Source organism: Molossus molossus, unplaced genomic scaffold (assembly GCF_014108415.1).
Source record: "Molossus molossus isolate mMolMol1 unplaced genomic scaffold, mMolMol1.p scaffold_m16_p_17, whole genome shotgun sequence".
In the NCBI taxonomy this organism is placed as follows: Eukaryota; Metazoa; Chordata; class Mammalia; order Chiroptera; family Molossidae; genus Molossus; species Molossus molossus.
The window spans coordinates 2,467,380-2,608,745 of NW_023425352.1; the positions used below are offsets into that span (position 1 = coordinate 2,467,380).

General features: G+C 58.8%; 1 protein-coding gene across 7 annotated transcripts; it reads right to left on the minus strand.

The window, feature by feature from the left end:
- Positions 1-9,233: 9,233 nt before the first annotated feature.
- CHST15 (carbohydrate sulfotransferase 15) lies at positions 9,234-83,347 on the minus strand. Of its 7 annotated transcripts, XM_036265366.1 has the most exons (8): positions 82,991-83,347; positions 35,234-36,260; positions 33,813-34,152; positions 32,071-32,217; positions 28,916-29,072; positions 16,301-16,457; positions 10,731-10,878; positions 9,234-9,424 (listed from the first exon to the last, which is right to left on the minus strand). In XM_036265366.1, exons 2-8 carry the CDS (start codon positions 35,984-35,986, stop codon positions 9,234-9,236), a joined length of 1,893 nt encoding a protein of 630 aa, XP_036121259.1. In that variant the 5' UTR covers positions 35,987-36,260; positions 82,991-83,347. The 7 variants fall into 7 exon arrangements, 1 of the variants encoding a protein (XP_036121259.1); XR_004960007.1 differs by lacking the exons at positions 9,234-9,424; positions 10,731-10,878; positions 16,301-16,457; ... (2 more) ...; positions 33,813-34,152; positions 35,234-36,260 and adding exons at positions 76,439-80,282; positions 80,612-80,766; positions 81,055-81,759; XR_004960008.1 differs by lacking the exons at positions 9,234-9,424; positions 10,731-10,878; positions 16,301-16,457; ... (3 more) ...; positions 35,234-36,260; positions 82,991-83,347 and adding exons at positions 76,439-80,282; positions 80,612-80,766; positions 81,055-81,158; positions 81,261-81,971.
- Positions 83,348-141,366: the final 58,019 nt, after the last annotated feature.

Below are 141,366 nucleotides of genomic sequence, written 5' to 3' on the forward strand. Positions count from 1 at the left end.
TTCTCTTTCCACTGAGGACAGGAGACTGTTTCCCTGGTTGAGCTGAACCATTGAAGATGAAGCACCAAAGATGCCTCAGAACAGAGCAGAGCAAAGCAGACTGGTGCAAGGCAGAGCAGCATGGCGCAGAGCGGAGCAGCATGGACCAGTGCGGAGCAGCATGGAGCAGAGCGGAGCAGCATGGACCAGTGCGGAGCAGCATGGACCAGTGCGGAGCAGCATGGACCAGTGCGGAGCAGCATGGAGCAGAGCGGAGCAGCATGGACCAGTGCGGAGCAGCATGGAGCAGAGCGGAGCAGCATGGACCAGTGCGGAGCAGCATGGACCAGTGCGGAGCAGCATGGAGCAGAGCGGAGCAGCATGGAGCAGCACGGAGCAGCATGGACCAGTGCGGAGCAGCATGGAGCAGAGCGGAGCAGCATGGAGCAGAGCGGAGCAGCATGGACCAGTGCGGAGCAGCATGGAGCAGAGCGGAGCAGCATGGACCAGTGCGGAGCAGCATGGAGCAGAGCGGAGCAGCATGGACCAGTGCGGAGCAGCATGGAGCAGAGCGGAGCAGCATGGAGCAGAGCGGAGCAGCATGGACCAGCACGGAGCAGCATGGACCAGTGCGGAGCAGCATGGAGCAGAGCGGAGCAGCATGGACCAGCGCGGAGCAGCATGGACCAGTGCGGAGCAGCATGGACCAGCGCGGAGCAGCATGGACCAGTGCGGAGCAGCATGGAGCAGAGCGGAGCAGCATGGACCAGCGCGGAGCAGCATGGACCAGTGCGGAGCAGCATGGAGCAGAGCGGAGCAGCATGGACCAGCGCGGAGCAGCATGGACCAGTGCGGAGCAGCATGGAGCAGAGCGGAGCAGCATGGACCAGCGCGGAGCAGCATGGACCAGTGCGGAGCAGCATGGAGCAGAGCGGAGCAGACATGGACCAGCGCGGAGCAGCATGGACCAGTGCGGAGCAGCATGGAGCAGAGCGGAGCAGCATGGAGCAGCACGGAGCAGCATGGACCAGTGCGGAGCCAGCATGGAGCAGAGCGGAGCAGCATGGAGCAGAGCGGAGCAGCATGGACCAGTGCGGAGCAGCATGGAGCAGAGCGGAGCAGCATGGACCAGTGCGGAGCAGCATGGAGCAGAGCGGAGCAGCATGGACCAGTGCGGAGCAGCATGGAGCAGAGCGGAGCAGCAGGGAGCAGAGCGAGCAGCATGGACCAGCACGGAGCAGCATGGACCAGTGCGGAGCAGCATGGAGCAGAGCGGAGCAGCATGGACCAGCGCGGAGCAGCATGGACCAGTGCGGAGCAGCATGGAGCAGAGCGGAGCAGCATGGACCAGCGCGGAGCAGCATGGACCAGTGCGGAGCAGCATGGAGCAGAGCGGAGCAGCATGGACCAGCGCGGAGCAGCATGGAGCAGAGCGGAGCAGCATGGACCAGCACGGAGCAGCATGGAGCAGAGCGGAGCAGCATGGACCAGCGCGGAGCAGCATGGACCAGTGCGGAGCAGCATGGAGCAGAGCGGAGCAGCATGGACCAGTGCGGAGCAGCATGGAGCAGAGCGAGCAGCATGGACCAGTGCGGAGCAGCATGGAGCAGAGCGGAGCAGCATGGAGCAGAGCGGAGCAGCATGGAGCAGAGCGGAGCAGCATGGACCAGCGCGGAGCAGCATGGAGCAGAGCAGAGCAGCATGGACCAGCGCGGAGCAGCACGGAGCAGCACGGAGCAGCATGGACCAGCGTGGAGCAGCATGGAGCAGCACGGAGCAGCATGGAGCAGAGCGGAGCAGCATGGAGCAGAGCGGAGCAGCATGGAGTAGCACAGAGCAGCATGGAGCAGAGCGGAGCAGCATGGACCAGCGCGGAGCAGCATGGAGCAGAGCGGAACAGCATGGAGTAGCACAGAGCAGCATGGAGCAGAGCAGAGCTCTCTAGCAGGAGGGGAACTTGGCTCCAGGACCACCTAACAGCTGTGCTGCTTCCTAATTGAGCCATTCTCACCACAGAGTGTTTGCTCTGAATCAAGTGTCCTTTCTTGCCGCACCCCAAAGTCGGAATTCCTGTTGGCACTGAATTGGTGCCAAGGGTCATTGGTCCCCAAGTGCTGTGTGGATGGGCAATGGAAACACACAAACGAGCACAGGGTCAGAGAGAAAGAAATCAATGTCACATTAGATGGACAGGGACTAAGTGCGGGGGAGAGCTCTCCTGGTGCAGGCTAAGGGGTAAGAGGGAGGGTGGAATCCGGGAGGCCATCGTGGAGGAGGGTGCAACAATTGCTCTCGGCCTCGTGGAATAAGAAGCTGATTGGCTCTTGGCCTCAGGTGGAATAAGAAGCTGATTTGCCCTTGGCCTCGGTGGAATAAGAAGCTGATTGGCTCTTGGCCTCAGGTGGAATAAGCAGCTGATTTGGTTGACTGGTGGGGAGGGTGGGAACCCCTGGTGGAGCAGCGGCTTGGGCAGAGGCAGGGAGGCAGACAGTTTGGAGCACAGGTGTTCTCTGCGGAAGTCAGAGGCCCGCCTGAGAACCCACGCAGGCCGCCTGTGCAAGGGGGCTGGCCCGGGTCTGGAATGTTCCTGAATTCCATTTTGGTGGAAGTACAGAGAATGGCAGTGCTCCCGATGAGCTCATGCGGAGGTGGGAGCAACAAATGGTCTCCGTGGCAACCGTAGGGCCTCACTCGGGATGTCTGCTGCCCCCCCTGAGATCTGGGGGCCAGCCCTGAGGAGGGAAGCAGCCGCTCCTCATTCCTCGACCATGACTCGAACCCACAGTGGCAACAGGAGCTGCTGGCCACGGGGGCCCTTACTGACCCCACCACGGGCAGTCCAGGGGCAGCGGGGTCCCTGAGAAAGCCTCAGACTGAGGGGGAAGGCCCCATGGAGCACCAGTCCCATGCTCCACCTCCCACGAGGCGGGGGCTTCTTACCAGGGCCAGCAGTACCCTCCACTCAGCTCCCTGCCGGCCAGGTGGACGCAGGGCACAGGGAGGTGAGCTGGTGGCGGCAGAGGCCAGGACCGCATCTGGGCCCCAGCGGCCCCGCAAGGCTGGGCAGCGACGTGATGCGGGGATGTCGGGACTGTCCAGGTCAGTTTTGCTGCTACAGCAGAGCGAGCCTTGAAGCTGCCGCCCGGCCCCGACCTCCGTCCTCAGCGCCTGCCTCGGCCTCCCAGCCCGGGCTGCCCGCAGGGCACCGCGTCCATCCAGCTGCCCCCGAGGCTCTGCCCTCTCCACCTGCCTCCTTGGAAGCTCAGGCTTCGGGAACTCAGGGTAAGAAGACGCACCCCTGAGCCCAACAGACCTGAGATCAAGGACCAACTCGGGTCTTTAGTAGCCGGGGGCCTGGGCTCCTTATTGGCCCCTCTGAGCCTGTTTCCCCACCTGTATGATGTTAAAACCAAAATAAAGCTACAATTCCTGCCTCCGGTGGTGGGGATCCAAGGAGCAGGTGCGCCCAGCACCGGCCTGGCTCTCAGCAGGTGTAACCGGCACCATGGTGACCACGGATGCTCTTCTCCGGCCTCCCAGCGGACGGTGTCCGGGCTGGTGTCCGGGGCGTGCTCCGCGCTGTTCTGCAAAAGGCCCTCCCGTTGATTTTATACGTACAGTGACTCAGTTGCGGTTGTCCCCAAGTCTTTCTTACACCAGCTGTGCTTGATATTACAAACGTACGATTAGTTAAATACACACCAGCAGTTCTCACACTGCTGAGTACCACGGTGCCTTGACACTCTTGAAAACGACTGAAGATCCCAAAGCGTTTGTTTATGCCGTTCACCTCCGCCAACACCCACTATCCGCACCTGAGGCTGAGGTGGGAAGCCACGGATCAACCCGCTCGTGTCCCCCCGCGGCCAGAGTGGCCGTGGCTGCTGGAACTGTCCTCTGGACACTCGGGAGGAAGGGCCGTGTGAAGGGTGAGCGGCATCTCGATGCCGTTGTGAAGACGGCTGTGGCCGGTGGGTCCCCTCAAAGATCTCTAGGGTCCCCACAGCCCCAGACCACCCGAGAGCCACCGACGTAAACCAGCGAGCTGTCCGACACCCAGGTGGAAGGAGGTCGTGTGGGGAGCCCGCCGCACAGACGGGGGTGGCCTTGCGGGGCCTCCACGCTCAGGCCCAATGGAGCCGGAGCAGGGAGCTGAGCTGCTGCGTCGCCCTGCGGCCTGGGCAGCAGAGGGGACCCCGAGGGACGCCGCGCTCCCACCTGCAGACTCAGGATCAGAGGCGGATCACTGAACCGTGACTATTTTAAGCAAAGATAAAATGTGTAAGAAATGCTGTGTGTTAGGTAGGGTTTCCCCATTTTGCCCAATTCACTATAATTAGATGCTTTGAGAACCTTGATGCAGCCAGCCGACCGGGGCACCAGGCCAAGCCCAGTCCTCGCCTCTGCCCACCCCTCACCCAGGCGGCACCCCTCAAACACCAGGAGATACCCAGCCAAGGGCCCACTGAGCGAGCAAATGAACCGCTGCTCCCTCCCCACCCGCCCCAGTGCCCGCCCCAGAGCCGTATGCAGAGTAGAGTATCTGAAAGTATCTGCTGAGACATCACACCCTGACTCTGCACTTCCTCCGGCAGGAGCTGTCCCCTTGGTTCTTTGAAACGCCAGGGAGCCTGAGCCCGGGTCTACTCCCAACGGGACTGCGAGAGCCCGCCAGGCAGATGTGCAAGTGAGGCTCAGGGCTGAGGGTCCTGGGGGAGGGCGGGTGCGCCAGGGGCCAGGCAGGGGCTTCGGGGGCAGGGACAGAGCGGAGGCCCTGGAGGGAGTCCAGCGGGGGCCATCAGGCCCGGCCCAGGGAACCAGGTGGGGGCAGCCTTCCAAAGCCATCCCCAAAGCACGAGGCCGGGGCCTCGGAGGGCACTGGCCCCACGACACGCTCTCGGGGCCCAGGAAACACACTGTAGCCTTCACGGGCTAACCTTCAGGAACAGAACTGCCCACGTGGCTGACGCGGGTCTCCTGCAGACCTGAGAAAGTCACTTAAAAAAACAAAAACACAACTGGCAAGCACCCAGTCACTACCCAGAGCTGGAGAAGTAGGTGCTGTGGCAGGGCAGGGGCCTTGGCTCACTTGGGAGAAACAGAGAAGAATGACCCGCGATTTGAATTTGAGGAGAAAGGTGGGTGTCTGGCCCCGCCTCACCTCACCCTGTCCCACTGACCCCGGTGACGGCCTGGGCAGGAAGACACACCAGCTCTGAACAGACGTGTTGCCAGGCAGCTGCCCGCTCAGACCTGCTTGGGCCCCACGGGCAGAGCCACGAGGGACAGGCCGTGGGCACCCTCTCCGTCCCTGGACTATCTGCCCAGCCCACTGGAGGGACCCCCTGCTATGTTTGGCCCTGGAAACATCGGAGCTGGGAGATGGTGCCCTTGTGCACAGTCCCGGGCCCTGTAAACATGTTACCTTACCCGGCGAAGGGGCTTTGCCACTGTGGTCCTGAGCGGGGGAGGTGGCCGGCGCTGTGTGCTGGGCCCAGAGAACCACAGGGTCTTTGCAAGAGGCGGGAGGTGAGTCAGAGAGAGGGGAAGATGCCACTTTTTGAAGACGAAGAAGGGGCCACGAGCCAAGGCCATGGTGGGGGGGGGGGGGTGGCAAGAGGCCGGACAGGCCAGGGCAGGGACTCCCCTAGAGCCTCCGGAGGGACCCAGCCCGGCCCACACCTGGGTTCCGCCCTGAGGCTGGCGCTGGGTTTCTGGCCCTCGGAGCTGGGAGATGGTGCCCTTGTTTGAAGTCACTCGGTTCGTGGCAACTTGTTACAGCAGGCCCAGGGACGAAGGTGGCGCCCCCGCTGCAGCCTCCTTCCGAGACCTGTCCCTCCCCGCTGGTCCTCAGGGCACCATGGGCGAGGTGACTGGAAAGTGCCACCTTCCATGGGTCTCAACAGGCTCTGCTCCCCCACAGGCCAAGCGGCTGCCCACAGGGTGCGGTTCGGACACCCACCCACCCACCCACGGCACCCGAGGGAGGGGGCCTGTGTCAGCCCCCCACAGGGTCCCCCAGGGACAGCCACCCTGAGGGAGGCTGATACTAAGACACAGATGACCCTCAGCAGAATGTTCCAGAGCAGGTTCCCGAGGGGGACGGAGCCACACGGCAGAGAGGTGAAGGGAGGCGGCAGCAGCCTCAAGACTCCCCGCGGGCCTGCCCAGGCCCCTTCTCCTTGCAGACAGAACGTCGGCCGAGCAGAGCTGTTCCGGCTTCGTCGTCGAGAGGTGGGCCCTCATTTCCAGGTCTGGAGTCGCCAGCCCCCTCCCCCCGACACCCCACCATGGGGACAGTGCTGGAGAGAGGGGCTCTCCCAGGCTGGGTCTCTCTAGAACAGGGGAGACCAACCCAGAGTCCACACAGTCCCCAGGTGACCTGGCCGTCCAAAGCCCCAGACCGAGACAGCCTGCCCCTCCCCACCTCCTCCAGGGGACCCTGAGTGTCTCGTGACGACAGGCCTGCCGCCCAGGAGCCGACCGGCCCAGGAATAGGGGCAGCAGCCACGCTGAGATGAGCCAACGGAGAGGCAGGGCCTGTGGTCACCCAGCCTTTAAGCCGAATGTCTGAAGACAATGGGAGGCTGTCTGTGGTCAGGGCCTCGCACCCTGACCCCCCCACCCCGCCAGGTCCACACAGAGAGCCCAGTGACATAGGGGGCCTTCTCTCCGGGACCCTGTCTCTCTCTCACCGGTCACCATGGGGAGTAGCTTTCCTCCATATCGAAAGCACACAACACGTACCGGTCAGACACTGAACCCTTCCGAGACCCAAGCATGCAGAGTGGGCACCACAGAGGACCCACCACAAGGAAGAGCCAGTGTTCTCAGGAACCGCGCAGGGTCCACGTTTAATTCTGGTCGATGGTAACAAAGCACGACGGCCACGGGCACAGCCACAGGGCAAGCCCAGCACAGCTCTGCAGGGCACGGGCCATGGCCACAGCCACAGGGCAAGCCCAGCACAGCTCTGCAGGGCACGGGCCATGGCCATGGCCACAGGGCAAGCCCAGCACAGCTCTGCAGGGCACTGGCCACGGCCACAGGGCAAGCCCAGCACAGCTCTGCAGGGCACCGGCCATGGCCACAGGGCAAGCCCGGCACAGCTCTGCAGGGCACTGGCCACGGCCACGGACACAGGGCAAGCCCAGCACAGCTCTGCAGGGCACAGGCCACGGCCACAGCTCTGCAGGGCACTGGCCACGGACACAGGGCAAGCCCAGCACAGCTCTGCAGGGCACAGGCCACGGCCACAGGGCAAGCCCGGCACAGCTCTGCAGGGCACAGGCCACGGACACAGGGCAAGCCCAGCACAGCTCTGCAGGGCACAGGCCACGGCCACAGGGCAAGCCCAGCACAGCTCTGCAGGGCACGGGCCACAGCCACGGCCACAGGGCAAGCTCGGCACAGCTCTGCAGGGCACGGGTCACTTCACACCAGGTCCTGAGGAACATGCCCTGTCGCTTTGGTTTGGGGGCAGGTCCCAGGGCCACCACGCCGAACGGCACCCGTGCCATTGACGAGAACAGGCCTCGATCCAGAGGAAGCCAAGGCTGTGCCCTTCGGAGAAAGGCCCCTGGACAGAAGCTGTCTGCGTGGCACGGGCTGGCATGGAAGGGACAGGCTTGCGTGTGTGGAAAGATCTGTGTAATGAACCAAGTTACACTGGGCACAAGTCCGCCGTCACACTTCTGTAAGAAGCAGATGGGGCACGTGTTGTTCACATGCGGAGGATGCGGAAGGCAGTCCCTGCGCCCGCGGCCGGTGGAGGCGCAAAGCACGTACTGAGAACGAGTTCGTTGGCGGAGACAGGAGTCCGTGAACGGGCTGTGCCCAGGGCGAGGAGCCGCGTCAGCCACTGACCTAAAGGGAACCCACTCAGAAAATGTACCCACACACCCACACACGCACACGCACGCACACACGCACACACACGCACGCACACACCTGTGCTGTGAATAAATACACACACACACTGACGTCCCCGACGCGCCCGTGCTCGGGCAGAGGTCCCCGCTGGCCGCCGCTCTGAGGGAGAAAGGACGGGCGATTGTCCCTGAAAGTGGCATTCGGGGCGCACAACTGCCCCAGGAGCAGAAACAGCCAGGCCGCAGCAGTGCCGGCGCCCCCTCTCGGTGCGTGACAGCTGGGTACGGGGTGCTGTGCTGACACTCTCCGACCTGGTGTCCAGGCCCTGGCACAGCTCCGGCTGGAGGCGCAGGAAGCCTCCCTGGGCCCCCCGGGGCTGGGTGCCACCTGGGCTCTAGGGCTCTCTCCAGTCCTTCCCCATCACTTGTAAGAAGCGACGAGACGCTTGGCCCATCCACAGGTAAAGCAAGCTGCCAGGTGGCCCAAGTTCTCTTACGAACCAGCGCGGCCCCAGTGGGGGTCAGGCACTGTGTTTCTGAACCAGGACAGGACATCGGTAGCCTGGGAGCTGAGTCGGGGCCTCCGGCTACTCCTGGTGCAGCAGGTGGCCCTGAGCTCACACCCGGGGAGGGCAAGCTCGCAGCCCCATGGTGGCCAGAACCGAAACCCAGCCCCTCCGGTTCCAAGGGCTTCACGTGCAGGACGGAGGTCTGCTGCCTGATTTCCACGAGGAGCGCGGTCCCTTGAAGTTGCTCAGTCCGCCATCAGCGGCCACACTGTCCCGCCAGGTACAGTGAATTCGTATCAGTGACGAACTGGCAAGCTCGTGAGCAAACTTCGAGAGAGGCAGAGAGGGAGCCCCGGCTGAGGAACGCCCGGTGTCCAACTCTGACACACGGTCCACGGACAGATGGAACGAGGAGCCAGTGGGGTTCGCGTCTGAGGAGACCGCGGGGCGGGCGGTGGAGTAAACGGAGAAACGCAAAAGCACCTCCATCCTTGCCGGGCACTCAGAGACCCTGGGCGTGAAGTGTGGGTTCCGGCAGGCCCCACGCCATGACCTCCAGAGGGCTCAGCCACCCCCCAGACTCGAGGCTCCCCTCCGGCTCCCAGCACCGTGCCCGCCAGCCTCATCCCGGAGCAGACGGCCACCTGTCGGAAGCCGGCTCCGGGTGGCCCGAGGAGGGGAGCGTCCAAGGGGCCAGCTGCCCGCTGTCTGACATGCAGAGGAGATTCCGGAAGGTCACAGCAGGCGTGCCCGGGAGGGAAGGGAGCCTCGAGCGGCGGGGCATTCTCCACGCTCCGAGCACGGCGGGGCCCCGCGAGGGGACTTCTGTCGCGGCGGCAGTGCGCCTGCAGGCCGGCCGGGGGCGGAGCCGGACTCACGTCTTCTGCCAGGTGAAGGCCTCGTCGGCGAGGACCAGCGCCAGCCTGGCGTTGAAAGGCCCGTAGAAGTCCCGCAGGATCCTCTGGGTGACGGGCCACATGGGCCCCAGGTTCCGGTCCTCGGGCCGCCGAGCGTTGGACGCCGGGCTCTTGGTCATCAAGGCCTCCTGTTTCCCACTCAAAGGCCCTGGAACAGAGAGAGGCCCCGTGAGGCGGAGGCACAGGCACAGGCACGGCGGAAGCCCCACGCCTCGTGTTGAGACGGGGGTTTCCCGAGAATGCGTGTGGAGATCAGATTCTCCGGCTGCACCACGATGGGGGTGCTGAGGGCGGCCGGCCGGGATCGCTCGTGAGCTGCAGGGCCCACGGCCCAGGGCCTGACACCTGCCTTCCGAGGCTCTTCTGGGCCTCACCCTGCCTCTGCCATAGAGGGCTGGCGCCCATGCCCACCGCCTGTCCTTGGGCACCTGGCAACCTGCCAGGCACAACCGTGACCTTAGAGTTTCCGAGTCACTACCCGTCGGCATTTCCACCTCCGGCTCCTGACGCAAAGGCCCCACGGCTGGGCCACAATTCACCCTGCATCCTGCTGCAAAGCGGCCATGCGGGGGGGAGAAGAGGAGCCGCCTGTGCCCAGAGGACCCCTGGCTGAACCCCGCAGCAGGCCATCAGTGGGGACAGGCCGGGAACAGGCCAGCAGGTGCTGTGCGATGCTGCCACCTCCACCCCCAGGCCTCTGGACCAGCCGCCTCTCATGTTCACCCATCATCGGTCCACTGCCAGGCTCTGCCCCGGGCTCTCGGGGGTGGGCCCAAGTCCTGAGAACCCATCCCCCTGTCCTTCCCACCCATCTTCAGGACGAAAGCGCAAGCCCGGAGTCTACAGGAGGCCACCCCAGAGAGAACTGGCTGCAGGCCTGAAGGAGCACGTAGTCACACACTGTCACACGGCCACCTCTCCGAGAAGGGGAGACAGAAAATCAAATGGCAAAATGCTCCCAAGTCTGCTCCCCAGAAGCCTGGACGAGCAGCCACACCCGGCCACAGGGCTGATTCCAGGGGTCCCCATGCCCTAGACTGCGATGGCCTGTCTGTCCCTCCTGCAAGCCCTGTGGCCTCCGCAGGACCGTCCCAGCCACCCACCGACATCTCGTCCACCCCAAGGCTCAGCTCACAGACCCTTTCTTTCCACACTCCCTGCAGCAGCTGGGAGCCCAGCCACCTGGGCGCACCTGCCCTGATGACGCTGACCCTCCCCATCGGTCTCTCAGTTACTGAGCCGCAGCTTCTCCCCTCCCCCCAGTGACCCTGAGCTCCGTGTTCCTCCCCGGGGACCCCTCACCACCGCGCAGAGGCCCCATGTGCAGCTGGCTGAACGGCCTCCCAGCTCAGCCCGGCCCTGCCCAGCTCCCGGGGTCTGCCTCAGTGAGTCCCCCCGACAGCCAGGTCCACGGAGCTCTGGCCCTGCCCCTCGGGCCCCAGCCACACTCGTACCGAGGTCGAGGAACCGGAAGACCCTGTGCATGGTGTCCTTGACGTTGGACGCGTGGTCTTCCAGGCGAAGAACGAGGAACTGCTCTTTATTGAAAACGGCCAGCCAGTCCAGCAGGTACACAGCGTACAGCCCGACTTGCAGCCGCACCTAGGACCGGAGGAGAGGCGTTATCCGGGACCGAGCCCCAGCACCACCGGCTGCTTGCAGAGCGCAACGGCGCTTCGTCTCGAAGCAACCGCAGCAGCGAGCCAAGCGAACACATTCCGCGCACGCTGCCTGTGAAACGCCTCGCGCTCTTGCTTCTTGCAAAGACTCCGCTCCCGGGGCCTCTCAGTCCTCACGACACCCTGCAGGTGGCTCCGCGACGCCATAGGACTGAGGTAAAGGGAGAGGCCAAGGAAAGAGCCACCGAGGTGCGTGTTCTCTGCACAACGTCCTGGCTCCCTCTGCTCCTGTGGCTGGCACGCGGCAGGTGTGACACACCTACAAACACCGGAGACACCCGGGGGAGTGAGCCACCAGCGCCCGGGGCCGCGTGGACTCCCGGCCGTGAGGGGAGGGGCCCATCCGAACCTGTAGGCAGCGGTTCCCTTCCGCCTACACGTGTCTGGGTCTCTGTCCTTCCCTCACATCAAGCTGCACATCTGTGTAGTAGAGAATTAACCTTCACACAGAGAGGTCTGGCCCTTGTCCTCAGTGCCTGGAGGTGACCTCTAAGCCACCTGGGATGTCCTATCTCATGTGAGAGTCTTTGCTCACCTGGGGGCTGGGCCACTGGGCAGTCTGATGCCATGAGTATGACAGGGCTTTGCACCACGCGGTATCGGCCTGACCCCAGGAGAGACTGGAGACTATGGGCAGCCACGTGGACAGCGGGTGACGGAGCCCCAGTAAGTACTCTGGACAGCGGGTGACAGAGCCCCAGCGTGTACTCTGGATAGCGGGTGACGGGCCCCAGCATGTACTCTGGACAGCAGCGGGTGACGGAGCCCCAGCGTGTACTCTGGACAGCGGGTGACGGAGCCCCAGCGTGTACTCTGGACAGCGGGTGACGGAGCCCCAGCGTGTACTCCGGACAGCGGGTGACGGAGGCCCAGCGTGTACTCCGGACAGCGGGTGACGGAGGCCCAGCGTGTACTCTGGACAGCGGGTGACGGAGCCCCAGCGTGTACTCCGGACAGCGGGTGACGGAGCCCCAGCGTGTACTCCGGACAGCGGGTGATGGAGGCCCAGCGTGTACTCTGGACAGCGGGTGACGGAGGCCCAGCATGTACTCTGGACAGCAGGTGACGGAGCCCCAGCGTGTACTCTGGACAGTGGGTGACGGAGCCCCAGCGTGTACTCTGGACAGCAGCAGGTGATGGAGCCCCAGTATGTACTCTGGATAGCGGGTGATGGAGCCCCAGTGTGTACTCTGGACAGCGGGTGACGGAGCCCCAGCATGTACTCTGGACAGCAGCAGGTGATGGAGCCCCAGTATGTACTCTGGACAGCGGGTGATGGAGCCCCAGTGAGTACTGTGGACACCAAAGGCTACGGTGGGTCCCGGTGGGCAGCACCCTGTACATGAGCACACCTGGCGGCTGGGAGGCACTGACACTACCACGCCTCCCAGATGACTGACACTCGGAGTCCAGACCCCCCACCCCACCCCTTGTGCTTCTCCCCTCAGCTGACTAATCCGCGCCTCTCTCCTGCTGAGACCGTCACCATGACTGTAAGAGCCCTCACTGTGCGCCCTGGTTCTTTCCAGTGAATTACTGAACCTGAGGGGGGTTTGGGGAGCCCCTCCACTTGCAAACGGTGTCAGAAGTGGGAGCAGTCTCGGGGACTGTTCCTTCTAACCTTGAAGTGGGCCCTCCGCTCTCAGCGAAGCTCCGAGGAAGAGCGGCCTCCCCTCCCCAGGGGGCCCCCCCGCACTCGGACTCCTGCCGCGGCTCCTCCCGGTCTGCGGCTTCGCCTGGCTCAGCGCCACCCCGTTGCTCGGGCCGTCTGCACCTGCCTGGCGTTGCCGCTGACCGCACTCCGTCTCTAGGTCTCAGCCCTCTGGACACGTAGCCCTGCTCCGAGCCTCCTGGTCTCTGGGGTAAGGTCCCTGGTGTGGCCTGAGCTCCTGGCTCCGGCCCTGCCTCCCGTCCAGGCCTTTAGGCCGACACCCTCTGCATCGTATCCCCTTCCTCCCCGCTCAGCCTCGAGCTCCTCAAGGGCAGGGACCACAGCTCTCCGTCCCATCCTGTGCCGGGCCGCGCCCCCTGGCTCCCACGTCTCGCTGGTGAACTGCCGTGCACCCCGGCGACAGCCAGGGGACGGCACGTTCGTTGGCCACGATGCCCACAGACGCTGGGAGTGTCACCTCCTTGCTCCGTCTCCAGCTCACCATCTCCCTGACCGCGTGGGAGGACGCGGAGGCGGAGCGGTGAGGGGGGGCTGTCCCCAAACTCATCAGCTGCCTCCAGCCCCGGGCTGGGCTGCCTTACCCACCAGCTCGCAAACAGGCCCCACGCAGGGCCAGCGCCAGAGGAAGCCAGACCAGCAGCCTCCGAAATCGCCATGTCCCTCCAGCAGGCGGACCGGGTGACAACGTCCTCCTGTGACCACATCGGCCTCGCGGAGCATCTCAGTCTCCGCCTGACAGGTTCACCTCCTCCAGAGAGCCTGCCTTTGCTTCTCGAGAACCTTCTAAAAGGACGGGCGCTGGGTGTTGGTGGCAGGATGGGGGTAGTTAAGGTAGATGCAGCCTACCCCTGCCTGGCCGTGGGTGACAGAATATTTGTCTGACAGCATGTTTGCGCCCCTCGTGGGCACAGACCAGCTGGCCGAGGGCTCTGGCCACGGGGACCTCCTTCAAGGGCGGGGCTGGCCCAGGGAGGGCGGGGATCTGCACAGGGTCTGCTGGCAGCACACGCCGGAGCCTGGACCCAAAGCCAGGTCCCTGCACTCAGGGCTCACCCGTCCTCGACTCCCTACACAGCCTCTCCACTAGTGTAACGGATTCCCCGCTCACCCACTCATCCATCCATCCACTCCTCACTCACTCGTTCCGTAAACAATCGAGTGCGTGCCAGGTACCCCCAGGCTGTGACGAGCACGGCCTGAGGCCCCGTGAAGCTCGGAATCCAGGGGGGGAATCCAGAGAACAGGGTGAAGGAACCAGTGTCTGGGATTACCCACTGTGATACACACCGTGGGGAACCAACAGGTGGAAAGAGAGGACAGGTCAGGACAAGCAACACCCAGAGAGGCGAGTCCTAGGGAAAGGGAGTGGGGGGGGGGGCTCCAGAACCAGGTGTCCCAGCCCTGGGAGCACAACACGCCCACCCGGAGGGCTTGGGAGACAGACTGGGGACCCCAGCCCAAAGCTCCCGATCCTGGGGTCAGGGGTGAGGCCTGAGAGGCTGCATTTCTGACAGTTCCCAGGGACCAACTCTGCAAACACTGCTCCGAGGCAAGCGGTTGGCCGTCCAGGACCTCACAGGGGAGTGGGCGCAGAGCGTGATGGGGGTGGGGGCGAGGAGGCAGAGAGGAGGCGCGCACTCCGGGCCACGGGAAGGCAGTGAACGTCCTAAGCAGTGCCAGGGTCCTCGTGTGTTTGAGAAACACCACCCTCCTTGCACTGTGGCCGGGATGGGGTTCACGGCTGGAGTGAAATTGGCTTCTCCCGGCCCAGAATGGACGTTCACCCCAAGAGGAGGGCTCTGGATTGCGCCTGACGGCCTGGCTGGAGCCCTCTGGGCAGAAGCTCTCAGGGACCGAGCAAGCCCGTGGGCGACCTTCAATCTGACAGCCAGCGCCGTCCTGCCCAGCGACCCTGCCTCTGGGATCTCGCTCCGACCGAGGCCCCTGCTAAGCCAACCTTGTCATCCTCAGCAAAACAAGAAACTGAATTGAAAAGCACGTGCCTCCTGCCCATTCAAATCTCTGCCCTAGGAGTCCCCGGGGAGGTGAAAACATTCCAGAGCCACGGGACGTGGGACAGAGAGCCCAGCCTGCCCGTCACCGGCTCTGGGCCCTGGGCGGGGGTGAACCTCGCGAACCTCAGCGTCGCCACCTGCAGGACGGGTGTGGAGTTTCGGGGGACCTGGGGAGACTGAAGAAGAGGCGCATTGGAAGAACTTCGGGCATAATGAGCAAACACTGGCTCCCTACCCGTCTCGTGACGGAGATTTTGAAAATTTCTGATTTGAAAAATTTCCAGCATGTGGGTTTCAACCTGTCTGGGCACACACAGGGGTCAACCAATGAAAACATCAGTGAGTAAGAGACAAATCAATGTCTCTCTCTCTCCTCCTCCCTCCCTTCCTCTCTCTCTAAAATCAGTAAATAAAAACTTTCAAAGAAAGAAAATGTCCAGCGTGCACCGCAGTGGAGACTGATGATGCCCCTGAGACTGTGTCACCCAGTCTCAGCTTGCGGCAGGGAGCTGGAGGGGAGGGCGCACCCTTCACTTGCTGGGGAGGACGTGGCTGAGGACATTCTGCCTCCTGGAAACAGGAACAGCTTCTCAGGCATTGAAAAAACATGCAAGAACTGCATAGCTATATTCCTAAATGCAAACAAGGGAAAAGAACAGGTCTTTCCATTGAGACTGTGTTGAAGAAGCATCGAAAGTCACTGGTGGGTGATTTTTAAAACCAACCAAAGGGAGAGGACAGGACACCGTCGGGGAGCTGGTTCTGCGCACCTGCCCATCCTCACTCAGGGCTGTTCTCGCAGCCTCACTAGATGCTAATCTCCCTGGGGCACCCTTGCTCCCTGCAGAGGGAGGGCAGCATGGTAGCTGGGAGGCTGGCAGGGAAGACAGCGGGTGGCAGCTGAAAAGGCCCATCTGCTTCCGCTTTTACCTCCATAAACACAGGTTTTCGCTTCAGCCCCCAGCTCAGAGGCTTGGGAGAAAGTCGTCTGCACCTTCCAACACTTGTCTGTGTTTATAGGCTGACATCCCCTTGCACACATGGCACAGCCAGCACCCAGTCGCCCTTCCAGGGGCACGGACAGGACAGGGGTGCGCACCGGCATGGGGGCACGGGTGGCATGGGGGTGCAGGCTGGTACGGGGACACAGACCGGCACGTGGGTGGCACAGGGGTGCGGGCCAGAATGGGGGCACTCACCAGCACTGGGGCGCGCACTGGCACAGGGGCACGAACTGACATGGGGTGCGCATTGGCACAGGGGCGCGGACAGGCACGGGGGCGCACACTGGCATAGGGGTGCACACCGGCACGGGGGTGCGGACAGGCATGGGGGCGCGGAAGGGACAGGGGTGTGCACTGGCATAGGGGTGTGCACTGGCACAGGGGCGCTCACTGGCACGGGGGCGCACACTGGCATAGGGGTGTGCACCGGCACGGGGCACGCACTGGCATGGGGGCGCAGACAGGCACGGGGGCGAGGGTGGGACGGGGGCGCGCACTGGCATAGGGGTGTGCACCGGCACGGGGCACGCACTGGCATGGGGGCGCAGACAGGCACGGGGGCGAGGGTGGGACGGGGGCACACATTGGCACTGGGGCATGGGTGGGACGGGGGCACGGGCGGCACAGTGGCGCGCACCGGCACGGGACACGCACCGGCATGGCGTTGTTGAGGGTGTTGTTGTAGACGCAGGCGCGCAGAGAGTAGTCCCGCACGCAGTTTTCGAACAGCTGCAGCGCCTCGGTGACCTTCTCGTGGAAGTCGTCCGCAGACTTATTCGAACTTGCGAAGTAGAGATAGTCCGAGTACAGCCTGGGAATGAAAGAAACAGATCGTCTGACCGCCCTCCGGGAGGCCACGAAGACCGACAGCCACGACCTTGTCTGCTTTCGTTGTTAAAATGAAAACGCTGCCATTTCTCGCTGTCCCCTTGCCGATGTGCCATTGCCCTCTGTGCCCCACCCGGGGCCACCAGGCGCTGGGGACTCAGACCCGCCCACACAGGCCCAGGCGCGCCCGCCCGCGGTGTTCCTTCCTGCTTCCCTCTCGCCACCCCGGGCCAGGGCTGTTCGCACGGGAACAGTGACTCAGAAACACCCCGAAACCGTACAACAGGCCCTGAATGTGGCACTCCCCCGTTCCCCACCCCTGCCGGGGCGACCAGGACAGGACAGGACATGCCCCTCTCACTACCACATCTCTGCGTGACACCCTGCGGAGCCACAGACGTTCACGCACGCAGAAGGAACGCTAGGGCACGTGTCTTAGATCCAGACCTACTTTCCAGCACAGCGGAACACACCCCACGTGCAGCAGACACCTGCCTGTGTGTCCATCCGCACACGTGGCTCTGTGCACACAGACTCCTGCACACGCGTGGAACCGCGTTTTCACCCGGAACTGACCGTCTCTCCGTGACCGAACCTCACTCAGGCTCCCCGGGACCTTCTCAGCCAGGCTGAACCTTGAGGACGTCCCCATCTGTCTCTGCAGCCCACTTTAGCCAGAACCCCCACCCTCCGTATGGGACTGGGCTCCCCGTCCCCCACACCTCCCCAGGGGATGTCTGATCACCCCAACCTGCCTGCAGAAAGAATCCTGTTAGGTTTCCAGAGGTGACCATCGGTTCCTTAAAGACCCTTCTAGAAATTTCCTGTGTATACTCAAGCACATATGTGCATATTTTACATTTTTAAAAAAACATAGCTGTGCCCAGCCGGTGTGGCTCAGTGGTTGAGCACTAACTCATGCACCAAGAAGAGGTCACCAGTTCGATTCCAGTAGGGCACAGGCCCAGGTTGTGGGCCTGATCCCCAGTGGGGGGCGTGCAGGAGGCGGCCAATCAATGTTTTCTCTCATCGATGTTTCTATCTCTCTCTCCCTTCCTCTCTCTAAAAATCAATAAAGAAAAATAAATTTTCAATTAAAAAAATAAAAAGCATGCCCTGGCCGGTTTGGCTCAGCGGTTAGAGTGTCAGCCTGCGGTCCTGAGAGACCCGGGTTTGGTTCCCGCTAAGGGCACGTACCTCGGTTGCAGTTTGTCCCCGGCCCGGGTCGGTTGTGCGGGTGGCAGCCACTCGATGTGTCCCTTTCACGTCGATGTTTCTCTCTCTCTCTGTTCCTCTCTCTCCCTCCCACTCTACCTGAACAAAAAATGAAAAAATAAAAAATAAAAATAAAAAATAAAAATAGAAAGCATAGCCATAGCAGATAATGCATCTGTTGTCATGGACCTTTTCTAATCACGCCATCGTGGGGACTCTGAATGTCCGTAAAAGCAGGGAGGACAGCATCCCGCAGCCTAACGCAACGTGGCTCCATTGCCACTGGGAAGGTTTCTTTCACAGAACGGCAGCCAGGTTCCCAGCCTGTTCCTCCCTGTTTCTGGTTGCGGGAGGGGAGGGGAGGGGTACGTTTTTATTCCACTTTTGGTTTTCAAAAATCCCGCTTTGTTTCTGTCTTTTCCTTTTCAATGCACACCCCGCGTTCCCCACCCCCGCCGCCCGGACGCCCTCCACCCACCCCCAGGGGCCCGGGGGAGCAGGGCTGACGGGACTGGCCCTGCTCACGCTGCCATGATGCCCCCCTCAGCTCCACGGTTTGCTTCCCCAACTTCTCCAGCCTGGCTTCCCTCTCTCTGGTGAAGGCAATTCAGCCCATCTGGTTGCTGTGTGTACACGTCTGGGGACGTTACGTGTGCACTGCCGATTGCACCCAGCGCCTCCGCCGTCCCCGGCACCGGGCACACACACTCCTGCAGAAACTACAGTGCCCTTGGCACGAGTCAGCTGCAGAGGGACCTTCTCCAGCCCCTCACCTCCAGCGACAGTCCCAGCAGGATGCAAAGATCCACCGATAATGTGAACACGGCTTCTCAGGAACCTGTCTCCTTCCCACGGGGGCTGGAGACTCGGCCTTTTCGATCCGTCCACGCCAATGTGCCCCGAGGACATCTCTGAGAAGTCTCGCGATGTCCGCGCCCTGCTGCAGACCGCCTGGCATCAAGCACTCCGGAAGAGGGGAGCTTGTCCCTCTCAGCCTGGGCAAACGCTCCAATAGGACTTGCTTCAAGACCGGTCACCAAGACGCTCGTGACTGGTGAGCAGATCCTCCCGGAGACCTGTGCTCACCGCAGCACAGGACCCGGGATGACGCCACATCGCCTGTTGCTGGTGTCCCCGGCACAGCGGTGCTGTTGGCCCCCTCGGAGAATGAGACACCATCATTCTGCAACACGACGCCTCCCCCTGCAGGTCAGTCACAGTGTGACCTAAAGGCTGACGGGCGAATGTCATAATCCATGTGCATGGGCCTCCGGCTGTACGGACTGCGTGGGTCTGCAGGTGCCCCTCCCGGCTCCCACATCTATCCGTCCTCTCGATGGGGCTCAGCCCAAGAAACACTGCCCACGGAATGTACCAGGTGCCTCTGACCCCGTCATCAAAATCTGTATTTAACAGGAAGTCCGGGTCCAGGGTGCTCACTCGGACCCCCATGGCACCACCCGAACTCCCCGCTGGGGCTGGAATCCTATCGTGTAAATTACCACCTAAAAATGCCAAAATGTAAGCTTTCCGTACTGAGGCTTTATTTCGTGGTAATAACATTTCTTGGAGACACTTGGCTCATAAATAAAACAAGAACCCCTCAAGCTGCCTCAATTTTAAATACAAAGTAACTTTGTGAAGAATCCGCTGACTCCACATGATTCTTTAGAGATCAAGGAGTAATTCTGGGGAAAAACCGGGACGTGTCCAGTGTTCCAACCAGGGAAGCCCAGCCCCGCTCGGCTGACACTTCCGATTTTCACCTGCTTGGGATGCTGTGAGGACAACTCAGAACCCACCTCCTGTGAGGCGGGTTTACAGCCTTTTCAGAACCAGGCCGGAATGAGAGATGATGTCCCTGCCACCTGCTTCCCGGAGACCCTGGGTCTGCCCGCAGAGTGGGCGGTGGGCTTTGGGATCCCCGGAGACTGAGCCAGGCGCCTGCTGAGCGGTGCGTCTGTAAGGGGGAGTCCTTCACGCCCACTTCATGGGAAAACCTCTGGGCAGCAACTTCCTTCACCAAAACACTGGCCATTCCAAAGATACGTCCGAGTTTTGCGAATAGGATCTTGTCTGGAAGTAGGGTCTTTGCAGGTCTTCGGACGGGACCGTTGGTCCTAAATCCAATGACCAGTGTCCTCGTAAGAAGAGGAGGGGACACATGCACATGAGGAGGCCATGTGGTGACAGAGGCAGAGACAGCAGAAACGCACCTACAAACCCAGGACGTTCGGAGCCCCCAAACGGCAGGAGCGATGCCTGGGGTCCTCGCCCTCGGAGCCTCCAGACTGGGAGAGAATAGGTTTCTGTGTCTTACGCCACCAAGCCTATGGTCATGTGGACGACAGCCCTCGGAAGCTCACAGAGTCTCTGAACCCAAATTCCCAGGAAGACCAGAGTTCTCTGCACCTCCTCACACCCGGCGGCCCCGAAGAGTCACCAAGTGGGCAAGGGGACCAGACCACGTGGCCAGCTTTCCCGCAGAGAAGCAGAAGGAAGGCAAAAGCAAAGCAGGGTGCTTTCAGAAGAGCATGGTTGGGTCCCCCTCACAGAATTAGGTTAATGCGTCTGCAAGACACACCGCTAGGATTTCCCCACAACTACACTCCGGGGACGAGAGTCTGGGGGTGACCTCAGAGGAGTGAGAGCCACTTGATGGGTTACAACTGCTCAGAAAATACTGAGGACAGCAAAGGTATCAAGAATTAGCATCCAATGGACCTCAAAAACCTGGAGCAGGCTCATAAAAAGTTCACGTGTAGAGATAACCCTAAACGTCAATGTTTTAGTCTAAAATCAACTATACAATGATGAGGCAGGGGAAATACGTAAGTTGAGTTGATATAAACTCATAACACATCATCACAGAGCTGCGGGCACACTGATGCAACCTCAGGATGCATTAATAGAGGTAAGGCGCTAAGAATGTGGGAGGGTATCACTCGGCTCCACCCTGGCAGATCCAGGCCCCAAAGGACACTTGCCTTAGGTGCTGGGAGCCAAACTGCGAGGGGGGAAAAGGTGCTCCAGCTGGAGAAACGAGACTACGAAGCTATGCAGAGCTGGGAGATCGTGCCCATACTCCTGAAGGACTGACCGGCAGTTCAGGAAGAAAGACTGGTTTGATTCAAGGGAACATGTCTCGGCTGTGGCCGCCCAGCATGAAGTGAGTGGCTCCAGGAGCAGGAGCCCCCGAGGCTGGAGGGGACAAGGCCCTGGGCAGAGTGAGGGCCAGCGGACCCTGACACCCAGCCAGCCCTGAGTTTGGGGGCTGCCAAGCCCCCCCTGCAGAACCATCGCATTTTCTTACTCTGAAACCATCTCAAACAGATGGGTGTTACATTTGGCCAGGACTGTTTCCAACAGCAACGCCAAACACAAGTCCAAATGCATCCCGGGCCTTCCGTGCCGTGGTTATTTTAGAAGGCTGCTGGGTGACCCCGGGACACTGAGCCTGCGCTCCCAGCCGCTCCCTTCAGCTCCTTCCCTGGGTGCTGCAGGGTCCCGGGGCCCAGAGCTCCCGGAGGACAGTGGGATCGGAGGTGTGTGTTGGGGGAGCTCCCCAACCTGCTGCTTCCAAAGGGAACTACATCTCTCCCCACAGGACAGGCGTAGCCATCGTACATGAAGGCCCCACCATGTAAAATATGGACAGTTACCCCGAGGCCATCGCCAAATTCAAGGACTCTGCCAGAGCAGCTCTGAGCACACCTGGGCACAGGCCGGTGCACAGACCACTGTGACCTCAGGGCAGCACGACTCCGTGGCTCCTCCTCCAGGCCAGCCTCAGTGAGGACTGGACAGGCACAGCTCCCAGAATCCTCTTGGAGCCCACCCTCATGTGCCCCATGGTTCCTGAGGGCTGTCTCCCCCTCCAGGCCGGTCCAGGTACTGCAAGCATGTCCACCACCCAAGTCCTCAACCACCCCGGGGGGACACACACCGACGGTCACCATCCTGGCTTCTGAGAAGACTGACATTGAGAGAGATGAAGAGATTCCCAAGGTCACGTGGCCCAGGGGTTTTCAGGGCTGGGACCCAAACACACCCAGGCAGGTCTGCCGGGGCCCGGAGCCCCCTGACCCAGGAGGACATGAACCCTTTTATCTATGAGCCTATCTGGTTCACAGAGCAGTTTCACACGATCCAGTGACCGGACAGATCGCGGGGGCTGGCAGGGAGGAAGGGCAGGCCGCAGGGGCTCGGTCTGGACCCCGGCTGGGCAGCAGCACGCCAGGCCGAGGGCCCGGGACGGGGGCCTCGCTGCACAGCCAAGGCCTCTGCCCCAGGGCTGCTGCGTGTCCCCGTGCAATCCCTCCACCCCCAGCACTGTCGGCAGGAGAGGTCCCCCAGCTCCACCCGGTGGCCCAGAGTCGATGCCACACGCCGCCCGAGCCCGGCCGGCAGCGCACGGTCACCTCTGGGCGTGCAGACCGAGAAACCACGGCGCTCCTGCCCGTGACCCGCGCTGCACAAAACCGCCCTTTACTAACAGCCCTGTGGGAACTCTCGGGTCTGCCAATGACTTTATAAACACTCCCCAAAAAACAAACAGTGTCCGACACAGGAATTTTCGGCATGAAGTTCTTCTCGCAATAACAAGATGCCGGGGGCTAGGCTGAATGGTCTTCAGAGAAGGCCCAGCTGTCCCGGCCTGGCCTGGCCATGGCCACCTCCCCCCTGGCTGCGAGGGCCGAGGCAGCCCCCGCCGGCGTCGGCTCACGCAGGAAGGTGACCCCGTCCGGCTTTCAGGGCCCACGAAAGGCGTGTCGGGGACACCGGACAGGCAGCTTCAGGGAAGCACAATGCCGGCTTCACCAGAAAATGACCAGGCAGCTTCGGGACGGCCTTCCTGCCGACCACCACTTCCCACTCCTGACCCCCGGGCTCGGCGAGAAAGGGGGGTGCTGGCCGGGGAGGACCGGTCTGCGGCTGTCCCACGGCCGAGACTCCGCCGGCCTCCTCCGCCCCACCTCCTGCCCACAGGAGCTCTCCAGTGCCCCTCCGAGTGTCCACATTAATAACCGACCCGCCGGCGCCTGCTTCCCGGTCCTCGCCGGCGCCCACGCTCCCCTCCTGCCTCGACCTGGACACGCCGGGCTCCTCGCACACGGTTCCGGCACTGGCGCGTCGCAGAGAGATTCTCGTCAGAGGTCGCCAGCCACTCAGAACATCAGTCCCTCAGCTCCCCGCCGTGGGCGCGGGTGGTTTCCCGGGGTCGGCATCTTGCTCTCTCTGGCTCAGGCACCCTCACAGACTGGGTCCTGACTCCCACCGACCTTTGCAGAAGTGGGGAGTTACCCTGTGGAAGGTTCACGGTGCAGTCCCTCCCAGAAACCGCTCCCCTAAAAAGACTGGCCGCATCCAAGGTCAAGTCTTCCAGGGCAGACCACAGCCGACGGCTGGTGGGTGGGAGATGTCTCACTGGGGCAGCTCCGAGGGTCCATTCTAGCTGAGACCTCACAGGGCTGCCCCCATGGGCCCCTGACACCCCCCTGCACCCGAATCGCTGTCTCAGAGTCGGCCGCCGGGGGCCAGCGATTAGCGTGAAAGCCTCAGTTCCTCAGCCAGACTGACATGGGATCGAATCCCAGCCTGGCCACTTTACTAGCCAGCTGACTGTGGACAGGGGCCTCAACCCCCGAGCCCACGGGCCTCACCCATGAGCACAGCACCTCGGCCCTGGAGGGGCGTGGCCAGAGCCGGCCGGAGCAGGTGCTCAGTGGTGGTCACTTCACCGAGGGCTGCCCCAGCCCGGCCAGACGGGCCCAGGAGGGCGGGCAGGAGGACTAGACTCCCGTACACATACTGCATCCAGCACGTCCGAGCGAGTCGAGGGTGCTCAGTCTGCTCCTTCTTCTTCTTATTTGTAACTACGGAGATCTCACAACAACAGCGAATAATTATGTAACATTTTCCATCTGTCCTGTCATTTCATCCTCACAACCCTAGCGGCAGGACTATCACCCCCGTTTCACCGACGAGAAAATGGGGCCCAGAGAGGTTAGGCAACTTGCCTGAGGTCACACAGCCGGTGAGGGGCAGATCTGGGGTTCGAATGCAGACCATGTGTCCTGTCCCCCAAGGCTGTGTACCTGTCACCTTGATCCTGGTTCCCTCTCGGCTCACCATCCCCACCCCCCCTCCCACTCTGCAGAAGGAGCGACAGCCATGAACCCCGGATTCCTGCTCATTCCTCCCGTCCGTCCGTCCGAAGGGCCGACTGCAGAGAGGAGAATGCCTGCCATGAAGGGCCTCATTCCTCTCATTCCCGTTTTATCGTCACAACAGGATTAACAACCCGCCAGCCCAGGGGTTGTTAACATCGGTTTATACAAGCAGATGAGGGCAACAACCCCCCCACGCTCCCAGGCTCAAGGCATCCGGGGCAAAATCACGTTCTCGCTCTTCTCCGAGCTGAGTCCTCCTTTCTGACTCCTCACCATGAAACGCGGGGAGTCGAGGCTCCTGCGGTGGCCGCTTCTGTGCAGAATTAAACCCGAAATACTGAGACAGCAAAACCCCAGCAGATGGGGCCGGACGGCCCTCCCAATATCCCATCCGTGACCCAGGTCGGGGGGTCAGCACCCCCAGCCACGGCCGCAACCGCCTCTGGGTCAAAGGCGGGCACCCACCGACCCCCTCGCGCGGAGCCTGGGGGCCAGCGTGAGACCATCGAGAAGAAGGGCCTTTCCCACTCAGGGATCGAACGAAACGAGAACTTCTGCCGGTAACCGGTGGTTCTTTCTGACCCGCGGGGCCGTCCAGCCCAGGAACGCACACCTGAGTTTTAGATGGCCGCTGTCTCCTACAGAGAAAGTTACAGAACCCCCGCTGGTCCAGGCCGTGAGAACCACCCACCCTCCGTCCGCTGTCCCTCTCCTCCCCTCCAGAGTAAAGAGCAGACTGACCATTCACATCCTTCTTTGCAAACCTCCAAGTGACTGACGTGATTTGCTTCTAAGTCCAGCATTTTCAAACCCCTGACCTCCAGTCACTTAGAGACATAAAGGTGAAAGGTATATCAAATCCCGAAATAAAAGTGCCCCCTCCACACGGCCCAGCCAGGACGTAAAAGGAAATGGACCGTTTGGCCCAACTCCACGGGCAGCCAGCAACCCGGGCGGTCGCCCGCCGGCACAAGCGCGAGGTCACGGAAGCACACGGCCCAGCGGCCCAGGGCCCGGTCAGGACACGGAACACAGGCCCCCGTGTTTGTTTCGAGGGCGACCTAAACACCCGACGTTTACCATGCTCTCTGGCTCAGAGGGCAACGAGCCAGCCACTTCGGAGAGGCCGTGAGTCACAGGTTTCGACAAAGAAGGAATTCCTATCGTCACGCAGCTTTATAAACGTTTAAAAAGCAGCGGAACAGCTGCTGCCGTCAGCAACCCACACGGGAACTGTGCCCGCGCGACACCCCGCATCCTGGCATCACCGTCTCCTGGAGGCTCGGCCCCCGTTCCCGGAGGGCCAGAGTGTGGACCGGGCAGAGCGGGTAACTTCTGGATGGTCCCCAGAAGCTTCGGGCTCTGCAACTCCCACCCCTTGAGTGCGGCCTGCACCCCGTGACTTGCTTCTCAGCGAGAGCACATGGCAAAGGCGGGGGGCTGTCGGCGCCGCGATCTGATTACAACAGATGGGGACTCCGACCAGGCAGCGAGTGTGTCCTTTGCTGGCTGTGATGAAGAACGCGGACGTGGTGGCGAGGCCCAGGGACAAGGTCCTGAGGCGGCTCCTGGTGAACAGCCAGCCAAGAGCGAGGCCCTGCTGCTGACAGTCCTTGGGCTGAACCCCGCCGACAGCCACACGACTGGAGGCGGAGCCGGCCCTCGGCCAGCCTTCCGAGGAGACCCGCCCTGGTGACACCTGATGGCAGCCCAGGGAAGGCAAGACGTTGAAGTGAGGGCCTGGAGGAGCCGGGCCAGGTGTGACCCCCAGGAACTGCTGCTGAAGCCGCCACACCTCTGGGTGACTTGTTACACAGCCGTAGATGATGACATGGCAGCACCCCAACACCAGTCAGCTCCCCGCCACCGGCCCGCACCCCGCGCCCTCCCTCCCCCTGGGCACCAGTCCACCCAGCACGACAGGGCCACGCCGCGTTCTGACAGTGTGCCCGTCCTTGTTCACCGGGGGCGTGTGTCAGCACCAAGCACGGCTGCCCAACATGTGATCGGGGCTCAATAAATATTTCAATTGATGGAATATGTTTCCGTTAAATCTAGGACCAGGAAGGCAAGAAACCTTGGCTTTCATGTTCCAGTATCAATCGAGTATTGATTGGTTCTTTAAAAGAGAAAAGTCCTGGCCGGTGTGGCTCAGCGGTTAGAGTGTCGGCCCGCACACCCAAGGGTCGTGGGTTCGATTCGTTAGGGGCCTGTACCTGGGTTGCACGTCCAGTCCCCGGCCCTGTCAGCGCATGTGCAGGAGGCAGCTGATCGATGTCTCTCTCTCACATCGATCTCTCTCTTTCTCTCCCCCACCTTCCCTCCCTCTCAAAAAAAAACCAATGGAAAAAGTCTCCTCCTCCCGTGAGTAGTAACAAAACAAAAGGAAGAAGAGGAGGACAGACTATGGGGATGGCCGTCTTGTGGCCTGTGGCCCTCTTAAGGAAGACAGTCCTCAGGCTGGGGGCTGGGGGCTGGGGGCAAGCGGGCAGGTTCTGCTGGGACTCCGCTGGCTGAGCTGGGCAGCGGGACGGCCCTCCCTGCCGAGGCTCGCTGTCCCCGCACTCCGGCCCTCAGAGGGAGGATCTGAACAGCAGGGAGAGAGGGACGCTCGGAGAAGCTGGACTCTCCGTTCTGCCTGCTCAGGACGCTTTGTCCCCTTGACCACCTTCCTTCTTGGTTTAATTGGCAAACTCTTACTCATCCATCAAAACCCAGCTTGGCCTCAGCCCCTCCAGAACAGCCTTGTGAGACGTCCCAGTGAGGAGCTCACTCTGCCCCGCCTCACCCTCCCTCTGCTCCGCAGAGCACAGTAACCACGGCCATGCCTGTCTCCCCAGCCAGCGTGAGCCCCACTTCCCCAGGGCCCGGATGAGGCTGGCACCTTCCGAACCAAGCCCGGACGCAGGCTGGTGCCCCTCTCCGGGCCGAGGGAGGGATACGAGGCTGCCGTTTTCACCCCACCCTCTGTGGTTGAGGCTTCCTCAGAATGGGGAAACGGGATGTGACAGGAAGACACTGGGGAGCACACTCCTGGGAACCGCAGCAGGGGCGCTCTGGGGGAGGGGCAGAGCAGCTGTGGAAACACCTCCGTGGGCGGCCAGGGGCATTAGTCACCAGGCCTCTCCTTTCAAGGCTGACCGCTATGTATCATGTCTCCCCGAGGGCCCCACGGGTCAGTGTCAACTGCTCTCGATCTAGGGGGCCAGCCACTCCAGGCGCAGAGGGCCAAACCCCTGCCTCCAAAGCATGGGAACTGGCAGGCAGGACGCGGGGGCTGCTCCGAGGCCCGCAGCCTCGAGGTCCTGCTGCCCGAGCTGGGGTGCAGGGCCCGAGGCTGGAGGCGACCAGAAGCAGGGAACCCGTCGCAGCAGGTGGACGTGCCGTGTGGCATGGCACCGGGGGACCGCGGGATGGAATGGAGGGGCCATCAGCTCTCTTCTGCCCGGGTCACCCGGCCAGCAGCAGGGCCGCTCTGAGAATTCCACGCGGGACAGAGTCAGGAGCCGTGCCCAGGGCCGGACCTCGGGGTGTCCCTCTGGGGACGGCCACGTGAAACGTCAGAAACAAGATGTGCGACTGATTCACACACGCGACACCCATCTGCCGGGGAAGCGGACGGGAAGAGACCCACGAAACAGACCAGCGCGCTCTGCTGGACGCTGCGGGTGTTCCTGAAGACGGGTTTCCGATGGAGCTTCTGAAATGTTCCCGACGACATGCCTTGTGGTCGCCGGCAAGGACGCGGAGCCGGGAAGGTGGGCCATCCTGGAAGGGATCGGGGCTGCATCCGTGTCCGCAGGCTGTTGTGACAAATGACCACAACGTGTGGCCTAGAGGCACAGGGACCGACTCTCTCCGAGTTCTGAAAACAAGACATCTGATACCGGACGTGGGCAGGGTGGGTTCCTCTGAATTCTCTGAGGGGCGGCCGGTGCCTGTCCCCCAGCTCCTGGTGGCCGCGGAAGGTCCTCCGCATTCCTTGGCTTGTGGCTGCATCACGCCAACCTGGCTGCATGGCCACACGGCCCTCTGTCCTATGTGTCTTGTCCCCTCCTCTTCTCAAGGACACCGGTTACTGCATTCCGGGCCCATGCTAATCCAGTGTGACCTCATCACCCAAGTACCTCTGCAAAGACCCGGTTTCCAAACAAGGTCACAGTCACACACCCAGGCTGGGAGCTAAGAGTTCATGGTATCTTTCCGGAGGACACACTTCCACCTATCGCAAGAGCTCATCCGCCCAGAGGAAGGTGCGACGCAGAGGGCCGTGGCCACTGCCTTCAGAACCCGGCCAGCTGCCCCATTTCAGGGTCAGATGTGGTCTGCGGGAAAGAAACGGGTCCAACGTGCGGCCCCTCCCAAGGACAGACCCGGTCTCGACATGGGGGGTGCTCCCTCTGAGCAGTCCTGGGCTGGACTGGCCTCCTGTGGTGGTATCTGTGAGGACGCCGGGCTACATCACTGGAAGGCCCGGCACCCTGGGGTTCTGTCATCCACAAGGCCTTACCAAGGACTGAAGCGTCGCCCAGCTCCGGCCCGGGGACCCCACACTGCTTGGCATCGCGCTGGCTTTGCCTCAGCCGCACTGGGCAACCCCTGCTCTCTGCAACCCAGCAGCTGCCGTCCTCCTTCCTCGGCCTCGGGGAAGCTGCGCCAGGCACCGCAGAGCCCCGGGCGGGGATCGGTCACGGCGGGAGACGGGAGTCCCAGGAGTTAAACCAGCAGATTCCAGGGACATCTCTCATTTCCTGGCAGAACCCGCGGAGCACCCCCCGCCCCCATCGAACCAGCCAGAGGCTAAAGACCACAGCGCAGGGTCCGAATGGCCAAGAAAACAATCCACAACTTGTTTGGACACAGCGAAGATTACCCCAAGGACAATATTTACATAAGAAATGCCACTAACGTTGCAAGTTCGGCTTGTTTGTTTTATTTTATTTTTTTAAAGAGGCACAACCTTGCTTAGGATAAGAAAGACTGTTCTTGAAAATGTCTTCCCCTCCCCGACGCCCCACCACCACCACCGCAACAGAAAACCCTCCCTGCTCACCTCTCCACGGGGTCCCTGAGCATGACGATGAGCTTTGCGTCCGGCTGGAAGGCGTGGATGAAGTCCTGGGTCAAGAAGGGCGGCTCGCCGTCCGAGCTGTTGTCGTAGAAGAAGGTCCAGGCGTTGTTGTCCCACATGGTGGAGGCACTGGCCTCCCCTGGAGATGGAAGACACTGCAGGTGGGCAGGGGAGCTGGGGGGCAGGTGGGCGGGGCCGAGGGACGGGATCTCCCAGAACAGCCCGTGTGAGGGCCAAGCCGGGCGCGAGCTGCCCTTCACACTGGGGAGTGGAGGCTGAGACCCACCCTCTGCCTCGGGGACACCCCCCATCCGCCAAGAACCTCGATCTGGGAACCGGGGTGGTCCAGGTGACACCGAGCATGCCTCCTCCAGCCCCGCTCCCAGGACGTGCGAACACCTCCACAGCACCGGCCCCCCGACTCCACGACATTAACTGTGCTCACGGGGCACAGCTCTGTGGCACTGTAAGGGCCCACTGAGAATGTCCGAGATGGTTTTCTTCAGAAAGCATCAGGGCTGCAGGAGCCGCTGGGGAAGTGACCCTCGCTAGGAGACGGGGTGTAATGTGCGTGGATCTCGCCCTGAAATCGCACCGGCTGATCGGGGCACAGAGAGAGGAAGGCGCTGCCCAGGGCTCCCAGGACCCCCGCCTTGGGCTCTGTGCCCGCCCCAGCGCCCCCACAGCCGCCCCCACTCAGTCCCGTCTGGGGACACGGCCCCCGTTCACTGTGGTCGGCATGAATGGAGGGTGAAAACGTTCACTATTCTCGGCTGGGGCGAGGCCTAGGCACGGACATTTCAACACTCCTCTCTCAGAAAAATGGACCGATTCCCAGATTTTTTTACGACAGTCTTCAGAGTTTTGGAAAGAAAGGCAAATCAATCCATCACTTATATGCCCCATTCCCTGACCTTTCCTGTGAGACTCTGACACATCTCAAAGCCACTCATGCAGGAAGAATCCGACCCAAAGACCGGCCTCTGCCCAGGGCGGAGCGCGGTGCTCCGGGAGGCACCGTCAGGTCCAGGGGCCTGTTTCTGCTCCGGCCTTGTTCTTACTTTTTTAAGAGAGAATGCCGTAGATACAGAAAAGGCAAATCAACCAGAAACCCTTTGACAACTCCACCGACAGCAAGCGAGGGGCTATCAGGACAATATCTTAAACTAAACTGGCACAAATTCCGTCAGACGTCACAATGAACTGGTTCCAAAGCCACGAAGCATGCGTCTGTCCATCTGTCCATCCATCACCCATCCTTCACTCATCCTCATTCACCCATCCGTCCGAAAGCATCCACTTGGTGTGCAATGCATGCCTGGCTCTGCCCTTGGCCGTGGGGACGGACCAGGGGAACGAGACAGGTGACTCCTCTCTCAGAGTGTACAGTCTGCAGAAAGACCAACAATTCAGTCAACAGTCAGAGCCCCCGTGTGCACTGTGATGGGGCAAAGCAGGGGCCACGCACAGAGGCAGGCACCTTGCGACAGGCCTAAAGCCCCAGCGCCAAAGAACCCGGCCACGCGAGTCCCTCGTGACTCCAGCCATTCGCCCAGACCATGAGGAAAGGCCCTCTCTGTCTGACCCGTGGGCTGGGAAAAAGAAAGCCCTTATCGTCCTAGCAAGGATCTAACCGGAGGAAGCTAGAGCGGAGCTGAATCACAGTTCAGGGCTGAGAGGAACCCAGAACCGATCTGGTCCAACACGCCCATTTTACAGATGTGCAGACTGAGGTTGGGGCCACAGCGCAGGCTGGGGCCCGAGCAGGGCTAGACGCCCGCTCTCCCTCGGCCCCTCCGCTGCCACAGAACTCAGCTCTCGGCAATGGGGCAGATTTGTTCTTTCTTCTTCCTTTTAAAATGTAGAAGCTCTCCTTCCTCATTCATTATCTAGTCTCTGTTCCCTGACCCGAGGATGCATATTTTTAGCCTTTTCATAAGAACCTGAGATTTTTCCCAGAAGCATATAGGGGATGGAAATCACAGTCAAATATTAAACGGACTTGTGGTGTGGGGTGTTTGGACCCCAAGACTGTAAAAATAAAGCTAGTAGCCCATTCACACCGCAGGGAGAGGTATGACCTCATATGGCTCCCAGGACTCGGTTCTGAACTAAAATAAAATAAAACATTTTAGATCGGGTCTTAGGCCCCTCAGACAAGAGAACCATAGGCAAAGAGCCGGCTGTTACATGGTTGATCACAATTCCTCCTGGTCGCTAACAGATTCATTGAATTTGCAGAATCTAAATAAAAGATCTAGGAAAATTTTTTACATTAGTTACCTGCCAATTTAAGCAAAATATGTCATTAGATTTCTCTCTTTCTGGAGACAAACGGGGACGAACTTCTCCTGAGCTGAACCAACACGAAGGCCAAACAGATAGGTTCTCAACACATTCTTGTGACGTAAACGATTATTAATCAGACCACCTCACTTTGAATGTCTGAAGGCATCAGGCGGACAGGGCTTGGCTTTTCCAACAGCAATCAGCCCGCAAGGATGCCTCGGGGCTGTGTCAGTGTGTGTGTGTGTGTGTGTGTGTGTGTTGGGGGGTGGCGCCCCTGCCTGCACCGGGTTCCAGCAGCCAGGGATGGCAACACCCACGCTAATCAGTTAATTGTGTGTATGATCCCCATCCAGGCTTAGACTGGCTTATCATTTAAAGCAGCTAAGCATGTGTTCTTCATTACAATAAAAACAAAGGGTCCTGGCCGGTGTGGCTCCGCGGTCAGAACGTCAACCCGTGGACCAAGGAGTCGGGTTTGATTCCGGTCAGGGGCACGTACCTCGGTTGTGCTGGTTGGGGTTGTGCGGAGTCAACCAGTCAATGTCACCCCCACCCCCCCCTCCTTCCCACTGCATCTGAAGATAAATAGAAAAATATATCCTCAGGTGAGGATTTTTTTTAAATTTTGTTTTTTTAAAAAACAAAGACATGGTGACGTTTTTAAAAAGCCGTTTCAGGTGCACTGAGTCTCCACGACACTAGGAAGTCCACTAACATTGCTGCCCTACAGAGAGCATGCGAGAGATGTGAGTGTGTTGCTGTGCGGGGTAAGAGGACGCCAGGCGGGGCGCATGCCCGTCGGGCGTCCTGCAGGGGCGCGGCGGCCCGGAGCTCCGCGGAAGCCGTACCGATAGTGATCCTATTGATCTTGCTGTGCTCCTCTGCAGAGCTGGCCTGCAGTCCCTGATGGATCTGGTGTGCGGCCAGGTCAAAGAGGTCCAGATAATCTTCCACGGGGTAGCGGTCCCGCAGCCCATCTCTCAGGCGAACAATTCCTGCAAGAACCAAGAAGCAGGAGTTACGGAGGACAAAGCTACCGCTGCTGGGCTGGTGGCCTCCTGGGGCACGCAACTAAAAGGAGGTCACAGCCGTTCAAGAACTACAAACGTGTCTGCCTGGAGAACCCCAGAGTTCGAGGCTGGTTCACACGGGCACCAGGTGAGACCCTGACGTGACGGACAGCAGTGGCTTCTGGGATTCACACGTTGCGAGAACAGAAGAGCACACTTTTCTCTGAGGCTCCGTCTCCCGTCCTGTTGATCAAGCAGCCTGTCCGTCTGTCCAGACAATCAGGAGCATTGATGGTGCCCGGACAGACACCTGGGTTGAACCGTAGTTACCTTGGCATCATCCACAGGCAGCCTCAATGTGCCCCTCGCCTTAACAGTGGGTACATTCCACTCGCAAGCACACTGCCCACACACTGCCCCAGACCACAGCTACCAAGGTTAATGGGAAGTGGAATGAGAACGCCCATGGACGAAACAAGAGGCTCAAGGTGTCACTGGATCCCTGGGCTTCCCTGCTCCTGGCTGGGGAACCGAGTTTCCACTAGGGACATGGTGAACTGTGTGGGACAGCACCTCCAAATGAGTCCGAATAGGAAACCCTGGCTCCCCCTGCTGCTGCTGCAGAACCCCAAAAGACATATGTATACTTTTGTCCACTCGGGGTGGAGCATCAGAAGGATTAAGTCCATTGTCTGTCGGAAAACACATTAGGTTATTGGTCTAAACTTGGGTCCCGCTAAGGAAAACTTGTAAGAGTCCCTTCCAAGCAACCTGGGTCCTTTCCCCGGCCAACGCCCTCTGGCCCGCCCAGACTTCGGCATTTGTCATCCCCAAGCGCAGTGACCACATGTCTCCCTGGCAGAGGAAAAAGGTCAAGGCGAGCAAACAGCGACCCAAGGGCCGCAGGGTGGCTCAGCGGGGCGGGGCAGAAACCAGCAGGAGGGACAGCCGCGGCCACGGTCACCCCCTGGGTTAGAGGGGGCCGTGAGCAGAGTCACCGAGAACGGTCTCCTGTGGTCTGCCTCCAGCCCTGAGCCGAATGGGGCAGGTGTGAGGGGACAGGGCACACAGCAGCCCAAGGATATCCTTCTGCGCCCTCCACTGGGCCAGCCCCTAGCAGCCTTCTTTCTGTCCCCTCCCAGTGCCTGGGCTCCAGGGGGGCAGGTCAGAGCTGGGAGGGCACCGGCCCCAAACGTCCAGCCGGCTCCCCAGGACAAGAAGAGCTGCCCACTCTGCACCCTTCCCCTGCCCTGCACACTGCTGGCGCTCAGGGAAGCCCCCGGGGGTGGGGGGCTGGGTTCCAGCCCACTGGACGTTGGCCTGGAACCTCAGACAGGCGGATCTGATGGGCGTGTCTCTGGGTTTTCTTTCCCCGCTGGGAGCCCTCGCAGCGCCAGCGACTGCAGGGAGCACAGGGTGTGGGGGCAGGAGCAGGACGGGGAGGCGGAGCCCGGGCCGCCCCACCCCCGGCCGCGCCCACCCCGGGCCCCGCCCACCTCGGGCCCCGCCCCACCCCGGCCCCGCCCACCCCGGGCCCCGCCCCACCAGGGCCCCGCCCCACCCCGGGCCCGCCCACGCACCAAAGCGCTTGCGCGTCCACCAGTGCGGCTCCTTGATGGCGGAGAACTTGACCTCGGGGTGCAGCCGCAGGCGGTCGTACAGGTCGGTGGTGCCGCACTTGGGCTGGCCCACGATGTAGAAGCGCGGCAGGCAGCGCAGGCGGAAGTGCCGGCCGGCCGCGTGGGCCAGGCGGCTCCAGAAGGCCTTGCGCAGCGCGTCGAAGGTGGCGCGGAAGCGCTTGGAGTAGAGCGCGTAGGAGTTGGTGAGGTAGGGGTCCGTGGTGTTGCGCCCCGGGAACTCCTCGTACCAGCACGGGCTCCTGCTGTCCGGGAGGAACTTGCTGGGGATGACGGAGAACATCTGCGGGAGGACAGGGGTCAGCCGGCGGGAAGGGTGAGCCCACACTTTCGGGACAAAATCCTGCCCTGGCCCGGCCGAGGGCCCGGTTCATCCCCGGTCGGTGCATCGCCCAGGTTGTGGGCTGATCCCCAGTGCGGGGCATGCAGGAGGCGGCCCGTCCATGTTCCCTCTCATCCATGTTTCTCTCTCTCTCTCCCCCTTCTTCTCTCTCTCTAAAACCAAATAAATTCAAGAAAAATTTTTTTCTTAGACCCTGCCCTCACCCCTGATGCCCGGTTCAGACTGCAGGTGTTCTCGGACCCTGCTGAACGCCAGTCCCAGCAAAACCGGGTAACAGCCCGTGTTTTCTCTGACTCCAAAATCAAAAACAACAACAACAAAAACCACTCTGGAGAGAATGAAGACAGAATCTGATCAAGATCCGCCGACCACGATGTATTCTCGACACCCGCGCCCACAGGACGGTCCCACTACACACCTGGCATCTTTTTACTAATTGTACGTTCAGTGGCCATAGAGACAAAAATACCGACACGGACAGGATGGAAAACGGATGACGGTGATCCGGCAACACTGCCTTGATTGCCCCCCATGTCCCCATCACCCAACATCTCCAGCTGCATGCTCAGTGCTTGATCGCCCCCCACGTCCCCAACATCTCCAGCTGCATGCTCAGTGCTTGATCGCTCCCCACGCCCCCATCACCCCAACATCTTCAGCTGCATGCTCAGTGCTTGATCGCCCCCCGCCACATCCCCATCACCCCAACATCTCCAGCTGCATGCTCAGTGCTTGATCGCTCCCCACGCCCCCATCACCCCAACATCTTCAGCTGCATGCTCAGTGCTTGATCGCCCCCCGCCACGTCCCCATCACCCCAACATCTCCAGCTACATGCTCAGTGCGGTGAACCCCTTCTTGGCAGAAACATTGTAAACACACGGCACGCTCCGTCACCTGGGTCCGCCAGGCTACTGAACTATCCCAGCCACACTGGAGACATGTTTCCCAACGATGGGGACCGAAAAGGAAGCACCGTGGTTTAAAGTCCGCCCTTAGCAGCGATCAGCATGCTACTCACATGTGGTTCCTGCCGTCTGAGGTCGTCTCTGTCTGGGAGCTGCCTGGGTGTGAACTCCAGCCGGGCTGTGATGCTGTCGATGATTAACTTAACGCTCGGGTAGTCCTTCACGTAGGAGGTGTTATTCACAGAGGGCTGGTGATGATGCTCCTTCATGTCACCTGGGTGTTCGCCATCCCCTGCGCCGGGGCTGCTGGAGAAGGCTCCGTAATGGAAAGGCGAGGCGATCAGAAGCTCCTGGTGGGCTCCGGAGAGGACGTACGAGGCCGTCACCAAGGTCATGATGACCAATCCAAAGACGAGGCTGCATCGCTTCCCCTTCCTGAAGCGCAGAAGCCCGCCCCAGCTCTCGTCCCCCTCGGCCCGCACCTGGAGAACAGCCAGCAAGTTCATCTGCTTGCCATCCACACGGAACACCACTCTGTTTGCTCCCGGGCACGCGGGGCACTCCGGGCCGCTGTGATGGGGGCCTCCTCGGCCGCCGACCCGCTGTTTGTGCGTGTGGTCGGGCGACAGCTGCACACAGTGCCTCATCATAACGCCCTGGGACGGCCGGCCCACCGAGCCATGGGCGAGGAGTCCGGGGCAGGCGTCGTGCTGGAGAACGAGCAGGACGTCCGGTGATGACAGACGACGGGGGGCGGGCACCAGCGACCAACATAAAAAGGAGCCCCAAAGCTCCAAAGAACGGGGACGGGTGTCCTTTGGTCCGACTCTGAGCGACAGCGGAAGGAGGTGATCTCCAATTGTCATGCTCTGTCGGCGCTGCGGCCGCCGTGGGAAAAGCCACCGCCGGGGAGCAGGCCCGCTTGTCCTTCAGGTGTTTCCCATGGCCCCAACGAAGTGGGCGAGGTCTCGCTGGGGAACGTGGAGACCGCCAGGAGATGGGCAGATCTCATGGTCTCCTCAGGCAGCGAGGGGTGGGCGCGCCATCCACGGAGACGCCCCGAAGGCCCCCCTTTTACATCCCGTGTTCCTTTCAATGTTTCGTCTTCAGGGGCAGAAAAACTTTAAAATGTCGGATCACCTAAACAACAAAGAGAAGAGGTTTTATTCCATCGTTCAGTGATAGCAATGACCTGGGGGGGTCACCTCCAAGGAGAACTTCTGGTCTCAGCCAGGCCTCCTGGGTCACAGACAAGGCATGGAAACCACACAGGATAAAGGGAGGTGCCAGGGCCTTGATGCCTGGCTTTGCGGTTCAATCTCTGCCGGCAAATGTGGCCCCAACACCAGCAGCACCAGAACCACGGCAGGCACCTCATAACTAGCCCAATTCACAAATCCCTCAAAGCCTCCACCTGACCCAGCCAAGTGACCGGATGCCCCAGTCCCAGGACTTTGCGGTCACTCTCAGATTCATGCTGTCAGTGACCATGAACTTGAGAGATGAACTGAAATAGTGCTTTTCAGCCAACTAAAAAACCCATGAGGGAGGATGGTTAGGTTGGGAAGAAGCAGAGGAAAAATGTTTTTCTCTCCTGCTAACACCAATAGTCTCTTCCCCAGAGCCAACCGTTACTATCAGTTTAGGAAGCAAAAGTTAATGAAAATTCAGAAAGACTGAAATGCCCCTCTTCTTCCTCAGAGCATATCATATAAAGAACCTTGTGACTTCGGTTCGTAAGCAATTAAATCCAGCGTATCCCCCATGTGGCTCTGCTCTTCAGACCCTGAGATTATTGTCCATGTTCATCATCCCAGGAAAAACAGGTTCTTAAAAATCTATTCATCGAATCCTGTGGTTATAAAATGTAATTTCTCCCAGATGATACTTCTTTGTAGATATTGTTTTAAAACAGTGAAAATGGAGCCCTGCTTCATTTCCTGCAGTGGCAGACCACCACGCGCTGTGTGACCTTCAGCGAGCCGGACAACCTCTCTGAGCTCTGGGTTCCCCACCGGTAAAACTGGGCTAGGAGAACCTCCCTTATACATCTGTAAAAGTATTAAGTGAGTCAGAGCATGCAAAGAGTTTTCATACTGTCCACACATAGTTGGCATCCCCTAAAAGGTAGATAACATGGATAATAGCAGCGTCATCAGTGACTATTACTGTTATGGTTTCTAATTGTCAGTGAACGCCTTGGACGTTTGAAGTGGAGTCAGAGACGGGAGATCGTTTTTCTTAGCGCCCTTACCCAAGGGTGACGGACGCCTTTCCATCTCTGTACACGCACCCTCAGCCCATCCTTGTGGTCCCCAGAGAAGATGGCATGAACTGACCCAGCACGAAAGCTGCCTCGTATTGGCTGGAGGGCTGAAAAGCAGAACTCCCTGGAGAAACGTGTCCTCCTCCCAACCAGAAGGCCATGCGTTGCCAAAGCGTGTGGACCGCGAGAGAGCCGAGCGGCGCTTCCCACAGTGCCTCCCACACCACGTCCCGGTGCTGTCCTGCGCGCTCTGTGCTTGAGTTCCCTGAGCAGAGGTGGAAGGGACAAATGACAGACTTCTTGAGAACAGGGGCCTTTCGTCTGCTCCTAAGCCCTGGGAATCCATCCACAGGAGAACAGAACACACAGAACTTCTGAAACATAAGCGGCCGCGGAATTTCTCCTGGGGTCTCGAGGAGCCAGTCTGAGAACACGGGTGAGTGAAAGCCTAGACGGATCGGGTGGTTCCGGGGAGAGCGGAGGGGTGGGGGCGCGGGAGCCAACAGCTCTGGGACCAGGTACATCGCGGGCTCCGCCGCCCTCAGCCCAAGAGCAATCGGAGCTGGGCTGGAACCTCGCTCCAACCTCTGCTTCAAACTGCTCACCACCCCCCGCCTTTCCCTCGGTACACAGCACTCTTCCAAACCAAAGAAGCAAAAGGGCCAGCTCCCCGACTCGGCAACGCCGTCACTAAGCCAAAAACACACGTTTTACGCGGCGGGGACAAGGCTCCAGCCGGGATCTCGGTGGGAAGTGAGTTCCCTGGGTCTCTCTCGCTGTGGAAGGCCTAATTAACTTTTTAAAAAAAGAAAACATGGTCTTTGAAAATCCAAGACAAGAATGTACAATGTCTGGACCCAACAGAATGGGTAAAAGTAGATAAATAAACCCGGGGGGACAGAGAAGCTGACCGAGTGGACAGCGGGTCTCTGGGGTGTGGTCAGAGCATCTGAAGCGGGGACGTCTCGGGGGCCTGAGCCCCTGACCCGGGTTCTGCACTTACTCCCAGGAGGTGGTGTCAGGACTGAACTGAATTGTAGGACACCCAGCCGGAGTCGGAGAGCTGGGGGATTTGTTGGTGTGAGGAACACCCTAGGGGCCCTCTTGGGAAAAAAAATATAAAACTAGCGTTTACAAGTGTTACCAAAACATATGGTCAGTGTATAGTATGTAAAATACACCTTGGTAACATTGATTAAAAATAACAGACGACCAGTGAACACGTGGCTAGGCACCCTTGTAAGAGCAGAGCTGACCCTCGTCCTACAGGAGGGAGGGTGCAGGGGGACCCCAATGGCAGGCCCTTCCCCACCTGGAGCATATGTTCCACCAGGAGGTGGGGCTGCAGACAACAGAAAAACCACCGTGAATGAGGTCATCACCTGAGATGCTGCTGAAGGATATGAAGACAATTAACAGAGAGAAGACAAGAGGGCCATTCACACAGAGGTTCTCGGTGCTGCACTAGGGCCGGGCCATCCTTTGTTGTCAGGGGCTGTCCTGTGTGTGATGGGACGTTGAACGGCATCCCTGACCTTCACCCCCACCCCCGTGAGAGCGGCCACCTTGGAGGAGGTGCAGCAGACAGGATGGCCAGGGGAGACCGCATGTAGGAAGGGACATCCGAATGACAACAAAGAAACCAGCCACGTGGGGATCCGGAGAAGCAACAACCCATAAAGGAGAGAATCTGGAGCTCAAAGCCCTTGAGGACCACGTGAGGGCCGACCCTGCACTGTGGGGCAGCTGGGGCATGAGACCCAGTTGGGAGGGGAGGCAGGGACCAGACCCTGTAGGGCCTGCACAACCAGAGTCAGGGCTAGGATCTGTCTGTGTGCAAAAAGGGATGCATACTACGTATTCATCCAAAAAGATCTCTACCACACGTGTGACTGTTCCCTCACACAACGCGGTGGAGAGAAAGCAAACTGATGCGATTATACTGAGGAAGGCGGATCGCTCCTCTGTCCCTGCGCTGCCCTTCCACGGGCCGCCAGTGCTCCCGGAACAGTCCCTCCGAAACCCAACACGGGTGCTCTGCCCGTGAAAAGGAGCCCTCGTGCCCCTTGCACCCCCCTGTCTGGAATGTCCACATCTTGGTGCCAGTGGACTCGGGTCAGACAGGACCCTTGGCACTGCGTTCCGGTATCAACCCTAAGTACTCAGGTATACATTTCAGTGAGATTTCTTCCCAGCCCGGGCTCAATGCTGTGCTCTGTAGAGACAGGCTACAATGGTGGGGACCCAGTACCCCTGCACGAGATCAGATGACTGCTCCCAAAACAGAAAGCGTTCAGTTCCCTGGCTAGGGGGCCCCTATTAACCTATGCACCCCAAGCATCATTAGCAAGCCATTTATAACAAAATGGTAATTGAGAGATCCTGAAATACCGCTGTAGATTAAGTAATTGAATGCCCCCTCGGTGTAAGATCGATAAAGGGCATCCAATTTCACCCTAGGAAAAAGTTATTAAATTATGGTGGCCATGAGCTGATACAGCAGAAGAAAGATGTATGAAACTTCAAAAGAAATCTGGGTGGATTTAAACAAATAGCTTCATTTAGGGAGAACATTTACATCTGCCCTCTGGGAGCAAAGAGGAAAACACAGCTAATAACATTATTTTACTTTAATGTTTTAAGGGGGAAAAAATGGATGGTTCTTAATTAACCTTTACTAAAACACAAAGCCTCCTTCTGATTAGTGTGTCTAACTGCCAACATTTCTCTCCGGGCGATGGGTATGGAAATACATCTTCCCGAGGAATATTAATCACGCGTGGGGGAAGGGACGTCTTTCACGTCTCGCTTAAAGATACTGTAAATGGCCACTGAGACAGGCGGCGACGCAGACTGGGCGTTCCGCACAGACAGCAGGCGATCGGCTTCGCTCTCGTACCTGGGGTCCGGTGCTCTCCAGCACCAGGCACGTCGATAACGCGGAACAAAGCTGCAACCCTGGGTGGACAGTCACTGGCCTGCAGCATGGTGGACAGCACACTGGTGGGCACGAGGATGCTGCCGTCGGGCCCACTCGGGGACCTCAGACAAGTCACCCAAGTGAGCTGGGCCTCTGTGTTCTCCCGAGACGTCCCTCACAGCACACAGATCACACACAGCACCGGAGCTTGGGTGCTGGAGCCGGGCACCTGGCTTTGACCGGGAGCTCCTGGCTCAACCTCCCTCCTCCCGTCTCCCGGGAAGTAAATCGGGAACAGTCCCGGGACCCACGTCAGAGCCCTGCAGCCGGCGAACCAACGCGTGGGAAGCGCTTAGAAGAGCACCTGGCCCACAGTAAGTGCCAAATGCGTGTTCGCTGTCATGCTGCACACACAGTCCTGGCCCAGACGGAGAACCTGCTAAGTAGCAGTTGAGCAGGCTTCACTGTGCGCTGCATTACTGGTTGCAATGCGTGACCCTCCCTCCATCCACACCCTTCACCTCACGGGCGACCGCAGTTCCTCCAACTAAAGGCGTGGAATACAGCCCCCTCCCCCACCCCGGTTTGAGTCTGGAGACTTGCTTGGGCCAATAGAATGAGGCCGCAGTGACAACATGCCAGTCCGAGCCCGGGCCTGAAGACACATGTCGCGTGCCCTCGGCAGCTCTGCCGTCTCCGTGGGAAGAATGCGGCGGTGCGGCCAGGAGGGGGAGGAGCGACACGGGGAGCAGAGCCACCTGGCCGAGCTCCTCCTGGCGCCGCCGACCCCCACAGACAGGTGAGAAGTGGCAAGTGGCTGTTTGGAGTCACTGGGTTCTGGGTGTTTTGCTGCATGGCAGAAGCTACCTGATGCCCTCTGCCACAGGTTACAGACGACAGGTGTTACCAAGTCAACCAGGGTCATTCTGCACGTAGGAGTTAGTTCCAAAGGGATGTTTACGAACGAATCGCGAGCACTTCACCCGAGGGCCCAGTGAGTCAACCGAAGCACCGCTTTGCTGGAAAGCAGCCCCGGGCTGACGCCAGAAACAGATACGCCAAAATAACGCCCAAAAGCCAGACGGCAGCGGTTCCCAAATCGAGACATAACAACTGCCCAAAGTCACACACCAGGTGATTTTCTGGCAAAAGGTGTGTTGTGACAACCACAGCTGCTCTGTTTGCGTTACCCAGCTGACCCCGTTCCCCCGCTTCCTGGGGAAGAGAGCCGGCTCCTTCCTCCGTTCCCAGATTCCAGCACGTCTTCCTTGCGTCCTCTCCTGGAGCAAGCCCTTCCTGCAGCCTGACCCTTCGGGCTTCCCTGCCAGAGTTCACCTTTCCTGCCGACTGACTCCTCCCCCCGCTGTCTGGACCGGGGATTCTCACACTGTGGGACCAGCAGGCTCTTCCGGCAGCGCCCAAAACGCGTGTCACACGAACCTCGGCCTGGCAGTGACTTTGAAAGCATACCTCCCTCTACATGAGTCCGTCGCCCACACTATATCTGTTCATGACCGCCTCACACGCTTTACGGCTGAACTATGATTTTGTTCCATTAAAAATGGCATTGTCACGGAGATTGTGTCCACAGTGTGCGTCCTCCTGTGCGTCCAGCCCGGAGACCGGCATGACCTCCGCAACCACTGACCTGTTCTGTGACTCGACTTCCCCGTCTGTACAACGGAGATGCAACTCTCCCCGCAAGAATGTGAAGAGAACATGAGCTGGGCACCTGGCACAGAACAAGCCTCCGCCGGGGACAGGTGTTCGCCCGGCCATGGGAGAGGCCAGGGCCCCCTGCAGGCCCGCCTGCTCTGTGTCTGTACCTTTAGGCTCCGGGGCCCGTTTTCCCGGCTGCCGCAAATCGGAAGTAACGGATGAGAGAGGTGGGTGGCGGCTCCAGGCGGGCGGCAGGCTCAGGACGTAGGAGCCCGCTTGACAGTGGAAACAAGACAGTGACAGGAGGAGCCACTGGATCGCCGGTGCCTCGGTCAGCGGGTGAGGAGCCGGAGAATCTGGGGCAGCTATGGGTGCAGGTCGGGAACAGCTTGGCCCTAGTTCACTGCTCACCAGGGAGGCTGTTTCCCAGAAAGGGCCCGTGCCCCAGGCTAGGGGTCTGGCTGAGTGAGCCACTCCTGGGAGGAGAGAGGCAGCAGAGAGATACTCCCAGGAGATCCGGGCACCTCTCCTGCTGAGCCCTTCTCACCGAAACCCTGGGACACCTCGGGCATGACGTGGCCAGACCCAGCTCAGGCCAGCGCCGGTGCAGCCTCCTGCAGATCAAACCTGCAGGTACCTGCTCAGCTGGCCCTGCATTACACAGTTGGGGACACTGAGGCCCAGTGCCGTTCTGTACCCCCTCCCCCCGAGGATGCACACAGCTCACTGCAAACACCAGGGGCCTGATCCCAGTCTTCCCCCGCACCTCATTCACAAGGGAGCCTGTCCTAACCTCTACCCCGTCCCCAGCCTGGCCGTGGACAGTCCAGCCATTCACCCCGCACCCCATCCCTTCGGGATCCCTTCCGAAGAACAGGTCTGCAGTCTCGCCCAGAGAGGCAGGAGCCCCAGGGAGCATCGGGTGTGTCTCCTCCGGCTGTGCAGTGTGACAGGGACAGGGACAAGGTTTGCAGAGGCTGGGGCGACGGCACCGGGACAGGGACAAGGTTCGCAGAGGCTGGGGCGGGGAGGAGGGCAGAGAGCTCACACTCAGGATTATAGGGGCGTGGCGAAAGTAGGGTTACAGCTGTAATACAAATAAACGACACAGAAGTGCATGAAGACCCCCGTCTCTGACACGAGCCGCTCCCTGTCTCGGACACCAGTGGGGGAAACTATTCTAACACTCGTTTCTCCATCCCAGCGGCGATGCACACAGGAACTACACCTCGGCGACATGTCCCCTCGGGCTTGTCCGTCTATGACGGCTCCCCAGAAGGGACGACCCACTCGGGACAAGGCTCCTGGGTCCGCTGCAGACGGCTCTCGGCAGGAAGCCAGGACAGTCAGAACGGAGAGCATTTTGAGCGAGCGATGTTCAGTCTGTTTCATGACATTTGAAGTTAACAATGAATATCACTGTCTGTGCAGCCCAGGAGTACATGTAAGACACGGACCCAGTTTAGGGCTATAAGTGACCCCAGCCCCAGTGGCAGCAGAAGGAACAAGGGGGCATCCCGCACCTGCTGGGCGCGGAGCACCATGAGGGGCCCCTCCTGAGGGTAGCCCTGTGAGGTCAGCACTGAGATCCCCAAGTTATATGTGGGAAACTGAGGCACAGCAGGGCCAAAGACCTGCACAGAGCCCCACAGCCAGCCAGTGGCAGGGCTGCAAGGCCGGTGACCTTTGTCCTGCGCCATCATGTGAGATGGACGCTCTAGGAGACACCTGCTCAGGACGAGACCCCAGGAGCAGCCCGCCGGCCACCCCCGTCCCAGGCCAGGAGGCCAGGCAGGAGGTGGGTGACCCACAGAGAGGAGCAGTGATGGTCCACCTTCGTCAAGTCCGTGCGGGTACTCGGGCTTGTGCCTGGCACAGGGTGGCTGCCCACTAAGTCGTCTCTGAGTTAACGAGTGAGGGAGCCGGGCTCTGGCCATGAGCGACAGTCCAGGTGACAGGAGCGAACGTGTGGTGAGGCCTTCCTTGTGTCCAGACACCAGGCTGCACTTTACCTGGACTGTTCTGTTCACACACCATGACCTAAGCCAGTGGGTCTCATCCTTCCTGACGCCGCGACCCTTTAATCCAGTTCCTCACGTTGTGGTGACCTCCAGCCGTGAAATTATTTTCATTGCTACTTCATCACTGTAATTTTGCTACTGTGATGTCTTAGGCGACCCCTGTGACAGGGTCGTTCGACCCCCAAAGGGATCACGACCCCCAGGTTGAGAACCTCTGCAAGAGGAAAGCACAGTTAGTGTCCCTATTTTACAGATGGGGACACTGGCCCAGAGAATGTAATGCTACATCCTTCCTGCCCCCGGGACTTAGAACACAGGAGAGAGAGCTGGGCTGGGGATCCGAAGGCCTGGCAGAGACCTGCCGGGCCCCGTCACCAGCCGCATGACTGCAGGCAAACCCCATCACCACTCAGACCCTCGGCCTCCTCTTCTTAAAGTAGACACGACATCACGTGGTCCCGTGATCTCAGGAACCCACATATGTGATCAATTCTGTCATTTTTTTCACCTGCTTCTGAGGGTTCAAAGGTCCACGCCAACAAACCTGAACTCACTCTCAGACTAGGGGGCGCTCAAGCTCTTGCACACGTGGGACCACAGAGACGAGAAGCTGAGTCCAGCTGCCTGCCAACAGCTCTCCCTTCACACAAACAGGAAACCGATGAAAAGATGTGACTCGGACTGTAACGCACGGAGACTACACCTCAGGGTGAAGGAGCGGGGTGGCCCTGTCGCCACTGGGTTCTCACGTCCCTCCCCCTTGCCCTGGCACGTCTCAGGAAGAGGGTGAGGGCTGGTGAGCAGCCGGTGCCCGACCCAGATGTCCTCAGGATGGCGCAGAGCAGGACGTGCGTGAGCACGCAGCTCACATGTGCAAACCAACTGGAAGCGTGGTCCCGCAGGCGCCCACAACAGCTCAGAGGCGGCACGACTGGATGGGAGCAGCTGGCCCCCGCCAGATGGCCCTGCCGAGCTGATACTTGGGAACGCCATTTCATCCGAAGATGAGCAAGATGAGAACCGGTGAACCCTGGAACGAGAAGAATCGCCTGACAATCACCTCTGTCATTTCTTTCTGATGGAGACAGGATGCTCGACAGAATTTCAGTGTCCTCCGGGGGACTTTAGGACAAGATACGATGGGGTTCCTCCAGGGTGTCGCCTGCAGCCAGGGAGCATTCACTGCCCACGAGACAGGTCCGCCCCTTACAAGTGTGGGAGGAGGCAAGGACTACACCTCCAGCACCAACCCCAGCCTGGGCATGTACACCCCAGAGGCATGTGGTGTGTCAGCCATCCCAGTAGAAGGAGGCAGGCCAACGCCACCAGGGGTATGAGGAAGGGTGCCGGCCCCCCAGGGGTGTGCAGAGGCCTGCCAGGACCGGCACAAAGCTATGAGACAATTTGAGTTCTCCATGTTTAAAATATTTAAACATTTGAAACACTGTTTTCAAACTAAGTTATACTCAGAAGCATATACCATGTTCATGGATTGGAAGAATCAACATCATTAAAATGTCCATACAATGACCCAAAGCAATCTATAGATTCAATGCAATCCCTATTAAAATTCCAACAGCGTACTTCACTTCACATATCTAGAACAAATGCTCCAGAAGTTTATATGGGACTAAAAAAGACCCCAAATAGCCACAGCAATCTTGAAAAAGAAGAATAAAGTTGGAGGGAATCACAATTCTGGATTTCAAGTTCTACTACAAAGCCACTGTAATCAAAACAGCCTGGTACTGGCACAAGAACAGGCATATAGATCAATGAAACAGAACAGAGAACCCAGAGATTGACCCAAGACATTATGCTCAATTAATATTTGACAAAGGTAGCAAGAGAATAAAATGGAGTAAAGACAGTCTCTTCAATAAATGATAATGGGAAAACTGGTCAGGTACATGCAAAAAAAAAAAAAAAATGAAACTCAACCACCAACTTACACTATACATGGGAATAAACTCAAAATGGATAAAACACTTAATTGTAAGCCACAAAACCATAAAAATCCTAGGGGAAAAAACACAGGCAGCAAAACCTCAGATATCTCACAGAGCAGAATTTTCACCATTATATCACCTAGGGTAAGAGAAACTAAGGGGGAAAAAAGGGACTACATCAAACTAAAAAGCTTCTGCACAGCAAAAGAAATCAGCATCAAAATGGAAAGGGAACCCACTGTATGTGAGAACACATTTGCCAGTGAGTCACTGGATAAGGGGTTAATCTACAAAATATATAGAGTGCTCATACAACTCAACAAAAGGAAGGCAAAGAATCCAATTAAAAAACAGGCAGAGGACCTAAATAGACACCTCTCCAAACAGGACATACCAAGAGACATGAAAAAGTGCTCAATGTCACTAATCATCAGAGAGATGCAAATTAAAATGACTATGAGGTATCACCTCACACCTGTCAGAATGGCCGCCATCAACAAATCATCAAACAACAAGTGCTGACGAGGGTGTGGAGAAAAGGGGGACCCTAGGACACTGCTGGGGGGGGTGCAGACTGGTGCAGCCACTATGGAAAACACTATGGTGTTTCAAAAAATTTAAATCATAACTGCCATTTTACCCAGTGATCCCACTTCTAGGAGTATATCCTAAGAAGCCTGAAACATCAATCAGAAAGAATATATGTACCCCCATGTTCGTAGCAGCATTATGAATAGTGTTAAGATCTGGAAACAGCTCAAGTGCCCATCAGTAGATGAGTGGATAAAAAAGCTGTGGTACATGTACACAATGGAGTACTATGCAGCTGTAAGAAAAGAAAGATCTCTTATCCTTTGAGACGACATAGAGGGACCTGGAGAGTATTATGCTAAGTGAAATAAGCCAATCAGAGAAAGACGATATCACATAATCTCACTTATCTATGGAATATAATGCACAAAAGAAGCTGATGAACAAAACAGATCCAGAGACATGGAAGTGGGGAACAGACTGACAACCCTCAGAGGGAAGGGGGTGGGGGCGGGAAGAGAGAAACCAGAGGCTCATATGCACATGTGCACAGCCAGTGGACACAGACAGGAGTGCAGTGAGGGCGGGGTGGGGGGCAGGAGCAGGGAGGAGGGTGTCAAAGCGAGGAAAAGGAGGGACATCTGTAACAAAAAAAATTAATAAATTAAATATTTTTCAAAAGATAATCACTGAGGTATACATGCTCTTATACTAGAATAATTTCTAAGATGTAGTAATACCAAAGCAAGGGGGACGGCTGTACATACATGAAATATTTCTGGAAGGAGGTATGAAAACTGTAAACAGGAGAACTGGGTCATTAGGGCACAGAAAGAAAGGACTCTATATACTTTCTACCACGTATTCTGTAGAAAATCTTTTTAATTTCATTCTATTAGCATGCTTCATACGTCCAAACTAAATAGATATTTATATACGAAAAAATAATGAAATGCACTGAGTTGTACTCGGACACATCACCACAGGACAGGGAGTCTGAAGAGAGCGTCAGCTTGGGGCCGGCCGGGGCACCTCCTGGGGATCTACCATCTTCTGCCCTCTGGGTGCCCTGGGGCGCGTTAACGAAGCACCAACAGGGCAGGGGAGAAGAGTTAAGGGGACTGAACACCTGCTCTGGGCAGACGCTATGCTGCCTCTCAAAGCAGTGACCAAGGCAGGTGCGACCACCCCATCGGGCAGGTGAGCAAGCCACGGCTCTGAGCAGTGACCTGGCTGGTCCTGCATCACACAGCAAGTAAAGGGCAGCGCTGGATTTGACACCAGCGGAGGGCCAACCTGCCGCTCCGTGGGGGAGGGCGGGGCATCCACACAGCACCCAGTTTCCCGTCTCTGAAGGGGCGGAGGGGGCAGGCGTGCGGTCACTCCCACGCCGACACTGACATCTCGCCTCGTGTCCCTCACAGAGCAGCACTACTTCCGTAACCGCAGAAACAATAAAGATGCAGTCACAATAACACGTGTCCAGTCAAGAGGTGTGGCAAACAAGGCGGACGGGGCCTCGGTCGCCTCTCCGGAACCGAGCTCCGCCTCCCTCGCTCAGGTGGCATGGGCTGGCAGCGAGGCCAGGGCTCGGCGCCCAGGCAAGAACCCGCCCCTGCACAGCGTCCAGCGAAGTTACCCCGGAGCCTCACCTCATCCCCCGCTTCCAGTTAACATCCTCCCGCCAGACACACTAAAACGCTCGGTCGCCATAAAAACCCAACTCTCATTTCTCTAAGAACAGTGGCCTTGAGAGGGAGGCCTGCCCCGCCCCTGCCGTGGAAACCTCGGGCCACCAGAGCGCCCAGAGTGAGCACACGCCTTTATGAACACGCGCGGTCCACGCGGTGAGCACGGGGACAGCGGGAGCCTGGACTACGTCCCCGGACTGCTCACCGACGCCACTGAGCCGGACAGCGGTGACCCCGACCACGTTTCACGCGGCCACACACGCCTGAGAACGGGCACGAAAACCAAGTCCCAGAGGTGTTTGAACACACGCACGTCCACCTGGCTGCTGTGTGCCCTTGGGCAAACGGCGGTACGCTCCTGTGCCTCGGTTTGCTCGTCTGTAGAATGGACACAATGCCAGTGCCCACAGTGCGGAGAGCTACGAGGATGGAAGGGGATGACCCACGCAACACGCTGGTGGGGTGTCCATCAACTCCAAGTGTCCAACAGATGGATCCGAACCACCATGACCGTCCTCCCTTCCGCCCCTTCCCTCCCTCCTGTGTCCGCCAACAGGACCTCAGCTCGCAGCAGGGACTCCAGCCTGGAGCAGGAAGGCAGCCAAGTCCGGATGCGAGGCAGGAAGGAGGGGCCAAGGCTTCATGTCAGCGATGTCCGGACAAGACAGGAGCCCTCCCCGCGGTGACACGGCAGAGGGGACGGTCGTGCCACCAGGACACAGGAGCCCAGGGCTGCTCTTTGGATGGGAAGAGAGACCCGGAGAAGAGACTAGTCTTTTATGTTTTTTTACTTTTTTTGTTTTCGAGAGAGAGAAGAAGGGAGAGGGAGACAGAAATGTCGATGTGAGAGAGAAACATCGATCGGCCGCCTCCTGCATGGCCCCCACTGGGGATCGAGCCCACAACCCTGGCCTGTGCCCTGACCGGGAATCGAACCGGACCCCTCAGTCCATGGGACGACGCTTCCTCCACTGGGCCACACTGGCCGGGCAAGAAACTGATTTTTTTAAATAGTAGTTTCAAATCCTCCTTTCGACTTTTATAAAACAGACCATGACCCCGCTCAAACCTGAATGCAGACTCCCAGCCTCCGGAATCAGCGGGTCCGGCCAGCGCCGCCCTGCGGCTGTGCCGCCCTGGTGCAGGCCGAGGATGTGGCCGGTCTGTCGAAAAGAATTCTCTGCTCTAGTATTTCTGGAAGACTTGGTGCTGTAACCTTTTCATTTTCTCCAAGTTTCAATACTTGACGCTGGAGAGGTGGCCACTCTATAAACACTGTGACAGTGGGCAGGGGCTGCGGGCCAGAGCGGAGGCGCCCTTTGGCCTCGAAGGTCGAGCAGGTGGGCACAGGAGGGGCCCTGAGACAGGTAAAGTCAGAGGCCGAGCTGGGGAAACAGGTCAATCCCTCTCGGTCCTGAGCACAGAAAAGCGCGACCTTTCTCACCGAGGCCGGGAGAGTGCTCGCTGGGGAGGTCGGGACTCGCGTGCGGACGGCAGGCTTCTCCCAGGCTAAAAACAGTCCCAAACTTTTATTTTAAGACAACGGAGAAGCAGCCCTATGGCGGACTTCCGAGCAGGAACTGCACTGGGCTGTCTCATGGGACAAGGCCCGCAGAGCGCTCAGAGGCTCAAAGCCAGAATCAGCTCAGAGTCAGCCAGACCCCCGCCCCCCCCCAGCCAGAGCGCCTGCCGTGTCTTCCCCATCCTTCCACGGCCCGGAGGCCACGGGCCACAAACGGTTTCTGTTTGTGTGTCCAGCTGCCTCTCCCGACACCACTAGCCTCCCTGACCCACGAACTCCCTCCGATGTCAACCACCCCCATCTCGGCGTGTGCCTGTCACACGGCCCCTGCGGTCCCCACGGCTGTCAGCTCCGCGAAGGGACAGCGTCTCTTATTCGTGGTTACGAATATTTCCTGAAGGGAGGCGGGAGACCCGCAGCACCTACGCAGATCGCTCGGTCATAAACAGAGCATTCCCAATGAGTGTGCTTTTTGTATTTAAAACAGAATTGTAGCCCTGGCCCGTTTGGCTCAGTAGTTAGTGTCGGCCCGCGGAACAGAGTCACAGGTTCAGTTCTGGTCAAGGGCACATACCTCGGTTGCGGTTAGGTCCCCGGCCCTGGTCAGGTCCTATGGGAGGCAGCCAGTGGATGTGTCCTTCTCGCATCAGTGTTTCCTCTTTCTCCCTCCCTCTCTTTCTATACCCCTCCCTCCCACTCTACTGAAAAGTAAAATGGAGAAATAACCTCGGGTAAGGATTTTTTAAAATAGAATGGAATCATACGTTCTGCAGGTTTTAACTTTCTGCCTCTCTGGATTAGTTCCATCATTAAAAATCCATGTCCTGGGACCGACCGAGCCCACGGCTGGCCCTGGCTCCTGAGGCACTGTCTGGTGGGCTGGCCCCAGACTTCACTGGCCTCAGGCTCCTGACACCCCCAGAGAGCCCTGCCCGCCCCCAGGTCTACGGGAGCAAACTCAAGAGCCTGGGAGGGCGCTGGCTGCATCTCAGTCCTCAACCTGGGCCACCTCCTGCCTTCTAAGTGATCTTCCTGCTTAAGAAAACACAGACCTACCGCCTTCGCTAACAACAGGATTCTTATCTGTGGCCAGAGGTTTGTTTGTTTTCCATTTTGTTGTTTTGACCCCTTTCCAGTCCTTACAGCCCTTTTAGGCTGATTTCTGCAGACGCTCTGTCAACACAACTTTTCAGGGCTGCGTTCGGGACAAAAGAGGAGGAAAAAGTCCCTTTGGATGATTTTTCCTTTTTTCCTGTAAAGGAAATTTGGAGCTGTTTCAAAAACAGCAAGTATTCAGAGTCGACTACGAATCCAAATGACCTCTCCTCCTTGCTTTGTGGGTCCCTCAGCCGCCTTCCCCCCCCCCCCCCGCTTCAGAGAAGGGAACACCAATTACCCACATAATTACAAGAGCCCCCCCTCTTATTCAGCCTGATTGTCTTACTGTTTTTTACGGGGGGGGGGGGCTAGAATTGTGGGTTAAAAAGTATCCACAGCATTAGAAGGTGCCAGGCTGGAGGACTTGGGTGTCAACCAGCAGCCGTGGGGACAAGAAACAGATGCTTCTGGAGCCTCTTCGGGTCACCAGGGGTCCCCCCACGCGGCAGGTCACCAGGGGTCCCCCCACGCTCACTGCCTCTGCGTCCTGCCCGAGCCTCCCCACTCCGCGCGTGACGCTGGCGGTAACAGGCACACACGCCTGCCCCCAGCAGTCTGGGCTGTTTTCACGTTCTGAGGACGGGGCGGCTGCCGCACGGCGCGACGGCCGTCGGCTGACTCAGTCTTTCTGAGGTTCTCACGTCCTTTGGCTGCTGTGAACCCTTGAGCACAGATGAACAAGGAGGAAAACAATCCCCGAGATGCTTCTCCCCAGACGGCCAGTGGCGTTCCCTTCACAGCTGAAAAGGGGGGAGAGGGAGCCATCTCAACTTGGGAAAAGGGCACCCTGCCCGCTGTTTCCCAGAGGGGTGGGTCAGCACACTCAGGGGATCCTTCTCTGGGCACCTCTCCCTGCTCCCCTTCTGCTCTGCCCACAGCTTCCTGAGGCCACACAGGGCCCTGGGGTGACAGAACAGGACCTGCGGGGGCACCTGCCATCGGCTCGCCCTCCCCCGCCCCACTAGGATCTGTTCCACCCAGGGGGCTGCTCGGAGCATGGAGGGCGTGCAGCACCCCAGACACCCCATTCCCCACCGAGGCCTCAGGACGCGATCAGAGACCAGGCCTCTGGCAGGCAGCAGACGCCCAGCTTCTAGAGTTCTCCGTGGGGACCTCGAAGCAGAAACGAGGAACATGGTCAAAGGCAGCATGAAACTCCTAGCCACTCTCTTCTGCAGGTATTTCCTGGCCAGTAACTCACATTCGATGGGGCTGCTGGCCTCTCCCTTTCCCTTGTTCCAACAAAGCTGCCCAGTGGTCAGTGCTCGGCCGTGGGGAGGGACACAGAGAGGGAAGGCGTCTGTCCCGCCCAAGACCTGCAGTCCAGCTGGGCATGGAAGCCACCAGAACAGAACCTCAAAACCCAAGCCAGGCGCCCGAGAGACTGCCCAGTCTGGAGGTCTGCCCACCTGCCCCAAAGCGGGCAGTCAGAAGGGGGCGTGTGCCGGCCGGGAAGCTGGCTCCAGGCAGCCACAGAGAGGTAAACTAGTATCGTTTCTCCGAGTCGAGCTGGGTTTTCAAATTTCATTAACGGTTGCGTCTAAACATGTAAAATGAAAATGATGTATTGAGACACTTATCCAGATACTTAATGTCAAAACTCACAGAATCTTTGCCTCGATGAGTGAACTAACTGAGGCGTAAAATGAGCACATGGCTAATTCCAGGACTCACTGCCTCCCGGTCTCCCCGTCTCTGGGGTCGGAGGCGGGGGTGGGGGTGTGGAAACCAGTCTCCCTGTGCTGAAGCCTCGGCAGCAGGGTGGTGGCTATGATCACATGGGTCATCGAGACAGCCTGACCCCAAGCCTGCCTCAGCTGCCACCTGAACGGGATGAAGATGTTCCCGTCTCGTCCAACAGAACTGCAGGAGGGTGAGCTGCCGCACGGCCAGCGCGGAGGCAGGGGCCGGAGCTCTCCCGTGATGCCCGCCATCACCCTTCCTGGTGGTCCCACGCCCCTGCTTTCTGGGTCTGTGCCCAGCCAACCCGTCGGGGACTCTGGGTCACACACCTCTGTGTCCCATTCTGGCCACTTCTAGAAGGAGGGTTCCCCAGATCGCCTCCGAAAAGCTCGGCTTCCCCGGCCACCACCACAACCGATCCTTCGTATTCCCATCCGGAAGATCCAAACCTACACGCTCACGTCTTCTACGTGCGTGTAAAGAGAAACACACGCTCTTATAAAAACCCTGCTTTCTTATCACCCCCCCAATAGCCCCCTCTTCAATACCGGTAAACAATTAGAGAGACACAGGAAAAGTCACTTTTAAAATAAGACCTTGTCTTGAGAAGAACTCAAAGCATTCCATTCGTCAGAGTGGAACACACATTAAAGTGACGAGAAGCAGGATTGTTTTCATTTTAGGGCTGATGGTATTTGGGGCCCCGAGCCCAGAAAGAAGGCTCAGCGAGGAGACAGTCCAAGCTGGGAAGCCAGTCTCCAAACAGCTATGCGCGTCCCTACGAGCTAAGCTGCGGTCACATGCGAGTGAGCCCTGGCCAGCCGGGGAGGGGACTCTGCCTCCTCTCGCAGTGGGGCGACGTCCTGTGTCCCTGCACAGATGCCCACTCAGCATTGTGCCCCAGAGGCCTCTCCATGGAGGTGGGGAGTCCGGGCTTGACCAGGCGAGGGTGCACATTCCCGTAAACCAAGGTCCCACGTGAGTGCCCTTGTCTGCTGCACTCCCAAGCGCAGGGAGTTCGGGTTCAAGTGAGTTCCGCAGGTGTGACTCGAGTACACAGCGAGGCCACCCAGGCCAGGAACGCCAGAGTCTCGTGGTGATGGTCAAGTTCGTCCCTGCTGTTTTCAGACCCGTCGCAGAGGGGAATGGATGACACCGGGCAGAGGGGGACACATGCCAGACTCCAGGAGGCATCAGGTGGCCCTGGAGGGTGACGGGGAAACCCAGGGTCTCTGCCTGTCTCCGGCGGCCCCCGCCCCAAGACGATGGAAGGAAAAGCACAGAAAAGCTTTTATGAGCGGGGCCTGTGGCCCGGGAAGGCTGGCAAGGGCTGGGAGTCAGGCAGGTCACAGTTTATGGCTTGAGGTTGTAGGAATGTGAGTCACGGGCTTTAAACAGGCGAGTGGAGCAGAGGGCTGATGAGCCGGCAGCCCTGTCCCCCAACCAGCTCCTGCCCAGCGACGCCTGAGCAGAGATCAGCCTGCGGCCCTCCCCAGAAGGACACCTCGTCCACGCAGGACAGGACCCCCGTGCTCCCAGAGGAGCGATGTGGACACGTCCTGTCCCTGGGCCTGACTAGCCAGGTTCCGAGCACCGGGCTGCATTAGATGTGGGGTATAATAGACATAAAGACCTGCACTTGGAGCTTCAGACTAACACACAGCGTAGACCCAGAGCTCCTGACACCCCGAGTCCAGAGCTGCCCATGTGGCACAACTCCGAGGGCCCATCCCCCACCTCCAAGGGCCAAACTTGGCCCTCAGATTAAGACAGCACACCCCCAGTTCACGCCGTCCACGACACATGCGACCCCTGCTGTGTACCAGGCCCACCTGCACAGCAGGGCCACGGCCATGAACTCAGCAAGGCCAGTAAGGGAGGCACCCCAAACCCCACAAAGGAGAAAATGACAGGTGGGCTCGGGGACAGTCCTCTGAGCAGTGTTTCCAGCAGAAACAGAATGTGGGCCACACACCCAAGCTCAGATGGTCCAGATGAAGCCCATTTTCATATATTTCAGTCAACCCAGTACCTCCCAAGTAGCTTCGGGTTGCGCTCAGGGTCACCGTGATTCACGGAAGAGGTGGCACTGTTTTCTCACGCTGAGTCTTCACGAGCCGGCGTGTGTTTTACACGGAGCTTTGCCCATCCAGACGCTGGGTCTCCATCAGACGCTGGGTCTCCATCAGAAGCACCCAGTCTGTAGGCAGAGCTCACAGAATCTACAGCTGAGAAAGGAGTCACCTTCCCACGTGGCTTCAAACATTCTTAAAAGTTTTCCAATAACTGAGCTGAGTATCAGTGTTCAAGTTAAATTAAAATGAGATGCAACTGAGAGTTTCAGTTCCTCAGTTCCCTAGTCACAGATTAAGTGTTTCCTGCCCACGTGTGATTGCTGTCACCACACGGGCAGGGCAGGTGCAGGAAGTCCTGCTGCTCAGGGCTGCTCGGGACCGCTTCCTGTCCCTCGTCTCCCTCCAGCCTCCCAACAAAAGGCACAGGGAAGTCAGTGTTTCCCGCAGGGCACAAGGTAAGAGCACAGCTCCCAGGCCCGGCCGCGGACCCTCTGCGTCTGCTGGGGGCAGGGGAGGCAGGTGGCAGTCACCACAGGTGATGTTTGAGCCTGAAGCTCGTGGCCCAGGTCTTCCTCCCTTACCCAGCCGCGGCCATCGCTGTGAGTTAGGAAACGACAGCGGGGGAGGAGCGCACACCTTGGAGCTCAGCAGGGCTATCCCCAGGGGGGCTCCAGGCTCAGCGACAGTGTGAGCCCCTCCCCTTCGGTGTCCTGTAACAGGGAGACCAGCAGGCCTGCGCTCCAAGTTCTTATCACCACGCAGGGACCCCGGGAAATGCGAGCTGCCTCCTCCCCCATCACACCAAATGTCAGTCACACTGAACATCAGTTACACCGAACACTGATCACACCAAACATACATCACCCTGAACGTCAGCCACACTGAGCATCGGTCTCACTGACAGTCACACAGAATGTCAGTCGCACCGAGCATCTGTCACACTGAGCGTCAGTCGCACCGAGCATCTGTCACACTGAGCGTCAGTCGCACCGAGCATCTGTCACACTGAGCGTCAGTCGCACCGAGCATCTGTCACACTGAGCGTCAGTCGCACCGAGCATCTGTCACACTGAGCGTCAGTCGCACCGAGCATGTTACACTGAGCGTCAGTCGCACCAAGCATCTGTCACACAGAGCGTCACAGAATGTCAGTCACACCGAGCATCTGTCACACGGAATGTCAGTCGCACCGAGCGTCAGTCGCACCGAGCGTCAGTCGCACTGAGAGTCTGAGCGTCAGTCGCACCGAGCATCTGTCACGCAGAATGTCAGTCGCACCGAGCGTCAGTCGCACCGAGCGTCAGTCGCACCGAGCGTCAGTCAGGTGGGAAAGAAAAGCTCTTCACCCCCCTTGAACACAGGCAGAAAGTCTGCTTGGGGAGCTGCCGGGAAGAGGGGAGAGAGCAGAACCAGTTCTCCTGGGACCAGAGTGACTTCACACAAAGCCCCGCAGGGAGTGTGAGGAGGCCGCCCCTCGCCCGGGGGAGGAGCCAGGCCCACCTCTTCCATCTCAGCAGCGGCCTGGAGGCTTCCCCTCCGAGAGGCAGACTCCCAGAGGGCAGAGACCAAAGTGCATCCTCTGGGCCCCCCCAGAGCAACCAGCCCCATCCCCAGGGGGGTAAAGGCCGGCTTCGGGTGAAATGTGACCACGGGGTGCAGCACCCAGCGGGGACAGTGGTTTCCTCTGGAGCAGCACGGAGTAGAGAGAAGGCCCCTTCTCGGCCAGCCGCACACCCCAAAGCTGCAGGAGGGGCAGCAGCATTCCCGGGGTCGGTCCCGATGGGGAGCAGCTCCCGGTGTTTGTCCGGCTCTCACTTCAACTCTGCAGAGGCTCGTGGTCTGCTGGTGGGAACTGACTCTGGTGCGAGGGCTGGGCAAACGGGCAGCACGGCGAGGCTGAGCCCACGCGTCCCCAGGACCAGCAGTGCGCCCAGGGATGTGCCCGCCAGACGTGCACTCGTCCTGAAGCCCGAATCTCGGAACCGCAGAGCCCACCCCGGTCGAATGGATACTGCGGCTGGGCGGTGCCGACGAGCCCACGACAGCTGAAACGGCGGGAAGAATCTCCCAGACGCAGGATGGCGCTGGGGAAACCAGACGCGGACGAGAACACACTGCCTGGTCCACTTACAGAATACAAGGAACAGGAGAAACCAGCGAGGCTGGGGAGGTCGGGATGCTGGTCCCCCGGCCTGGGCGTTGGGGAGGTCGGGATGCTGGTCCCCCGGCCTGGGCGTTGGGGAGGTCGGGATGCTGGTCCCCCGGCCTGGGCGTTGGGGAGGTCGGGATGCTGGTCCCGTGGCCTGGGCGTTGGGGAGGTCGGGATGCTGGTCCCCCCCGCCTGGGCGTTGGGGAGGTCGGGATGCTGGTCTCCCGGCCTGGGCGTTGGGGAGGTCGGGATGCTGGTCCCCCGGCCTGGGCGTTGGGGAGGTCGGGATGCTGGTCCCCCGGCCTGGGCGTTGGGGAGGTCGGGATGCTGGTCCCCCCGCCTGGGCGTTGGGGAGGTCGGGATGCTGGTCCCCCCCGCCTGGGCGTTGGGGAGGTCGGGATGCTGGTCCCCCGGCCTGGGCGTTGGGGAGGTCGGGATGCTGGTCCCGTGGCCTGGGCGTTGGGGAGGTCGGGATGCTGGTCTCCCGGCCTGGGCGTTGGGAGTGGCTAGTGAAACCAGGGGTTTCTGGGGTGCTGTTCCCATACTTGACGTAGGTGCTGGGTGCACAGGTGAGCTGTTTACACAAATCCAAGGAGTCTGCCCTGTACGAAGCCCAGAGAGCAGCGAAGGGCGTGCAGGTGACGGACAGGAGCGTGCAGGTGACGGACAGGAGCGTGAACGTGACGGACAGGAGCGTGAACGTGACGGACAGGAGCGTGAACGGGACGGACAGGAGCGTGAACGTGACGGACAGGAGCGTGAACGGGACGGACAGGAGCGTGAACGTGACGGACAGGAGCGTGCAGGTGACGGACAGGAGCGTGAACGGGACGGACAGGAGCGTGAACGGGACGGACAGGAGCGTGAACGGGACGGACAGGAGCGTGAACGGGACGGACAGGAGCGTGAACGGGACGGACAGGAGCGTGCAGGTGACGGACAGGAGCGTGAACGGGACGGACAGGAGCGTGAACGTGACGGACAGGAGCGTGAACGGGACGGACAGGAGCGTGAACGTGACGGACAGGAGCGTGCAGGTGACGGACAGGAGCGTGAACGGGACGGACAGGAGCGTGAACGGGACGGACAGGAGCGTGCAGGTGACGGACAGGAGCGTGCAGGTGACGGACAGGAGCGTGAACGTGACGGACAGGAGCGTGAACGTGACGGACAGGAGCGTGAACGGGACGGACAGGAGCGTGAACGGGACGGACAGGAGCGTGAACGTGACGGACAGGAGCGTGCAGGTGACGGACAGGAGCGTGAACGTGACGGACAGGAGCGTGCAGGTGACGGACAGGAGCGTGAACGTGACGGACAGGAGCGTGCAGGTGACGGACAGGAGCGTGCAGGTGACGGACAGGAGCGTGAACGGGACGGACAGGAGCGTGAACGGGACGGACAGGAGCGTGAACGGGACGGACAGGAGCGTGAACGGGACGGACAGGAGCGTGAACGTGACGGACAGGAGCGTGCAGGTGACGGACAGGAGCGTGCAGGTGACGGACAGGAGCGTGCAGGTGACGGACAGGAGCGTGCAGGTGACGGACAGGACAGGAGCGTGAACGGGACGACAGGAGCGTGCAGGTGACGGACAGGAGCGTGCAGGTGACGGACAGGAGCGTGCAGGGGACGGACAGGAGCGTGAACGTGACGGACAGGAGCGTGAACGGGACGGACAGGAGCGTGAACGGGACGGACAGGAGCGTGAACGGGACGGACAGGAGCGTGAACGGGACGGACAGGAGCGTGAACGTGCAGACGGCGCCAGCCCCCTCCCCCGACCACGAAGGAAGTGTCCTCCCATCAACGCTCATCTGCTTTCCGCGGCGCCAAACCGAAACCTGCCCTGTTCATGCGTCTCAGGTGGTTCGCAGAGCCTGTGGACCAGTCGGGGCTGATTCTACAACCCAGCTGGCAGTGGACGCCTGACAGCCTCCAGGCGCCAGGTCGATGGGTTGCCAGGGTCTCAAATGGCTCCTCCCGGAGTGGCCTTGGCCAGGAGGTCGCAAGCCCCAGCCCTCTGGGCCACACCGTAGGTCCTGCCCAGCTTGGTGGCCACTCACACACAGGGCGGAGGGAGGGGCGGGGCGGGGTTCTCAACGGGCGAGCGGTGTATTCCCTCAGCCTCTCCGTCACCGGGCAGCCCAAGCCGGCCTGTGGCAGCCAGGAAGGTACCATGCTGTCTGAGCCCAGTGTCTGTCCACTTCGCGTCCCTCACAGGACATGTGCAGCCCCACCCGCAGGCTCTGCCCCAGCATCTGCAGACTCTGCGCCTCCCAGAGGCCTGGGAGGACCTGCCCTCCCTCCTTCTGGAGGGGCCCAGAGCTTCCCGGGTGCTCCCCTAGGACCTGCCCTCCCTCCCTGGGGCGTGGCCCAGAGCTCCCGGGTGCTCCCCTAGGACCTGCCCTCCCTCGGGCGGGGCCCAGAGCTCCCTCCGTCATTACTGGACCAATCTGGTACCACATGCTCCCAGGCCAGACTGGCTCCACACCCACAAAAACATTCACAGGTCGCTCCCCCGCCACCCCACTGTCTCCCCCTTGTCACACTCATCACAGTGAAAATCAAACGATCATTTGACTGTTTACGCCTGGTCCACCCCCTGGACCCCACACTCCATGAGGGCAGGGCCTTAGCCACCACCAACTGCCCACCAGCCGGTGTTTCTGTCCTTGTCTGTGACCCTCCGTGGGTCAGGGCTCTGGGCTGCCCATGTTCTTTCTCTCCCTCCCCGACATCTCCTGTGGCCCAGGAAGAGCAGAACACAGCCCTGGTCCAGAACCAAACCTCGGCCGGCCCCGCCAGCTGGTGGGCTCTGGACCGGTGCCCGAAGCTCCGAGTCTGCTCTGCCCCCTGTAAGCACGCCTTCTACCTCTCGGGCGGGAGGGGAGGGAAACTGAGTCCCGCAAAGTACTGAGCACAGTTCCTCCAACGTGACAACGTGACTTTCTTCTGTCTTCATCATCTCCTTCCGTCTGAGGCCACTGTCCAAGAACGCAGCTCACGGGCGCGGAGAGGGGTCTGGTGGCTGACTCGGCCCATCAACAGATTCCACTCCCCGTGGTGGTGCTGGGCACGGGGCACGGGGCACCGGGGCGACAGGCAGACAAGACCCGCCGCCTGCAGGGCGCAGTGTGTGCAGAGAGCCTGCTTGGGCACCTTCCTCCTGCGGTCTCTCTCTCTTTTCGCTCTTTGGTCTGTGCACGAGGTTCTTCCCCGATCGCTTTAAAGCAGGCGTAGTGTTCCTGTTCTCTCGCGCGCGGGGCAATAAAAGCATTGTGGGCTCCATTCCTATTACTTTTCTTCTCACAATAAAATGCTGCGGCTGTCTTAACAGGGAAGCACAGAGCAGCAGCTCGGCTGGCCCACGAGGGCGTGGCACGTGCTGTCACCATGTTACTAAGTACTGGGTGAGGGTTCCCGCGACAGGGAGGGGCCAGCTGCAGACACCCTGCGACAGCAGACCCGCCCCCCGCCTCCAGAGCCCCCAGGGCCGCTGCAGCTGCTGGATCCACTCCTGACCGCTCTCCCCCAGCCAGGAGGTGCGCAAGGCAGCTTCCAAGCCCACAGCCCCTCAGACCCATGGAGAGCACAGTGCCCTGGCCGCTGCCATCTCCTGCGACCTCTGTGCAAGCCGAGGACAAAAGGAAAAACCCGGCGGCGCACCAAGTCCCGGGAGACGAGGCCCTGCCAGGCCCGGCTTGGACAGCTCTCCTTGTGTTCTGAGCCCAGAGTTCACCCACCCCCGTAAAAATAACTTTCGTCCTCATCTGAGACTCCCAGCTCCAGTGTAAAACCTGAAAAGTCCCGACCCTCTCCGATGAACTCCCCTCCCTCTGGCAGCCAGCCCGGGATATTACTTTCTCCCTCTCCACAGCTCCTACGAGAGCAAGCACCACTGAGCACGTGCAGGTCCCGGCCCATCCTGCAGAAAGAGGACTCAGACCTAACCCAAAGCAGAGCCAGCTCGCCAGGCCCTGCAGCCCCTGGCTCCAGGGATGGGGCACTCCGGACGCTGGAGTTTTTCCTCCACAAGATGCGCTATATGCCGCCCCCAGGCCCCCCAGCTTTGCACACTGGCTTTCCCCACAGTTGGAAAATGACAAGGGTGACCTACAGTGGTCCTGGAACCCTGGGCTCTCTCCAAGGGCCTGCCACCCTGCTGGGAGGACAGGGCCCAGGTACTGGACACTGGAGAGCGAAAGCCTGGAGGGGCTGGGCGACCCTCCTCCAGGGACTGAGGCGTGGGGCGCAGCGATGGCCCTTACCACGGCCAGGGGCTGGCACTCACTGCTCTCAGCCTCTTCATGGGGTGTCCCAAAGTGTATGCACGACTTTGAAGGCTTCTGAAGCCGGTGTGTATTGAAATACATTTCATTTTCAAAATGTAATAGAATCTACAGATTCCCCGTGTACATTTTTGGGGGACACCCTGTATTCTGCAGTGGAAAATCACCATGACTTTGGGTTCTCACACACACACCTAGAAGGGTTTAGATTTAGGTTTTCTCCTCTCCTCTGAACTAGGCTTAGAGAATATTGATCTTGTGTCTGTCCGTTCTAAAGAGCCCACAGGGGTCTTTCCAGATTCCTGATGCGTGGAAGCTGAGAAATCCCCGTGACATCCACCAACAGACGAGGACGGTCGCTCCAGGAACCAAGTCAGCGCAACGAGTCTCCCCCAGGTGTGCGCGGGCCAGGCACCCCGGCAGACCCCTCAGAGCACACCAAGGCCCTGCGGCGGCAGCCCTGCCCCCGGCCGGCACTTAGCATCCACCGCTCCCACGGGAGGGTGGCCGTGAACCTGTGCAAAGCACCACACAGGCGCCCAGGGCCATGGGGCTGCGCCCGATGGAAGGCCCCTGCTGTCCTTGTTCTGAAATTCGTAGTAAGCTTTTAATACGGGCTCACGTTTCCACGTGGCCCTAGACTCTGCCGCTGTGCAGCTGGCCTGGAGACACCTCCGGCGTCACAGTCAGGATTGAACGGAGAGAGAATCACATCCAGGGAGCGACTGCTATTCCTGGTCTATGTCACAGCTAACGAGCAAACACCAAGAAAACGAGGGGACCCTTCCAGCCACCCCGGGAACGAGGCTGGCACAGCGCCTTCCACAAGCCGGCTATCAGCGCACGGATGCACACCAGCGTCTCCGCAAAGGCCGCTCTGCCTGATGAGTCAGAATCCTTGGGGGCCTTTGCTTCATCCGGGTAATTCGATTACACCTGCATGCTCACCGGCCCCCTCCCACGGCTCCAGGGCAGGCCGGGCCTCGCCTCCCCCGGCCCCTTCAAATGGGAAAATCTTTACCCAGGTGGGTGATGGGTTCATCCCACAACCTGAAAAGCAAATCCAGCCCTTCCGCCAGCGCCACGCTCTGGTAGTTTTTACAACCAACCCCGGGACGGTGTGGTTGAAACACCATTTACAAACAAGTTCAATTCTAACCTTCATTTGCAGAGACCACACAATCCATAGGTATTGCTGGCAGGCCCTCGCACCCCGTTCTGGGGGCCTCTCCCCACGAATGCCGCCCACGAGGCCGAGAACCACCACGGATGCCGCCCACGAGGCCGAGAACCAGCTCCACATGACACCTTCCAGTTACTGAAGCATCGCCCAGACCCACGGCTGCACAGAGGGGCTCAGACACCTCACACCGCACGAGGAATTTGCACCTTTAAGCAATCGGCTTGGCGGTGGTTTAACTGAATTTCACCAGAGCATAATTCAACTGGAACTGGGGATCCCATCACACCAAGGAGGCAGCACGTCTTCCCAACCTTATAAGTGCCTACAAGGGACAGGTAGAGTCGCACTCAGACCTTGAGTGTTGTACCTGGTACAACCTCTTTTCACCAGTAACACCGACCGCGCTCAGGGATGGGCTCCCTGCTTTCCCCAGCCCAGCCCTTCGTGTTGGGGAAAGAGACTCAGAGAGGTCCAGGGACCAGCCCCAGAACACACAGCAGCCAGCGAGAACGAGGACCAGAAATGCACAGGCCTGAGCCAAGGCGGGCAGACCAAGGTCCGAGCCAGCGACCCCTGAGGTCCGACTGCCGGGGTCCAAGTCCTGACTCTACCACTTGTGAATGTGGGCAGGGTGAACCTCTCTGGCCTCAGTCTTCTGGTCTGTGAAATGGGCTTGTCGACCACGTCTACCTTAAAGGTGAATTGAGGGAGATAAGGCTAACGTGAGCACCCCAACGTTGGTCACTATTATCAGAACTCACGTTCCCAGCTCCCTGGTCCTACATTCTGTTACACCAAACCGGTCTCGACCCATGTCTCCAAGACTCTCTCCGGGGGAGGGGGGCAAGTTATCTGTGTGTGCACCCCAGGGATGCTGCGCCCACACAGTGCCACGTGAGCACGTGGAACACACGAAGTGAGTAACCTGCGGGTCCTCCAGGACTGAATGACCCAGTGGAAATGAATTTTAACGAATGGCCAAAGGGAACAGAGCCAAGGTGATCTAAACTATAAACAGCAACACTGAAGTTTATGAAATCCCGAAATGCTTGCCGGGGGCTGCCGATCCCCAGGTTGACTAGATTCACAGCAGCAGAACCCGGTACCAGAGTCCGTCTCCTGATCTTGAGACTGTTCTCTGGCCGAGGGGAGATGTCACCGTTGCGGGAAGCTGGTTGAAGGGTGCCCGCAACCCTGAACTATTTCTGCAGCTGCTTGTGCGTCTGAAATCATGTCAAAGTAAAAGGCTGAAACAGAATGAGGAGGCGACATCTCAGAGTGCCAAGCAATGAAGGGGACTCTTGGCAACTCTCCGCCGTGTCAATACCGCCCTGCCCAGACATCCCGCCCACAGGCATCTGGGGAGACATGTTGAATGAGCATCTGGAATTATTCTAAATTAAGCTATTCTGGAAGGGGAAAAAAGGCTTCTCTTTTATTTCTCCATTTACTAAAACAGAGAAATTTATTTTTTGTCCAGTGTTTCAAAATAAGTCATAAACGACCTAAAATAGAGCTGTATATCGCTACGACGACTGATAAACATTTATCAGGAACACTCTGCAGTGCTCACCCTGTCCAGCCAGCCAGCCATGCACTCATCCATCCGATGGTCTTTCCCTTTGGCTGGCCCTGGGATGTAACCTGGAAGGGGACACGTACTGTCCTAGAGGGAAATAATTCTGCAGTGAGAGACGAAACGGAGGTGACTCCTGCATCGAGCAGCCAAGTGCCACAGCAGACTCCTGGGCCCTGGCTGGGCCGCTCTGGAGATGAGGGTGTGGCCGCCCCTGGGAAACAGATCTCATCCCCCAGATGCTTCAGGGTGATGGGAAATGTGTGTGAGTGACATCCAGGGCATCTGATCAAGAAACTCAGTCACCGTCCACGTCCCAGCGCGGGCTGAGGTCACTGTGCAGGCCACCTGCCCCCCACCTTGGCTGTGGGAACACGGGAGAGTGGCTATGAACGCCACAGAGGAGGGTCCTGGTCCCTGCTGAGTCCGTCAGTGGTTCCTAGCTAAAGGGCTCAACATGTGTGCATGCTCACACACACACACACACACTCACACACACACACCCCCAGGGCCCACCCCAGGAACTGACGTAGGGCCGGAGTGCGCGTATTTCTTTGCAAAAGCTCCAGGGGCCATGATGCGGCACCCAGATTCAGAGCCGACGAGTTTCCTGCCAAACTGACTTCTTCTTACACTTGTCAAGGCGCATAGATGTCAACAGTGACAACGTGACGTGTATCCGGGAGGGTCTTAACAGATGAACCTTCCTAAGCACTGAGAACATTCCAGCATAAAACACCTCTTCCACTGCATCGGGACACAGCCGGTCCCGGAAACCCAGTCCCGGAAACCCGGTGCTTAGAAAGCTCCTTGGGAACAGCCTGGGGCCCGGATGCAGGCCCCTGGGGCAGGACGCCCCCCCACCCCCCACCCGGACATCTCCCCCGCAGCCCACTCCCTTCCTTCACATCTTTGGCCCCGCAGAATTCTTTAAAAACAACTTCATACCGTCCCCTGGGGTCTCTTGTTTATGGGCTGGGCCAGATCAGATAAACTGTCATTCTCGAAACCGGGTCCTAATTTAATTGCTCCCCAGATAGGCGCTGGCCTCCTGCTGCCCCGGGGAAGGACCAGAAAGGAGCTGGCGCCACAGCCGCGGTGTCTGTGCACGACCGGATGTTCCAGAGCCTCCGCCAGGTCGAAGGGTCAGATCGGTGGCCCAGCAAGGCCGACACCAACCGCGCACGCGACCAGCCTCGTTCAGGGCCCAAGCCCGGCAGCAGGGGGACCTGGGCTTTTACTAAGAGCCTCTCAGGGAGAGCGTCCGGGTAACTGGACCGACCACGAAAACCCGAACTCACACCTGCCGCCACGTGGCCTCTCTGAGCCTGGTTCCTCGTCCACAAGGCGGGGCTGGACGAGGCTTCCCCAAAGGCCTACTCAAGATCTAAGATACAGGCAATTCCGAGGGGGTCAGAACCCCATCTGAGAGCCAGGCCTTCTCTAAGACCAGAGGGAGCATGTCAAAGAGGAAATCGGTCTTTTCAAGAGCGAGGGAAAGCCACCACGTGGACTGTAACGTTGGAAGTGGGAACATGTCCACACGCACTCGTACGTGGTTGTGGGCAGCAGCGTGATTCACGGGCCGAAGACAGAGCCGACCCAGGGTCTGTCCGCGGGTGGGGGTAACTGAAGTGTGCTCTGTCCGTACGAAGCCATGTGGTTCGGCCATGAAAAGAAGGACGTCCTGACACGTAGTACAACCTGGACGAACGCGAGAAGTGCTGAATGAAAGAAGCCGGCCCCAAACCAGCACGCGCTAGGTCGTTCTGTTCGTGCAGAGTCCGGGACAGAGAAACAGAGAGAAAAGAAAGATTTCCAGTGGCTGGGGGTGCGGGTGGGGTGGACGGGGAGCCAGGAGGGGCCAATAACAAATGGACAGACGATTTCTTTTCGATGGATGAAATACTCTAAAATGGAATGCCGTACCGGTTGTACATATCTGTGAACAGACTAAACACCACCGGACGGTATCCTGTCAATGGGTGCACTGTATGATATGTGAATTTTAGCTCAATAAAGCTGATTTTAAAAAGAATAGTTTGAATGGGCAAAAGGTCGGTTTCATGATTTTAAAAAATAAGTCAGATGGGAAAAAAATAAATCAGATGAGAATTCGTCACACACACACACACACACACACACACACACCCCTTTGAAACAGTTCTGCAGCTTCCTAACTGGTCCAACGCTGATTTTTCCGTGGGCAACTCTCCTCCTTCTACAAACCAAGAAAAACTGCTGACTCAGAAGTGGGCAGGCCTGCATTTTTCTATTGATTTGTTTCCGTTTTAAACAACTAAAAGCAAATTCATTTTCTACCGCCCAAACGGCAACCACCGTCTCATCTACTATTTAACACATCATTTTTATTCTCTGAGGCAAACTGTATCCCAATCACAGATCTGTGGGTTTGCACCTGCAGATGATTTTTGTTTTGTTTGTTTGTTTTTGCCTGAAAGAGATTTCCGATGAGGCGGTCCCATTTGTCAAACTCCCAGCCTGCTTTTGCACACCTTCTCACGGGGAATGTCTCACAAAACTGCCCCAGAGTGGGTATAAACAGCTTTTCAAAGCTAGGATGACAGGGCTGTGGCGGACCCCTCCCCCCAGCTCGGTCACCCCTGCGGGAACTCTCTCGGGCACGTTCAGCCTGCCCCGAACGCTGCTGTTTTCTCTGACGTCCAAGACAGCAAGCATGCTTGAGGGGGGCGTACCCGGGGCCTTTCGGGAACACATCATCTTCATGAAGAACCATGACAGAGCCTCAGAAGGGTCACGTCACTGCGGGTCAGGCTAAGGATGACCACAGAAAGGCGATCGGGAGTTTCCCACGGTTCAAGAGCACCCTGGGACACAGGATGTGCCGTTCCTCAGCCCGGGCAATGTTTCTTTCGGCAAGAATGTGCCCTGATGGGTCAGAGGAAGGTCCATGTTTAACACTAGATGGCACGCCAGGGCAGCGTGGGGGCCAGACCCCAGCCCTCCACTCCTCTCCCCTCAGACTACACCCCATGTCACTTCCTCTGTGAGACGGGGCTCAGCATCCTGGGACCCCAAGGAAGGAAGGGCTCCCAAGACCACCGGTGCCTGACACTCCATAGCCAGGAGGCCACGCCCTCTGCAAGATGTAGAGGAAGAAGGCGAGAGGGGAGGAATCCTCTGCCTCCACCGGTCTTGGTCCTACAGCGGCGTGTGCCGTGGGCAGAGGGCTGGGGACAAAGAAGGCCCTGGTTCCAGCAACCAGGGGCTAGGGAACTCAGGCACTGCCCGGCCCCCCTGCTGCCCTGCCCCATGTGCCCTTCACCTGTGATGGTAGAAAGTTGCCAGGTGGGACACAAATGCATGTGGGCTGGCTCATCAACCAGGGGACCCCACCTGGCAGCCGATTTGTAGACACTCTGGGAGGGAGAGTTTCCATTGAGAGCTGCCAGAGAACAACTGCACACACACACACACACACGCACACCCATGCACACGCACACACACACATGCACACGCACACACACGCACACACGCGTGCACACACGCACACAAACACACACGCGCACGTACATGCACACACGTGCACGCACACGTGCGCACGCACATGCACACACGTGCATACACACACACACACGTGCACACGCACACCTGCGACAGCCGGAGCAGAGGCCCCGCCCAGCCCCACTGCAAGGCCCATCTCTGGCTCCGGAGCAGAGACGGAGGCCAGGTAAGTGGTGATAACCGGCCTCCAGCAAGTGTCTGGCAAATCTGGGCTGTTCTTCTTGAGAAACATAAACGCTGAACTGCTCCCAGGAATCCGATGGAGAAACACGTCCCACAGAGGCCCCAGAAGGCAACCTCAAACCTGGAACGAGAATCTCCCTGCTCCGGACCAGACCACAGAAAGGGTGCCGATCCCCATTCTTCTCAGCATCGTCCCAAAGCAGCCGCGATTCTGAAATTCAGCGCCTGCCTGCAGGATGCAGAGATGAGCCAGCCGGGGCCCATCCCCCACCGGGATGTCCAGGAAACAGGACAGAGGAGTCCCATGATCCCATGGGAACTCGGCCAAAACGTCGCCCTCCGGTCAGGCTGCGGGTGAGAAGTGTGTGGGGGGGAGACAACCCTTGACCCAGAGTCCCTGGGGCAACCCCACTGTCTCGTGTGCTGGAGACCCGTGTCTGCACAAGCAGGGTCTGTGTGTGCATCAGAAGACTCTCCATCTGAACAGGCTCACGGATCCGAGGACCGGTCCTCTGCAGACCAATGGTCTGACCCTTGCGTCTTTGTTTGGAATGTAAGTGTTTGCATTAAAAATGTAAAGTATGCCGGGGCAGGTATTTGTAGGGACGGTCATACTTTACATTTTTAATGCAAACACTTACATTCCAAACAAAGACGCAAGGGACTTAAAGACAAGCTAATTCCGCCCGATACAAGACACACCAAGGGCCCCACATTTCTGCCTGATTATTCGTGAGACACCAACCAAATTTCCATACTACGTTTCCCCAAGACTCCCAAGACACAAAAATCTGTGCTTCCTACCTTTGAGTACCCCAGAAAGCTAACGCCGGGAAATCCAGGGTCATTCCATTCAGCTCCTGACTCCTCCGGAAACTCAGTGGCCAGCGTGGACTCTCCTGTACCACGCTGCCACATTGAGGCCGCTTTCCTGTGTCCTGGGTGCACACCCAGGAGCCCACAGGAAGTCCATGACACCCTTTCTCCAGGAGACACAGGGAGAACTGTGGTTATTTATGCATTAAGTCAGCAAGCAGAGACCTCCGGGACTACATGTGGCCCAGCCATGAGTGGGCCCCAGACGCTCTCCTCCCCCTTGAGAGGCTCACCAGGTCGGGATGAGCAGACGAGCAGGAAACCAGACCACGGCATAAAGTGGGTTCAAGCTTGAGTTCAACAGAGTAGATTCCTAAGCTCGAGGAAGGGGAGCTCGGGTGGGGGGCGTGGGAGCGGTGGTAAGAGTTACTGGCAAAGGGTTTCTGAAGGTGGTGATGGGAGAGGGGACGGGGCTGATGGAGGTTCGGGCCTGTGAGGGGACCAAGAGGAGGTGGGAAAGGCTGTCCAGGCCCAGGCAGGACCCCCAGAGGCGGCCTTACAGCCAGAACGGGGCCTGAGGCCCAGGGCTCAGCCTTATCTCGTTCATCACTGCCGTTATCTGCAGACAGCGGCCCAGACTTGATAAGCTTCCCAGTCTGGCCTCAATGCCCAACTGTCCTCAGCAACTGCATACTGTACCTTAGAGGTGCCATTTGTCAACACCCTGCCCCACCCCCCATGGGCCAGGCCCTGGGCTCAGACTTTAGAGTCCCCATGGGCGTGGGGGACTCTTCCTTCCCGCGGAGAGAGCTCCACCTGTGGGACTCTCCCCAGGGGCATGCAAGAGGACCTGGACGGCACAGTCAGCTCTCCGCCCGCTGCGGAGGCCGGCTGGCCTCACCGTCCGTTCTCAGCTCAGGACCACAGGCCCGTCACCCAGCGTTCAGTCACATCCTCCAACGTCAGCGTCAGTGGGGAACGAGCATGTTTGTCCCTGCCCATCTCCTCTCCCCCGACAGGTTCAGAACTCAGCCAGGAAAGAGGGGTTCCCTTTGAGGAGCTCCGATGAACCCTACATTGTACTCTTTCTAACACTCAAGCCACACCACAAGGTAGGAATTATTAGCCGCCTTTTACAGACAGGGAAACTGAGGCACAGTAAAAGAACAAAGAAGCTCGGGGGGAACTTAATGCCAGGTCAGCCTGGTGCCCACGCACACCTACCCCGATGCTGCCCTCCAAGGGGCATTCAGCACCCAGCTAAGAGCAACCCGTGCCCTCCAAGGGGCATTCAGCACCCAGCTAAGAGCAACCCGTGCCCTCCAAGGGGCATTCAGCACCCAGCTAAGAGCAACCACGTGTTTGACAGGAGATGGGAGGGTGCTGGCTGAAGTCACTTCCATCGGCGCAAAGCGTCGGGAAGGGCAGACAGAGCTATCCGGCCCCTTTCGGCGAGGGGTAGAGGGGTGAGGCCACAGTGCACGGGAGGCCTCCCAGGCCCGGAAATGCAGGTCCCAGCTGGCAGCAGAGATGTCAGGAGCTCGGGCCCTTGGAGCAGCTCCTCACAAGAGCTCAGCAGAACCGGACAGAACTTTCCCGAGATCCAGAGCTGCCCCAGGAGAGACAGAACCACCACCTCTCAGGGCCTTTCCTCCCGCTCACGGGCTGTACCCCTCTTCGACCACAGGCGGCGCCATGGACCAGCGGGCGTGAACTCCGTGTCCAGAGAAAATGTGAAACCACAGCGCGTGGAAACAATTGCGCCTGATCTCGTGAAGCGGCCAAGCTCCCATCACAACACCACCTCTGCTTTTGAGGGTCTGCCAGCCCCGCTTCCCCTGCGAGCCGGAGGCCTGCACCAGGGTGAGCTCCAGAAACCTAAGCAGGTGGCAGGGACGGCCAGCCCAGGAAGCGCTGGGACCCGTGCTCAGCTCCTTCCTGCTCCAAGTACAGCTCACTGAGTGGCATTCGAAAGCTACCCGGGGCCATTTCCAGGGACAGCGGCCGGCCGGTCCCAGCCTGGCCACGGTGTGGGCCGACAGGGTCCTGGAGCACAGCCGTGTGCCCGGCCCCCTCTTCCCACAGATGAGGAAACAGCCCAGCGAAGCAACCAGCCCCAGGACAACTGGCCAGAATCCACGGCACCCTGAGGCTCCCGGCCTTCTGGGGTGTCTGGGAAGCCCTTTGAGGTAGAATCTGCTAGAAGTCATGCACCGACCTCCCCAAGAAATACACACAGCTACATAAACCTGCACATGCAATTTCAGGGAGCTCAGCGACACCCCCCACTGCCGGTCATGAGCATTCAGGAAAACCACCGGAGCCCGTGTTTATTGAGCACTTACTCTAGGGCGAGCAGCGCGCCAAGCACGCTCAGGCTCAGGAGCCCAGCTCCAGGCCAGGGTGTGAAGTCATTGGAAACCACTCTGGCCAGGCTCCTGCTCCACCCGCCACCCCCAGGCCCAGAGCCCTGTCAGCAGGTTATGTAACTGACTTGCTCTCCTTAGCTCTGCCCCGCCCACCCATCACAGGGCTGCCTCCAGCTGAGTGCTGCCTGTGCCCCTGCACCTGGCCTGGCCTGCACCTGGCCCGGCCTGCACCTGGGGGAAGGCGCCCATGCTCTCAGGAAAGATGCGGCCCAGTTCCCTCCACATCCCTTTTGAAATCAGCTGACTGAGGACCTGCAGGCCACGGCCACCTCCCCCACCTTCCCCTTCTGAGGCCGAGATTGTGGTTCTCTACCCCCCACCTCCCCACCCCCACCTCCCATTCGCTCCTCCCTCCACTCTCAGGCCTGGATCCTGTGCCTCCCAGGGCTAAAGGCTGGGTCTGTGTGATCTCCACGGGCCTCCCCGCCCTCCGATTGAGACAAAGGGGGACACCTGTGTGACCTGCCTGGCACAGGGCCCGCTGGGGTCCAGCTGGGAGCCAGCCAACCACAGCTGTTGTAATCAAATGTCTTCCTCCCCAACTTAAAAAACAATCCGCTCTTGGCCCACGTTAACATGAAACCTTTGCTTTCCTTCCTGGATATCTGGTCGGGGTACACGCACTAGATAGCGCCGTGTTTGCTTCCTTTCACGCTGTGAAAACAGGTCTTCACGGAAATCATCTTGTCCTGGTGCTTTATCTAAAGGAGGGGCGTCTCAGGAAGGAAATCCGACCCCGGCTCCGGAGGACAATAAAGCAATACATTGCGCAAATCCAAACACTCCCTTTCCCAATACCTGGTCAGCTAAGTGAGAACACAAGCTCTCGATTCACAGACAGGAACAGAGCTGCCCGCGGAAGTCAGTCAATATCATCCCTGAGCATCCCAACCACAGGCCGGAAGAAAAGACAGGGCGCATCACTGTCTCCAGCGGCCGACACCGCCCCTTCTCATTCACGCGCCGCTGACCGAGGGACGGCTCGCAACGCCAGGGGCCAGGGGCGGCTTGTGGAAAAGTTCCTGCCTTCGGAAGCGAAGAGACTCCTCGTCCTCGGCGGTCCAAGCGTGTTCCAGGTGGCTCTTGTGAAACCTGGGCCTGGGGAGGCACGAGGAAGGGACAGGGTCTGGATGCGTGAACAGGAGAAGCGGAGGCACCAGCCACAGAGACTGTCTGTCCAACGGGGAGCTTCCCAGAGGCCTGGCCCAGCCTGGTGGGGCGAAGAGCAGGCCCAGGCGCCGGGGATCCGAGACCTGGGCTGATGTGCCGCTTACTGTGTAGACTTGAGCAAACCAGCCGATGCTCCGAGCCTCAGTTTCCATGTCTGTTAGAGATGAGTCCCCCACAACCCACCCCTCTTTAGCACTTTCCTTTGCCTTACGGCCCTCCCCAGCTCTTCACGCCACTCACGGTTCATGGCCCGACACAGGCATTTTTGCCTGCTCCCCTCCCAGGAGCTAGACCATGCCTGTCTTCACTGCACTGCCGCCAAGTGCTCCACTAAGGGATCTCCTGGGTAAATGAAATCACATGGACAATCTTGGGAGAGTGTCACTGTCCCCATCATGGGAATTCATCACATAGCCACTGAATGAATTCATGACCCAAAAGAAAGTCATGGAGCCTGGCACATGGCCACAGGCACGGTGGGGACCTGTCAGTTCTTAGTCCCTCAGCCCTCGGGGTGTGATGCCTATGTCCTATCCTGTGTCACATCTCTCTGGCAAGAAACACCCTTTCCACACTACAACACAGGGCCCGATGTCCAGCTTCAGACCACCGGCAGTGTGCTCACCTGACCCTCCGACCAGCTTCTGGAATCGGAGCACACACGTAAGTCTGCAGGCTTGAGAAGGCTCTTGAAAATTAACAAGGCCTGTCAAGTCCGCTTCTCTCCCAAATGGCTGGAGCTGCGTCAAAGCTGCCTTCTGCAGGTGGGTCACAGGCTCACCTGTTCAGGGTACCCCGTCTCCTCTCCCCATCCCCTTGCACTAGCAAGGGCAACTGCCCGGCGGGCCCCAGGTGGCCGCAATCCAAGCATTCTGGGGTGCAGGTTCAAAGGGTCTGGGGCTCCTGGGGCCCAGCTGGTTATACAGCGTTTCAAAGCCACTGTCCAGCCTCTCCTAACCCTTCCTGCCAAGGGCACTCTTCCAGCTGCAGGGACTCGTCTTCTCTCTTTCAGGCATGTGGAGAACCAAATCCTTGCCTCTCCGGCCAGGGCAGCAGGGAAGACCAGGCTGCAGAGAGCAGACACCATGGCGGTGCTGGGACTCTCCGCCTAGACCCCGGTTCAGGCGTCACCAGCCCTAATCGCCAAAGAAAGGCAGGGTACCGGTGAGATGGACCACTGCGAACACACCTGCCTCCCAGCCCCCCACCATCCTGGATGAATCGGTCCTGCTTGCTGCCCCGCCTGCAATGCATAAAGACATGAACTTCCTCCGCAAGGCCCTAGAGATAGGTGGTCCTCCTGGGAGATGGACCTGGGAGGGAAGACCTGACCTGCAGCCTCACTCAGCTCAACCAGTGCGGAACCGAACCGCGAGCCCGCTTCACTGCCCGGCTGGTCTCCCCATCCTGGAGGCAGGGACATTTCCTGCCAATCTTTCAGAACTATTAGAAAAACTTATTTGATAAAAACTGCCTAATTTAAAAAGCATTTGTATGCCCAGGCCATCTTAAAGTCATCTATAAGCTGTACTGTGTATCAACCAAGACATCCTGTTTCAACATACAGTTTGTAAAATCAGTTCGTGCCATGTTCTGATTTTGCAACGGGGGTGGGGGTGGGGGCAGAGAGGGCCCCTCTGCTCAGCCTCACAGCGCTGCGCCCCCTCCCTTCGCGGGTGTCCTGGGACTTTCCTGGAGAAACAACTTCAATCCGAAAACACCGTGCCTTTCACTAGCCCAACGTGAATAAGGCGAAGGATGCGGGGGGTGGGGGGCGCACCGGAAGATGGGAGCCCCAGGAATGGGTCCTCAGCCCCAGCTTTGCCGCCTCCTTCTCCAACCTCCCTACAGGAGGCGCGGGCGTCCAGCCGCCAGCAGCCGGCCACGGAGCCCCAGCCTTCAGCGTCAACACTGGCCGCTCCAACCGCGCGGGCCGATGCGGGCCGCAGGGCGGACGGGCAACTGGGCACCAGGACCGCGACGGGGCGGTCCAGCTGCCGCGCCCAGGGCCCGGGCGGCTCCGAATCCCAAACACACACGCACACACGAGCGCGCACGCCGGCCGATCCGTTCGCCCGGAGCAGTCGAGAGGCGCTTCCACCGCTCTCCATTCATTCCCCTAAAGGCAAGGTTCCCTTGCACGGGCCTCTCCATCCAGCGATCCCAAGGGGCTCTCCGGGGCTCCATGGGCGCCACGATCCCCCCCCCCATCCTCCCACAGCCACCCGCGTCCTCTCCACCCGCGCACACAGCCCCACAGACTCGCGCTCCATCACGAGCGCCATCGTCGCCCCCGCGCAGGGGCCGCTGCCACCTCGGCTCCTCACAGCTTCGCTGCCGGCAGCCGCTGCTCCCCGCCGCCCCGCCGCCCCGCCGCCCCGCCGCCCCGCCACCCCGCCACCCCGCCGCGCCTCTCAGACCTGCCGCTCTCGGCTTGCGGCGCCCAGGCCGGTCGGGGACGCCGAGCCGCCGCTGGGAAGCGCCGGCAACTCCCGAGTCTCGCTGCCTCTCAGCCCGCGGCGGGGCGCAGGGAGGAGGCAGGGGGCGGAGGGCGGGGAGGAAAGAGGCAGCCGAGAGCAAAAGTTCAGGCCGCTCGGGGCCTGGCCGCGCCCCTGTCTCCTCCCAGGCCCGCCCCCGCGGTCCCCACCCCCGGAACCGGGTTCCACTGGCGTCACGCCTGGGACCCCCGCTCCCCCCCCCCCAATTGCACGCCTCCTCCGCCCAGAGCCGTCTCGAGACTAAAGCCGGGGATCGGGAGGTGCTACGAGCCTGAGTCGGGGAGAGAGTGACGGGTGCCCAACAACCTGCCTCAGCCCGCGCCTGGAAACTTCCCCGAAGTGCGCGGCCGAGCGGAGCGCAGGGCTGGGGGATTCCCGTCCCCGCTGCTCCAACCACCAGCATCAGCGCGAGCTTACTCGGTGAAAGCCCGGGTCTGTCAGTCCGTCCGCCTTCCGCCTGCAGCTTCCAAAGCGGGGTGGCGCGACTCCTGGGACCGTTTCTCTGGTCAGCCGACCTGTGTGTGCCCCGCGGCGTGCGCCCCCCGCAGGCCTCTGGCTGTCCGCAGCGCCACCACCCCATCGCCAGGTCCCCGGTCCCCGAGCTCCGGCTGCATTCTCTCGAGCCAGGGAGGGGGCGTGCGAGCCCCGGCGCAGCCGCTGGCCAGCCCTTCCCGATGGGTCCCCGGCGCGCGGAGCTCCCGTAGCACGGCCAGGACCGGCGGCGAGCGGACGCCCTCCGCTGGGGACCGCGGCGGCTTCGTGGAGACCGGGCCCAAACCTGCCTCGGCCCGGCGCTCTCGCAAGTTCATTGTCTGCCTGGGCCGCCGCCGCGCCGGGAGCGCCGTGGGGATTGAGGCTGCGCGCAGCCTCCGCCGGCCGGGACTCCCTTCGCCCAGCCAGGGCCGCCGCCGGCGCTGCCGGGCGGGAACGCGGAGGGGCGCCGGAGCCCGGAGCCCGAGCCAGACACGCACCCGCCCCTCCTCCCCGCCCCCACCCCGCGCCTGGCACCCAACTTGTACCTGAGAAACCCGAGTCCACCCCGGAGCCTCTGCGGCTCCGGCTCCGCGGGAGCGCGCCCTGCTCTGCGCCTGGAGCTCCGCATCCAGGGCGCGTCAACCTGACTCCCCAAGCGCAGGGAGGAAAAGTTTGGGAGTGACGTGCAGATGGCGAATGAAACATCCGAAGAGAACCCTCCCCCCGCCCCATGTCGCGCTGACACACATCAGCTCGAATCTGGAATGTGAGATCAAGGCGTGCGCGCCGAGCGGTGGTCGGGTCCCCGCCCCCTCCCCTCCCCTGTAAACACGGTTTGTGTGATGCGGTGATTTCAAATAGAAAGCAAGCCGAGACCCCCGGAGTCGGCCGCGACCCCCTGCTCGATGCATTTTTAACGCACTTGGCGGTCTGGAGCCGTCCGCACATTGATATGCAAGGCCACGGCGAGGGTGGGTTCTGCGCCCTCTGTTGTGTTTTTGCATCCCCAGGCAGGCTCTCGGCGCTCTTGGGCCCAGAGTGTTCGCTTCTTCGGGAGGGAAGGCCTGGCGGGACCCGAGCGCCACCGCCTGCGTAGTGGCCGGCAGGCGGCCGCTCCAGGAAACCACCTGGGCTGCCCGAGGTCAGGGAAGCGGCACCAGTGGTCGATCCCCCGGATTCTGGACTGAAGACGCCATCGGTTAAAGAAAAGACACTTTGAATTCTGGAAGACTCGACTCAAGGGGCGCTTAGAGCACCAAGCCCAGCCTCTCGGGAAGCGGGTCCAAGGGACAGAAAAGAATCCTTGTTTCAGTCACGCAGCCCATGGCCTGCCCATGTCCCGGTGGCCACAGTCCAGAGCCCTCCTCCCAAAGCAACCAGAAGTGGAGGCGAAAGTGTTTTCTAAACTGGAGCCTGCTCACCCTGAGGGCTGCTTCCTGACAGTCCCTTGCCCCCTCTCTTCTTCCCTTGCGGCTCCCTCTCACCCCCACCCCCACCCCACCCCCAGAAACCATAACCTGCCGGGGAGGCCTCAACTTCTGTTCAGTATCCATGGCAATTAATGCAGGAGTCATAATCAGAGGATTATAACTGCAAATGAGAAGATGGGATGAGAGGGGAGTTCTCCAAAACGGGTTCTCATTTCTCTGCAAATAACGCCTCTTAGAGAAAATGACAAAGAAAGATTAAGGCAGCAAAGGGACCAGCCCTAGGACCTCAGACGGGACCGCTTTCCCCATCTAGAGCACACTTGGTGATTTCTGTTCATTATTATTTTTTTTAAACAAAACCCTTTTTCTGGAAATACAATGAGCTGCTTTTTGCAGGGTTCATAATTCCCAATAGATGATGATGCCATTTTTCAAGGCCTTCCACGCTGTGGCTTTGGGGCTCATTTATTAGCTCCTGAGAAAAGCCTGCCTTTCAGTGAGGTTTACATACTCGAGTAATTGCATCGGAGGACACAGCGCAGGGCGCTTTACAAGGGCTGGTTGTACAAGTCTGTGCGAGGAAGGCCCTGGGCCAGGCAGCTGTCAGGCCAGTGTGTGCGACGGGTTTAAACAAACACAGGGAAGGTTCTATGGAAACACGGAGGAGGAAATCCCTCCTGTAAGGGTGTGTGGAACTTATTCCACAGCCGCTCCTCCCGCGGCCGTTCTTCCTCTCCTCCCTCCGAGTACACACACGACTCCTTACGGAGATGGCTCTGGGCCCACCCCGATTGCTTTCAGATTCGGATGTCAGAAATCACGTCTGACAAGGAACAAATGGCTTGTAGGTAAAATCACGGAGCCGCTTTGATACGAATTCCACCAGGGACTTTCCAAAGGCATTTATACACGTGCCTGAGATTAACTGGAGGGCGAGTTTTCTCCTCAACATTAATTTAAAAAAATACCCCAGAATTGCCCTGGAGCCTGTTTATTCTGGAGAGTCGAGAGAGCACCCAGATGCCAGATTTGTGTGACTGACAGGGTGATGGATAGATACACAGAGGTATAACTGCGAGAGGTTAATTCCAGCAGGACATTAGCAAGTAGTGGGTGAAAACAATGCAAATAATTTGAGAAAACAAATATCCCCTCCTCATATGCACATTCTTAGGGTACCATAATTCTGGAGTTAAATTGCCTGGGTTCAAACCCTAGTTCCCATGCCTACTAGCTGAGTGACCTTAAGCAAGTCACTTCTCTCTGTATCTCAGTTGGGGTTTATAATAGCACCTCCTAGTGGTGGATTGGGTTGTTGACCCCATGGGGGGAGGGCTGGTCTACATCCTTGTCCCAGTCTCAGGGGGCATGGATATACTGCCCCCATTCCTTGACTTTGGACTTGGCCACGTGACTTGCTTTAGACAATGAGATCTGGGGGGTTGAGACTGAATCGAAAGCTTGACATATGTTGCAGGCTGGGCCAGCTGTCTTTGGTTCTTGTGGTCCATCATCAGAAGACTATGTCCCAAGAAGCTGCTACCTTTTCCCGCAAGGTGGAAGAGACATGGAGCAGACCTGAACTCTACTGCAGGCTGGAGCCCAGTCACCCCACCTACAGCTGGACTGAGCACTGCCGGGGTGGGGATGCTTGCTCTAAGCCAAAAAACGTGGGGGGTTTGTTACACAGCATTCTGTGGCAGTAGCTGACTGGGTACATTCACTCAGTGCGCTGGTGTGAAGATTAGTGACAAAACATTTGACAAGTACGAAACACAATTTTTGGGACACAGAAGGAGCTCAGAAGTATTAGCTCTTGTTAGTAAGCGACAAGATCGACAGTAGTTTTGCAGTCATATAATAACTTTTTTAACTGATGGATTGAATCAGTGAACAAGTATGACTTGAATAAAGATTCTGTAAGAGAGCAAGGACGTCACAAAACTGGAAGACCAGGCACCTGCCATGATCCCCAAATCACATTCATTCGTTCATTCGTTCATTCAGCAGACAGTCCCTGAACCCCTGCTCTGGGCCCCACACTGGAGTGAGTGTTGGAGCCACTAGGATGACCCATGAGGATGGGGTCCTGCGGGGCCCCACCACGTGCTGAGCACCGTGCTAAGCCCTATCCCCTGTAAGCCTTGGGAGTCCCAACTATTCATCCCCATTTTTCAGGCCAGAAAACTGAAGCTCAGAAACCAGGCAGCACAGGAGAGGACCACGGCCACTCAGTCAGGGTGCTGGTGCCAAGGACTTCGGGTTATGGCAGAGACACCTGCTAGGGAAGTGCCCTGAGAACAGAGCAACGGGGTGAGCACAGCAGGGGCCACTCTCGGTCGCACACCCGCTAGGGGCTCAAAAGGCCGGTCCGCTTGGGCCACCAGCTGCCTCCGAGACCTCCAGCCCCTCTCTGGCCTCGGCTTCTTCCACCGCAGGGGAAATGACCTTGGACGCTGCAGCACTGGTGTTTTCTAGGGCTGCCAATTCCGGAGGAACTGCTGGAGGAAGTCAGTCCATTTGAAGGGAGGGAAGGGACAGGAATCACATTCTGGGAACTGTTCCAACAGTGCAAAAGTGGGGACAGCGGACAGCTTAAGAGGAAAGGAGACAAGGCCAGGCCTTGGGCACTGCTCATTCTGGGCCCTGCTGACCAGCCGCAACCTTGCCCGACGTTGAGGCTGGAGCGCTTGGGGTCTGCGGCTGCCTCCTGTCCGAATGCCGTGCCCCTGGAGGGAAAATCACCAGGGACACCCGCCAAAGGCCTTCCTGATCAGCTCGCGCATTAATTCTCAGGGAACACTTCTGCAGAGATGCTGAGGTTTCAATTCCCCTTCGCCTTATTCCCACCTTTGAGCTTGTTTCCAAGGGAACGGCGTGGGGGCAGAGGGCCGCTGGGGGCAGATGCCCTTTGCTGGGCAGGGCTGTGCCTGGGGGAGAGGGGCCCTGGGGACCAGGGCACAGCCTCTCGGATTCTTTCCCGTGGTCCTGGCTTCAGACTGCTGCCACCGACCTGCCTCCAGCCCTGTGACTTTGACAAATTTAGACTTCTCAGCAACCTGAAGTGCATTTCAATTTCATAAATTTAGAAAGACTCTGGTGAGACAGGTTCCCTCTGCAGCAACGCATCCATTAAGTGCACTTTACGCCGATTTCGCAGTGCTAATCCATCACCAATCGCCGCGAAATTTGGGTTGTGAACATGTCCAACCCCCGATCCAAACCTCTACCGGATTCAGGCTGCTCACAAACAGGGTTCCTTAAAGCTGCAGGCTTCCCCTCTGCAGCAAGCTTCAGGGAAGAGAGGCACGGGCCCGTCTTGTGTGCTAGCGTGAGGGCTGTGTACCCTAACCTGTCCCCCAGGTGCAGCTCCCGACTCCAAGGGCGCAGCCGCAGCTCCGAGGCTGTGGAATTCCATTTCGGAGTTTCCTCCCGAGAAGCCTGAGAGACCATCAGAGAGGGCAGAGATGGAGTCATCGGTACCTCCGGTTTCCCCACCCCAGCTCAGGGCCTCCCCGGCCTACACGCCCAGGAAACGCCCAGTGAATGACCTGCTTGGAATTTCCTCGCTTGACCTATGGGCCACCAGACTTAGTCAGATTTTCACTATTTTCTAGAATCAAATGTTCCCACCAATGGGACTGGGGATCCGAAAAGCACAGGCAGAAACCTCTGAAGGAAATCAAAGACCCCAAGTGATTCCAATGGCAGCAGGGTCGGGATGGCGCCCCCTTGTTCTGCCTGTGTGAGGCCAGGAGGGAGCTAGGGGCAGTAACTGACGATACAGAGAACCTACCGGTGATGGAAGAGACATGACGCCCTGGCCCTCCTGGCCCAGCACTGTTCTACCAGTTGTGGGAGAGAGGCCGCCTGACTAGATGTCGAGCAGATAAGATAAAGTTTACATCGGCCGCAGTCTTCGCTTTCTTCTGTCCTAAGACCTACAGCAAAAAGGGCTGTTGACTTGGGAAATTTTGAGTTGCGTCGCCTGCCCTAGACGTGAAATCCCTGAGCCTCCAAAATAAATTTCATTTTCCTGGTTGAGTGTTTAATGCAGTCAAATGTTACAAAGGGGCGTCTGGGAGCAAGAGAAGGACACACACACACGCACACACACGTACACACGCACACACACGTACACACGCACGCACACACACGCACACACACGCAGAGGCGCTGTGCCTTGTCGGTGACAGGGACTCATTCCCTGCCCAGCTCTGCTGCTGGGTCACCCAGACCTGCTTCCCGTCCCCCAGGTCTAAGAGGAGACCTCAAGGGCTTCGCCGCCTCCTGGGCCTCAGGCATCCTGAGCACTTGCAGAGGTTGAGATGAGGGTCCTCAGCCAAGGCACAGCTCGGGGGGCTACACCCATGGGCTGCTTCGGTGGATCCCAGAAGACCCTGGCTTCACCGTTGGTCCATTGACCTGCAGTTGAGCGGTGGGCCCTTCAGATCGGCGGTGAGGCTGGGCCTTCTGGCCTCCCATCACCTTTCAGAGACCTGGACTCCAATCCACCCCGTCTCCTAAGCACATGGGCAGAGCAACGAGATGGGCCAACCACCTGGCTACACTGAGGCCACAGGGGAGGGGGGAGGGGGAGGAGAAAGACCCGTCTCCCCTCCCTTCAAGGACCCTCGCTGTGACATGGAGACAGGGGAAGAGGATACTTGTCCCGCCCTGACCTTACACTGGGCACTCTTCTGGGGGCCTTACCTGTTCCCCCAGACCAAGACGCTACTGCAGCGGCAGAGCTGGCCGATGCCGGGGCCTGAGGCACGGTGGAGCACAGGAGACATCTGGGGAGATCTCCGCTCTTGCTAGATGGGTCAGGGGAGCCAGAAATCTGAGTTTTATTGTGAAATAGCCCATTTTTAAAAACCTTTGATTGGCAACTAAATCAGATTTTTAAAAAATCGTACAATCCAGTGGAGTGAACCTAGTCGGACCGCAGGAGAGATGTCCACGGGCCACCACGTCTGTCCTACTCTGTGCGGACGGCTTCCGGACTCCGGCTACACTGAGGCTGCGCGGGCCGCAAGGGCTAAGGGACGCTGCCCCGAGTCACAGGAAGACGAGGACTGTGCAGCTGGCCAAGGCGCACAGATCCGCGCGTAGCAGGCAGGAGAGGGTGGCGCCCCCAATCCAGACACGAGCCCAGCGTCGCCTGAGAGCCTACCCCAGTCTGTCGTCACCCAGAGGGCAGGAGCACTGGCCGGGGGCTCCTCCAGGAGCCTGAGGGGCCACCAGGGGCTCATGCCAACCGGGACGGTGAGCACTGTCAGGCGGCAATGTTACCATCACAATCCTCGTGACCACCTGTCATTTCCTGTTTGCTGCTTTATTCTGTGGCCCAGGCCAGGCTGTATCACAGTCGATGGGATGTTTCTGGCCTCTGCTGGGCCCCGGGGGGTGGGGAATCTGGGAGGGAGAAATCAGACTCCGATGAGGAAGTGAGCAGCTCCTGGACTGAGAGGCCTCTGAGCTCTGCAGAGCATGCAGGCCCCGTGACCCTCTTTCCAGAGCCAGGGGGACCCACTGTCTTTGCACAGACATGAGGGGGACCTATTGGTTCTGAGACCTGGCCTTGCCTGTCTCCCCCAGGTGCCCACCAGGGTTGCATTGCAGATGAAGTCTTGTGTAACCTCTCCACTCCCCCACCCCACACTGGTCCTCCCCCCCCCCCCCAGGGCTGGGCCTGTGAGCCTCTGTGAGTCCTGGGTGTCAAGCACCAGCTTCCTGGCCAGCAGACTTCGCACGGGGCTTCCCTCCTGCGTCACAGGGGCGCAGGACTGGAGTCGGCTCCTTGGGTAACGGCCTCAGGAGGACCCGGGCTTGGCTGCCCTCTCCCTGCGGGAACCACTGCCGCCGATATTTGCATCACACCTGGTGTCACGAAACCAAGTCATTACTTAGGCTGTGATCAGAGCAAACCGCTGCCTCTCCGGCGGGGTCGTTGTAAAAACAATTATTTCCTCTTTCAATTTCGCCCGAGAGCTGAGCTGCTACTTGAAGAGTCGAGGAATCAAATATTCATAGAAACGACTGCATGCTTCTCATCTGGAATATTAATTCTGCGAGGGGACCACAGAGCCGGCGCTTAGCTTTTACGCCCTCAAGAAGGCGCTGTCTCCAGTCTCGGCTAAAAACATAAAACATAGACCACGTCCCCCGGGTGGCCCCAGGACGGCAGCCAGGCCCTGCCCGGGGCACAGAGTCGCGGTGACGGTCCCAGAGCCGTCACACCTGGGTCTCCAGGGCCGTGCAGGGCACACACGCTTTTGTGCTTGTCCAGCCTGCGGGCCCTGCGCCTTACCCCCCGGAGACTCGCAGGAGGGACAGCGACGTGTCTTATACACGGAGCTGCAGCCTCAGAAGGAGCAGCAGTCTCGCCCAAGAACTCAGTGCTGAGAAGTCCTAAGTGTGACGACAAGATCGAGTCTGAGGCCAGCCTCTCCCCTCCAAACCCTCCTCACTCTGCAGAGCTCAGCCGCCCAGCCGCCCAGAGAAGTGTCCTTTCTTCCACCCATTTTACAGATACGGACGCTGCAGCTGAGGGCACTTTGCCTCGGACATGTTCCCCGAGCCCCCGTAATGTCCACCCACCTGCCCTTCCGCCCAGAGGAGGTTCCCAGCGCCCTAGGACCCTGACCTGCTTTTCCCGGGCTCGGGGCCCCTCGCCGGTATGGCTTTGGCGCGTTTTCAGTCCTTCTGCCTTTCGGCCGGCACCGGAAGACATCCACACACCGAGGCACCGCTGCAGGTCGTGTGCACCTGGGCCGATTTCCTGCTGACTCAGCCAGGCCGGGCCAGAGCCGCCGGGCGCCTCTGGTGCGGGTGGGAAACACCGGTCGTTGAACAGTCGTCCGTGCACGAGAAGGCGGTCAGGCCTTCACAGGGCAGAGAGGCTCGGACGGTGTGCCTGTCCCCCAATCCTGCCCCTCTGGGGCGGGCTCCTCAAGGGGCACTTCCTCCTCTGTTTTGGTAACAGGGCCTCTCTTTGCAGAAACACACAGCCGAGACTTGCTTAAGCCCGAGCCCGGCTTCCGGTTCCTATTTTCACCCCACGTGGCCCTGCTCCATGAATCGGACGAATGATTGCGCCCCTCTGCCCTTCTGCCTACCCGTCCGCCAATGGCTGGAATCAGACGGAGGGATGGATTGATTGATAAAGAGCCCACCGCTGATGATCTTCCAAGAACCTCCAAGCTCAGGGCCCCTCCCTGGCGGCTGAACCCTGGGTCCGTGATGACTTGAATGGACTTTTTTTCTTTATTCGTCACCTGAGGATATTTTTCTACTTATCATCAGATAGAGTGTGTGTGTGTGTGGGGGGGGGGGGGACACAGAGAGAAACATCAGTGTGATAGAGCCACAATTCTCTCCCAAGCCCTAGAATGCTGTATCCCGCTGCCCCCTGGGCACACCCACCTGTGAGTTCCCTGTCTTCCCCCAAAGCTGCCCCGGCCTCCCTGTCCCCACTCAGCAAAGGCCAGTCACCCAAGTGAGGAGGCTGGGAATCGCCCTGACTTCCAGCTGGTCGGGTCATTCTGCGCGCTGACAGCTCGAGGACCCGGCCCCTCCCTCCTTGTCCCATTGTCACGGCCCCAGCTCCGGCCTCCACGCCCCTTGTGAAGACCCTTGCAGTAGACTCCATGGGTCTCCTTGCCTCCGGCCCTGCCACCAATCTGGAGCTCGACAGAAAGCTCAGAGCTTCCCAAACACCCTCCTCCTTCTGGTCCCAGGGTCTTCAAACGTGTTCTCCCTCAGCCCGGGAGGTACACCCACCGCCACCCTCAGGGTAGCAGACACAGCATTGCTCATTGAGTATCCACGTGCTGTCCCGCATTTCCCAGCCCGGCCTGCAGCTCGACTGGGCCGTGTGACGAGCCCTGGGCAGTGGGCTGGCAGCTCTTCACATGCGGTGTGGTGAGATGGGAGACCCCAAGCAAGGACGCCTCCATCACTGAGTCATGGCGAGGAATGCACCCAGTGTCGAGTCTCAATGTGCCTGGCCTGTGCGTGAACCCCTGGGTCCAACCACTGAGATTTCAGGGTTACAGTGATTGTAGCAGAGCCCTAGCCCACCCTAACTGACAACCTGGTGAATTCCCTTTCCTCCTTCAAACAACTTGAGTCACCTCCTCTAGAGGCCTCCTACCCAGGCCCCCAGTAACACTCAGGTCCCCAACCTGTGCTTCTATAATGAACTGCTATTTCCTGAAGGAAAGGAAATTTGTCACCTTCATCATCATTGCCATCATCATTAGCATCACCATCATCATCACCATCACCATCATCATCACCATCATCACTATCACCATCATCATCACCATCATCACCATCAGCATCACCATCACCATCAGTATCACCGTCATCATCACCATCAGCATCACCATCATCATCACCATCACCATCAGCCTCACCATCATCAGCATCACCCCATCAGCATCACCATCACTATCACCACCATCATCATCATCACCATCATCATTATTACCACCATCATCACCATCACCATCAACATCAACATCACCATCATCAGCATCACCCCATCAGCATCACCATCGCTATCACTACCATCATCATCATCACCATCACCATCAGCATCACCATCACCATCACCATTATTATCACCATCAGCATTATTATCACCATCACCATCAGCATCACTATCATCATCACCATCACCATTATCATTACCATCAGCATTATTATCATCATCACCATCATCTTCATCATCACCATCACCATTATCATCAGCAGCAGCATTATTATCATCACCATCATTATCACCATCCCCAGCAGCAGCAGCATTATCATCACCATCAGCATTATCATCACTATCACCATCATCATCATCTTCAGCATCACCATCAGCATCACCATCACCATCACCATCAGCCCCATCATTACCATCAGCAGTAGCAGCATCGTCTATCTCTTCTTACTATGTCTAAATGCTTTACACATACACTGTATCTTATCTAACCCTGATAATCACCAGCTGATATATGTGCTGCTTATTGTTCCTGTTTTGTAAACCAGGGAACTGAGCCTCAGAGAGGCCATGTGGCTTATTTAATCAGCCAGGCGCCGAGGGGAAGTCTGTCTGTTCAGACTCACAGCCAACATGCCTTCCCACCACGGACCCCTGCTCGTCCACCTCCGGCACTCAGCACCGGCCATGAGTGCGCCCCCAAGTGTGCTGACTGAACACAGAGATGGTGCTTCCTTTCATACGGCAGAGGCTCTGGGGAGAGGCGGGCTGCCCTCTGGTGCTGGGGCCAGAGGCGAGGTGTGCCCAGAAAGACCCTCCTCTTGACCTGTCTCTCCAGGACAGCTGAGCCCAGACATTTCCTCCCACCTCAACTTGCGGACAGTTTCTGCGATGTGCCTTTAAATAGAAACGAGGGAAGGGTGGGATGGACACAGTCTACACTCCTCGCTTCCACTTGACTCTGAGATCTGAGATAAGGGATTATTATGCCCATTTCCTGGATGAGAACATGAGCCCAGAGATGTTAGACAATATGCCCCTCAGACAGTGCAGAACCACATGAGTGAGCCCGGCCCTCCCAGAGGAAGCCACGCGGTCTCCCGGCCCCGTGCTGCCTCTGCTCTGGGGGACGGAGGAGGCACCTGGGCGGGGGCCTGAGCCGCCCGTCATGGGCCTGGAGCGGGTGGAGAGGGAGCTTGCAGGTCGCTCTGGAGCCGCGTCTCCGGTGTCACGTTCAGCACAAGGGACCCATTATGCGGACTGTCCTCTTTCCTGCGCAGAAAGAAAGGCGAACCTGGGGGAACAAGTGGGAAGATTGTCTGCAAGACTCCGGGAGGCCGGCTCTGGGACGGAGCACGGGTGCGGGCGGAGAGCTGCCAGGCGGGCAGACAGTGCGCATTTTGTCCTGCAGTGGCTGACCTCGGCATGCCAGACGTGGGGACAGGAGATGCAGCCCGTGAGACAGCCAGCGGGTGGGAATTCACCCTTCACGACGGGCTGGTGGCTTCCCCTGGGGATGAGAAAAGCTACGGCCGAAGGCCATCGACAGAGACGGGGAAAGAGAGGGCCCCTCCTCCTCCTCGGAACAGCGTCTCGGCGTGTCTGCCCTGATCCCCAGAGAGGCTGCGGCCACTCGCCTGCAGCCCGAGGACGAGGCCCACGCGCAGGGCTGGGCGGAGCCCATGGGACCGGGCAGAGGAGGCCAGGCCTCGGCCCCCATGGGGAGCGTGCCTTGCTCTGGACTCCAGGCCGAGATAACAAACATTCTTGCGGTTTACAGCAGCTGGAGTCGAGGCCTCTCTATTACTCACAGCAAAATCACCCCGAATGGAAGCGCCAGAGTGGGGCCTTATCCTGGGGCGATGAGAACAGATGGAAAGTGCACTGGCAGATGGGTGTGTGGGCGGACAGAGGTGTGGACAGACAGACAGGTAGCCACTGCCCGGTGCAAAAGGCTGCCCTCAAGGAGACAGGGTCTCTAGGGGGGCTCCGTCCAGGCCACACCCCGCGGAGAAGCTGCCCTGGCGTGGGAGCCACACAAGGAACAGTCTGCTCACTGAGCAGCTGAGACTGTGCCACAGCCTAGGACATCAGAATCCAGCACCACGGGGCTCTCGCCGCCCCGTCACACCAACCAGAGGCACAGTGCCCATCACCTCTCCGCCCACAGAGACAGCGCTGTGCCTGGCTGTGAACGCGGGGTCACTGGAGAGCGTGTGTGATTGAAAACACAGCCACGTAATCACAGATGTCACGTCCACCTCCCCTTCACCAATAAACAAAGGGGGAACCTCAGACCAGAAACTCCCGAAGCATCAGTGTGGGGACCTTGGGAAACAGGACAGATGACAAAGTCAGGGCTTGTGCTCCTCGGGTGCCCGAGGCGGCTGCCCGGGTGGCCTGTGTCCTGCCAGGTTGAGAGCAGAGCACCGGGTGCTCAGGGCCCATGAGACACCCGTGTGGCGTTAATGGACAGTCTCCTGGGGAAGCGCACGGAGTCACACATCCCTGGGTTTGCACTGCGGCCCTGCCGTTTCCTGACTGCGCCTCAGTTTCCCCACCTGAAATGGGGAGGGCTTTGTGTACAGGGGTCAGGTCCACGTCGGGTAGAGGGGGAGCCTGGCTCGTCGGAGGGATTGAGACTGGGAACCGAGGAGGGTGGAGGGAGGGGGACCCAGTGGGGAGAGCAGGGCTTTCGGCCACGCTGGCCCTTCCCTAGAAATGAAGGTCCCCTCGCCCTGCTTTTCAGCCTCCCAAAGTGTTGTTCTCGTTCATTGACTCAACATAGCCCCCCTGGGTCCTGCTCTCCGATGGGTCGTGTTGGGGGCGCTTTCTGTGTCGGGCCCGCTGAGCGTCACCCATCCTGAGTCCACATTCTCACAAAGCAAACCGGGGAGCACTCGGATGGACATGCCGAGCCCCCTCGGACCCCCGTGCCCTCGGGCACAGCTGGCCACAGAGACCCCTGCTGCTCACCGCCACCCAATCCCGTGAGGCTCCCGGGCCACTTCTCCCTTCAGAGAGGCGCTGTGTGGGCATTTTCCTGCCCGCTTCCCAAACTCCGGGGCACCTGTAAGCAGCAGCCCCGTGGCCAGCTCTACAGACGAGCCCAGGGTGCGGGCCTGTCACACCCTCGCCGATGGTAAAGCCATTTCCAAGGGCCAAGGCAAGAGACACCTCTGTTCTAGAACATTCTCTGCATTTCCCCCAGACCTGATTGTCCCATAGTCTGTCTCCCTTACCCTGGTATGTAATGGAGATCTGGGACCAGCTGTCCCTATTAGCATATGAAAGAAATCTTCCCGTTTCGCTGATTGTCATTATTTGACGACCCCCCTCATAATTCCTGCAGATCTAAGAGCAGAACATGGTGTGAACACGGAAAGATTCGGGGAGGGGGTTAGAGAGAACAGGATCCAACAATAAACCTTTGTCCCTCGTGTCCCCCACCACCAACGCACAGCGTCCACCCGGGGGAGGGGCCAAGCAGGAGCTGGGTGGATGTCAGGGACCTTGGGCAGCAGGCAGGACACCAGTCCCTGTGACATCAGGGGGACAGGCAGGGCCAGCCCTGAGACCGGGCAGGCCTGGCCGAGGGGATGGAAGATGCCGTCTGCTCCAGGGGAGCTCCGGGGCGAGACCAGGTCCAAGGGCTCTGGGGGGCTTCCAGGACCCCCTTGGGGACACACGAAGGGTCTTATTCCCATGGCAGGCTCAGGGCAAGGCAGCGACCTGTGTTCCTAATTACAAGCACATCACTTGCCGCCCCGGGCAGGGTGTCCTAGGACAACCCCAGCACCCTGGCATGAGACAGGAGGAGGGACAGTCAGAACAGGCCATGTGGGCCCTGGCCGGTTTGGCTCAGCAGTTAGAGCGTCGGCCCGCGGACCAGAGAGTCCCGGGTTCGGTTCCCGCTAAGGGCACGTACCTCGGTTGCAGTTTGTCCCCGGCCCTGGTTGGGTTGTGCGGGTGGCAGCCACTCGATGTGTCCCCCTCACATCGATGTCTCTCTCTCTCTCTTTCCCCCTCTCCCTCCCGCTCTGTCTGAAGATAAATGCAAAAATGTCCTCGGGTGAGGATTAAAAAAAAAAAGAAAAAGCAAGGGCCACGGGATTCCGTGTCATTTCACAGACGGTGTGGGAAGAAGGCGGGCAGGCCTTCTGATGCAGATGGGAGGAGGGCACCCCCTCCGGCTCTGAAAGGAGCAGAGATGACCCGCCTCCTGAGGGTGGACGACGCTCTGCCGGGTGATATTGATCATCTCTGGGGCCAGAGATGGTTTCCCAGTTGTTTCTGATTGAAAGGTTTTCTATTCATTCCTACTGGCAGGCAGAATGAGAAATATTGAATACCTAATTGCCTTTGAAATAATTACACCCCCAAATGCGATATCTTAACCAACACACCATGCGATCGATGCCCTGCTGAACTGGGAAGGTTGGGCAGGCCGTGGAAGGTCAGCCCGGGTGGGGGAGGGGCGCACTAAGGCACCGGGTGGGTTTAATGCAGGTCACCTGCTACTTGAGTCCTGGGTCCATCTGCAAAGCTGGTGGGCAGGAAGCCTCCCCCGTCAGGGCCCTGGGGACACAGCACCGGGGTCCTTGGCCGGAGGCAGCAGCGGGGTGCGGGATGGAGTGCCAAACTAGGAGTCAGAGACATGAGAGGGACCCACCGCCATCCTCAACCAGTGACCTTGAGGAAGGTGATCAACCTCCTATGTCTCTGTCTCCTCTTCTGCAAAACAAGACCCACAGGGGAGGGGGAGGAAATCCTGCGAAATAACTCACCGGTGCCTGAGTGAAAGGGCTTTGTCATCCATAAATTCATCCAGTCGTCGTTTGAAAACACTGAGTCGGCCCCTGCTCTACACAGGGCACTCCTAGGAGAGGACCAGACCCCTGGCCTCGGGGACATTAATCCGGGGGGGGGGAGGGGACAAATGCAGGGAAAGGTAAGACACCTAGCGCACGGTGACAGATGTGAAGGAGAGAATCGGGGAGGGGGGGCTGGGCAGAGAAGGGAAGACAACGTGTGCAGACAATGCGCCCAGCTCGGCTGCGGAGGGAGGGCGGTGGCAGATGGAGGGGAAGTGGGATCATGAAGTTTGGGTTCCCGGGGAGAAGGTACCACCTGTTTGGATGTTGCTAGGGTGAGCCCATAGCGAGAAGGAACCTGGGTGCAGAAGGAAGAGGGGAACTGGCCAGGGCGGTGTCCCCAGAGCCTGACAGGACGGGATCTGGGCCCAAGGGTGGTCTTTGCTGGACAAAGCCATGGTCCGTCCACCGAAGGAGAGAGGACTGAAGGCAGACAGGCAGGTGGCGACCTGTGGGCGGGCTCTTAGGCTGCCTAGTCTCCCCACTGGAGCAGGTGCAAGGCCATCCGCGGAGAGAGGACACAGGGTGGCCGTCCGTTTGCGCACCCAGCCCCGGGGCAGTTTTCCTGAGGACGCAGAGGGCCCCCCTCCGCACCCCAAGGATGGAAAGGGTGCCACTGTGTTCTGCCACATGTCAGCTGCATTGCGGGGAAGGGGCACCTCCCCAGCGGGACCTCTTTCACCCCAACTCCCACAGCTGCCCTCCTCCCTCCTCCTCGGGGAACCCTGCCAGTGGCGCGGTTCGCACCCCACTTTCAGGACACGGGGGTGGAGGCTTTTAAGTGACTGTCCTAATTGCCCCCAGTTCAGCCCCTGCACACTAAACACACAAACAAAAACACCCTGCTACTTACATGTTCCACTAAGAATTTAAAGAAAGAAAAGAATACTTTAAAAAAAACAACTCAGTGTTACCCTAAAAACACCTTCCATTGGAAATGCCCCTTCAGCCGGGAGGAGGAGGATGCCCAAGGGGCTGGGGTGCTCTGAGCCTTCCAGTGTAGGTGGCTCTGCAGACCACAGACTTGGCCCGGAGCCGGGCTGATCAAATCAACACCCTTCAGTAAGAGCTCAGGGCGGAGAGCTGGGGGAGGGGCACAGGAAGCTCCATTTTCGCAGCAGCTTCAGTAGCAGCCCCAAGCGCTGGTCCAGGGCCCTGCCTGAGGAGGCCCAGGCCCTCCAGGGTGCTGCACCCTCACCTGCCTGAGACCAGACTCGCAGAGAGAGAAGCTGCAGGGACGCGCCTGCTCGGGTGCACAGCGCGGCCAGGTGTCCATCCGCAGCCAGGTGTCCACCCGCTGCCAGGTGTCCATCACCGCCAGGTGTCCACCCGCAGCCAGGTGTCCACCCGTGGCCAGGTGTCCTTCCGCGGCCAGGTGTCCTTCCGCGGCCAGGTGTCCACTGCGGCCAGGTGTCCACCCGCGGCCAGGTGTCCACCACAGCCAGGTGTCCACCGCAGCCAGGTGTCCACCACCGCCAGGTGTCCACCACAGCCAGGTGTCCACCGCAGCCAGGTGTCCACCGCCGCCAGGTGTCCACCACAGCCAGGTGTCCACCGCAGCCAGGTGTCCACCACCGCCAGGTGTCCACCACAGCCAGGTGTCCACCCGCGGCCAGGTGTCCATCCGCGGCCAGGGGTCCATCCGCGGCCAGGTGTCCATTCACGGCCAGGTGTCCATCCGCGGCCAGGTGTCCACCCGTGGCCAGGTGTCCACCACCGCCAGGTGTCCACCACAGCCAGGTGTCCACCCGCGGCCAGGTGTCCACCCGCGGCCAGGTGTCCACCACCGCCAGGTGTCCTTCCGCGTCCAGGTGTCCACCCTCGGCCAGGTGTCCACCCGCGTCCAGGTGTCCTTCCGCGGCCAGGTGTCCACCCTCGGTCAGGTGTCCACCCGCGGCCAGCAGCTGTGCAGCTGTCCAGGGCCCGGGGCGGGACTTGGACATCCTTGGGACACAGTCTGGCACAGGAGACCCTGAAGAACAGGACTGGCCAGGCGCTGAGCCAGGGTCTTTGCAAGCATGGCCTGTCCCAGACCGCCACTGGCCTCACTGCCATCCTCGGCCTCTACACCACTGACTGTCGTGTGCTGACCCCTCCGCGTGGGTCTCTGTTCGGCCTCTGGGCAGCATCCGGCAGCAGCGGTCATCCTCCCTTGGACTCTACGCCCTCCCTGCCCTCCGCCTCCTGCCGCCCTTCTGCTTGCCCCCTCCCCCCGCAGCTCCGTCCCCTTGGTCTTGGCGGATTCCATCAGCACAGAGCTGGGCACCTGGGATGAGCCAGGTGCGGACAGAGGTGACCAGACATTGAGCATCATTACATTTCAGGGGGGAGGCAGAGATAAGAGAGAAAACACGTGGATCAGGACATCTCCAGGCTCAGAAGTCCAAACCCTCCCCCACCCCAATCCTCCCTGCGTGCAGGGTTCCGGCCAGGTCGGGACCCGGGCCCCGCCCCGCTCTGCTCTGGGACCATGAGGAAGCCCGTTCGCCTCTTTGGGCCTCAGTTTCCCCGCCTATGAAATGACAGGTTGGACTATAATCTAGTCTCCAGATCAGGACTCTCCCGAGGACACTCTGCGAGGACAGACACGTCCTATGCCCATGCTGTCCCCTTCAGCTGTCCCCGGTCACATGGGGTATGGAACACTGGGGAACTGGATTTCTCATTTTACTTAATTTTTGCCCATTTGAGCTGGCACACGTGGCTAGTGCGTACCACGTGGACGGCATGACCCTCGCCGCCCCAACCCCATCTCAGATGCTCTGTAATTATATGAGACCAGCAGCCAATATCTCAGTGAAGCAACCTACAAATTATCTGAGTTGATGGACAAAAATAGAGGACAGTCAGAGGTGAAAACCGTGCTAGTTTTTAAATAGGTTGGTTTCTCCTTCCAAAGGCAAAGTGCCCCGTGTCCCTCGGTGGACCCGGAGAGAGGCCTAGCTGTCATCTGGCCCCAGCCCTCCGCCCTGGCTGGGCGCTGGAGTCCTTGGGGGAGCCTGTGGGAAGCACGGATAGGCAGGTCCCACCTCCATGACGTGGGAACCTCCGGCCGGAGCTGGGGCTGGTGGTGGCTTCCAGCTCTCTGGATTGGAATGCACGGCCCGTCTCATCCCACGGCCTCGCTGAGCTAATGGAAACCAGGTCAAGAGCAGAGAGCCGTCCTCCAGCCCCGCAGCGAGTTCGGTCCGAGCCTGAGCTGGGCCGCAGCTCCCGGGCCGGGTGGGCAGGGTCAGCTGCAGGGCTGGCGGCACCAGCGGGCAGTGCCCCAGGGAGAGAGAACCCAGCTGCTGACTCCTCCTGGGGACTGAGCTGTGGCCCACGCTGGGGTTCCGCCCGTCTGAGCGCTTTTCATTTCCCGGCAGCGGGGGTCGCCGGCCCACGCTGACAGTCTGAAGGATGGCACAGAGCAATCTCCCTTCCCACTGGGGCGTAGTATTAAGGCTGAGCCCACAAATCTGAGAAAGATAACTCCCCCGTCACATTGTAAAATAAGCAATTTTCTGCTCCTAGGGAAACAGATTCACGTCGAAGCTCATTCCAGACAGAGAGGCTCGGCCTCACACTGCACCCCACTAGCTCTGCCCCAGGGGAAGGGGGAGGGCAGAACAGGGTGGGGGTGTGGGGAGCCGGAAAAGGAGGAGAGGGGAGCAGCGTGTGCTGGGTCAAGGTCTCCTCTGGGCCAGTAAGGACGGCCCCCAAGGCAGGGCTGGCTCTGCTCAGCCTCAGGAACCCTGGGCAGGTGCCTCCTCCCCGGAGCCACTTGGCTGGGATGGACATTCTCAGCCAACTCCGACCCCCAGTTCCTCCTGGGACGCAGAACTGGCCCCTTCCCTGCCTCGCTCAGGGCTTCCTCAGCCCGGAAGCCTGTCTTCACTCCCGGAATCCTTCTGTGCCCCCAGGCTCAGCTCACGGCTCATACCCAGCTTGTGCCTTGTGGGTGGCCACTGTCTCTTCTGCTAATTCCCAGTCAGCCTGGCCTGGGGACCCAGCGTGGCAGACCTGGGCTCAAACGTTGTCAAGTCATCTGAGCTCCAACTTCTCCCTCTGCAAATGGAACCCCCGTCCCGGGTGGCAGGGAGGACGGTGCGGTTAGCACGGTGCTGGGCACGCGGCAAGGGCTCCACACAAGGGTGTTTTCTGCCCCTCCCCCGCCACCTCCACCTGCCCAGTGTCAGCCTCCCGGACCTGAGCCAGGTCTCATTCTCCCGTTGTCCCTGAGCATCTCTCGGAGCCCGGCAAGGGGCTGAGCACAGTGTGCGTTCCGCAGATGCGTGTCCGGTGCAGTGAAGCCCAGGAGGAGGACGTGGGGCCATTCCACCCTGTCTTCCCGGAATCAGATTGAAACCCACCTTGCCTCCCTCATGACCTGCAACACGGCCCATCTGTGGCAGTTTCCTCAGTCACAGCGCAGCGTCACACATCCCTGCAGACAATGGCAGGAGATGAGGGCCGGACTGCCCGCGGCTGCCCAGGGCTCCGGGCCACGTTTACGGTGCGGCGGCGAAGAGCAGACCACGCGGAGCGCAGGCAGGGAGGAAGCCAGGAAGTGGGGTGTGTGTGCGTGTGTGTGGTGTATGGTGTGTGTGTGCACAGTGTGTGTATGTGGTGTGTGTATGTGGTGTGTGTGTGGTGTGCGTGGTGTGTGTATGGTGTGGTATGTGTGCGTGCGTGTGGTGTATATGGTGTGTGATGTACATGGTGTGTGGTGTATGTGTGTGTGCATGGTGTGTGTGCATGGTGTGTGTGTGTGGTGTGTATGTGGTGTATGGTGTGTGTGGTGTGTATGGTGTATGTGGTGTGTGTATGTGGTGTGTGTGTGGTGTGCGTGGTGTGTGTATGGTGTGGTATGTGTGCGTGCGTGTGGTGTATATGGTGTGTGATGTACATGGTGTGTGGTGTATGTGTGTGTGCATGGTGTGTGTGCATGGTGTGTGTGTGTGGTGTGTATGTGGTGTATGGTGTGTGTGGTGTGTGTGTGGTGTGCGTGGTGTGTGTATGGTGTGGTATGTGTGCGTGGTGTGGTGTATATGGTGTGTGATGTACATGGTGTGTGGTGTATGTGTGTGTGCATGGTGTGTGTGTGTGTTGTGTGTGTGGTGTGTATGGTGTGTGTGATGTGCATGGTGTGTGTGGTGTATATGATGTGTATGGTGTATATGGTGTGTGTGGTGTGTATGGTGTGTGTGGTGTGTATGGTGTATGTGGTGTGTGTGGTGTGTATGGTGTGTGTGGTGTGTGTGGTGTGTGTGGTGTGTGTGGTGTGTGTGGTGTGTATCATGTGTATGGTGTGTATGGTGTATATGATGTGTGTGGTGTGTATGGTGTGTGTGGTGTGTGTGGTGTATGTGATGTGTGTGGTGTGTGTGGTGTGTGTGGTGTGTGTGGTGTGTGCTGCCTGTGGACTGAGCTCCATTCAGACGCAGATGGAAACAAGGCCCCTGCAGCCTGGGGTGCTGTCTGACCCAGGGGTTCTCCAGGCTGCGGGGGCCACCCAAGCCGAGGGGTCCGGGCGAGGTGAAGGCTCAGGAATCTGGGGAATCCCCCGAGGGCCAGGGACCTAAGAAGCTCTCGGAGGGAAGGGTTTCTGTGTGCCCTGGGGAGCCCAGGTTTCTGACACGGTCTCTGAGGGAAAAGGGTGAACGGGTGCAGGGCTGTTGTTTGGTGGAGCCCGGGACGGCTCAGGAGGCTGCACCTGAATCCTCGCCCGCCACTGCCTGGCTGAGGAGCCGAAACCAGGCGAGCGCTCAGGAAACGTCCGCAGAGCTCGGTGGAGCCGGGACGGCGCTGGGGGTCCAGTCTCTACGTCTCTGTCCCTATCTCTGTCTCTCTCTCTCTCTCTCTCTCTCTCTCTCTCTCTCTCTCTCTCTCGTCCCTGGATAACTCTCTCCCCTTGGGTTCTCTCCTTCCTCTCTTTTCTCTGCCACGAGCATGCGTGATCTTTCAGTTTTAATGTCCACCACACGCTGACCAGCCTTGTGTTACTTGGTCTGGGCCTCTGTTTCGTAGCTATCTAGAAGGTGCCCACCCTTGCCTGGCACTGTCAAGCACCAGGGACGCGGGTGAGCAAGGCAGAATGGCCCTCATGGGCTCACATTATCCCTCCCATTCTCTAGGGAAGTAGTTGGCCAATCCAGGACCTACTGGGTTACTGTCATCCCGGCTCAATCAGCCAGAACAAGGAGAGTCATTTAGTACCAAAAGGACAGCTCGAAGCTTCAGTGCAGCTAGGAGCAGGCCAACCCCAACCTGCTCTCTGTCTTTGTAAATAAAGTTTTATTGGACCAGAGCAGCTGCTTCACACCAAACCAGCAGAGTCCTGTCGGCCTGCAAAGCTGCAATATTCACTGCCTGGCCCTTTGCAGGAAAAGCTGCTGGCCCTGAGCCAGAATAACAGGCATGAAGACCCACAGGTGCCACAGAGTACTGTGTAATGTGGTGAGAGTCACACTGTCCCTCATCCCGCCAGGACTTCAAGAGTCAGTGGGACCCCTTGGATAAAGTATCACACATTCCACGTACTATTTTTCATGGTTCCCAAATCCAGGCCCTTTGCAAATGCAAGATGGAGCTCGCCCGTGAAGGTCCAGCTGCATGTGGGTGTGGATTCTGGGGAGGCTGTCTCAGGACATCACGAACCCAAGCAAAGACCAAGGGGGGTTCAGTTGTCCACCAGATGTTGTGCTCAGCGCCTCCTCACCACGATCTAATTCATCCTCCCAAGAGCCTTGTGAGGTCCCACTGCTTTGCCCAGTTCTGCTGAAACCACAGCTTGGGGCGGCCCCAGCTAGTGCGAGACAGAGCCGGATGGGCCCCGGGTCTGCAGACACCAGGCCTCCCGGGCTGACAAGTTTGTTAAAAATCATGCACATGCGTCATCCTCCCAGTTACCATTTGGGTGCCTCATCTGGGCAAAGTGGCCTGCTGTGTGCCTTGGGGAACAGCTAGAGGGGTGACGCAGACGTGGCCCAGGCTTCGGGAAGCAGACCGTCTGGGGCGGGAACCCAACGGGTGACCTTGGAGGCCAGTGAAACCAGCTCTTTGGGGCCTTCCTGGGGGCTGCGGCAGCCGAAGGGACGACACTCGGGAACGATGCTGCTGGGAGGTCTCGGGATGACTGCTGTCCACGCTGTAACAGGGACGGTAGCTGTTCACTGCCCTGCAGCAGGGTGGCCCGTGCGGCTGCTGTGGCCGGTCTCTCCCAGAGCGACCCACACACCAGGGGTTCTCCAGGGGCTCCCCTTCCAGCTCCCCTGATTGGCGTGGTGATGGCGCCAATAAGACTTCAGGTGCCGGTGCAGGTGACCTTAGAGATGACAGAGGCAGAAGATGACAGGGAGAATTGCTGCTGGCCCGTGCGTGGGTCATCACACGACCGAGAACAAGCCAGGATCACTGACCTGCTGAAATCTGGGGTGTGCTTGTTTCAGGAGCTAGACTGGCCCCCAGTTCGTCCTGGGACTAACATCACAAGTGGAGCTTGCTTGACATCCAGGCCCCCAGGTTGCAGCCTGGGTGCTCTGACTCAGCTGACCTGGGGGGTGACCTGGACGTGTACTTTGGGGGAAGCATCCTCTGTGATTCTGGTCCAAACTCTGCACGAGACCCGCCAGTGCCCGGATGAACCCCCTCACTTTACACAGCGTACAGAAATGAGACCTGGAAAGGTCACCGGACCAGGTCACACAGCTAGTCAGGGGCAGGGCTGGGACCCAACTGCAATTCCGTACACTAACTAGACCTGATTGTGCCTAACTTCCCGGGTACACGGTACATTCCCTGCCTGTACACTAACTTCTCCTGGTTGTACACTAACTTCCGTAGTTGAAGGCTAACTAGTCCTGGTTGTACACCAACTTCCCTAGTTGGAGGCTAACTAGTCCTGGTTGTACACTAACTTCCCTAGTTGGAGGCTAACTAGTCCTGGTTGTACACCAACTTCCCTAGTTGGAGGCTAACTAGTCCTGGTTGTACACTAACTTCCCTAGTTGGAGGCTAACTAGTCCTGGTTGTACACCAACTTCCCTAGTTGGAGGCTAACTAGTCCTGGTTGTACACTAACTTCCCTAGTTGGAGGCTAACTAGTCCTGGTTGTACACCAACTTCCCTAGTTGGAGGCTAACTAGTCCTGGTTGTACACTAACTTCCCTAGTTGGGGGTTAACTTGTCCTGGCTGTACTCTAACTAGTCCTGGTGGAACCCTAACTAGTCCTGGTTGCACACTAACTTGTCCTGGTTGTACACTACTCCCTAGTTGGAGGATAACTAGTCCTAGTTGAACCCGAACTCACCCTGTGGACACACACCTTTGTCAAAATCATGTCCGCACTGTTCTCTCCTGTCCAGCTCCCAAAGCAGCTGCAGCGGATCCGGCACACTGCCCCCTGCCCGCCCTGGCCCAGTGCCCAGCGGGCCCTGGAGGGTAGGAGGTGTCCTTCCCCTCTCGAGCCCAGCTGTCTGTCCCAGCGGCCAAACACTGTCAGCGTCTGTGTGAAGTGTTCTGCACCCGTGATCCCCGGGCGCGGGGAACATCGTCCTCAACGAGGAGACAGATTCATTAGATCTCGGCATTTACCAGGGAAGAAAATGTACCTGGGGCTCAGAGGAAAATTTCATTTCATATTTTAAAGTCACCGCCTAGTTTTTAAATTTCCTAATGGATTTATAACGGGAAAAAGGACCTGTTAACACGGCGTTCTTGCCCGACGCCAGATCAATTCCTGTGTGGGTTCGGCTGCGCGGCGCCCCAGCTACACGGCCCTGGGCTTCCTCCCTCTCCAGGCCGAGCACGCTCACGTTTGCCTCCTGCCCAGAGGGAGCTAGTCGGGGAGCCTGCGTGACAGCCCTCCTGCCAGGCTCCCCGAGGGTGCCTCCCCCATCGCCCACCCATCCAGCTGAGCACCCATCTGTGTGGGCCACGGGCGCGGGGGCTCCGGAAGGAGCCTGAGCCCTCGCTCACCCTCTGGTGGAGGAGAAGGAGCCAGAGGCCCGGAGGCAGCCCCGGAGGGTGAACTGGCTACAAAGCCAGGCAGGACTCCAAAGCTGTCCCCTCCACCACTGGCCATCATTCGGATCCTCGCTGGGCAGCATGGCCCCGGTCTCCCAGGACACAGGGAGGGCTGTGCCTCCTGGCCCGACCCCTCGTGGACAGGGAAGGGGGCACAGAGAGAAACAACAACTCTGCCAGCACTTGCTGTGTTCACCAAGTGCCTTCTCTACGGCCAGCACGGCGCCCCGTGTCTTCAGGTACCTTCGATTCTCCTGAGAACGCGGTTTTGTTCAGCTGGACCCCTGCGCCAGCAGCCGGAGAGAGGGTCCCTGAGAGAAGGGTGCAGCGTTCTGCTCCGAGCACACCCCGACAAAAGCGCCCCGTCTGTTCCTCTGCAGCGGACGTCGGTGAGACTCGGAGAGGTTCAGCTCCCTGGAGGCCATACAGGTGGTGCCCGAGTGAGCTCGACCCCCCGGCCTGGGCGGTCAACAGTCTGCTGTGTACGCTGTCCGGGGGGGCAAGGGGTCTTGGCTCTGCTACGGCCTGGCCGAGGGGGGACACAGGCGTTTGGCTCTCCAGGCTTGTGATGCCACCTCTGTGGAAGGAGAAACCCTTTTCCTCCCCACCCAGCCTCCTGGGTCTCCCCAAGCAGCCCCTCTGTAGGCAACTCTGTCCCCTCACATCCTACCCACCCCCACCTGCCGTGTGACCTGGTGGAGTCACATGGCCCTTCTGTGCACCCTCACTTGTAAATGGGGAGCGTGGGTGGGACCATCCCCAAAGCTTTCCCAGCACGAAACTGCTACCACCAGACCCGGGCCCAGCGCGTGTGAGCCGGGAGCCCGGCAAACTCAGAGAAACAAGCTCTTCCTGCTTGGCTCCCCCGGGCAGCCCCCCACTCCGCACAGACCCCCACGATCCTCCCTTTTAGCCTCCACGACTCAGACGGTTTTTCTTCACTCCCAAGTCTCTCCCAAGGGGACGCACAGCCCAGGGGTGGCAAAGCCGGAGGGGCAGCCTGGAGGGGAGCCCACCCCACGCCCTCTCCCGCGGACCCTGGTCCGAGGCTGAGCCCTCCGTCCCCACGCTCAGGTGGAGCCGACCCCACGGCCCACGGCGCAGAGGGGCCGGTCTCTCCGCGTGACGCCCTGAGGCGGCCAGGCCTAAGGCAGCGTGTTCGAAGCTTCTGGGAAGCCCCAGCTCCTTCGAGGGGGAGTAATGAATGTAAAACAGGAGCCTCCAATTATAGTTCTTGCTGCAAGTTCGATTCCCTCCAGGAACCCGCCAGAGACATTTCCAGAAGCACCCAGGCCTCCGGCATCTGTTTCCTCGAAGGACGTCCACCCACTCGCGTCTTCTCCTTCATCACGAGAGGCAGAGGCTCCCCGGCGGGGTCCCGGGCTTGGAGCAGGACTCGGGAGGGGAGGGGACAGCCACTGCCCCGCAGAGCCCACTCCCAGGCCACCATCTCTCAGCCTCTGCTGTCTGTCTGTGAAGCGTCGCTCTTGTTCTCCAAAGGGCACCCTGATTTCCGGGGCTGAGGAGGGCCCGCAGGAGGGGGGCCTGGAGTGCTGACCTTGACCCCGTGCCGCCAGCCTCCAGGGCCTCCCAGCTGCCATGAGAAGCAGGCTGTCGGCAGCGCTGAGGCCCCCAGGGTGCCACCTGAGCCCCCGGGTGGAGGGCCTTTCACGATGTCACACACGCACCCAGGAACAGCAGGACCGACTCCACTCTCCAGAGGCCATGGTCTCCCCCGCCTCCCCCTCTTCACCTGCTGGGGCCCTGCTCCTCCCGGGAGTGGGAAATGGAGCAAAGGAGGACTCGACCGCCTCGCACGCGGGCACACGCACGCCTCGCACACATACACACGCACGCCTCGCACGCGGTCACACGCACGCCTCGCACACATGCACACGCACGCCTCACACACATGCACACACACATGCACATGCACGCCTCACACACATGCACATGCACGCCTCACACACATGCACACACGCCTCACACACATGCACACACACATGCACACGCACGCCTCACACACATGCACACACATGCCTCACACACATGCACACGCACATGCACACGCACGCCTCACACACATGCACACACACGCCTCACACACATGCACTCACAGAACAGGCCTGGGTCTGAGATGCACAGGGACCTCAGGACCCTAGACTCGCCTGCTGGGGTCTCGGGGACATTTAAAAGGACTTTGGGGAAAACCCTCTGTGAGGCAGGTGGCTGCATCTCTGCTGGTGGAGGCCCAGGTCCGGCCGGGCTGGCCGGGGGCGTGGGGACAGCTCAGGAGGCCGTCAGCCAGGAAGGCAGCAACTCGAGAAAGGTTTCAGGATCACACCAACACCCAGAGTGCTGAGCAGGGAAACTGAGGCAGCCACCCAGCAATGCGGAGCGTACCAGCGCCTTGGAGGCTGGCGGGGTGGGGCTCTGCTCAGTGACCCAGGGCTGGTGGCCAGCACACCAGGTACCAGGCCAGTTACACTCCGCCAGCTGTGCCCTCGTCTGCTGGGGTCGAGGTGGAGGCAGGGAGAGGCCCCGGGACCCGGGTTGGGAGGCGGAGAGCGGGCAGAAAGTTCCTGGCCCTGCCCTCCCCCTCCTTGGCTTTCCAGTTTCTCTTCCCTGTGTCCCCCACCTCCCTGGGCTCCCCGGAGTTTAGGTCAGTCCTGGGGGACTGAAATGATCCCAGAAAGTAGGAGAAAAATGAGGATGACAGGCGCGAGGAGGTCTATGCTGTGGCATAAGGACATAAAGAAAGAAACACAATAGCAGGAGAAATTAAATAAGGAAAAGGGCTTTGGAAAGAACATGGCACCTGGGATTTCCCCACAGACCGCTGGGCAGAAGCCAGGCCTGCCCCCCTCCGCAGGTACTTCCCCGAACCTCTCCCGTCTCTGATACGGCTACTCAGCCTCAGGCAGAAACTTGAACGTTGCTGGATATTAAACATTAACATCAACATGGGCACTTTCCTTAAAGCAAAAACAAGCCAAAAGAGGTTTCAAATTCAACGAGCGTGTGATCATTTTTCCTACCCCGTGGTTCAAGGGCTTGACGTTTTTATTGGTTCATTGCACAAATGTTTATGAAGCGCCCGGTGCATTCCTCACTTAGTTGTGAAGGTAATGGCACCCTTTGAACCTGCCTGAGCATTTTTTTTACACGTTTTTCACATCCGAGCCCTCCCCGAGCCGCCCGGCAGGTTATCCCCACCATCTGTCACCGCGGACGGGAAACAGAAGCATTGTTCCGAGATGGATCACCCGGACAGAGCTGCCGGGAGGCCGGAAAAGGAGGATGGGGTGGTGTTACCTGTGGTTACCCAGGTTGGACCCGGAGCCATAGGCTAGGGGCTGGCTCGGTGGAGGGCGACCTCGCGGGCACTGCAGCGACGGGCACTGAGTGCCTGCCGAGACCTCCAGAGTCACGGGGCACAGGGCCAGAGAGCCGGTGTCCCAGGGAAGGCGGTCTGGCCTCCAGGGCAGGTGAGAGCTGAGGGGGGGCCCTCCTGGAACCGAGTGCCGAGCTCACTGAGGGAGAAGAGAGGCCCTCCCCCGCCCCTGCCTCTCCTCCCCCGTCCCAGCGAAAGGCAGCATCTGAGGCAGGTGCTTGATGGGTTTTTCCTTCACCCAGAGCATCACCAGTCATCACTTTGTCTTTTTTTAATCCTCACCTAAAGATATTTTTCTATTGATTTTTTTTTTTAGACTGAATGGGAGGGAGGGAGGGAGGAAGAGAGAAAGAGAAACGTTGATGTGATAGAGATACATTGATTGGTTGCCTCCACGCAACTCCGACAAGGACTGGGGATCAAACCTGCAACCCAGGTGTGTGCCCTTGACCAGAATCGAACCCGGGACTCTCTAGACCGCGGGCCTGACGCTCTCACCGCTGAGCCACACCAGCTGGGCGGTCATCATATTTTAAACACCTTTTTGTACAGATGATTGCAAACAGCAGTGTGTTCTACCCCTGGGTGACACAAGCCAAATAGGGAAAGCATGTATTTGACAAATTCTCTCTCTTTTTTTTTTTTAAATTTATTGATTGATTTTTAGAGAGAGAAAAATCATGGATTTGTGGTTTCACTTATGCATTCATTGGCTGAATCTTGTATGTGCCCTGACCGGGGATCGAACCTGCAACCTTGGCGTATCCGGACGATGCTCTAACCCATTGAGCAGCTCGGCCAGCGCCCTGACAAATACTCTTTCATGAAAAGTAAAGCAAGACAGCGGAACACAGCTCCCAGTGAGCTTGCGGAGGCGGCACAACGGGGCGGGACAGTCCCTAAATGGGGGTCTGGGGCCTGGCCTCTCAGCTCTGCTCACAGTTTCTACGTTTTTCTTTTACGTTTCCTTACGTGTAAGTCCAACGATTCACCGAGCCCCTACTGAATGTGAGGTCACTGCAGACACCTGAGTCCACAGCTGTGGCCGAGACCCAGCCCTGCCCACCTGTCACCAGGGTGGATCACAGCACAGAGTCCCACCTGCTCTGTGGAAGGCACAGGGGCTGGGGACAGGTCCTCGGCTGTCCTGGGTGGGGACAGGTCCTCGGCTGTCCTGGACCACAGGAACTGGCACCGGTGAAGCTGGAGGTGCAGAGGCTGGGGACAAGACCGCGTGGACTCCAAACGTGACGGAGGGTGACGTCTGATGGATGACGACTTCAGTGACGGAGCGAGAGGGAGCAGGGCTAGGTGAGTGACTGAGTTCTCGGGGCCTTGGGTTCCCCATCAGAGCGGAGGGGTACCCGTGTCCGAGAAGCCCCGCGCGGACTCCTGGCTGAAGAACAGTGCTGGTCTAAGGCCGAGAGGAAAGCCATCGCACAGCGCAAGGGCAGAACCCCGACTCTGCAGAGGACGGGGTTCGCCGTAACGCTCGCGGACGACGCCTTCGGATAAGGTCCTCCGAGGAGTCAAGGGCTCCGAGTGAGTTTGGGGGGCAGAAGGAGCCGCTGGCGAGCACCCTTCAGAGGTCAGCGTCAGCCGTGGCAAAAAGGACGGAGCTGGAGGAAGCAGCAGCCGCGGCCCTTTCTTGAAAGTTCGTAGGAAGCCCGGCCGGTGTGCTCAGCGGTTGAGCCTCGACCCTGCACCAAGAGGTCCCTGGTTCAATTCCCGGTCAGGGCACATGCCCAGGTTGTGGGCCTGATCCCCAGTGGGGGGCGTGCAGGAGGCAGCCAGTCGATGTGCTCTCTCATCGATGTTTCTCTCTCTCCCTCCCTCTCCTATCTCTCTAAAATCAATAAAGAAAAAACCAATTTAAAAAAAAAGGAAAATTCATATGAAGACTGCCTCTTACCACAGCGTGGTTGTTCACAGGAGTGCAGGGGACCCCGGGAGCCCTCGCGGAGGGCTACAGTGACCCTGCAAGGTGGGCAGGGAAGGTCCCTCCCGCGAGGGGATCGGAGGATGGATGCGGCTGGCGTGGCCCTGTCCCAGCACGCCAGGGCATTCGTGTGGCCCTGCACGGTTCCTGTGGCCGGCAGGAGCCCGTCTGTGCACGAAGACAGGGTTTTGGTGGAGCCATGACCGCTGAGAACTGGAGTGTTCGAGGAGGTACCTGCTTGATCCTGTGCATTTGTGACTGTAGATTCCGTCCTGAATCGTCCTAAATCATTCTCTTGGTTTACAGTCTCTGGAGGTTCCTTTTCTTTTATTTTTTAAATATGTTTTTTATTGATTTTTTTAGAGAGGGATAGAAATATCCATGTAAGAGCAAAACATGGATCGGCTGCCTCCTGCACGCCCCCTACTGGGGATTGAGCCCACAACCCCAGGCATGTGCCCTGACAGAGATTCAAACTGGGACCTCTCAGTCATCCACTGAGCCACACCGGCCGGGCTGGAGATTCCTTTTCAATGTCTGTTTTAGCAGAGGAGAGTTCTGTTATCATCAATATATGTAATACCTATTGAAGAGTATCTGGAAAAATTAGCAGCTTCTAAGGTCTTAGAAATCCTGCTTACAAAGTATAGGTAAATATTGAAACAAGACGCTGTTATATTTATGTGTTTTAAAAGCTTGTTTTTCTGACTCCTCCAAATGTTGGCTTCCCAGCATCAGCCAAACGAGAGACAGCCAAGCAGGGGAACACACTTCTGACCTGGCTGAGGGCCGTGGGGAGCGGTCTGGCAGGGACTGGAGAAGCAGGGACCTGCCCAGCTGACCCCACGTGCTGTCACTGTGTTCATGGCACAGCTCCACCCGTCCGTCCTGCCGAGCCTCGAGACAAGGAAGCCAGTGTTATGCCATCTAAATGTCTGGGTGCCCGGGCAGCACCCCTGAGGATTCTGAGCGTGTTGGAGGCAGGGTTTGGATGCTCCCCCAACGTCAAATCAACATGACCGTGGGATTCCATCTCACACCCACTTATTGTCAAGAATCTTAAAACGTGTCATTAGAAAGCTTTGGCGACCAGGTAAAAGGAAGGGGCTTCTCTTTATATACCGCCGGTGAGCGTACACACGGCCCCAGCCATTCCGGCAACTTCTAGGCGTGCTTGCCTGGTGCCCGCCACCCCCGTCGGCACGATGCCCTCGAGGGGCTCTGCCTCTGGGCCCAACGACAGGTGTAGCCAGTGCTCACAGCAGCAAGGCTTTGATAGAAAAAGAAGAAACAATCAGAATGTCCCCCAACAGGAGAACGGGTGTGCAGACGACGCCTATGCACACACACACGCACGCACATACACACTCTGCAATGTTGCACAGTGCTGACGATAAACGAACTAAGTGATTTGTCAACATGGACCGTCTCAAAACCACGGCACTGGGCAAACACGGCAAGTTGCAGGACGTGCCTAGAGTATGGTCATCATGGACTCCGTCTCCCCCACCCTCAGCCACAGCGCCTGCGCTTCGGGGTGCCGCTGCCCTCATGCCCCGTGAACGTCTGCAGACATTCACAGAAATACAACACCGACTTCAGACTGGGGACACCCGGGGGGCGGGGCAGGAAGGGAGATCAGAGAGCTGTGACTACGGTGATAGACTTCATTTCTTAAGCTTGGTAGAATATTCTTTCTCTCCCTGGGATGCCCACTATTTTGTTTGACGTTGAGAAGAAGGAAAAAGAATCCGGATGAAGAAGGAAGGAAGGAAGGGGTGTTCTAGGAGGGAGGAAGGGCATCAGCAAAGCTGCTGAGGGGCGACGGAGCCGGAGCGGGGAAGCCACGAGAAACGTGGGGTCTGAAGCGCCCGTGCGCGGGACGCGGTTCGAGTCGGGCCGGACACGCGGTCATCTCGAGCGACGCCAAGGAGCCGGGAAGTGATCCTGAAAGCGACAGGGAGTTATTTAGGGTGCTGAGTGGGTGAGTGATTCAGTCTTGTAAGCATTTCGGAAAGGCAGTGTGGGGGATGGATTGGAGGGGCTGGGCTGGGGGAGGGGCATTCGGGCAGCAGGAGACCCAGCCCGAAGCTGGGGAACAGGCCAGACCAGAAGTGGGGGGCTCTGAGACCCAGGCGGTGGCCAAGGAGGGAAGCCACCGTGGTGCTGAGCATCCAAATGTTCTCTATGCCTGTGGAGCGTCCACGGGGAAGTGGCTGCCAGTCCGTGGGGCCTGCAAGTTCAAAACACACTCGCTCTGGCCCCCGTGTGCTGCTGGGCACGGTGCAGAGTGGCGGGCTCCCGTGGGCCTGGCTGGCTTCTGCTGGCCTCAGGCACCTTGCTTGCGTGCTTATTGCTATTTGGCAGGGGCTGGCGGCTGCCAGGGCACCGCTGAGCCCGAGCGACGGCCTCCCCGCTCCTTTCTTGCTGGTGGGCGCACGCTCGGCACCTGACAAGGGGGCTTTCCAGACCAGCGGCCTTCCTGCACACTCTCTCTCAGGACGCCGTGATTTCTGACTTTTATTAACCGGCCTGACAACGCTGGACAAGGAAATTAGAAATTTTGAGTTATTTCTGGCTGAATTATCATAGTAATTGCAAAGCAATGTCACGGGATCTCAGACATTTAACACTAGATATTGAACATCGAGCCCATGGAGAAAGCAGGTCCCACCGCTGGTAGTTCAATCGGATTTTAATATAGAGAACGTCTTAGGGAGCTGCTGGACGCCCAGAGATTAGCGGTAACAGGCAGCTGCCACCCGGAGCGGAGCCGAGGGGAAGAGGTGTGTCCCAGAGCCCAGGAGGGGGCACCACTGAGGGAGGGCACCCCGCGAAATCTGGGCTGCAGGGAGGCCGTGCAGCTGCCGGCCAGGTCCCTGAAGCAGAGGGGAAGAGGGTGCAGGAAACCCTGGCTCTCCCTTCTCCTGCCCTCAGTCTGCTGCCAGCACCTCCCAGTGGCTGGGCATAACCAGCAGCCAATGGGCGAGCCCCCTGCACAATGCATGCCCCCCCCCACCCCCGCTCCAGCACCCTGTGGCATCGAGCAGGGCAGGAGAAGGAGGGGCAGAATCTTTGGGCAAACCAATGCGCAGCCAGGACAGGGGGCAACACTGAGTCAGGACCCACAAGTGAAAAGGAGGGAGCCATGCACAGAGCTGGGGTAAGAGAATCCCGGCACGTGGCGCACAGAGCAGACAGGGCAGGGAGGGGCACACGGGTGCCCGCGTCGCCGTCCAGGTGTGTCACCAACATGGCCATCTGGCCGGCCCTCCTCATGACTCCCTATGGCCAGATTCTCCCTTTCCACTCTATCGTATTTCTTCGGTGCTTCCCAGCAGAGTGGGGGCTGCCTTTCAGCTAGCCGGGGAACATGGTGGAATGGGGGCTGCCGGGCAGGCCGGTGACACCCCAATGTCGGAGCCCAGGCCATGACCCATAGTGATTTATTGACCACTCCTGTGCCAGGAGCCTCACAAGGACTTCAAGTACATCCCGTGATTTAACTCTTACAACACCCTCCAAGGGGGACTTTGTTCTCCCCATTTGATGGATGAGGAAGGAGAGGCTCAGATTAGTAAGTAACTTGCTCGAAGTAACGTTTCTAGTTTTTTTGTTTGTTTGTTTGTTTTTTATCCTCACCTGAGGACATTTTTCGATATTTTGTTCAGATAGAGTGAGTGGGAGAGAGAGAGAGAGAAACATCGACGTGAAAGCGACACATCGAGTGGTTGCCACCCACACGACCCAACCAGGGCCGGGGACAAACTGCAACCAAGGTACGTGCCCTTAGTGGGAACCGAACCCGGGTCTCTCCGGACCGCAGGCCGACGCTCTAACCGCTGAGCCAAACCGGCCAGGGCTCGAAGTAACGTTTCAATAGCTGGGCTGGGACTCCTGTCACTCAGTTGGTTTGCAAATATCCAATAAACGTCTCTCAGGGGTCAGACTGTGGGGGGAAATAGTGAGCAAAACAGGTATAGCGTATGTAGTCTCGCAGGGAAGACAGACAGTAAACACATAGCCACACCATTACTAAGGAATTGTGCTTGTGAGACATTTACTAACAAAATTGCTTATGCCAATAAAAACATCATAATAAAGAACTCTGCTTGTGTATTTCTCAAGTTATCAGTGGATGATTTTACTATTTTATTAATTGCTGCTCTTTCATTTACCATTTTCTTCTTAATATATATATATATATATATTTCTTTATTTTTATTGTCGACACTGTTACAGATGTCCCTATCCTCCAACCTCCCCCCTTGCCCACCTCCACCCATTCTTTCTTTAGATTGACTTTGAAGTTTTTCCTAAAGACTCGAGTAATCGCTTAGCTAGGTATAGAATTCCGGTTGCCATCATCTTCGTTCAGCCCTTGTAAGATATTACTCCGTTGTCTTCTGACAACTCTCATCACGGATGAGAGAGCTCTGGCCGTCTAGGGATGTTCCTTTGAGTCAACCTGCTCTTTCTTCGGGGGAGATTTTTCAATGTTCTGCTTAACATTAATGTTCTGCTATTTACTGTAATCTACCCAGTTCTCATGGTTCAGTTCGGTCTGGGGACTTACAGTGATGTTCATGTTTGGAAAATTATCGCTGCTATTGTCTATTCAAATAGTTCTTCTCCATTCTAATCTTCTGGATCTGCTACAATTTACACTGAAGCTTCTTACAACCCCCCTTTTTCCTGCTTTTTAACTTGTCACCCCTAAATACCGTGTTCCAGGACATTCATCAGTAATAGTTTCCCAATCCATTCTCGGCCTAGAGCTGTTTTTTCCAATTATCTTTCTTTAAATTTTGATGACCCTATTTTTTTATTTCCACGATTTCCAAGAGGTCCTTTTTAAAATATTTATGCCTACTTTTAAGAGGCTCTTAAGCCTATTTAGTAATTTTAAAGTTTTTGTCAGACTCTTCCGTAAAATGTATTTCATTCCTAACAATGTAACATCATGGTTACTGAGATTGCTGCTGCAATTTCATTAGATTTATTCGTGATTATTTCAATTCCACTTATTTATTAAATTTTTTTATTTTGCACACTTGACTATGTAGGTACTTGTTTTTCTTTGATTTGCTGTTCTCTCTCTCCTCTGTCTGGGGTTCTGAGTTGCGGCCAGCCGGCCTTTCATGCCCCCGGTGGAAGTACATGTTCCAGTGGCCGTCAACAGCGCCTGCCCCGCCGTGCTTCAAGGTCATCACAGCCAGTCCGGGTCATGGGGCCTGGTTCTGCCTGCCCCGCCGTGCTTCAAGGTCATCGCAGAGCCAGTCCGGGTCCTGGGGCCTGGTTCTGCCTGCCCCGCCGTGCTTCAAGGTCATCGCAGAGCCAGTCCGGGTCATGGGGCCTGGTTCTGCCTGCCCCGCCGTGCTTCAAGGTCATCACAGAGCCAGTCCGGGTCTTGGGGCCTGGTTCAGGTGCTGGTCCTAGGCGGACCCTGGGTGCCATCCCCAGCCTTGTCCCCAGCCTACCACACACCAGTCCGGGCAGGAGTCACCATGTGTTTGCAGTAGCTTCCGGAGGCCCATCCCCACCTGGTGTGCAGTCTCCTCCGTGGACCACTTTCCATCCCTGCGCCGGGCTTGCAGACCCGGAGCCCAGCGAGCCTGGGTGGTCGCGGTTTGCAGTCGGCGCTGTTCTGTTTCCTGCCCCGGGAGAGCTCTGCCTTGGCTCTGAGTCTGGGGTGCTGTCCGGTTCCTCCCCCTCGAGCAGTCTGCTATCACCACAGAAGGGAAGCTGCCGAGGTGTTGGAAGGAGACTCTCGCTGTGCTGTACTGACCCCATGCACTTTTCTTTGTTAATCACATAAAAGACAACAGCAACAATAACACTTCTTATGAAAGGTGGAGGGCGACCTCAAAGTATGTACGTTTACTGGGAAGTGCGGCTTCCTCTCCCCCGGTCCCCAGCCCCCCTCTCAGAGGTAATGCCCGTCAAGAGTGTCTTGCGACCCCTTAGGAACAGGGCCCGCCCACAGGTGCACCACCAGCCTCCGGTATGAACCGTCCCTCCCGCAGACCCAGCTAGATTTCCTCCGAGTACAGAGATGTTTGGGATCACTCAGAGCCAAGGACAAGACCCAGCTCTTGCAACAGAGCTGATAGAAATGCACTTGGGAGGTTGCTTCCGGTCTGAAGTTTAGAAACGGAAGAGCAGAGAAGTCTTCTACGGGAAGTTCTGAGAATTTTTACCACGACCTTGAACGCAGCGAAAGGCAGAGGCCCCGGCTCCGGCTCGGGCAGGGCCGCGTTTTCCTGTTTTGCTGGACTCAGAGTGCTCAGGCCGTTCTTGGACCTCGGGAAGGACGTGCTTGGCCAGCCCCAGTGGGCCCGAGTGCCAGGCGCTGCCCCTGGTATTTCCATATGCCATCTCAGCTCACCGCCAGAACATCTGTCATCTTAGAAAAGTGAAAAAAGCTCAGGATGGGTCAGATCTGGGCTCAGGGCCCTCGGCAGGAATTCACACGTAAGGGCTGTGCAACAAAATCCGCGCACGTCCATCCCCCCCCACACACACTGCTCTGTCCGTGCGGGGCCCAGTTTACCGTGGGGCCTGGTGAGGGCCCTCCAGGGCTCCACCATCCCACAGACATGGCGACAGTCCACACTGGCCACTGAGCGGAAGGGTCCTCTGTGCTCAGGCGTGTGTGTGGAGCCCGAGTAGTTGTCCACAGGCCCCGCTCAGGAGGACCTGTGGGTCAGCCCTGGGGAAGGAAGAATGCCTCTTTGGCTAAGAAATGCCAAAGAAAAGAAACAAAGTATCTGAACTTGCCCATTCTCCAGAGACGCCCCTTCTGGTTCTCCTCCCATTATAAGCAACACCACGATGAACAGCCTCACACGGGATTCCTTGGAGCGTCTTTGGAAGATTCTCTAGGATTTATGCATCTAGGAAAAATAGCTGGGCCACGAGACAGGAACAGAGTTGGCTTTTCTAGACACTGCCAGATGGCTTCCCGAGGCAGTGGGACCTGTCTCCTCTCCCGCCAGCCACGTGTCCACTTGTCCCCTACATCCCTGCTTGTGTGAAGTTATCGGACGCGAACAGTTTTAGCCCATCTGATGGGTAAAAAAACAGCATCTTGTCCTAGTTTGCATATCCTCAATTATTAAATGAGGGGACGTATCTTTTCATGTGTTTTTCGTTTGTCTTTTTTCCATTTTTATTTCTTCCAGAATTTTCTAGACATATTCTTGGCCTGCCTTTTTTTTTCTTTCTTTTTTCCCTGCTTTTCTCAGATTTGCACGATTTCTTCAGATAATCTCAACTGCATTTGGTTGAGTGTTTTGAAAACATTTCCTCTGACAGCTGCCTGTTTTCCGTCGTGTGGATGGTGGCTTTTGCCATGCAGAAGTTTTTATTTTAATGTAATCAAGCTTATAAATATTTTTCACTTCTGATTTATGTCTAAGTGACAACTTCCTATCCCAAGGGTACAACCATATTCTTAAAAGTAATGTTTTCAGAAGTCTGCTGGTGTGTTCTGGAAATGTTGCAATTCTAATGGCTGGGGGGGGGGGGGGTTGGGAAATATTCCCTCTGAGGAGCCAGAGGGTAAATATTTGAAGCTCTGCTGGGCTCAGCATCTCTCGCAACATCTCAGGTCTGTCCCTGGAGCCTGGAAGCAGCGTAGATGATCGATATTAAACGAGTGGGTGGCTTCTTTATCTACAAAAACAGGTGGCAAGCCAGATTTGGCCCGCTGGTGGCAGTTGGCTCACCTCTGACCCTGACGATCTGAGTCACGCGTTGGAAAGTCAACATGTCCTTATGGTCTTTACAGGCGCTGAGAGTAGACAAGTCTGGGCAGTTGCGTTTGGAATTACCCATGAGAACAATCATAGAGGAGAGACACCTGATGGTATTTCTCTGTGCGAAGGACCCATCTTTCTCTAGACGTGATGCTGACCCTGGACAGGAGGGTTGGCTAACTTATGTGCTCACAAGACCAAAGTTGAGCACTCAGTTCTTCCGGAAGCTACATGGCCTTAGACCAGAAATCAGCAGCCACCGTTGGGCGGGTCGGTGCTGCCCAGAAAGGGGGTGCTCAGCCGGGCTGCCTCAGACGGGCTGCATCATTTGCGGGGCCCAGTTCAAAATGAAAACGCAGAGCCCCTTGTTCATAAAGTATTAAGACTTTTCAGCCCAGCCGGTGTGGCTCAGTGGTTGAGCATCAATCCACACACCAAGAGGTCGCCAGTTCGATTCCCGGTCAGGACACATGCCCAGGTTGTGGGCCCGATCCCCAGTGGGGGGCGTGCAGGAGGTGGCCCATTGATGTTCTCTCTCATCCATGTTTCTATCTTTCTCTCCCTCTCCCTTCCTCTCTCTCTCAAATCAATAAAGAAAAAATATTTTTTTAAAAAGACTTTCAGACAGGGACAGCCAGACATTGAACCAAGTGCAGGACCCTCTCTCCGTGCAGGGCCCCTTGTCCCCCCAGGAACGCACCCTGCTTGGTCACCTGGGGTGGGAGCTGGTCCAGGGGGTGGGTGTTAACCCACATTAAGACCACTGGGAAGTTGCTCAGAGGCTATGCCAACTGGCTGGCGTGTTCCCAGCATCCACTTCGCCCGTGGGTCAGGGGAGTCGGGGACCCATCCATCCCTCCGGATCATTGCTAAGACTTGCTGCGTGTTCCACGTACGTTTGAAAATACGAGGTTCTGAAAACTTCCAATTTTCCCATTTGCTTTTGGCCGTCTGTGGATTTTGCCACAGCAGAGATCTGAAGCCCTGAGGATATCTATTTAAAGCTGCAGTCCCAGGGGTGCCCCAGACGGACGGCAGGCCGGGTGCAGAGGTTCAGAGAGGGGCTCAGAACCGTCTCGGTTCCGACGCAGCTGTCTTCGGTCAGCACGTATCGGCCCTGGAGAGAAACCTCTGGGGGCTGAGAAGTCACTGGTTTCTGCGTTGGGAGTTTTGTCCTGAAACCCAGAAAGAAAGAAATAGCATCACTCCAAAAACACTTTTGCTGGGCGTTTTATCTCAGAGGCCCAGCAGCTGGTTTGGGGCAAGGAAGGCCGACCCACCCACCCTTTGTGGGTTCCCGTCGTGGCTCAGTGAGTATGAGGTTATCTGCAGCCCTTCAGAGCCGGGTTGCCCATAATATCAAGCAGTGCAACCCCCTCCAGTTACAGCTGAGCCCAGAGAGGCAACTGGCTCGCCTGGAGACACACAGCAAGAAGGCTGAAGAGCAGAGGCCTGAACCCAGGCTTCCTGCCTCGTGGTCCACGCTCCTGCTCTCTCTCCTTCGCTGCTCTGCCTCCGCCCTCAACTGGAAATGCTCATCCCCTGGACAAGCTAGGCCTTCTGTTTTTCCCTTTTTTGGCCAAGGCAATGGTCACCGGGTCACCGGGGCTGCTGGCTGCTCTTTCTTTCTACGAGAGACGCCTGAGGAGGCCAGGGGGCCAGGAGCAGGGGAGACGAGGGGACCGCGGCAGCGTCCTCCTGCTCCCGGCCTCTCCCGGGGAGCCACCTGTGTGATGCCTGCAACATCAGCAACTTCCGAGCCACGGACCAGCAGGGCTGGGCAGCATCTCATCCAGTTCTCCGCCCGGGTCTCAGAGCCCTTGGCCAGCACCCAGCAGCCGCTGCTGAGATCGGCTTGGATCCAGCCCACGACGGGGAGCTCACCCCTGCCAGCACACCGCGCAGCCTCGCACTCTTCACCGACGCTGATGGTCATCCGTCCTTTCCGACTCGGAACGTGGACCCTCGGGAAGGGTGCGAACTTCAGGAAGCCGGGCGGGTCTGCCCTTCACTCCGTGCCTGCCCCTGGCCCCGGACCCGAGCTCCGTGCACACGGACTGACAGGTCAGTCGGTTCTTTCTGAGCCACACCTGCTCCTGCCAGGTGGTCGCACCTCCAGTCCTCGCGTCTCGGGTCTTCGGGCCTCGCAGGACGACCACCTTCCTCGGGAAAGCGCGTGTCCCCTCTGCGTTCCCGCCCAGCTGGGCACCTCTGCTGCTTCAGGGGTTCCCGCAGCCCAGGGTGACACTGCCCACCCCCTTCTGGGGGCCTCAGGCTGTGTCTGTCCCTCGTCACGCGACGGCCAGGAACCAGCCCAGGACTCAGTTGTGTTCGACGCCACACAGGTGCACCTACGTGAGTGTGTGTCTGTGCGAGCATGCCTGCGTGGGTCCCAAGCCCTCTCCTGGGCGTCCCCCAAAGGGAGACCTGAACGGGGTCTCCCGGTGCCTGTCACGCACGTGGACCTTGCCCAGAGGGCTGAGCCCGGGCCTGCCACACAGGAAGTGCTCGTCATTGCTGGTATCACAGGGCCCCCTGTGACTGGGTAACCTCCTAGCAGAGGCCCCGTTGGGTCATCTGTCTCCTGTAGGATGACAGCCACGGGGACACAAGGGTCCCGGCGGGGGGCCGAGTGTGTGCGTCCTCCTAAACCCACATGTGGAGATTCTCACCCCCGAAGGGGACGAGCTGAGGAAGTGGACCTTCGGGAGGGACCAGACCGTGGCGGTGAAGTCCTCGTGATAGAACCGGTGCTCTCCACTCACGGACGACCCGCAGCCACTGTCCCTTCACCGTGAGAGGACGCAGGAGGCGCAGCCGGCCCCGGGAAGAGGCCTCACCCTAGCCCGCTGGTGCCCAGAGTTCGGACGTTCAGCTTCCAGGAGCAGGAGGGACGACTGTCTGCTGCTCGGGAGCCCGGGTCATGGTGCTTGTTGCCCGGAGCCAGGGGGGCACACAGTCCCCTCCCAGCCCTGTGGGGGCAGGGGTTCCTGCCAGGTGTGTGCCCACAGTGTTCAGGGAGGACCCAGGGGGGCACACAGTCTCCTCCCAGCCCTGTGGGGGCAGGGGTTCCTGCCAGGTGTGTGCCCACAGTGTTCAGGGAGGACCCAGGGGGGCACACAGTCCCCTCCCAGCCCTGTGGGGGCAGGGAATCCTGCCAGGTGTGTGCCCACAGTGTTCAGGGAGGACCCAGGGGGGCACACAGTCTCCTCCCAGCCCTGTGGGGGCAGGGGTTCCTGCCACATGTGTGCCCACAGTGTTCAGGGAGGACCCAGGGGGGCACACAGTCCCCTCCCAGCCCTGTGGGGGCAGGGGTTCCTGCCAGGTGTGTGCCCACAGTGTTCAGGGAGGACCCAGGGGGGCACACAGTCTCCTCCCAGCCCTGTGGGGGCAGGGGTTCCTGCCACATGTGTGCCCACAGTGTTCAGGGAGGACCCAGGGGGGCACACAGTCCCCTCCCAGCCCTGTGGGGGCAGGGGTTCCTGCCAGGTGTGTGCCCACAGTGTTCAGGGAGGACCCAGGGGGGCACACAGTCTCCTCCCAGCCCTGTGGGGGCAGGGGTTCCTGCCAGGTGTGTGCCCACAGTGTTCAGGGAGGACCCAGCGGGGCACACAGTCCCCTCCCAGCCCTGCGGGGGCAGGGAGTCCTGCCAGGTGTGTGCCCACAGTGTTCAGGGAGGACCCAGCGGGGCACACAGTCCCCTCCCAGCCCTGCGGGGGCAGGGAGTCCTGCCAGGTGTGTGCCCACAGTGTTCAGGGAGGACCCAGCGGGGCACACAGTCCCCTTCCAGCCCTGCGGGGGCAGGGAATCCTGCCAGGTGTGTGCCCACAGTGTTCAGGGAGGACCCAGGGGGGCACAGAGTCCCCTTCCAGCCCTGCGGGGGCAGGGAATCCTGCCAGGTGTGTGCCCACAGTGTTCAGGGAGGACCCAGGGGGGCACACAGTCCCCTTCCAGCCCTGTGGGGGCAGGGAGTCCTGCCAGGTGTGTGCCCACAGTGTTCAGGGAGGACCCAAATGGCCCTGGGGGCGTGGTGGCCACAGTCCGCGTTGTATAAATGGGAGGACCTCGAGTCACAACACACAGAGCAGGGCATAAATCAAACCTTCTCACACCCCCTTTCGTAACTCAGGGCAGGGGTCAAAGGTGAGTCCTTTAAACACCCCAGATCACGCTCAGGAGACAGAACCAGCCACAGAGCAGCCCCCACAACACGGCAAGTGAGCGTCAGAGGCCGCCCTCCAGACCCGGGCTCGGAGGGCCCCACAGCAGGCGAGGCCACGCCGAGACCAGGGCTCTGGTCCCTGGGCCCCAGGGCCGCCGCGGGACTTCCCGACACACCAGCCAACAGGATGAGAACATCCTCCGTTGCTCCCTGAGCGAGGCACCCACATCCTGCGGCCCAGAGTCATCACCAAGTCGCCCTAAATTGGGCAATTAGCAGCATGATTTGTGAAATGCGGAACAGGATATGCTTTGACCCCTCGAACTTCTCCTGCACTCCGCCTGCGTGGCTGGGTGAGCCATAAGCCCTTCACCAGAAGTGGGGGAGTCGCCGCTCCCGGGGGGAACCGCGTGGGAAGCTGCAGTCTCAACAACATGAAGCCCAAACAAACCCGCCGGGACACCCGGTCGGAGACTCACCACACGGACTGAGGTCCTCAGGAGTGGACAGTTCACAGAGAGGCCGGAACGGCTGGGGCCAGGGGACGACAGTAAAAGCAAATTACGACACGTGGCTGCGATTTCTCTCCTAACGGATGGGCAAGACGGCGCCCGGGGCAGGTGGCCCAGCGAGGCCGGTCGTCCCTGCAGGCACGGGGGTGTCCTCGTGCCGGGCCGTCTGGCACAGGGCGAAGAGGCCTTGAAGCGGAGGGTAAATTTGACCCAGTAATTATTTTAAGACTTTATCCCAAGGGAATTCGTCGAGAGGTAGGCAGAGCTGAATGGACAAAGACACTCATTGTGTGGTTGCTTAGGGAAACAGACCCCAAACGTCCAACACAAATTACTGTTTGTGAAACAGAAGAGGATCCGCTGCTAGAAGCTCCGAGGCGGCGGAGCCTTGACCCTCGGTCCGGTGCCCTCCCACGAGGGAGGCTGCCTCTCCAGCCTGCCCCACACCGCCTCCTCCCGCCGGTGGCTGCGTCCCCCGGGACGGCAGAGCAGCTGACGCCTGCGGAGTGCGGCAAGACAGCGTGGGGTTCGAGCGGGGAGGAGCGGGAACGCGGGCCAGGGCGTCCACTGCATCCAATTTGAGGCCGTGTGTTTTCAAATATGAGCTTAATTAAATAATTGCCTCTTGCATATTTCACTCTTGTTTACTCCATCATCAACCCCGCCCCTGTCACTTTGAAGGGAGCCTGTGGCCTGTGTACGGGGCAGTACAAAGAGAAGGCCAGAAGGCCCAGTTCTCTGGCTCCAATCAGCTGTGCCTGGGGCCTCTCAGACCACAGGCTCCTCCTCCGAGACCACCTCCCTGGGGGCCTGACCTAGGCCGGGGTCAACAAGCGGCTGACTGGCTGGTGTTTCTTCTGTGTCGTCTTCCCCACCAGCCACCCCAGTCCTGTGGCCTTCACAATTTTCAGCAGCAACAGGACCCCAGAAATCCGGGGAAGAGAAGTTTTAAAAGCCCAAATACGGGCTTTAAAAAGAAGAAGGAAAAACACGTGCCCACTACATACACTTCTCAATCACTCTTCGTGAGCTCCAGAAGGAACTCAGACCCAGCAGCACTGTGGCTCCCCCAGCCCCCAGTTCTACCGGTGGCAAAGGCCTTTCATTGACACACAGATCCTGCTTCCCCTCCAGCCCCGGGCCCCCTACTTTGAGAGTCCCGAGCACTTCTGTGCGATGCTACGAAGCCTGCACTGCCTGGCTGGGTCCCCCCGCCAGCCCTGCCGTCAGAGCCGGGGGGCTGTGGCCGGTGATAACTCCAGAGAGCAAACTTGTCCGGGAGGATGTGCCCTCCCCCACACCAAGGCCAAGGTTGGACCCACTCCACGGAGTCAACAATAGACTGGCTTCCTGTCTCCTGGTTGCTCTGACGCTGGGAAAGAGTTGGTGCCCCGGCAGAGACCACATCCTTGCTTAGCTCCTTCCCCTGCCCTGTCCATCCGTCCGTCCGTCCGTCCGTCCGACCACTGCCCAGAGCTCTTTCCCAGTAAACCACTCAAACAAGCGTCTCCCCTTCAGGTTCTGCTTCAGAAAACCTACGCTGAGCAACTCGGATTGGACTCCAGCCGCCCCTGGACGATGCCCCTGCAGGATCGCACCGCACGGCAACACAGAGCCCAGGATTCGCTCTGGGACTTTCTGTTCCTTGGGTCTGGGGTCCCAGACGTCAGAACACAAGGACGCCTAGGTCAGCATCTAGCTCGGCATTCCCCACAGTGTGCTAAGGAGCCCTGATCCCGTGCTGGGCGGCAGGACCAAAGGGACAGGCTGTACACAGTGAAGGAGTCTGGCTTAGAAGGGACAAGGACCTCCTCCCGGCAGGGCTGTGTCCCGCAACCCCAAGGTAGCCCTCTCAGCCCCAGCCCTGTTGACATTTAGGGCTGGATGACTCTTCGTCACGGGCTGTCCTGCACCTTACAGATGTCCAGCGGCATCCCTGGCCTCCGCCCGTTCTGTACCAGCAGCACCCACAGACAGACACTTATGATAAGCACAGACTGTCTCCAGACACTGCCAGATGTCCCCTGGGGGCAGAATAGGCTGAGCCGGAACCGCTGCCCCAGGGGAAAGGCGGGGTCCACCAGATCCTTTTGGGGGTTTTGTTTGTTTTTTCTTCCTCACCCAAGGATATTTTTCTATTTATCATTAGCTAGAGTGGGAGGGAGGGAAAGACAGAGAGAAACATCACTGTGATAGAAGCCACATCAACTGGTTGCCTCCTATGTGACATTGAACCGCAGCCGAGGTACACGCCCTGGACTGGAATCGAACCCCCAACTCTGATCCTCGGGCGACGCTCTGACTGCTGAGCCAAACCCGCCAGGGTCAGATCCTGCCATTGCCCAGCATCTCCTGAACCAGAAATCAGCAGAGCATCGTGGGAACCATCAGTCAAAACCAACTTCTGTCTCATAGGTCAGGGGGCTGAGGCCCCAAAAGGGGAAAGGCTCTCCCCACAAAAACCAAGGGCGTCTGCAACAAATTTGCAGCTTCACCTCCAGCCCCCAGCCCAGGGCCAGGGCATGATTCTGTTTCCTGAGGGCCCCCCCAGGTAGAACACAGGTAGACCAGCAAACCACGAGAAACCCCACCAGCCCAGGGCCCTTTGCTCCCCCCTTCCACCTTCCCCGAGGATCTGACCCTTTCGTTTATCGGCAGAAACATGGTAGGCTTGTTGGTGTTCCTGAGGGCCTTTCTGATAAAGACCTTCCTATAGTTACGGAGAAGCCATGGTGAGGGAAGGGGACAGGCAACTATGGGAAAGGTTTGGGACCCAGGGACAGCAGCCCGAAGGCCTTTTCAGACCTGACCTGTGGGGTTGGGGGCTGGAAGATGGACGTTTTGTAACCTTATGTTAATGCACTCTTAACCTTGGGTTAATGCATTCTTGGAACTCTGGCCCACCCAGGTGCTTTGAGGGCTTCATTAGCATGTGAAGAAGGGTTTGTTATCTTTTGGCTTCAAAGGCTCTTCCCTCAAAAAGCAAGAGACAGCCCTGGCCGGTTTGGCTCAGCGGTTAGAGTGACCGCCTGCGGTCCGGAGAGACCCGGGTTCGGTTCCCGCTAAGGGCACGTACCTCGGTTGCAGTTTGTCCCCGGCCCTGGTTGGTCGTGTGGGTGGCAGCCACTCGATGTGTCCCTTCACATCGATGTTTCCCTCTTTCTCTCTTCCTCTCTCCCCCTCCCACTTTGTCTGTACAAAAAAAAAAAATGGAAAAATGTCCTCGGATGAGGATAAAAAAAAAAAAAAAGCAAGAGACAAAGCTAAGGTGTATGGTTTGCCCTCTCAAGGACATAATTTACATAAATCCACCTGTGACCTGGGGGTACCAGTCTGCAAATCAATGGGACTGCGTCCAAAGATCTGGAGCATTTGCTCCCTTGCAAAGCTCCCCCTCACTCCCGGCAGCGTGGGCTTGTAGTTTCATCGTGCGGCACTGATCCTGGCACTGACCAGGGGTGCTGGCTCTTCTGTCCAGACCATGCCACTCTCAGCCTCTGTGCCTAACGTCAGCCACACTGTGTCACAAGCCCACACGTGTAGTTCTATATCCCAGCACCGAGGAGCATCCCAGGAGTGTTCAATTACGAGAAGGCTTGAACTCAAATGCCCCGAGGGGAAACATTACTCTCTTCACAGCAGCCTCCCCTGCTCCTTGCTGGAATTTGAAAATTGTCATGCGTGTGTGGGTCCCCTCACCCCACCCCCGCTGCCCTCAGTCCAAGACTGTTCTTTCCGAAACAGCGGGGCTTTCCTTAACCTACCGTGGAAATGAAGTCCCCAGGAAAGCCGGCGTCTAATTTGCCTCGCATGCTAAATTGTTACAATCGAAAGGCAAAAATCTCCACTGTGCAGCTTTAAAAACATCTGTGTTTTTCTTTTGACTTTTGGGGATAATTACCCCAGCTCGCGTTGTGATTGCTAATTACTAAGCTAAACTAACCTGCGGAAGGGCTGGGGGGAGGGACTCTTTTCAAAGCATCTTTCCCCAGGGCATTGACTCATCGGAAAATGGAAACAGACATGTGGAGGGCACGTGCCGGCCGCCCGGGTGCCGGCGGGCGGGGGGCTCTGCGGGATCCTGGCCAGAGCAGCGGGGGGAGAACGCAGGGGCATCTGGTTTAACCAAACCCCTGGGTGTGCAGTTATGTTGCTCATGAACGAATAACTGATGGCACTGAGAGTTTTACTTTTCACAGAAACTAGGCCCGACCAGGATTCCAGAAACTCGACAAACCGTATTTCACGTTGAACCAGGAACCCAAACCAAAGTGTTCGTTATTTTTTAAATGTTATTGAAAGCCAGTGGCCACATTATTTAAGACATGACTACCTGGTACACCCTAAATTGGAACCAGAGAAGGCTCTGGGCAGAGGCGTCACCAGGTCGCGGTCCCGCCGGACATCCATGCACGGCCCACGTGAACTGGAGCGGAGACCGGCCCGGTGCAGAATCTGTGGGTTTGGGCACAAACCAGACCCAGAGGGAACCCTACACGCAGAAGGCAGCTGGGCCCTGTCAGCCAGCCCCTCCAAGCAGCCCCACGACTCCCCCGGCGGGACAGGCCCCCCAGCCTGGAAACAAGGTCCCATGATTGATTACACAGCCAGGAGGGGCTGTCCTCCCCTTCGGAAGTCCACGTCCGTGACAGTGGAGAGATGCAGCCACGCCAAGTCTGCTCCCGGGCACCCTGACGTGTCCCATCTTCTGTGTGGCTCAGAAACCAACCGTTTGGGGCAGTGGCCCTCAACCTTCCTGACGCCATGACCCTTCAGTCCAGTTCCTCATGTTGCGGCGACCCCCAACCATGAAATTATTTTCATTGCTACTTCATAACTGTAATTTTGCTGCTGTTATGTCTTAGGCAACCCCTGTGAAAGGGTCGTCCGACCCCCAAAAGGGTCGCGACCCACAGGTTGAGAACCACTGCTTTGGAGGCACCGCAAACGGGAGTGGCTATGAGCCAGCAAGTTGCTCAACCCAACAGGCAGGTGCAGGCGAGGGCAGGCGGGGGAGGAGCAGCCCGGGGCTGGAGGCTCGCGGGGCGCTAGGACCCGAGGGCGCGTGTGCAGAGGGCACTCCAGGGGGACTTGGGGGGCCCTGCTGCGTCCCACTGGATCAACTCCCTCTTTTGTGGTCCCAAGAAACCCAGTAACATCTTCCTGACGCTTCTGGAGTCCAGCTCGTGTTCCTGGGCGCTCTCCCGGGGCGCAAGGCACCCCGAGGCCTCGGCAGTGGAACCACAGCCGTGGCGCCCCCATCGCAGCCTGTCGTATTCACCCCTCTTACTCCTGGGCACGGTGGGGGGGCACAGATCTCTCCCGAGGCCTCAGTCCAAACTGCTTTGCCCGAAGGAGAGGAAGCAGGGAGACAACAGAGCGGGGGTGAAGGCGGACCACGTCGGGGAATCATTCGGTGTCCCCCGAGAGGCCGGCAGAGTGTGACGTCACCCAGGCACTGAGGTCAGTGTCTTCATCCTCAAAGAGCCACATTCAAACCCAGTCCAGCCCCTGCTCTGGCCATGCTCCTGAACCCCGAGACCAGACAGACACCCGGCCACATGTTAACTTGTCTCAGGGCAGCTGTTATCCACGGCCTGCCAGCTCCCAGAGGGCCCCGGATCAGGGCCCCGGATCTGGGCCCCGAGGTGAGCCTCACAGCCCTGCCCTCACGGTCAGAAGAAGCCAGGAGCCAACATTCGGGGCCCAGCCCCCCACGCTCTGGGAGTCCTCTCATCTGTGAGGCAGAATGGCTGACTCCACTGGAGGCTCAGAGCATCGGAGCGACCTCCCTGAGGCCACCAGCCGGGAGATGGCACCAGGATCCAACTCCAAAGGCATCTTCTAGCCCCGCCTCCCTCCCAGTACAGAACAGCTGCCCGGCGTGCCCAGTACAGGAGGAGCGTGCTGAGTGCATGGTGGTGTAGAGAAGGAATGCCTCAGGCAGTCAGGGAAGGCTTCCTGGAGGAAGTAGCACTGAGGGATGGGGGGAATCTCACCAGCTGCCTATAGGCAGGGAGTGGGACTTCCAGGCAGAGAGAAGAGCCTGGGTAAAGCAGCTGGCCGGCTCCCAAGTCCAGAGGGAACCAGAGGTGGGGCCCAGAGTTCAGGCTCAGGCCATGGGGGTGTGGGGGGTGGGGGGTGGCGTACCACTGAAGGCGCCAGCAGCTAGACCAGAACGCAATTTAGCAGGGGGGCACGGGGTGGCATTGGTGGAGAGGGCAGGACCTGTGCTAGGGGAGTCTTCACACACACACACTCACATCCATACTCACACACACACATGTAAATACACATGTACTCACACACATGCATGCACACACACTCACACACACATCCACACACTCACACATTCACACACTCACACCCCCACACACTCACACATGTAAATACACATGTACTCACACACACATGCATGCGCGCACACACACATGCACGCACACACTCACATACACATATACACTCATACCCCTAACACCCTAACAGTGGCATGTTCCCCCCAAGCGCCAGAGCAAGACCCCCCCCCCCGCGAAGGCCTGTGCCAACACCACCCCAGCCAGATGGCCGCCGGGCCAGCCCTTGCCCAGAAGTGTGGCCACAGACCAGCCACGCTCATGGGCGCTCAGCTCCCTTCACTGTTTTCTCTTTTTACGGTTTCGTTTTCTAGGGGGATCCCAGGGGGCCTGGGAGAGCAGGAGGCAGGGTAGGAGGGAGACAACATGAGGGGTCCCTCTCTCCCCGTAGGGTGCACAGACCTGTCACCCCTGGTCACACACACACCCACAGCTCAAGTGGGGGGCACCTCTGGGAGCCCCACGTCCCTGGGGCCCTGCCTGGCCAATTCTCACCTCCGACCTTTCACCTTTGCCCCTGCTTTCCCACGTCACACTTGGCTCTCCAGAGCTGAGCACCCCCACCCCCGACAGCCCACTGCCCCGGCACAGGCCCCCTGCCTCCTGGGGGAGTTCAGCATGAGTTAAAAACCCAACATCCAGCTCAGCGGTCTGAGGACCTTGCCAGGGAGCATCTGGTCAGCACTCATTGCTGTCTGGGAAGAAGAAGCCGGGCCTACGTGTAAAATCCCTCTGTCCGAGGGGACCGACTCACAGGTGCCTAGAGGGTTCAGTGAATGGCTCCGGCTTTGGGGGCACTTAGATCTGGGCCCCTCTGATACTGGCTCAGCCCCCGGGAAATGTCCCCATACTCGCCCTGGGGACAGGGGGGACAGGTCTGTGCACCCTACAGGGAGAGAGGGACCCTGATTGCTGAAGGCATATTCTCGCCCAGACTATGTAGCCAGCCACTCACCTGGGTCAGGGTGCCTACCCCCTCACACCCCGGTCAGCTCTGGAGTGACCCCTACCAGGACAGGGACAACCTGGGGCACATTCAGATTCGGGGCTGGGACAGAATGGACAGCGACTCAGATCTCATCATGGCGACAGCAACGCGTCCCGGGCCTCCCCAGGGACACTGCCCCAAGCATTTCGGGTGCAGTCGATCTGCCCCCAGCCCACAGGGGAGGAATCTTCACTCCTGACACCCGGAGCAGCCAGCCTCGCCACTGTTTCTGTGCAACTGGGTGAGCGCGCACTTGAAATGCCTCCTTTTCAACCCCCCCGGGAGGGTAACCACCCTCAAGAGAGCACATGATCGCGCTAATGATCGGATTACCGATCCCGCCTTGCTTTCTCCCTCCTCCAGGCAGTCATCCTGGGTTCTTGCCTTAACTCCAGATGCATAAAAGAAGCGAAAAGGCTGCCATTCTCCAGAGCTTTCGAGATCTTGCTCCCGGGTGGTTATCGTCCGTATACGCACAAATAAACTCTTACAAAATCTGTCTACCAGTGTGGACATCTCTTACCTGCATCAACAGCACTCAAGACCACCAGAAGGCACACCCCACATTCCCTTTGCTAAGGGGAGACGCAGAGGTTGAGGTGACTGGTCACACGGCCGGCATAAAACCCGAATCCCAGTGCTCCCGAGCCCCCCCTTATGACTACCACGTTAGACTTGGAATGGCTCGTGTGTCTCCCCTCGAATCCCCACACACAGAAGCACCCAGTGACCTTCTAGAATGGTGGGCCAGTCCTGTCAGCCTGCCTTAGGGAGCCTCCCAGCCCTAAGCTGGCTCGGACGCTTCCCGTATGTCTCTCTGTGGCTTCTCTCCTGGATTCCGCACCCTCCGTGTCCACGCCCCGCACCCTCCGTGTCCACGCCCCGCACCCTCCGTGTCCACGCCCCGCACCCTTCCGTGTCCACGCCCCGCACCCTTCCGTGTCCACGCCCCGCACCCTCCGTGTCCACGCCCCGCACCCCAGAGCAGTTCCCTGGCACCGGGGATTTTACCCACAGTGCCAAGATTTCTCAGACATCGGGGGGCTTTCTCTGGGACCTCGGTTCTCACTGTTTCTGTCACTTTGGTCCCCGTGTCCTGTCCTGACTGCTGCACAGAACCGTGGGGGGCTGAACGCGGAGAGGCCGGTGTCCCCTGCCCACGTGGAAGGAGGTATTCCCCCACCTCTGCTGGGGGCACAGACCTCCGCCTTCTAGGTTCTTCCGGCTGCTCTACCAATCGACGTGGGCCAGGGTAACAGGAGAAAACAACCTAATGCAATTCCATGCGTCCACGCAGGAACCCACGTACGGGAGGGGTTCGCAGACAGGGAAGAGGGGCCTCCCCGGCAGCTGAGTGAAGGGGGAGGTCGGGCGCCCTGGGGCCTCAGAGGGGAGGTGGAGAAGTAGCAGGGTGATCAGAAGAGCAGGTGTTCAGATGTACCTGTAGGTGAGTCATAGAGTTATTCCTGGTGATAACTCTTGTTATAGACGAGACCCCAATTTAGATTCTCCAAGGTGGTTAAGGGAGGGGCAGAAGTTTCTCCTGAGCCCACGGAGTCTTGATGGCCTTCAGCCCCAAATAATCCTCGAGCCCAAGTGGCTGCTGTTGGGGCGGCCTGTCCTGCGCCCCTTCACACCCCCCCTAGGTGACAGGATGTGACCAGCCTCCTTCCGAGGCCCCGCCTGTACATCCACCTCCTTTCTGATGCCTCTGTCCTGGACCCCAGACCCACCCCTGGTCGCCGGGCGTCTCCGGGAGGAAGGAGTCACCCGTCTCTCCAGGACCTCGCCTTCTCTTTGGGGGAGAACCCTGCCAACCCTTTAACCTTCGAGAAGCTGCCTCTGGACAGGCCGTGAAAGACATTTTCAGCCAAGCTGATGACATTTCAGCCGGCAACACTCGGACACCCCTCCCGGAAAAGGCATGCGGACAGTATCTCCATGGTGACCTCTCGGACCAGAAGGCCCCGGTGGGAACACTTAGAGAAATAAGCCGACCTTCACAGGAGCCTGGACGTCTCCCTTTTTCCAGGAGAAACTGTGAAATTCTAACCGGCCCTGCAGCCTTTCCCGCTTCCTCTCCGAGGTGTAAGCGAAGGGGCCGAATCTCCGCGCCGGGCTCCAGGGGTCGCGGGGGCGGGGGCGGGGCGGGAGAATTGGGATCCTGAGTCTGCCAGCCGCATCCAACTGTCAACTGTGGAAACAGCTGACCTTGAGCTGCCCGGGAATGAGGAAGCGGAGAAGGGAGCGGGCTCCGTCCCCACCACAGAAGCTGCCCTTGCACCAGAACGAGAGGAGAGGGCGCGATTACACCCCGGCACCCCCGCATCTGCCACGTCCGCCCCTCCTCGCTTCCACAAGGACTGTCCCGGAGTCCTCCCCCCTCCAGGTAGCCCCCCCACCGAATGCACCATTCCCAGGGGCCGACCCTGGAAGGCATTGAGTGCTCCCTGGGCACTACAATTCCATGGCTGACTCCTTCCCGACAATCACCCTTGCACACCATGGACACGACTGGGGGGCAGGGGTGACCCCGCAAAGTCCACACCGCCAGGAGGCCTGCGGGGGACAGGACTCGAACTCGAGCCCTTTGCTGCACAGCAGGCTGCCTTGCCGGACGAGACTCGGGGCGGAAGGCAGCCAAGGAGGGGCTGCCTAAGGGTGGAAACTTCGACCCCGTGGCTTTTGTGTACAAACAGGCAGGAGGTGGGGAGGTCAGTGTGGGCCGCTCAGCTCAGCCCGGTGCACCCGCGTGTCCGTGGGAGGGCCGGGGACTGGGTCTGGGCTGTCCCCTGTGGGGCGTGCTGAGATGAGGCCCCGCTTTGCATGTTGTCCTCCTGAATTCTCCCGAGAGCGGGGGCGGGGGGCGCCCCCTCCAGTGACCGGCAGATCGGACCCCGCGAAGAGCACAGGAGTCGGACCGTCGGAAAGGCTTCCGAGCCCGGCCTGCTCAGCTCACCCCACGTTATTTTTTGTTTAAAATCCTCTCTGTTACCACTTCCAGCTTCCTCGGACGACTCCTGTTTCCAAACGCATATTTTGATGTTTACAAGACTGACTGGTTTTAAACCCCCAGGATTCGGCACCACACATCAAAAACTGCGTTTCCACACACTGGGAGGGGGGCTGCGAGGGGCCGCTTGTCTCTGAAAAGCTTGTTGGTGATTTTTCCCCTGCAACCAAGCGTCAAGAGTTGACGGAACCCGTTAACATATTGATAGCTGTGAGCACTATTTAAATTAGCTCCCCGTTCCCCTCCATATGCTTTTCCATTACATTTGAATAAATTACAGTTCATGCTCTCGGAAGGCCTCCGCCCTTTGAGATGAGTTTATCCGCCAGGTCTGGGCTGCGGGGACCAGCACGGGACATGGACACCTTGTAGGACACAGATGTCTTCGTGGCCCTTGGGACCAGCCAGCCTGCTGCCTCCACACTGACCCAGAATGGGTGTCCAGTCTCACCTCTCAACTGTTGAGCCCGCGTGGCCACCGAGGTCACCAAGACACGCAGTGGTCCCTGGGCACTGCTGGGACACCTATTACTCCTTCCCTGCCCCTCCCCCTCCCCCCACACAGCACAACCAGGTTAATTAGAATAGTTAGAAAATGGTCACCAACGTTATGTTCCTCGTGGTCCCCCATGGTGCCAGAACCCTACTTAGATAAGCTTTGTGGATAAGGGAGAATAATCTCCCCTCTACCCCTCTGGGTTCTTGGCTGAGACACCCCTGTAACAAGACTGAGAGAGGAACAGGAAAGAAACAAACCGAATTTTAACCACATGCAAACCTCCTGTGTACATGGGGGAGACCCAAGCGAACTGAGCAGGAACTCACCAATGTGGCCAAGCCCCCCCTTCCATACCGTCTTCAGCTAAAGACAAAAGAAGATGCTGGGGTGGGGCAGCCGCGTCTGCCGTGTCACCGGGAAGAACACAGGAACGAGGGTCCGGTCTTTATGGAGATTTAAGTTCTTGCTTCTCACTGATACATCTCCAGATTCAGTCGGTTTCCTCCAGGGACGGAGAGAGAGACACCCTCACAGACACGATTCCCTTCGAAATGGGGGTTCCTCTGCTCCATTTTCAGAGCTTGTCCTTTGCCCTGTTTCTTAAACATCATCAGCCTAAAGTAACCCTGTGCCAGAGAGAGACACAAAGTCCGCCCCCCCCCAGCTTTGTGGAAGGAATGTCCCACATGAAGTCAGGGGCCGAGCACCCCAGGGTCCGTCCGGGCCTGGCGTCTGCCTGTCTCTCCGTCTCCTGTGTCTGTTGGCAGGTGTGTCACCCTCCCCGGGGCAGATGGGCCCCTCTGTGGGCTCCTGACTTGCTTACAGATGGGGCTCCTTCAGGCTCCTATGAGACAGGCCACACGGTGGCCAGGGTCCCCTGCGTCTGGGGCAGTCAGACTGCCCGCCCTGGGACACGCAGGCCATGGCCCACCACCTCTGTTGACCGGAGGGCTGTGGAGCCGGGGATGAGAACTTGCATCAGGTCAACAATTGCAGGGACACCTCTGAGGTCCTCTGTGATGCACATAAGGTACAGGTCCCTAAACAGGGTCTGACTGGGGGGAGAAACAATATTCCCTTGAAAGAAAACCAGCGAGCCCGGCCGTGTGGCTCAGTGGTTGAGCGTCGACCCTGCACCAAGAGGTCACCAGTTCGATTCCCAGCCAGGGCACATGCCCAGGCTGTGGGCTAGGTCCCCAGAAGGGGGCATGCAGGAGGCGGCCAATCGATGTTCTCTCTCATCCATGTTTCTCTCTCTCTCAAAGTTTCTCTCTCTCTCTAAAAGTTAATACAGGGAAAACATTAAGAAAACCAGCGAAAGTGAAGGAGTGGCCAGTCGGTCGGACAGAGTGGACCAGTGGACTTGGAGACAGACAGTGCTGGACTGACCATGTCTGACACAGGACCTCCGCCCCCACCGCCCCCGCAGGGCCGGGATGCTGGCGGAGACAGCGGTGAGGCAGAAGGATGACTGGTCATGAGGAGCTGGCGTCCCCGCTGCACGGATGTCTCTCCGAGGGTGTCGAGCAGGGCCGAGCAATGAGGCAGAGGAGGAGCGAGGGCACCAACACAGACGAGGTGGGCAGTGGGCAGCGGGTACCTGAGAACAGCTGGGCACAGTGGGCAGTGGGCACAGCGGGCAGCGGGGACCTGAGAACAGCTGGGCACAGCGGGCAGCGGGGACCTGAAAACAGCTGGGCACAGCGGGCAGCGGGGACCTGAGAACAGCAGGGCACAGCGGGCAGCGGGGACCTGAAAAAAGCTGGGCACAGCGGGCAGCGGGGACCTGAGAACAGCTGGGCACAGCGGGCAGCGGGGACCTGAGAACAGCTGGGCACAGTGGGCAGTGGGGACCTGAGAACAGCTGGGCACAGTGGGGAGCGGGGACCTGAGAACAGCTGGGCACAGTGGGCAGCGGGGACCTGAGAACAGCTGGGCACAGTGGGCAGCGGGGACCTGAGAACAGCTGGGCACAGTGGGCAGTGGAGGGCATCCCACAGACGCTGGGAGGCTGCCGTGGGTCTGGGCAGCAGGGACCTGAGCTCTGGAGTCTCAGACTGGTCCATAGTCCACCCTGCGTGAAGGGGGGGGGGGGAGAGGGAGCCAGGGCAGGGAGAGAAGGAAGAAAGGAAGGAAGGAAAGCTATAAATACAGGACTTTCCCCTCAGAATTATTTAGAGCATTATCTTTAAGTCCCTGGCTCTAACAGAGTGACTATTTTTATTTTCCTAGTTTACATTTGGGTCCTTTCCCACCCACATGTTAATTTTGCATTAATAGCTGAAGAGTTACAATCTTTCCACACAGGACGTTGTTGTTGTTTTTTATCTTAACATTTTCCTACATTTCCCGAGACAGATTGAAAGGCTGAATGCGCTCCACTGAGTATGTAAGAGCAGAGAAATTTTTCCCTTTTTCCCTTCTAGAGTTTTTAGCTGGTCTAATAATTAAATTAACATGAAACCAGCTAACGGGGGGGGGGGGGGGGGGCAGAGCTCCAAAGAGACAAGGGCAAGTCGGTTGAGGCTGGAGGTCATCCTGAGCTAGGGAACGGACAGGGCCCGGGCTCCCCAGGGCGGGAGGGTAATCCACAGGACGAGAAGGGCAGATGTGTGGTTATTAGATGTTTGCCTGCCATGCAGAGGGGTCTTTCATATCAAAGGTCAGCTCCGGTGCTGGCTCTCTGGAGGGAGAGGTACACGGTTTTCGGGTCTGCTGGGTCTCATCACCTTCAGCCCGGGGCACGTTGTGTAGTCACGTGATCCGCTCCCCCGCGAGCCCTATGCTACGATATAACCAGCCCCTTCTTGTTGTCAGACATCTCAGCGTCTGGGTTCTTTGTGCTCTGCTTCTTACCAAACGTGCCGTGAGCAGCGATGATGGACATTGTGGGGGTGCAGCGCTGCTCCCACTGTTTCCATAGTGCGGGGTGTCAGGCGCTGGAGCAAATACGCGGATGGTCGCCGTCTCTGTTCCTGCTCCGTCTGTACCGTCGACCACACTGAGCGTCAGTGAGCGCCTTCCTCCCAGCCCGTGTGAGCCCGCCCTGCTCAAAACAACCGGGGTTTTTTTAATACTCAATTCATTAATTTTTTTTAATTACAGATGTCCCTCCTTTGATACCCCCCCACTCCAGCACACTGTTGTCTGTGTCCGTGGGTTCCGCATACATGCACATTGATCTCTTCCCTCCCCCGCCACCTACAATAACCGGTTCTTAAATTAGCCCAAGACCCTGTCCCCAGCTCATCCCTGTCATAGGAGCTCTTGGCTCTCCCATGGACTCCTGTCGTCTTACTGGGGTACCTTCAGGAGTCTCGTTCTGATGGCTCTGAACAACCTTTAGATGTCACTTTATTATGTCACAGTGATTCTTTGCCTATTTTGGAAACCGCGGTATTTCCATTTACGGTGTGAGTTCTCCCAGTGTGTTAGTCTTTGCGGCTATTTTGTCTGTTCATTGCTTGGTTGGTTTTCTGTTCTCGGTAGTCGGACGTTTGCAGAGAATGTCTCTATTCCACCCAGCGAACCTTCGTCACCGCGGTGTCTGCTGCTTGTGAGACGAGCGATTCATTCAGAGCCCTGATAAATGTTCCATCTTCTGTTCTGCTGGTTTATCTGAAATCTAGGTTTGCATAGGTAATGCTCAACTGGCTCGTTGGTGTGTGGTGTCCTGTGGACCAAAGCAGTCTGTTATTCCCAAGGACTATCCTCTCGTCCAACACAGTGTAAACACACACACCCCCAGCGTCCTGTGACCCTCGTGTTTCTTATGGGACCCCCATCGGTCACCTCACTGAAGTAATTGATGACACTCATTTGCGAGTGTGCTGGCCATTGAGCAAAACACACAAATGCACACAGAATGGACCCACACACAGGCCCGTGACAGCGTGCAGGCAAACCCTGGGGACCCTCGCGTCACTCAAAGCTTCACCCACGGGAGTTGGTGGCCCTGTTCTCCACTACAGAACGGCCTACGCTGAGCGGAGTAGGCAGCCCTGGCCCTTGATGCTGGTCTTGGCTGTGAGGTTCGCTTTGGCCAAGTGGGTGTGGCCAGCAGACCCAGCAGAGACAGAGCCCATGATGCAGGTGCACAGTGGGGTCTGCTCTCTCACTCTGGTGGTCCAGGGGCCGCTGCCCCTTCCCCCAGGCTGAGACACCTGCACAGACCACCCGCCCTGGGAGCTGCCAGTCCAAGTAGGATCCGTGACAAACTGCAGCCTAAAACCCAGAGCCAGGAGCTCAAAGTCCACAGCAGCCCAGCTGAGTTGCTGCTGTCCTGAAGACCAATGAGAGTGACATTAAGTGAGTGTCATTTTAAGCTATGGGATTTGAGGGTGGTTTGTTACGCAGCAGCCTTGTGGCAGTAGCTGGCTGATACAAGATCCAAGCTCATAAAGTCTCCGCAGACATTCAGATCACACAGGCACTCATTGGGAACACTGGCGTCCACACACACACACACACACACACACACACCTCTGCAGTAAGCATGAAGGTCGCTGTCCCAGGAGCTGGGCGGTCTCCCTTGCCCGCCTGAGGTCCTCTCTATGCAGTGGTGGCAGCGCCACCATCGGGCACAGCCTGGTCTTCCAGAGCTAGTTGTGTCGGGGGTGCCCACTGCCAGGCAGCTCGGAACTCTGCTCCCTGCATCTCGCCTGCTGTTCTCACCTCCCCCCGAGAACGTGTTGCCTGTGAAGCCCCGGCGGCTGGCTACCCCCGCCCCCCGCTGTTGAACGCCTGTCAGACTTGCGACGCCCTGCTCTCCCGAGGGGAAAAATTAGAGCTGAATGTATGCAAACGAGTTCACAGAACATGTGTCTGTCACGGCTTCCTCTGGCGGCCCCCCGACAGCCTGCACCCCCAGATATCATCACAGGCCCCACGAGTGCGCTATAAACCCGGCCATCCTGTATCGGAGGGGGACAGGGGCCCCACTCCCGGTGGCAGCCAGTGGCGGAGGAAAGTCGGGCTGGGAAAGCCCCCCACCCATCTCAGAGGCTGGCGCGGGGGGCCGGGCCCTCTGCAAGCTGGCACGGGGTGGCAGGCTTCACAGCTTCCCGACCGCACTAAGCGCACGGGAGCAACAGCAGGTAGGGGAGGTTGGGCAGGCCTGGGACAGCCCGGCAGCCTCCCAGGGACCCCGTCCTGCTCAGGAGGACTGGACGCTGTCTGCACAGGGGACCGCACCCCGGTTACTCGGGGAGTATTGGTTGAGTTGACTTTGTACCAGGCCCAGGTAGGGAGACACTGTGAAAATAAACATGACAATCTGTGTGGTAAGGGCAGCTGGGCAAACCCCCACCCTCCCCAGGAAGTTCAGGGAGGGCCACCTGGCAAGCCCACCCCCAGAGGTCAGCGAGCACTCCGTGGGTCTGGGGCAGGATGCTGTGCCCAGGGGAGCGGTGGGTGGAGGGGGGCTGGGGCCAGGCAGGCCTCACCGGCTCAGCCCTCCTGGGGCGGGGCAGGCAGCTGTGATGCGTATCCGGCCATGTGGGGAAACCAGTGCCCGCTGGCCCCCAGGAAGACCTGGATTTGCCGCCAAGACAGACAGAACCGCAGGAGAAGGAGTAGGGAGCGGAGGGCAGGCTGGGAGGGGGCGAGCCCCGGAGCAGTGGGGGCTCGAATAGAAGACGGCGCTCCTGGAATTCCTGCCCTGGCTGGCGAGGCAGAGGTGGGGCCGAACGTGTGGTGTTGGTCTGCAATGTCCAGGTCAGAGGCACATGTGTGTGTGTACAGGTGTGCACACGCAGGTATGTGCACACAGGTGTGGGCACGCAGGTGCATGTGTGCATGGGTAAGTGTGCACAGTGAGTGTGTGCATGTGTTTGTGTGCAGGTGTGTGTGCAGACTGAGTGTGTGCGGGTGTGTGCACGGTGAGTGTGTGCAGGTGTGTGTGCACACTGAGTGTGCAGGTGTGTGTGCACAGGTGTGTGTACAGTGAGTGTGTGCAGGTGTGTGTGCACAGGTGTGTGCATGCAGGTATGTGCACAGCTGTGTGTATGCAGGTGTGTGTGCACAAGTGTTTGTGCAGGTGTGTGCGTGCCCTGTGGAGCACAGGCCCTTAGTAATGGCACCACAACCTCTGTTTACACCTAAGACAGCACCAGGGCACAGCTCATCCCAGGGCGGGCTAGCGGGCAGCGGTCAAGCTGCCCAGCCCCCAGCTGCTGGGACCACAGCAGAGAGGGCAATGGAGCAAGCCCCGCCTCCTGAGCCTTCAGCCCGCTGGGCACCCGGCCAGGGTTGGCTCAATCCCATGCTCCAGACCCCACCCCTCCCCCGCCAGGAGAAGCAAAGCCAAGGTCCTTTTGCTCTGGCTGCACTCGGAGCTCACGCCCCCGCTCTCAGGCAGGGCCGGTTCCGCAGGGGAGGAGGGAATGGGCCTCTCGTCAATGGCTCAGTCTGCACTGGCTGCCAGAGGAAATAAACAGACACACTGTCCCCGAGAGTGTGTCCTTTCAGATAGCTCGTGGTTAGGACGTCGCTCGGGCCGGGAAGTGGAAATCCCAGGTAGTGCGCTTGTACTCCTGTCCGGGAGCTGCAATCCTCCGTGGAGGGGCGGTGCGTGGGCGGGAGACCTGCACCTTCTCCCTGTGCAGGGCTGCCAGCTCGGAGCAGTGGCGCAACCCGGGCCGCGGAGCCCCGACTGCCTCGCGGGCCCTGGGCACCACCAGCAGGGTTCTAGAGGCGAGGTGAGGGCCGGCTCGAGGAAGTTCCCCGAGCCAAGGTGAGATGTTTCTGCATGACCCGAGCAGTATTAATTGCGGTTGAATTCCACATTTACTTACGAGTCCTATAAAAGTCCTGAAGAAAACGCGACAATACTCTGTCCTTTTCTGTAGTTACGACAATGGCTCATAAACCATGAATAAAGCTAGGTTGAGATTCTTTTGTGTTTTGTTTTTGGTTTGTTTGGAAACTGTTGTTTTTAAATATACTTTGTTCTCTCCGTTCCCAAGGGAAAATGACTGGAAAAGGGCCTCCTCGGCAGCCTGTGCCTTCACCCCGAACCCTAAGGCCTGGACCCTTGCTCAACTTTGTCCGCTTCCAACAGCAACAGCAGGTGGCTGTGTGTGAGCAGGGCCTGGTCTCAGAGCTGCAAAGTCCCAAGACCCCTGGGCCAGCGAAAGCAAAGAGGAGTCACCCGGAGTGGGGAGGGAGGGGCTGGTGGCTACGTGGAAGAAACAGACCCTGTGTCATCTCTGGTCACTGTTTCCCTTCTGTGCCTCCCCTGTGTGGTGGACGGCTGATGGGGGAGTGAGTCTGCCTATCAGAGGCGTCCTCGTCACCCAGGGCTGGGGAACAGGAGGCCACCGGCCACCAGTGACGCCAGCAGAGGAGAGGCACACACCCAGCCCAAGGCGGCCACTCTGGGGTCTCTCTGAGCAACAGCCAACTGGTCTACCAGGGACTCCATCACAATCTCTTCAACAAATGGAGAGGTTATCATTCCACGACCTACCGACTCTAGTCTTGTAAATCCCTGAATTTGAGACTGGAGTCCCTGGGAGGGGTGTCGAGGGCCCATATGATATAGTCAAGCCCCACCCCCATTCACAGATGGGAAAGGCTTTGCCCACGCCCCCTCCCAGGCCCCCTTTCCTCACCTATGACTTATCATAGGGTCTTCACGCTCTGCATTGGCAATAGTGCCCGTGGCCACCACCCCCTGTACACTCCGTGCGGACACTGCGCTGAGGGCAGTACACACACGGTGACTCTGGGTGATGCATCAGCTTGCGTGTATGTGCGTGAGGTCACCGAAGGTCAGAGGGTCTCCCAGCGTGCCTGAGATCACATAGCTGCGTACCTCTGTGGCAGAGACCTGAGCCCGCCGGGATGTCCACGTGGCTTCCTAGTCCACATGGCACACGGCGTGTGGGTCGCGACTCAGCACGGCAGCCAACCGCCTGCGGCAGGGCTGACAGTACCGGCCTCGTGCCGCATCCACAGCCCTCCTGAGCCAAGGGCAACGCATCTCCTCCGGGACCTTTGCTGACCTTGGACAGCTAAGCAGACAGCACGGCGTGGGGAGCTTCCAAGCGCATGAGCACCCCTCGACCCTCTCCTCCACGGCACCGGTGTCCATCCCTCCACACCTGGGTCAGACCCACGGCAGGGTCAGCCGCACCCCGCCCACAGGCGGGCAGGCCTCCCTCCCATGTTCCCAGCAGGTGACAGAGCCGGTAGCCGTGAGGGTGCAGCCCGGGGACCTCCCTCGCCCCAGAAGCTGGCTGTCCTCTCTGGTCCCTATCACTTTTCCTGTGGATCTTCTCCTTCCCTGGGCCCCAGTGCCAGGGCCTCACTTTCCTAACCTGGGGGCTCTCCCAACGGTCCTGGGGCAGCCACGAGGGACTGCGGCTCGGCCGGGCGTCGGCCAGGTGAGCGGGACCCGCCTGAGTCTGAGTCTGAGTCCGGGTCCCTCACCACAGGCGGCTGTTGTGATGGAAAAAGAAATAACACGTGTGGCAGGGACCCAAGCCTTCACATTCCTGTTTCCCTCCGTGGGTCTCGAAGGGATGCAAAGGGCACTGGGTGAGATTAGAAATGACCGGTGCCCGCAGACGGCAGCGAGCGGGGCGGACCCTCTTCCTCCGCCACCCCCTCCTTCACGGGGGTCGTTGCGTTAGGGCGACAGGGCGGAACTCTGCCAAGAGCCCAGCCTATCTCAGCTGGGGTGAGCTTCCCAGGCAAGAAAAGGCTGAAGGAGTTCGTCACCACCACACCAATGTTCCGTGAGATGTTCAAGGGCGTCTTTAAGGAGAAGCAAAAAAAAAAAAATGTGAACAATAAAACGGCAATAAACACACATTTATCAGCAATTAAATCTGAAAAACAAAATAAACGAACAAGCAGAACAGAAACAGACACAGAGGCCACTTTGACAGTTGCCAGACCGGAGGGGCTGGGGGTGGGGGAAAAGGTGCAGGATTAAGAAGCCCAGACTGGCAGTTACGGAACAGCCGCGGGCATGCAGAGCACAGCGCAGGGAATAAGCCAATAAAACTCTAATAACCATGTAAGTTGCAGATGGGCACGAGATTTATCGGGATGATCACTTAGTTACGTAACGTCTCATCACTGGGGTGTACACCGGAAACTCACATAATATTGCATGTCAACTGTAATTGAAAAATGAAAAATGATTTAAATTTAAAAGATAAATAAACAACGAGAAAACGCAGAAGCTGGGGTGGAAGAGAGCAGGGTGGGCGGGGACCGGGCAGGGCAGGGCGGGCTGGCCGGTGCCTCAGGCCACTGGCCAGCTGGGACGCCGGGACCCTGGGCTGGCCTGGCCCAGAGCTGTGGCGCAGTGGCCGTTGACATTTGGGGCGAGCGGCCTGTTTCTCATCATCACCTGCCTGCTGACAAGCCCCCCAAACCTCCTCCCAAGCTCGCTGCGTCTGCCCAGCGACCTGCACTCCCGCTCAAAATAAAGCCAGGCAGCGGGGCAGCTGGACTGACAGAGGCTCCGGGATCCAGGGCAAGGTCCTCCTTGCCTGGCTCAGCCCAGGGCCCCAGGGGCGGCTGCAGGGCTGGGGGGCCCACCACAGCCCCCATGTCCAGGAGGGAGCCCCAGCGCGGGCGGGAGAGGACCCCATCCTCGTGCTCCCTGCCTGTCTCGTTCCCACCTCCCGAGACACCTGTGACAAAAGGCCTCTCTGCTTTCGCCCAGTCTCCCTCACCACATAAAACCATTGACGGGGCGCAGAACGGTTCCCTCGCCCGGGCCTTCATCATTTTTCAATTTTCCGAGCGGCTGCCTCCAGCGGTATATTACAGAGGAGGACGGGGCCGCGCGGTGTCTGTTCAGCCCTGGGGTTTGTCACCGTCGCCCAAGGCAGGGCCCCTCGTGGTCAACAGCCCTGTGCTAGGGGACGGCTGAGCGAGGGGGTTGAGCGGAGGAGAGTGGGGACTGAATGGACCTGAGTGTGTGTCCCAGTTCTGACCCAGGGACAGCACCATGGGGGGGCCTTACCTCTTTGGCCTCAATTTTGTCACCTATAAAATGGGGATCGCCAAGGAAAGAGATGGGGAACTCCCCCGTGGGACGGTACGAGAGGGAGACGAGAGGCTGCAAGCAGCGTGCTTAGACCGGCGTGGCGCCTGGCCCGTGGGAACACGGCACGCGTGGGGCTTCAGCGCGCTCGCTAATACTCTTACCGCGGTATCCACCGCGCAGGGCTTGGGGCGAGCGCTCTGTCCTTCCTGAATCTAACTGGGGAGTCACTCTTCAAGCCAAGGGGGATCAGCCCCTGACCCCACCCCGGCCGCCCACCCCTGCAGCCTATCCTAGAGCCCACGCGGGAAGGAAAGGCGTTGCCTGGTGGCAGGCACGGAGCGGGGAGCACTGGACGGGAGCACATGGCAGCCATCCTGGGGGGCCCTGATAGAGGTACTCGAGTTCGTGCCAACAGTGAAATGGCACCAGTAAGAGGGAGTGACCCCCGGCCCCGGAGGTGAGGTCCAGGGTCCGGACAGGACAGGGGGTTCGGGAAGCAGCATGGCTGAGTGAGGGCAGGGGCCTGAAGGACCGGGGCCCGGCAGAGGGGTGAGCCTGAAGGACACAAAGCAACCGAGTGTCTGGCACACGTGGGGACATAGCCTCAGCCAGGAGCGCGGGTCTGCCCTCTGACAGCCCCTCTCGCCCCGGCTTTGCCACCCACAGGCGGGTCGCCAGGGAACCCATCGGGCTGTTTTCTCTATAAAGGCGTGTGAGTAGCCCTTCCTCCAGGGCCTGGGTCGCGGCCACTGCGCACACCCACGCAGAGCTGGGCACGGCTCTGTGGCATCAGGAGGCGCAGCCGCCAGGCACGTCAGGTGGAGCTCAGCCACCAGCCAGAGTCTCTCATCCTGACAGCAAGCTGGCCGCCCGTCCTGGCCCCTTCTGCCCTCACTCTGTACCTCGTCCCCACCCGACTCTGTGCGACATGCCTTCCCCTCCTTCCGCCTGCAGGTTGGCACACGGGGGACATTCTAGAATCTTCACACTTGAACCAGCCATCCCTTCCATCCTCGCTAGAGGCACTGGCCTGGAGTGTCCAGCTTCTACCAGTACATTCCCCGTGGCAGGAACTCACTGCCTTTTAGGGCAGTGCATGGCATCGGAGAGTTCCAGAAAGTTCCGTCCCCTGTAGCTGTTGCCCACTGGCTGACGTCAGTTCAGCTGAGTGGCTGCTCTGTGCCCGGCCCTGTGCACTGGGACCCACGTGGCCGCACCCCCACGTTGTCCAGTTTAGAGCACGAAGCACCCACAGCAAACACGCTGCGCACCCTGCGGGCAGGCCGTGGGAATAGCACGCCGCGTTGTCGTGCATCAGATAAAGACACGCGGAAGAAGAGTCCAAGACGGGGACAGCCGAGGAGGAGGCCCGGAGAGAGGGGGCCCGGTGCCACTAGAGGAGGGAGGCACTTCCGACCGAGTGGACTGTGAGAAGGAGCCACGGGAGAGGAGCCCCAGGTCTGGTCTCCCCGGGGCCGAGCGAGCCAGGTACGTTGCTGGACTTTGCTGTGGCTCAGGAGCCCATGAGTATTGTCGCAGACAGTGACTGATCTGTCCAATTGTGTTTAGAAAGAGCACTGAGTACCAGGAGGAGGGCGCATGGGGACCAACAGGGCAGCTGGAGAGGAGCGGGCAGTGAGCTTCCTCCACATCCAGGCAGAAGACAGGGTGCAAGGATGAGAGCGGTGGCCCCGGGGAGGGCAGCGGGCAGCCCTGAATGACATGCAACATGGAAGAGATGGAGGCCATGCTCAGCCACGAAGGCAACTGATTCCAACTTGTCTGCCGTTGCCACACAGAGCAAGGCTGATTGCTGCTTGGATCTCCGGTGTCCATCAGCTCTTCCAAGGCCTGCCCAGACACAGCCCCTCCATGCAGGTGGGTCTGGAGCCATCCTCGGTGGTGATGGTGATGGTGATGGTGACAGTGATGGATGGTGATGGTGATGGTGATGGTGATGGTGATGGTGATGATGATGGATTTGGTGATGGTGATGATGATAGAGGTGGTGGTGGTGGTGGTGGAGATGGTGATGGGGATAGTGATGGTGTTGGAGATGGTGATGGTGATGATGAAGGTGATGGTGTTGGAGATGGTAATGGAGATGGAGATGGTGGTGATGATAGAGGTGGTGGTGGTGGTGGAGATGGTGATGGAGATAGTGATGGTGTTGGAGATGGTGATGGTGATGATGGAGAAGGTGATGGTGTTGGAGATGGTAATGGAGATGGAGATGGTGATGATGATAGAGGTGGTGGTGGTGGTGGAGATGGTGATGGAGATAGTGATGGTGTTGGAGATGGTGATGGTGATGATGGAGAAGGTGATGGTGTTGGAGATGGTGACGGTGATGATGGAGAAGGTGATGGTGTTGGAGATGGTGATGGAGATGGTGTTGGAGATGGTGACAGTGATGATGGAGAAGGTGATGGTGTTGGAGATGGTGATGGAGATGGAGATGGTGTTGGAGATGGTGACAGTGATGATGGAGAAGGTGATGGTGTTGGAGATGGTGATGGAGATGGAGATGGTGATGATGATGGATTTGGTGATGGTGATGATGATAGAGGTGGTGGTGGTGGTGGTGGTGGTGGAGATGGTGATGGGGATAGTGATGGTGTTGGAGATGGTGATGGTGATGATGGAGAAGGTGATGGTGTTGGAGATGGTGACGGTGATGATGGAGAAGGTGATGGTGTTAGAGATGGTGACGGTGATGATGGAGAAGGTGATGGTGTTGGAGATGGTGATGGAGATGGAGATGGTGATGATGATGGATTTGGTGATGGTGATGATGATAGAGGTGGTGGTGGTGGTGGTGATGGAGATGTGATGGTGATGGGGTTCTCTCTCCATCTCCTGACTCTAGCATTGCTTCCTAGGCATTCCAGGTTGGAGCTGGAAATTTTAATGGAAAGGATTCTGGGTTGGACTCATGAGCCATGGTGCACAAACAGCTCTGGGTGCGGCTGTCATTCTGCAGCCCTATGGAAAAGAGCGGCAGGTCCAGGCCTCGTGACGAACACATTTTGAGCCTCGTTTCCGGCCCAGCAGCCCAGGTGCCTCTCCTCCTGGAGCCCACAGAACTGGGCCTTGGCTCCACTGGGAGGTTCTGGGAGGAGCCAGCTGCTCTCTTTGAACCTGTTTCCTCAGCTACAAAATGAGGTCTCCAGGGTCCCTTCCGGTGTGATGACCCCACAGCCCTCACCTAACAAAACAAAAGGGCTCCTGGGTCCCCCATTTCCCTTCCCTGGCTGGGCCCACCCAGGTTCCCAAGTCAGTCTGTGCTCTAAGGCAGAACCGACTCACTCCAAACCCCAGCGCGCGGACCCCGGTGCCCAGGCTTCTCCTGTCCCCACCCCGGCGTGATCGATGGCTCTGGGGACTCAGAGTGTCGCACATAAAGGCTGCAGTCCCAGACCCGCCGCCACTCTGCACATGCAGTAAATGGACCATGATACACGTACTATTACATTTTAATGGTCTGCAACATCAAAGGCAGAATGAAAAACCATCCCTGTGGTGCAATGGGATTAACTCCTCCTTCTCTGGTCTCTTCCAGTCTTCCAGGGCTGGGGGGGCAGCAAAAAGGTGGTCAAGACAGTATGGTTGTGAAGGTAGTAGTTGTTTCATATGAAAGCTCCCTGGATTTTCCTTTTTCAACTGCATCTGTCAATACGCAGGGATGACTCAGCCTTTTGATCAGATCCAGCTCATTTTCCCAGACTCCATCGATGTCCACCAGGAGGCCATCTTCACACCTGCAGAGCTGCCCGGGCCCAGAATCCATAACCCTCCACGACACAGGTCATCCCTGTTGACTGGCATCCAGGTATGTGGAGAAGGCACCATTAAGTCTCTTAAAATACTACCTCTTGTGTAGGCTGTAGGGCCAGAAGGGGACCCAGGGACCACCTGCTTCCCCCAAGGTCCAGGGAGGAGAGGACACTCAGTTGCCCACAGGTCAGTGTGGATCAAGAACCAGAGCCTGCAAGGTGTTACTGCCACCCCAGTGCCC

What these genes read in the sequence shown, in the direction of transcription:
- CHST15 (XM_036265366.1), bottom strand. Translation starts at nt 35,986, where the DNA reads ATGACAATTGGAGATCACCTCCTTCCGCTGTCGCTCAGAGTCGGACCA. An exon ending in CTCAGGGACCCCGTGGAGAG is followed by an intron (nt 16,458 to 28,915) that starts GTGAGCAGGGAG and finishes TTTCATTCCCAG; the next exon opens with GCTGTACTCGGACTATCTCT. An exon ending in CCCTCAACAACGCCATGCCG is followed by an intron (nt 10,879 to 16,300) that starts GTGCGTGTCCCG and finishes CTCCGGTCCTAG; the next exon opens with GTGCGGCTGCAAGTCGGGCT.